The sequence below is a fragment of the Watersipora subatra genome, chromosome 7 (genome assembly GCF_963576615.1).
Source record: "Watersipora subatra chromosome 7, tzWatSuba1.1, whole genome shotgun sequence".
Classification (NCBI taxonomy): Eukaryota; Metazoa; Bryozoa; class Gymnolaemata; order Cheilostomatida; family Watersiporidae; genus Watersipora; species Watersipora subatra.
Window position 1 is genome coordinate 33381446 of NC_088714.1, and position 144179 is coordinate 33525624.

The 144179-nt window shown below is 35.8% G+C and overlaps 1 protein-coding gene across 1 annotated transcript; it reads right to left on the minus strand.

Annotated features, from left to right (window-relative positions):
• Positions 1–32115: 32115 nt before the first annotated feature.
• On the minus strand, positions 32116–116449 carry LOC137399202 (sodium channel protein para-like). The gene is given in 39 exon segments (XM_068085204.1): positions 32116–33167; positions 35139–35275; positions 36330–36347; positions 40502–40747; positions 42514–42672; positions 44166–44268; positions 45414–45673; positions 46652–46790; positions 47753–47884; positions 48434–48541; positions 53875–54066; positions 56205–56294; positions 57367–57555; positions 61573–61695; positions 63643–63816; positions 66245–66430; positions 68862–68888; positions 69869–70108; positions 70317–70414; positions 71468–71693; positions 73618–73818; positions 74763–74954; positions 75853–76044; positions 78088–78189; positions 78490–78677; positions 79339–79447; positions 81826–81988; positions 84595–84896; positions 86780–86974; positions 88300–88350; positions 90509–90673; positions 93052–93265; positions 96270–96471; positions 97877–97998; positions 100989–101117; positions 106626–106825; positions 112266–112593; positions 113411–113552; positions 116438–116449. Coding segments are annotated over 38 exon segments (6219 nt in total). The 5' UTR covers positions 113530–113552; positions 116438–116449; the 3' UTR covers positions 32116–32969.
• Between the last annotated feature and the right edge of the window lie 27730 nt (positions 116450–144179).

Consider the following 144179-nt stretch of genomic DNA (forward strand, 5'->3'; position numbering starts at 1 on the left):
GTAAAGTATCATAATGTATAGATAAAACTTCTAGAAAAAAACCAATAGTAAAACTATAAACCCGTATGTTTTAGCTAATATATACATCTATATTCAGTTCCGTATGAGCCAGCATAAATCTTTTGTTTTCCTTTGGATTTAGCTCACTAAAATCAGTGTAAACTCGAATCCTTCTTTGGTCTTTATTATGTAACCATTAAGCTTTAATATTATATAAGACATGAATTAAATATAATATATAATACACCGAAAATCTATTCAACCTTTGCATTTCATTTCACTTATCTACCACGCATGTAATTTTGAAACTACATGTAAAAGTTGCTTTAAAATAACACAAGAACGAAAGGTTACACTACAATGCAATGAGGTTACACTACACTACAATGAGGTTACACTACACTACAATGAGGTTACACTACACTACAATGAGGTTACACTACACTACAATGAGGTTACACTACACTTCAATGAGGTTGCACTACACTTCAATGAGGTTGCACTAAACTACAATGAAGTTACACTACACTACAATGAGGTTACACTACAATGAGGTTACACTACACTACAATGAGGTTACACTACACTACAATGATGTTACACTACACTACAATGAGATTACACTATACCACAGTGAGGTTACACTAGCTTTTAAAATTTGATATTCATTTTCAAGCACTTTTAATAGCACTTAAAAATCTTAGTAACAATTGCAGATGATAAAACACATACATAGTTTTAAAGTTTTTTTTAATTTCAAAACGATTTTTAGTTGAAAAAAATATATGAGAAACAAGAAAAAGCAATATTATTAATAATATGATGATAATGATTACAGGTTGGTTTAATTTAGTAAGTTGATGCAGTGAATCGCATTGTGAAGATACAAAGGTTTGTTTACAGTTTCTGGTTTTGAGCAAAAACAACCTGAATATATATTTTAGATAGTAGAATTGTTTCTAAGCATCTCTACTCACTTTGCTACTTGAGTTCTCCCTCTACATCCAAACAATTTAGTCCGTATATTACTGCACCAAGCTCCCCACTAAACCCAACTAGCACTAACCCCACTAAACACCCCACTTTTCAAAGTTTGCTAATCATTTAAATAAAGTTACAGATTATTGCCACCAACTTGGCAATAATCAACTCAAAGTGTAGAACTTCAAAATGCGAAACTTGAATAAGGTCGAAAGTGGCCCTGGAAATAGCCAAAAGCATCCCAAAAAATTCATTGCTGTTTACGGTGAGCTAATTTTCAGGGTATTCGCGTGTATAATTCAGCCATTGTCCACGCGCGGACGGCATCTGGGTTCACAACAACTTGTAGACAATTTAGTCTCTTTAGCCTCTATAGGGAGACATGGCGCCCCAACCTGCTTCAACTGAGGCACAAACAAATAAGACCTTTCTAGAGCTAGTAACTAGTTTATGATCTTATTAACTGCAAGGTAGTTATACCTTGCAGTTATCTTTTATTATAGAAAATGGGTTGTATGACTAAATATAAATGTTATAACTATAAATAAATGTTATATAAGATATTATATAAGATATTATATAGTTACCAGCTAATCTCTTTAAATTTAATTATTTTGTGTGATTCTAAGTTAATCAAACATTAAATTTAGACTGTGGTGAAAAACCAGCTGTAATAAGAAGTAATTTCAGAGGCGAGTTTACTTGTAGCGAAAAGTTAAAAGTTTGTAACAGTTAGTAAAAGGCTATTTTTTATTGGTTGATTTTTTTACTTTTCAAACCGATCTTCCTAGTTCTCTCCGATTATGGACTACGAGTGACAGACAATTCTTTTTATTTTTAGTTTTGTGATTTTCCTTTGGTTGTTAAAAAGCAACCCTATTTTATAACTCAATAATAAGGGTTTACAAAACACTACAAACTAAACTAAGCATTTGCAAATTTTGCTTACCCATTTAATTGATATATTCTCTACTGTATGTTCAGCATATTTGTTACCAGTTATACCTCTCCATGCATCTACTAGCTCTTCTAGATTTGGAATAAATAATAGCTTAGAATGAAAAACTCTTTCTTTGATATTACATCTCTATTCATAGTAGAACTTCAAATAGTTTTTCTTTTGCATTTTATAATGCAGATTTATGACGATGGCCTCATAGCTACTGCTCAACAAATGGATAAATAGCTGCAAAACAAAGTCTCACTAAAAGGCTTTTAAAAATAAGCTCGATTCAAATGTGTAAACTACAATCTTACTGTGGCCTGTTGTGAAACATGTTGCAGTGATTCCATCTCATCCACTCTTTTTGGAACTCGGCCTCATTTTCAAAAGTTGGTTCTGGACATTTTCCTTCAGTAGGAAATACTTGGGTACCGAATATGACCACACTGACTGCTATGGTTATATCTTGTAATCGCATTTTTATAGCTGCAAAAAAGTTAAAAAGTTAAAAAAGAGAATGAGAAAACATTTTATTTTAATATGAACACATTTCTTTTTACGCAGCAAAATGAAGATTTACATATCACCTCAAGTGAAATGAAGGACACTGCCTCTAACATGTCATAGTTAGTCTAACAACTTACCTTTGGTAGGTAACTCGCTCTAAAAATCCTTCTTGCTATCAAGATGATTGAAGAGAAACTGAGCCTTTAGTGAGTAATGAGTAAGATATAGCCCGCACTATGTCTCTTAATCAATAATGTTCCAAGGATTCATAATTTTTATGCGTGGTTTCATAACATATTCCGTGTCCTCATAGTAGTTGATGCTGAATCGTGTTCCCATAGTTGGTTGCGCTAGTCTTTCCTCATCTCAGCACTGTTTTCTGATTGGCTACGTTTTTGCTGGATTCAGCTTGATTGTATTTAGTCTTATTGGAAGGTAAGTATGAATATTTTTCTCTAGTCCTGTAAGAAAGAATTCTGAGCTGAGGGGGACTTACATTATAATGTTCTGATATATACATGTATAGTATCTCAGTTGTTACAAGTTACAAAGTCGTTACCATGCATTGTAGGTTCCTTGTCAGCCCATATAGCATTGTAGGTTCCTTGTGAGCCCACATAGCATTGTAGGTTCCTTGTCAGCCCACATAGAATTGTAGGTTCTTTGTCAGCCCACATAGCATTGTACATGCTACAATGTTTATTAAAATATGAAACATGTTTGCAATGGCAGTTCAAATAAACTTTTGGTAATTATTGAGAAAGCTTCGGATATTCAAAAATATATTTTGATGCAGATGTTAAAAACAGACCTAGTGTCATCTTTTACTTCAAAAGTTTTGCTGTAGGTTCCTTGTCAGGCCATATAGCATTGTAGGTTCCTTGTCAGGCCACATAGCATTGTAGGTTCCTTGTCAGCCCACATAGCATTGTAGGTTCCTTGTCAGCCCACATAGCATTGTAGGTTCCTTGTCAGGCCACATAGCATTGTAGGTTCCTTGTCAGCCCACATAGCATTGTAGGTTCCTTGTCAGCCCACATAGCATTGTAGGTTCCTTGTCAGCCCACATAGCATTGTAGGTTCCTTGTCAGCCCACATAGCATTGTAGGTTCCTTGTCAGCCCACATAGCATTGTAGGTTCCTTGTCAGCCCACATAGCATTGTAGGTTCCTTGTCAGCTCACATAGCATTGTAGGTTCCTTGTCAGCCCACATAGCATTGTAGGTTCCTTGTCAGCCCACATAGCATTGTAGGTTCCTTGTCAGCCCACATAGCATTGTAGGTTCCTTGTCAGCCCACATAGCATTGTAGGTTCCTTGTCAGCCCACATAGCATTGTAGGTTCCTTGTCAGCTCACATAGCATTGTAGGTTCCTTGTCAGCCCACATAGCATTGTAGGTTCCTTGTCAGCCCACATAGCATTGTAGGTTCCTTGTCAGCCCACATAGCATTGTAGGTTCCTTGTCAGCCCACATAGCATTGTAGGTTCCTTGTCAGCCCACATAGCATTGTAGGTTTCTTGTCAGCCCATATAGCATTGTAGGCTCCTTGTCAGCCCACATAGCATTGTAGGTTCCTTGTCAGCCCACATAGCATTGTAGGTTCCTTGTCAGCCCACATAGCATTGTAGGTTTCTTGTCAGCCCACATAGCATTGTAGGTTCCTTGTCAGCCCACATAGCATTGTAGGTTCCTTGTCAGCCCACATAGCATTGTAGGTTCCTTGTCAGCCCACATAGCATTGTAGGTTCCTTGTCAGCCCACATAGCGATTGCATGTTTCATCATTCTTGACTTACCGGTATTAGTTTCAGTCAGTTATATTTAAGCAATGTACATACAAATCTATAAGTATTATCCTTTCTACAACTGTGTTACGGTAAACTAGTATCAAATAATAAAAGTAGAATTTCTATTCCGACTTTTGACCTGAATTTTAACATAAAAACTTGTAGATTCCCACTGATTATGCTCTATTGATAAAATCATTTGCGTAATTTTCATGTCTCTATTCTTTTCTTTTTTTATCTATCTTTTCCTCTGTTTGTCGTTTTATTTGTTTCTCTATTTATCTTCATCTTCTTTTATTCTCTTATATTAATATATTTTTCTCTATATTTTTATCCCTTCATCCTGAACTATTTCTATACATTTTTGGTACACTTGATTTCAGTCTATTTCTAGCCATCTTTTTTATCTTTTTACCCTAAGGTACTTCTCTATATATTTTTTTATCCCTCCAGCTTACTCTAAGACTTGTACCCTTTATCTCCACTCATCACCATCTCTTTTGATCTACTACATACCAAACCGGAGAGTGGATAAAATTCAAGGTTTTGTTTACACAAGGTGCCATTCTTTGCTACCTATTTAGTCACTGTGAGTGACAAATCACTGCGCTGCCTTATTGAATCAGCTACATACATTATAGAAAGGTTTAATTTGAGTCAGTAAATTTCCTTGACCTATTGACCTACGTCCTACAAGCATATTCAAGAATTTGATGAAAAATCTCAAAATGTTTTGCAATTATTCATGAGAGTTATAACGAAAGATATTTAATTAAACCGATAAGATCTATATTAAAGGTTGACTTGCAACAAAATTCACATTACAGTTATATGATATGAAAAGATTCACTATGTCTTACTCTGTTGTAGGTGCAAAATATGTAGAAATGCGGTTACAAGCTCTTAAAAGCTCAAAAACGAACAGTTAATCGCCGCCATTTTGAGGCTGCCATAGATTAGAATCTCTTTCCAAAGCGGCTCAAATAGGATGTAGTTGTACAAGATGGTTTCTGTTTACACTTTCACGCAACCTCATTTGTCAAATAATTTCACAAATATATTTCACGCATTCAATAAAACCATAGCTATTGTTCTTACGCGTCTATTTCATCGTCATTGTAATGCTGTCACTGTCAGCGCTGATATCTTATAACCTACCGTAAAAATTTGTTTAATTTTTTAACCTTAGCTCGAAGGAGTACATATCATTGTCGGATGAACATGACGAGCCTGTTGGTCACCTGTGATAGTCGAAAAATGCTGCAAAAATTATTCGCAAAGCATGGGAAGAAGTATGGGTCACATGATCAGATTACGACTAGAAGATTAGACCAAGCCGAAACAAAACTGTAAAGTAGCGAGCATCTATATTTAATACGGGCTTTTTGGCAAAACCCGAAGTGTTTGTTATAAACTAGTGCTACGAGAAGTTTTATATTAAGCCTATTATTGTCTTTTAAATTTACGTGAGAACATCACGGGACAAAACAATAATCAAATGTAATGATAACGCCAAAAAAATAAAACTAATTTCAATCTACGATATACCGTGATTATCTGTTCATTTTTGAGCTTTTAAGGGCTTGTAATCACGTTTCCACATATTTTGCATCTACAACACAGCAAAGTAAGACATGGTGAATCTTTTGATACCAAATAACTGTAGTGTGAATTTTGCTGCAAGTCAACCTTTAAGCTTGAACTCCCTTGAAACTCAGTCCAAGTTGACCTGGGTACTCAACTAACTAACTGCAGGCTCAACTAACTGACTACAGGCTCAGCTAACTGAGCACAGGCTCAACTGACTGACTACAGATTCAACTGACTGATTACAGGCTCAACTAAGTGATTACAGGCTCAACTAAGTGACTACAGGCTCAACTGACTGACTACAGGCTCAACTAACTGAGCACAGGCTCAACTGACTGACTACAGATTCAACTGACTGATTACAGGCTCAACTAAGTGATTACAGGTTCAACTAAGTGACTACAGGCTCAACTAACTGACTACAGGCTCAACTAACTGACTACAGGCTCAACTAACTGACTACAGGCTCAACTAACTGACTACAGGCTCAACTAACTGGTAATGTTCTCCACTTGTCATATACGTAGTTATAAAAGCTTTTATCCATTCAAGAAACGATGTTTAAATGCTTTTACCATTAACCAGTTTATTGTTTAGGAAAGATAAATGTTCTAGTAGCAAGTCTTTTCAACTACCAAAACAATGAGTACAAGAATGGAATGGCAAGGCAGAGTATTGTTGGTACATAACTGAGCGTGTAGCATGTGCCTAATATGACTCTCAGCTGTCATCTCACTCATTTATATATATTAGGCCTTTTACATATACAGTATTCGCTGTCCGCAAACTATACGACGGAAGGAGAGATAACGGAGACGGGACTTATCTGCTCAACCAAATGCTCTGAAAGTCAAGTTAATGTTTTGAGTTGTTCTTGCCACAGAAAAGGTTCGCCTAGCCGAGAATGCAAACGGGCCACGTTGAACAGCGCCCATTGCAGGTGTCGAACAGGTTATCGTTTTGATACTGATAGCTTTACAGCCTGCATAGGTGAGGTTTACACACTTTATTAATGTAAATGTGTAGTATGATGTTATGATGTCATTACACTTGGTTCAAAGAGAATTATCTGTGTCAGAGTTAATATTCAGAACCTTCACCTTGACAACAGAAGACAAATATAGTTATTGTATCAAGCTTATAAAATGCAGATTTATATTGTTAGCTATTCGTTCGAGTTTTCATGTAGTATGGTGTTCAGAGCTGTTTTCTCAAACTTTCTCAAAATATTTTTTGAGACATTCTAAACCAAATGGGAATTACACTTTAAGTAAATATTTTGATAAATCTAGCAAATGATGCGAATTAATTATTTTGTGGGTAAATTTTTGGTTAGCTAAGTTAGCGAAAATTGTTATTCATAACATTAAAGCAGCGTTTTCTACAAATCAATGATACCAAACTTCTCTGAGTGGAAAAATGTTTTATTATCTAACTTAAGAATTCTGATTTTTACGAGATTGACGCGTTCTTTACTCTATGAGATAACAAATGATTCCAAATATGTCTCATTCAAAACAAAACCTTTGTGCCTATTTAAGATTCTGGTCGATACTATTAAAAAATTAATCGTAGAATTTTTAGAACGCCTATAATTTGAAGACTGTAATAGTACCCTTTACAATGTCTTTATGGACACATGAATAGCATACCTTTGGAAAGCACACGGAAACATCTAACTCAAGCTACTTATGATCACCTTCATTGATTTAAACTATATCTAGTGTAAGTAAGCGTAAACAACCATAAAAAACTTTTCTATTGTTTACTATTCTAATAATTTAGTATTTTTATATATGCTAGTATATAGGAAGTCAGGAGTATTAATAGGAGTGATAAGTATATGCATAATTAATTCGTGAGTTGACAAGGCAGCTGAGCGATGTGGCAGTGATGCGCCGGTTTTTAAACTGATGAGAATGAGTTCAATTTCAGTGTTAGGCAATCTTTATTCCTAGCGTTCTTAGGGTGGCTTAAAACAAATGAACAGACAAACAGACAAACAGACAAACAGACAAACAGACAAACAGACAAACCGACAAACCGACAAACCGACAAACAGACAAACACTGCTCTTATTATAGTAACGATTTTATGTTTATACATTTAGTTTGTTGCATCATTTTAGGTAATATATTTTATAATCATAGTATACGTAATGTTGGTTCTAAAATGAGCTTTATAGAATAAAAGTTTTGTTAAAATATAATTATGTTATCTTATCTCATTAAATGGTAAAGTTTTAACTTTTTTTTTCTTCAAAATTTGACTCTAACAATCATCGTTATTGTCATTTTATATACTGTATAGTGCCTGTATAGTGTATTTTATATACTGTATAGTGCCTGTAGAGTGTATTTTATATACTGCATAATACCTGTAGAGTGTATTTTATGACAATACAATGATATAGAAATAGAAATATTAATAACAGGTCTCTTGCAATCCCTCAGCAAACTTTAACAGCCAGGTAGGTTCCTTTTGAACAAAAATTATTAAAAATGAAACAGTAACTTAAAAGCAAATAGCTTCTTAATTAAACAGAGTTTGATCTTGTTGATAATGTTTCTGCTCAGTTTCATTGAGTTTCAGTAGGTATAACTATCTGGTGAGTTTTTAGTAATTACTTTGTTCGTGCAGATGCGAATCAACTAGCTACAAACCCCTGTAAATCCTATGCGGAGGTTTTTGTCAAATACGTATCCGTAACAAGTTAAAAATATATACAACATCCTGTCTACAAAAACAAACTAGCCTTTGCATTTGGCAAAATAGTTTTACAAATGGGCAGTCGTGGTCTAGAGCGCATGACCTGTGACCAACAGGTTGGGGCTCTATTCTTAGCAAAGGCCACTAATGGCAACCGGAAGGGAATTTGAACTGAAGTTTTTCTTACTGCCAAATCAACTCATGCAGGATTATTTTGACAGCCAATCCGCTAACTGGAGCTCAGTAAAAAAAGGTCTCACAATGGTAATAGTAATAAGCTTGTTATGTAGCAACAATAAGCTATGTAGCAACATGATTTTTCAGAGTACCCAACAATTGAAATACGGTAAGAAGATCAATGTGTTTGCACAGAACAACATTTGTTATCCTTGTATATGATTTGTATGAGTTTTGAAAAATGAAATGTCACGTTTTGTATGCATGAAAAATCCACTATAACTACTCATCTTTCGATAAAGAAACTTTTCAACATTTTTAAGCATTCGTTAAAATTTTTTAGTGTTGTAGTAAAAGAAAAACATGTTTATACATTTTAATAGAATTGAAGTCGATTGTGGGTGTCCCAAAGATTAAATGCTGTTTTCTACGTGTATTCTTTGATTGTTGTTCATTCCCTTTGGTTCTACCAGACAAAGCACCTCGCTCAGTCTTGAAGCGAGTCACTTTGCTGGGTGGGCAAACATAAATCTGCTGAGGGCAGTACCAGCAGTGTGAGTTGGCTAACTGTATAGAACTTGACAGCCATTTTCGATCTCTTTTTAATTTACATGTACATAATTCTGTTTGGCTAAATTCTATCAGGAAAGTGTGCCTAATCTCATTGGCCGCCCGCCCTTCAGTTCGCTCCTTCTCTCACCCGTCTGACTGTCACCCATTTCCGATATGGTCGGACTAATCTACTTTTTTATACCTGACTTACAGTTATCTGGATTTCAAAATAATAAACCATTTGTACATAAGTTGAATATTTTAATAGTTTTATCTAAATAGTTTGATACAAAAAGATAAATCCCAAAGACTTACGCTGAATATCTAAAATGCATAGACATTGAGAAGTTAACATTCTTTCGGGGAATAAACGAGTTCTAGTTTAAAAATACTAAAATTAGATAATCACCCAGTAATGCATCTAAAGAGCTAGTTTTTGAAACCCGTGCACTGTTTGAATAATGTTATCTGAATAAAGTTGATTTAAATAAATGACTGCTAGTGTAGTGTGCACTTGCTACAGAGCTGAACTATCGGCAGCATGACTTTGACATATATGGCTCAGTTCAGTAAAGGCAAGCAAGTCATACCATTTGGCCAAATGTGCAAAACAATTTGCTGCTAGAAAAAGAAGTCGAAGAAAACCTTTGAGTCTGCAGTTTACAATCAGATTTTGGTTGCTGAGCCACTAGAGTTGTTTTTTGTTTTATCAGAGCAGCAGGAAACATCACATAACTTCCAACAGCAGTACAGCCATTCAAGGCCTTGCTGCTGCATTCTGAAAGATGCTCTTGCAATAAAGCACTTGACCACTAGTAAATAATCTAGGTCGCTGACATTTAACATAGAATTATGACGATGATGCTTTAGGGGCTGCCACAGGATGAATGTTAAAAGCATTTTTTTATCTGGCTTTTTGTTTTTACATAGAAAAAAAACTCAAACTTTCGAATTCTCAGAAAAAAATAAATTGCGCTCAACAATAGCAAATTAGCCCATGAGATGCAAGCATTTTAAACTCACTCCAGACAAATACAAAAGCGCTGGTCTTCGTGCTGGAGATATTAGAAGCTTGTACTAGACACATCAATGTGCATACCGACCGGTGATCAACATTCACCTGTGTCGACAAAATATGTCTACTGCAGTCTTTGTACTAACAGCCATATGGTTATCACCAAATGATGCGAATTTGGCATGAAACTTTAAGCTTTTATGAAGTAGAGATGAAAGTATCCAACAGAATAATCGATAATAGTTCAATTATAACCAGCTGCCGTTTTGATAGATTTAGTTGGTATTACACGAGTTTGTTACGTTAACCGTTGTTATTTTAGATTTGGATGAATGTAAAGAAACAAAAAATGCTTGTGGTGATATTTGTACGAACACAGTTGGGGGTTTCACTTGTTCGTGTAAAGAAAATAGAGTCCCTATTGATGGCAAAGAATGTAAAGGTAAAATACTATTGGTTGATTGCATCAGTGCTTACAGCGAGGGCATACAATTTGTTTCTCCCTGTTTCAGATAAATTCTTGTTTTGTTCACACTGAATGCATTGAAATACTTGGAGTTGTTTTCTTTCTAATTAATGCAACTTTTATATATAAAACTCATTTATAAAAACAATTTTAGCCCACCCACTGCCCACTGTTCAACAAATGCAAATGTTGCCCAATTAACAATTGTTCATTGTTAATTGTATCTATTAAGAGTAGTCTCCCCTTCACTTTATGGTTTGAAAGAGCAAACAACTCCTTACCATATAGGTGCTTCCTGTATACAGCGTTCGTCTAAAAACTTGATGGTAAAACTTTACCAAAAGAATAAAAGAAACTTGTTAAGATAGCATGAGCTCCAAACAAAATGTTTGTTTAAGCTGGCATGAGTTTAATGTGGTTTTTCAATACAACTTGTCATTCAAAATAACCTGCGCTTTAAAACTGTGTCCTCCAAGATAGAGTATGTTTAATAATAGTATTTACTACAAGGTGGCCTGTGTTTCAATACACTCTGTACTTTTAGCTAATCGCTGCAGCTGCAGCAGTATATAAGCTGAAGGATTTATCACTCACAATCACCAATATTCATAAAATCTTAATTTTTGTAGCTTCCTCAGCTCTTGAGGAATAAGAGATAAAATTATTTATTTTTGTTATTTTTGTCATTTTTATTTTGTCAACAGACTTTTTTGCAAAAATCTGTTAATAAAAATTAATATACAACAGTATTGTTAGATAAAAGGTGCTACGAAAAAGTTGTGAATACACTCAAAAGAAGAATTCGTACATAAAAGTTTTATAACAGTTTATATACAGATATTTATTCTTAAACATGAAAAAGAGCAAACTTTCTGAGATCAAAATAATTTTTATATATGAAAAATTTTTCAGTAGCACTTGGAAACTAACTTTGGCAAATAAAAACGGCTCACAATCATTTACCAAACCTCCATCATCTGATTTGCTTAAAGTGGGTGAGCCATCTTCAAAAAAGTGAACAAGGTTTGACGACATTCAGTTTTACATGAGTTGCGTTGTGATCGTAACTCACATTACAAACGCTTTATAGTAAACAGACTGACACTGCAATGAGCTCTAATCGAGTGGTCACATGACAACAAAAGAAATTTGTAATTTTGAAAGTTTCTGGTTACATAAACAACAGATGTAACCAAGACATATTTCCACTCAAATACTTCGGTTATGCTCTTTTTGCTTCAATCAATCAGAATTTGGTCCAATTAAAACTCTCGTATGGTTGGACAATATATTATTAGCGGATGCACTATTCAACTTATCCTTTTTATAAGCAGTTGATTTATTAGTTGCTAAAAATGCAACAAATGGTTCTGTTAAATTTTGAGTTTGCAAACTGTTGTATTTTCAATTGAGATATGCTAGCTTTAAAAGTTCAACTTTGACTTTTTTGCGTGACTCATTATCATAAATAAGGAATAAACATTGTAAAAACAGCTAAGTTAAATTGTTATTTTCTCATTTAAATAAAATTTGTAAACCATTTCGTCGAATAGATTTGAGTCAGTTAAAAAGCCGACTCTTCTTGTTTGAGGTTGCAACATTATATGCTCCTTTTATTGCAAAAAGCCAGTAAGGGGTCTGCCAAAACTGTGTGTTCAAATGAAATTATTTAAAACACACCATTAATCAGTAGTATCTTGTGTTTCAGATGCCACCTTTTTTGAGAAAAATTTCGTCTACATAGTTGGAGGAGGTAAGTCCAAACCCACAACTGTTGCAGGTAACAGATATCAATTTGCAGAGATATATTTTTATCAAGAAGTTAGGTACTACGTAATATGACCGGTTTAGAGTTTTGTGTAGCTGGTTTATATTTTAATTTATGCTTCCTGTTATAATATCAATTTTGCTTAAAATATCATTCTAACCAACATATTCTGTTTTCAATTTTAGTTTTAAAGTGAATTCTGTTTAAACCTTGGCATATCAAGTAGCAATATCCTTTAAACTTAATTTTCTAGTTTCTTTTATAATCTCATGGTAATCTTTACTAACCATTTGATTTTTTTTCAATTTTAGCTGCCCTTTGAATTAAAAAGTCTCTTTTTCTTAATTAACATTAATTTAATTTCACTTTAAAACATTTTTTCAATCTACTTGATAATGCTCTTTTATTTTAAATTTGTTCTGTGTATCCCATTTTTCTCATATTTTCTAATTCCATTTTATAATTAAAATTGTTCTTATTATAATTTTTATTTTGCAGCTACATGTATAATTAAATTCTTTTTCAGTTTAATTTTCAATTTCAGCTCTTCTCAATATGGCAGCTCTTGTTATTAATGCATATTTTGTCTTTCATTCATTTTTTGCTTTTCAATCTTTTGCCTTCTGGTTATATTTTCCTTTGCACTGTATTACCTGCTATAAAGTTTTTTCAATTGTTGGTTCAATACGACTAAATGCAAAATATGATACAGTCTATCTAGTTGACTATCTTACCGGAATTTCTTAGCCAATTAGAAAAAACAACTTGTATTAGCAGTTTTGCGTTGATATTGAATGGTAACTCAATAAAACTGTAATAATATTCAACTCAAGATATTTAATGGCTTTCTGTTAACATTTCACAATGTGTTTCCATAATTTTCAACTATATTCATATATTTATTGGATCTCAACTATTTCAATTTCACTATTTTTTACCAACATTGAAAAAAATCCTTCTTGTCCACACCGTTAAAGGACAAATAGGCTCTTCCGCATTCACACTCAGACTTATGACTACCGAATATAAAATCAGGTAAATATGCTGGTAATTACTTGGCAAACATATGATATACTGTACAGCAGCATTTACTGTAAAACAGCAAAATTATTATCACCCTTGAACTCAATAATTACTGTAAAGTCATTCAGAAAAAGCATTATTTTGTATCACAACTACGACTATAGCTACTAACATATACCAACTAACAAGATTTTGGGCTGACGCTGCCATTCAATAAATATTTCAACGCGCTACAGAGGAGTATGAGAAATAGATGAACACTGATTTACACCTATCAGCTGCTCAACCTGAGAATAAGTTCATAGGAACCAGGATGTAGGTCATTCTGAGGTGCCTGCTGTGGAGACATACACTGCATTATGATTCGCAGGGTAACTTTTCTAGGTCTCGGTGGAACAGTGTTGATACTTCTTATTGGTGGCTGCTGTTGTCTTCTTTGGAATAAAAAACAACCAACTATGGTAGAAAGTATTCACACACTCGACATTGATGAACTTATGAAGTAAGTTTATTTTACTTTAAAGGAAAATTTCATGCTTATAAAGCCTTAGCTTTGCTAGATGGTAATGAAAATGTATTTTCTATTCTTGGTTTAGCTTATGGTTGCTATCAGATTTCATTACATAACACTGAAATCTAGCGACATAATGTGTGAATTTAATTTTTTTAAACAAATAGTGGATACATTGTAAAGTGATTTTAGTTTTTTAACGGTAGGTCTGTAGGCTTTGCATGTGGGAATTATATTTAAAACAATTACCGTATTTGGTACAATGATTAAATCTTTCACTACTGAAAGCTGTTCAAATGGTTTGCCTATAATGTATATTTTGATGGTAAGGATTTTGATGGATTTATAACTTTGCCCCAATAAATTTAAGATATCGCGTTATCTTTTCACCTTTTTATTTTTTCTTTTCACTCAAAGTTTAAAGCATAAAGTTGTGATCTCCAATTTTTTTAATTTGGGGTTTAGTTAAGAGGAAAAGAAAAATTGTAACTAATGACCTGAAGTAGTTCTGCAAGTAAAATTCTTCAACATTCAGCCTCCTATATTTTTGATTACTATGTTTTTATACTAGAAAACGTTTTCTGCATTTTTGTCAAACTTGGTGTATGATAACATTCTTCTTTTGCAACCAATTTCATTAAACTATAAAAAATATTAAATATAGTTTTTGTACTTCAAAATGAATTGATTCTAACGCAGACATTTTTGCTAGTTTCGGAGAGTTTTAGCTGGAAGCGCTAGGAAAAAATGTTTCTAGCGTTTACAGCAAAAATGCTAAGTGTACTTCGAGCGAAAACCTTTTGACAAAAGTTGATTCCGCCAGATAAAGCTTCACACCTCATCTAGCACGCCAGAAAATAACGATAGCGTGAAATATCATGGTGCAATCGTTTTCATAACGTTGGCTGAAGTTATAATAACGTCTCTTATTGTAGTAAAGTTACTAGCTTAAGTTACTCAACTTTATTGAGTAAAGAGACTTAGCCAATCAAAAATAAATTTCCAATGTGGTAAATGTAATGAATGAGTGAGGATACATGATTGGTATGCTTGACTCTAGTGGGAGGTCTCATAGAAAGCAGGCCTTTGGCTGCACCAAAAATACTTATATCTGACATTTGTGTGAATATTTTGTGTATCAAAATATTCACATCAATGTTCATATATATAATATATCATAATATATATGATATATCATGATTATAATAGATATATTTTAAAATACACCTATATGTTTCAGATATGCTTAGAGAATACTAAAACTGTATTGTTAGAATTGTCTGTAAACAATTTCTGAATCAATTATTAATGTTTTATCACTTTCATTTGTTGCATCATGGAAATGATGATTGAAAATTTATGGGTCAGCATGAGCCTCAGTGTTTGCTGATCCTGTGCTCCTTGTCAATGATATACATATATGTTGCTTCAAAAGGGTATGCATAGGAATTTTAAAAGCACAATGTGTTTAGAGGCTTTTTTGTCAGTTGGACGGGTATAAAAATATATTTTGTAAAAGTTTTCCTTACCCTTTTAGATGTATTGAAACTAAATATTTAATAACTTGATATTACTCTGGATTATTTTGCTTTTTACGCCAATATTTGCTATCTTTAGATTAACTAAAACCACCGACTAGAGACAGCAAATAATACAAAGAAATAAACTTTGAACAGTTTTTACATAAATAACTTATACAATTTTTATTGTTAACAACCACAACCTCATGCAGTTTCATAATATGAACAATCTATATATCTCAGTGTTTGTCTTTCGTTAGCGTCTCCAGTCATAGTAATAAAGTTTTAGGAAAAAATTTGTGTTGCACTGGAATTGAACTGACAAGCTCCGGGTCAGCAGGCAGACATTCTATCCACTACACCATAAAAGTTTCCTGTAATACATTGAATTAATTGTGCACATATTAACTACATTGGTTAAAATACGCATAATGACATGGGGTGATGCATAATGTCAAGCGAGCTGGCTTCACAGCTCATGGCTCAGGAAGTCACGGCTTTGAGAACAGGCTCCTAGCTTAAGTTACTCAAATAGCTAATTTATCATTGGCTAATTGGACAACTTAGCCGATGGCAACTACATTACCTGCCACTGTTTACAAGCTGTTTTTATTACCCGTGCAACACTGGGCATTCGTCTAGTTCAATGTAATCTAACAACCAAAGCAAGCTTTTGAAGTGACATTTGACGTAACAGGAATAATAAAAAACCTGTGCATATTGAGATGGAAAGAATTGAGTTGATATCAATACCATATAGAATATTAAGTACAAAATATAATATCTATACTTAATCTTATCTATTTAACTTTATGTGTATGGCTAGGACTGTTCCGACCTTACAAATATAGTAATTATCAGCGTTGATCAAATACTACCAACCTTTTTTCACTGAAATATCTGCAGTAAATTAAACATCTTATCATGTACAATACAAGCATCCAACATTTTGTCTACATAGTTGAAAGTAGTCCACTAGCAGCAAACAATAAAAAACTACTGTATTTTCCCGCAATAAAAACTTGAAGTGTCAGCTTTTATTTAGCTCTAATCCTTGAGGAATTGATGGTCATTATTATAAGAAGATGGTCAAGCATTATAAAGAATACATCAGATAAAACTGCTGAATTGTAATAAAGTTTTCATCATCATCTGACATGCGTAAATGAACAAATGCAGAAAACTTGTCTTTTGACCTAAAATTTATTCAACATTTTTAGACATGCATTTACAAAATAATAGTTGTTTCATCTATTTGCATCTCAGTGTAAACTTGCTAAAGTATTTGCTTATCTACGTCTGTCTACATATATACACACCTATCTACATACCTTTGCATCCATTCACATCCATCCATGTTCATCCGTGTTTATCCACGTCCAACCGCGTCCATTCATTTTCATCAAAGTTCATCTTTGTCCATCTACATTTATCCACATCCATCACGTCTATCAACGTCCATTCACGTTCATTTACATCCACCCACATCTATCTATGTCTATCCATGCCCATATCCACATTCATATTCATATCGATAGCCCCATCCATATCTACGTTCACATCTACATCTACGTCATACCTTTGAATTTATCTATACCTACATCTGGTACTACATCTACGGTATTTGTACATCTATATATACACATTCTGTATTGACATCTATCTACATGAATGTACTAGTAAGAAACTTGAGTTAAATAAAAAGATGGCAACAAAGTATGTACTTACAGAAAGGGCTTGGCTTGTACATTCACTACGAGTGATGAACAACTGGCAATTTTTGCTCTCAGATATAAATCATTGCATGCTACAATTGATCATCTAGTGCAACTAGGCTGCGCTATACATATCTTTTTCCTGTGCTTGCAGACAAGAGCAGTTCGACCCAAATGGGCCACCAATTCCTCAGTCAGTTCCAAATCTTGGTATGCCACAAGGTGAGTACATAGGGTATTGTCTGATATGCCACAAGGTGTGTACATAGGGTATTGTCTGATATGCCACAAGGTAAGTACGTAGTGTATTGTCAGGTATGCCACAAGGTAAGTATATAGCATATTGTCAGGTATGCCACAAGGTAAGTACATAGTGTATTGCCAGGTATGCCACAAGGTAAGTACATAGTGTATTACCAGGTATGCCACAAGGTAAGTACATAGTGTATTTTCTACGCAGTCTGAAAACTCTATAAAACGAACTTTTGGAAAAATAGACCTATAATTTGCAGCTGTAAATGCTGGGTATTATGGTCTAATATGCTTTAGAGTGTTTTAATCAATTGCAAAGTATCATCTCAAATTTTACTATGTGTTTCATCAACTATGAACTTACGAGCTCAATCACAGTTTGGAATGAAAAATGTCATGCCGAAGTCAATAAACTGTTTTTAACCTTAAACAAGTATGAGTAAAATTTCCTCGGTTTAACAATCTTTAGTGCAAACTAACAGCATACAAAAGGTTACCCAAGAATACCCAAGAAGACTCTGAGCTGGCATGACTTTAAATGTTTCATATAACGACGGTATGCACAAATATCGAAATCAAATGAGGAATTCGGAGCAGTATTTGGATTTTTGTGGCCTTTCAACACATCAGCCTAAAAATGCTATAAGAACAAAAATATTCAAATAAAAACAAACCTTTGATTTTGTAGCTCCGTATGGTTTCAACCCGCTGCAGCAGCAACAAATTATGATGATGCAACAACCAATGATAGCCCAGTCTCCCATTCCTATGCAGCCTAATGTACCTATGGGCCTCCTGGCAAGCATGAGCATGCAAGCAATGCCTGCTAGTGGCATGCAAGCTATGCCCGCTAGTGGCATGCCTCCTCTAGGCCGTGGTTACGGGAGTATAGCAAATGTAGCTAACGTAGCTGCCAGACAAAGCATGATGGGGGCGGTAGGCACACCCGTTGTTGGAGCTAGCCCGAGTTTGTTAGGAGGAAAAGCTAGCGTGATAAACAGACCGCCTTTACCACTAACTCCAAGGTTTTGAAATGCTTTAATAGGACCAAGTTTAATTTTGACCTTTGTTTATAATAAAACAAGAAAAGACAACCCAATTAGTAGTTTTGGCAAGCACATTTTGAATTGGATTTGTATGAATAGCTGAGAATTGAAATATATTTGTACTAAAGGAATGTCCGGAGTTGCATAGGTAATAAAATGCAACTTATAAACAGTAGTAGGTAATGTAGTTGCCATCAACTAAGTTGACTAAGTAGCCAATGGCAAAATTAGCAAATTGGCTAGTTTTAGTAACTTAAGCTAGTAACTTGGGCTAGTATATTGCTAAACTTACTATAATAGAAGCAGTGAGCCATGAAGGTCATGAAGCTGCGAGCTGTGAAGCCAGCTCGTGACGTTATGCGTCCACAATGTTGCTATGCATATTTTAACCGATGTAATGACTATGTGCGTAATTAATCCATTGTACCACGAGTACCACAAGTGGCTCACGTGGCCTAGTGGGTCAAATGCCTGACTGTAGACCCCGAGGCTCCGAGTTGGAATCCAGTAGAAGCGGGTTCTTAAAACGTTACGCTATGACTAGATACACAAAAACAGACCATCAAATGACTAACACTAGAATTTATACATATAAGTTCGCCTCATTGAGTTTTATCTATATATAGATAAAACTCAATGAGGCCAACTGGCTGTTAAAATAGAATTTTTGAAAATATAAATTAAATTTTTTCAAAGCAAACTCATGCTTTTTTAAGTCATGTCTCCATAGCTATGCCAATTAAGCTCAAGAAAATACAGCCAAACGATTTCTTGTCTATATAAGCTATATTACACTTTTGCTGAAACAAAATATTGGTGTGCCTTCATCCATACCACACGCTCATACCTCATACACATAACTCGTACACACACCTCATACACATAACTCGTACACATAACTCGTACACACAACTCGTACACATAACTCATACACATACCTCATTCACCAATGTCCATGTCCAGCAACATAAAAACCTTCAATTCTTCACAGCACTGCATCAAATAGATGCCATTTAAATCCATGTACCCATAAACCAGCTACATGTACAGGGAGGGTGGAGTGGTCTAAATATCTTTCATTCAGACTTCACTCATATTTCTTCTGTCAAAATTGTCTCAATCAGATATTCCAGTTTCTAATAAAAGCTAGTTCATATAAACACGGGCTTACAAACTGCTGTTATGACATAGCACCATGACCAGGGCTAGCACATCTGAGACGCGTTCTCCCCATTACGTCAGGAGACTCCGTCGTCAGAAAGCCAACTCGGTAGGCCAAGGAGAACAAAGAACAGATCGTTGGAGATGATTAAAAAAATGGGCGGGGCCTATCGCAATAAAATCGATAGACAACGAGCCTGTCAAGACCGCTGAATTAGGTACTAGTTTACTACCTCGAGAATTGCATTAGCCTATCTAAACCAATCATAGATATATAAACCTAGATTGGCCAATAATAGCTATTCCCATCGGTTGCCTTGTCAGACTTACATAGCACGACGTACCGTCATTGTATTGTACCTCATGCTTGACTGCACCGTTATTAACAATGGAGCTCATCAGGAGAAGGTGATAAAATCACATTTATTTTCGCATAAAAACCTTCTCAGATACATAATCCAGTAAAGTAAAGCAATTATGTGATAATATCTGATAACCATCATAGATTAAAAGTATAAAAGCTATGAATTGTTGCACACAAATCATGAGCCATCAGGGCTTTATTTGCCACCCTCTCCTATCCCCATTCTCTCTTTTCCCCTTCTCCAAAGAAGAAGTGAGAAGGGGAAAAGAGAGAAGGGGGAAAGGAGAGGGGGGGGGGGCAAATAGCCCACCTACTCAAAGAGCCAGACCCTGGCTAGGTAAGCAGACTAATATCTTGCTGAACTAAACATGACTAAATATGATGCGTATGCAAGTATGTCTTACGTCAAAAATGAGACAGAATGATTATTTTACAGCTGGCTATGTAGCTGGCTAGGTCACCAAAGCTGAAGTGTAATGATTGTTTCACTCGCATCGTGGATGTTACTAACTATGATGTAAACCAAGCAACGAATTCCCTAATCACAGTTAAGAATCGTGGTGGCTTGACTTTGTCTTCGCCTGTGGTGATTGAGGTTTGCAACCAGTAAGAAAGCGATGAGAGTGTTGCTTAGTAGTGCTGGATTGGTGAAAAACTTTCCCAGGCTAGCACTAATTGCCACCATGGAGAAGTTGCTGAGATTCAACATCATGCTATTGTTTAAGTGTAATCATCAAGCTAGTAGCCTAGCTCAAGAGCTAGCAAAGAGATATATTTTGATTAGGGCGCATTATGAAGCTAAGAATAGAGCTGGCACGGGTAGCTCGTCTGGTCTTGACCCACCAGGTCAGAGGTGCCGGGTCGGGCCACCCGACCCTCGGGTTTTCCTATACAAAGACACGGGTAGGTTTATGGCTAAACAACATCGGTTGTATTTCGCTTTTTAAGTGCGATTGAAATAGAGTCGCGTATAGTCCTAGAGCGGAAGGACCAGGCGAAATAAAACAAGGTGAGTCAAGACTATATTTTTACGTCTGCGACAATAGTCTTTGGACTATAGGTTTCACGACATTTTTCGGCAAGAAATAATCAACATGTCGGTAGTCTGGGAGTTCTTGAAGAAGCCAGTCACGAAAGGAAAATACCAAGTTATTTGTACAATATGCAAAAGCAAGTTAAAGGTTGACTTGCAACAAAATTCACATTACAGTTATTTGGTATCATGAGATTCACCATGTCTTACTCTGTTGTGTTGTAGGTGTGAAATATATGGGAATGTGATTACAAGCTATTAAAAGCTAAAAAACGAACAGTTAATCGCAGCCACACGAGACCGCCGTAGTTTGGATTCGCTTTCCAAAATGGCTCAAATGTGACGTAGTTGTTACAGGATGGTTTCTGTTTACCCTTTCATGCAACCTCATTCGTCGAAATCTTTTCACAAATATACTTCACAAATTCAATGAAACCATGTCTATTGTTCTTACGCGTCTGTTTTATCGTCATTGTAATGCTGTCACTTTTAGCACTGATATCTTATAACTTACCGTAAAAAATCGTTAAACTTTTTAACCTTGGCTCGAAGGAGTACATATCATTGTCTAATAATTATGACGAGTCTGTTGGTCACTGGTGATAATCGAAAAGTGCTGCAAAAATTATTTTCGAAGTATTGGGTCACGTGATCAGATTACGACTTCACGATTGAATAATGCCAAAACAAAACTGTAAAGTAGCGAGTATCTATATTTGATACGGGGTATTCGGTAAAACCCGAAGCGTTTGTCATAAACTAGTGCTACGATAAGTTTTATATTGAGCTTTTTATTGGCTTTTCAATTTACGTGAGAACATCACGTGACAAGACGATAACCAAATTGTAATGACTACGTCAGATAAATAAACAGATTCCAATCTACGGTGGCTTTTCGTTTTTGAGCTTTTAAGAGCTTGTAATCACATTTCCACATATTTGGCACCTACAACACAACAAAGTAAGACGTGGTGAATCTTTTGATACCAAATAACTGTAATGTGAATTTTGTTGCAAGTCAACCTTTAAGCTACAAAGAAAGGTCCCCCTCAATACTATTGAGGCATTTACAACGAGGGCATCTTGAGGAACTTAAAAGCGCGTCTAAGAACCTTCAATTCAGCAAATTTATTTTATTTTCAGTTTCTTTCACTAATACCAGAAGTTTTAGGGAAGTGATGGATTTTTGCTTTCCACTATGCTGGATTATCTATTTCTATATTTGTAAAGTATTTCTTAACTAATCTCTTGTTGATTATAATAGCAGTTGAAAATAAAATCTGTAATAAAAACACTAGCCAAATCATGCCATTAATCTATCACCTACTGAATAGCATTGATCCACCAATGTCTAGCCGTAAATTGTAGATTGCATCTATAAACCAAGCCACAAAATATAATGATTGGTGTGATAATGGCTTCTTTTATCTTAGTTTATTGATGTAACAACATTAGGCTGTAATAGAACTATCTTTTAATCTTAAATGAATAAAAAATCCGACCCTGGTCCGACCCTGCATTCCTTGATCTCATTCCAGCTCTAGCTAAGAAAGCCATTGATTCCATTTCCCTGATCAGATCAAAACTTCACAGACTCATCATATTTAGTCATGTTTAGTTCAGCATGATATTAGTCTATTCACCTATCCAGGGTCTGGCGCTTTGGGTGGGTGGGCTATTTGCCCCCCTCTCCTTTCCCCCCTTCTCTCTTTTCCCCTTCTCACTTCTTCTTTGGGAAGGGGAAAAGAGAGAATGGGGATAGGAGAGGGTGGCAAATAAAGCCCTGATGGCTCATGATTTGTGTGCAACAATTCATAGCTTTTATACTTTTAATCTATGGTGGTCATCAGATATTATCACAGAATCGCTTTGGGTTACTGGATTATGTATCTGAGAAGGTTTTAATGTGATTTTGTCATCTTCTCCTGATGAGCTCCATTGTTAAAAACAGTGCAGTCAAGCATGAGGTACAATACAATGACGTTACGTCGTGCTATTTAAGTCTGACAGGCTTTTTCCCTATTGGCCAATCTAGGTCTATATATCTATGAAACCAATGAACTTCCGTGCGACAGTTTGAGCGCCCATCTTGAACATTGCTACATGGGCTTCCGGCTGTAATTAGTGAAATGGCGGATCATAGTTATACCCGGGAGTTATACCAAGAAAAAAGCTCATTTATCTGTTGGAAATCAGTGTTTTGTCATTAATTGCTACTATTACGACAACCCTGAAATACGGAGGGTTAATGATATATCATTTCACATGTGAGTTTAGCGTTTTATCACTGCATTAGTAGCACTAGTACAGCAGTAGCTGTTTATAAGAAGCTTGCTAGTAGCTGGTTAGAAGCTTGCTAGTAGCTGGTTAGAAGCTTGCTAGTAGTTGGTTAGAAGCTTGCTAGTAGTTGGTTAGAAGCTTGCTAGTAGCTAGTTAGAAGCTTGCTAGCAGCTGATTAGAAGCTTGCTAGTAGCTGGTTAAAAGCTTGCTAGTAGCTGGTTAGAAGCTTGCTAGCAGTTGGTTAGTAGTAGCTTGCTAGTAGTAGCTGGTTAGTATCTTGCTACAAGCCGGTTAGTAGCTTGCTAGCAGCTGGATAGCCCATTTAGCTTAGCTAGTTTGCTTATCTGTAGGCTTATAACTTTTATAGGTTGCTCTTGCTACCCAGGTGTTATCTGCATCAGTGGCTAATTCTCTAATTACCCTGAAAGAGTTGAATTTACCACAGTTTCAAGACTGTGATGCCACAGTTGAGTTCATTCAGGTTACTGCGTGTGAGTCTATTTTCCAATGTGTAACTGAAATTTGATACTGCCTAAAAACCTAAATATAATCAATTCATATATTGCTGGACACCATGATATTGCTCGACTATGAATCTATTTTCTTGGTATGTTTGATTGTAATGGGGAAATTTTGGCTGATACCTAAACTGCCTAACAATTTGCTTTTAGCAATCATTATTATCCAGTCCATATTTTAGCACCATTTTTATTTTATTTCCAATTGCAACAAAGGATGACTGTTATTATTTCACTAGGCTGGAACAACCCATCAGTAGAAAAGTTCCAGCATATCTTTAGGCTCTTGGTTACGAGATGTGGTGTTACACCAGGATCTACTGGTAATGTCAGATCTATGGATGACACTGCATCGTTACAAGCTTCTACTACCTATGTGCCACCAACTGTTGGTAGTGAAGATTATGTTGAAGATGTTATTGACAGACAAACTATGCTTCCCGAAGGAGTTCTAAACATTACAACACGTCGTGTTCTTGGTAACATTGCTGTATATTTATTTGGTTGGCTTGTCCGAAAACTGCTTAAAAAGTTGCGTCGAGAGCCATGTAGAATCTCTCTAATTCAGTCTAAGGAAGTTAGCAAATATGATGATAATCATGTTCTGTTAAGAGTTAAGAACAACGGTGGCTTGATTTCTTCTTCTGATGGTGTTGTAACAACTGTTTTTTGCACCGAAAAGTATCTGAAGGCGGCTACATCAGCAAATCAATGTTTGAAATATCCCAAGATTTTGAAGTGTGTAAAAGAAGAGATTGCACGCTATGATATATTTGAATTACATCAAAATTTTACTGACACTTCTGTAGGAATTGATAATCATCACTTCTCACTACTAACTTTAGTGGTTGAAACATACTTTGATTTAAGACAGCACCACTTTGCCAACTTAAGAAACCTATATTTACATAAAGTGAACATCAGACATAATGCTACAAAATCATATTATTTAGAGGACAGTGAACTGTTATGTCGCTGTGACATAAATTGTCTATAGCCGGTTTAAGTTAGTATTTATTTGTAAGACTTCTTTTTATATATGCATACAAATTGTACAGTTTGCAGGCATGTAGTAGTTCAATTTATTATATAATTTATATATACTATAATGCTACTAGACGTTATATTAGGATCATCAGAGCATCTAGCTCATTAATTTTTTATGCATAGATCATTTATTTTCTGAATCACAAACAAATTTGATGGTCAAGTATAATGTAATTAAGATTTATAGTTTGCTTTATATATGCATACAACTTGTACAGTTCGAAAGCATTTAGTTGTTTAATTTGTTATATACTTTTTTATAAATAATGCTATTAGACATTGTATTAGCATCCGAGCATCTGGCTCATTTTCTATGCATAGGTCATTAATTTTCTAAATCACAAATAAATTCTGTGGTCAAGCATGCTGTAGTTAAGATTAATAGTTTGCTTTTGGTTTATTTCAACGAATAACACATATAAATAAAACACAAATCAAGATATATTGAGTGTTGGGACCTACTGGCGCAATAGCTAAGACTAATCTAGGTTGGAGGCCACTCCAACCACTTGTCGAACAAAGCAATGTAGGTTGCACGATTTTAGTCAAATGTATACAACAGTTTTGGCCAGTTTTCTGCTCTTGGTGATGTAAACAACTATTGTGATCTCTTATTAGATAGTGAATAAGTTTCAAAGCTAAAGTTCGCTGGGCTGGTAAGGCGAGCAATGCCAATGATGCCCTTAAATCCAGTGGAAACATCTGTTGATAAGAAATGTAAATTATATAGAGCCCATATAGAGTTGTCTGCATATTGTTGAAACCATGCAAATAGCCATCTACAACAAAAACTTATAGCCTTTGAATCTGTAGACCTTTAGCTAGCTCGACTTCAATATATAAGTTGATTGAGATTGGGAATGGATAAAAGCACCCACAAACTCATTAAGATTAAACGTTGTACAATGTTGCTAGATTACTATAAAGGGGGCGTAACCATGTAGCATGGTTCAAGGCGGCGCTCAAATTATTGCGCTAATAAATGACCTTGGCCATTCGAGGTGTAGTATAATTCAGGGGTCAAGACCGTTACGGTAGAGTGTTGCGCGCTCTGCATGTTTGATCGGTTTGTGAAATCGAACCCTTGATTTTAAGAATGTTTTATATGATTAGTAATACATGATAATACGTTAATTGAACAAAAACAAAATTTTAGCCGATATTTTTTACTAGTTTGGCAAGTTAAAATTTGAAAAAATATTTTGGTGCATTTACCTTGAAGCATCACTGATTCTCAATGCAGCCGTTTCCACTTTCCGGTAACAGTTTCTTTACCTACATTGGAGCCGTATACAGTTTGTGAAGCTACATGTATTCTTTAGTAAAATAACGTCCAACGCATTCGATATATTTTTTTAGCCACAATCAGTTAATTACAATGGGTAGATGCATCTTTGCTAGTTGCGAATCTGACACTAGAAGTCGTGGCACAAGCTTTTTTATAGTTCCTGTGTCTCAGTTGCCAAATTTAGCAAAATTATGGCTGTCTAAGGCAAAGTGTGCCGGTTTAACTTTTCGTAGACAATCTGCGCTGTCGTGCGTAGCGCGGTCGTGTGCATTAGGCACTTCCATGAGAGCCAGCTTTATTTGGAGCAATTTGGGACAGCTACAAGATTAAGGGCAAAAGAGGGAGAAGTTCCATTTTCTAATGGTGTTGTACAATTCAGCAAGAGGGCATCATCAAACAGGAAAACCTCAACTGTAAGTAATTTATATATAATTTTAAATAGATATTAATAACAAATATAGTGATTTTATAATATAAATTAATAAATATAATAATTAGAAATATGTAGTACTGTACATGAGTACAAAGCAACGGTTTAATATGACTGGGTGACAATGAGACTCAGGCTAAGTTGCATACGTTTGATTTTTACCTGATTCACTTGAATTAACTTGGCTAACTGAGTAAAAGTTAATCAGGGAATTTAAATTTTTGTTCGGTCTGAATTGTCAGAAATGCTCTAATTATCCATAAAATATAGGCTTATATAGGCTAAATATAGGCTAACATATGCTTTACAGATCACTTGAAGTGATTAGCCTACATGATTATATTTTTAGTATTTGCGTTGTTTTGTAATGTTGTTTCATCAAAAGGAAATCTAATCTTTACAATCTAAGTGTATAATAATAAATTGGAGATTTAAATTAGGCCTCAGTTTATTTTTGATTGTGTTGGCATTTATTTTTTTCTCTATAATTTTAGCAATCATCCCATGCAAGTACAAGTCATGTTGAGGTCAAGCCATTACTCGATCTTAAGCTACCCATCTATTGTACAACGTGTAGAGATTGTAAAAACTACTGATACTGAGGTGAGATTGTATTATTTTATTGATTAATGACAGTATCAGCGCAGCATTGCTATTTCAGAAATAGTTATTATCAAACATCATTGATTTTATGAATTTTATTTTATGAAATTAGATTTGAATGCCTAGAATATTCAAATAAATAAAACTATTTTCTAATTTTTTACTTTAATATTGCATTGAAATACATTTTACAGTTACCGATTGAGTCAGTATGTGAAAACTGCAAGGTTACCGACTGAGCCAGTATGTAATAACTGCAAGTTACTGACTGAGTCAGTATGTGAAAACTGCAAGGTTACCGACTGAGCCAGTATGTAATAACTGAAAGTTACCGACTGAGCCAGTATGTAATAACTGCAGCATGCATATCATCAAACCTGTTATGAAAGATTTTGTAAGTATTTTAATTAAAACGTTTTTTCCATGCATGAATCGATATCATTCTTGCCTGATATATTTTCATGAAAGCATGCTATATTTATAATATAGTTCCATTTTTTGCTATTATGAATTGTCTTTAAAAACAAGGAAGTATGTTAATTTTGTGATTATTTTAGAGCTGTCAAACTCCAGATTTTGATGCTTTTTGTCAACCCCAAGTATATTATGGTGATCATAATTATTCACATGATAACTCAAGTTGCTATGATGGTGTTATACCTGATTTCGGTAGTTTTCGATTAGCACTTGGAACTTGGAGTTGTCTCTTGCTTTAGATAGTGCAGTCACCGATACCTATTTACTGGTACCTTTCTGTCTCACATCGCGGTTGACGTTTGAATTAGCCCAAGGGTGGCGCGATTTTTCCTTAGCCAATAGATTCGTGCCAGTAGGTCTGCGTCATGAACTATAGCCCAAGCTCTGTTTTAGTGGGATAATTTCCTGATAACCGTCCCTCCCTTGACTGTAAGCAGCAAGTGATCCTGTTTACACTTCCCGGAGTTTAGAGAGATCAGATTTTGGTATTCTACGTAGCGGGGCTTCTCTCTCTTGGATCCCTGGTGAAAAGACGTGAGATCCTGCTGCTGACTGAATCAGCAACCAAAAATCCACGCTTGTTGTAGCGGGTTGCATACAGCCCAGAAGGAGTGACCAACTCGCCGTGCTTGCTCACTACAAAACAGGTATGCTGAATCCCTGTATACTTTCGTTGTGCTAAGCTATTAATAATAAATGTAATCATGTAATAATCATCCCTCTGAATAATAATCCTTAATTAAAAGCAATAATACTTTGCCTTTGAGTTAAGAATAAGATAATAAACAATTAAAACTCTTGCTCCAAGCGAGCGCAATTATTAATAATCCTTGTTATACCTGCTTGTTCGCTCGTGTTACTAATCCCCTCACTCCCTCTTATTAATTCGAGTAACTGAAAACGCCCAAATCCCGTCATAACATTTGGTGGAGGTGCCGGGTACTGAAAACTCCCACATCCCGTCATAACAATGCATCACCATCTCCTGACCCGAGTTGGTCACCTATCAAGTACTGTAAGCCATCTTCAGAGCTTAGCTATTCTGAGGCAAGAACTGAAGAATATGCTTCTCTCAGCAGATGATGATGACAATGTAGAAGATGATTACGCTGATGCGAGTGAGTAGTAACTGAATACATATTACGATGTATTACTAGTTGAAGTATTTAAACTGTTTCTGAAGAATACGTCGTCATTTTTTCTCATTGTATTAAATCTGTCAGGGATGTTAAATATTATCATGTTGCTATTGTATCAAGGTCGCCTGGATGAAGAGTATCTGTATGTATCTCAGAATTTATTAGTATTAATATCTTAATGCTTGTTTTGTTTCTGTAAGATCAAAGTGTGCCACATTTAGAAACTGATGATCCAGTCACACGTACAAAATAGATTGTTTTTAGCTCACAATTGGAAACCCTGTTTGTCAATCGGGTATGTCTCAGATATGCATGTTTGAATTGAATGAAATATTAGGCTTAGCTTAACGTAGCTCTGCATTTTAACTGCTATCTAAGGGTTTCTGTTGAAATACTCAAAATATGGCTAATGTAAGAAACACGAGTAGTCATGAAATGTAATGGCTTTTTGACACTCCGCCGTGATATTTATCTTGAATAATTTTTCGTCTAAATTATTAATTACTGCTTCAAAACTAAATATAATCTCTGTGTACTTTGCAGGAAAATTGTGTATAATATATATTATAGCATTGGACTACATGTATACATATATATTTACTGTGAAATCTATATCTACTATATATTTTTCAAAGTATGTGTGTATGAGTGTCCCTCCAGCTATAGATCTTAAAATCTTGATATTACAATTCTGCTCATTACCAATGCATCAACAAGGTTCTTATGCTGACGGACGCTCTACCACTGATCCAGAATGACATAGTAATCAGTTTCGTTATCATATACTGCATACCTCATGCGCGTGCTAATTATTTTAGCCTTGCGTCCACGAGTTACGATGCTTCTGTTTAAAAATATTTTGGGACCTAAGTATATGCAACGCTATGCTTATTCGTATTTTTCCATTAGGGCTAATTTATTTGGCACCACGATATCGATGATAATTTATCTCAAACTTAGAATATGTCGCTCGGTGTACTGATTATAAGCGTTGTTAAAAGATATACGTCGCTAAACTTGCCATGGCGAGTTATCCGTATCCGTTACATGGTATATCCGGTATTTGTTAAAATAAAAACGTTTCACAATAATAAAACTAATTTTAAAAGTTCAAGGTTTACTAAAATACATACTAAAACTTCTTTCAAGTATGTGTTTAGTAAACTAAATTCATATAAGTTAGATTCAGTGTTTATTTCACACGTCTGTCATGAAGGTACGGTAACAACTTTCTACGTAGTATATTGTTATGTTATATTATCTTGGGCACGCAGATCACTAAAGTCATTGAAGGTACCTATAGTTACCAAGGTTAACATAGTATTTTGGCACTATTTTTAATGATGATGATTAGTACCTATAGCCTACGATATTAGCCTATATGCCAATTCTTGCATACCAACACTGAAACGAACTGAAAACATATAATTGCATACCAAATAACTTTGGATTGTGTTCATAGCAAAGTAGACTATATTTAGCCATTACTCTCTAATGATTTCACATTTACATTTAAACGCCTTCACATTTATATTTTTCCTGCTAATTAATTTCAACAAAACACTTTTTTCAAGTTATGAAATTATAAGTTTTCAGTTGTTTGAAAACCTTTACAGTTGTATTTATTTTCTTTCTTAATTTATTTCAACTGCACAAAATACTTCTCTCATGATATGTAATTTGAAAGTTAGAATGGCAAATGTTGGTATATGTTAAATACTGACGGATTATACTGTTAAATAATGACAGAAACCGTTTTTTTGTAATTTAGTGAATATTACCTTGATAATCCTAGTAGATAGAAAGGAAAAGTTGGAATACCATTTGGATTGTACTCATAAATGTTGTTCAAACATTCCAATATCAGCTATTTTCTACAATCTGGATGAATTGAAACGTCATATGACTTTTCTAGATCATAAAACAGTTCTTTTTGATCAATTATGTCGCACCCTTAATATTTTATATTTTTCATTATAAAATGTTGTGTTTTCATGAGTTGGCTCAAGCATTTCAATTTAAAATCATCCTGTTTGGGATGCAGGAAAGTTGGTAATGAAATTGATCGATCACTTGATGTACCCTTGAAATGGCACCTAATTTCATTCTTGTTTCTATTCTAGAACCAATGTTTTTATGTTCAGTGAGTGAAAATTATAGCTTTATAAATCATGACACATGTGCTCATTTCTCCATATAAACATACATGGGACACATGAGTACATGTCAAAACATGAACACATATGGAAACATGAGCACACATGGGAGCATGAGCACATGTGGAATGACTAGCATTTATTTGTATTTTCCTGCAATTTCACACCACTCATGTTGACCTTGTGAGGAATAAGTATAAATTTGGGCTGGTAGCCTTTGAGTACACATTTTTCACCTTGTTTTAATATGTCTGTTTCAAATTTAACTTCAGTAAATAACAGTTTTCTTAATTGTATGGTCGTCAGCTGCTACATAAAAACTGTCTGCTACTTCGATATACTCTCCAAAATTTAAACGATATTGGCCTTTTCGATAGCGTTCTCCATGTAGGCCTATATATGGAAAACATTTCAGGATTGCTCAATACCAATGTGAACTGCTTCCATTCAAAACACTCCAAAGCAAATTCATATCTTCACCTTTATCTAGCGCAAACTGCTAAGTTGTTCGAGTTTTAAGATATTCAGCTCAAATGTTATTCATCACGTCATGTTAATATTCATCTCCTAAACCTATTACTTCTATAGATTTTTGGCAAGATTTTCACTCCAATGTCAGCTTTTGCAGATTCAATTTCAGATTATTTCCAAATAGTTGATTCCTGATTATCATCTTTTTTGTACACGTGAAGTTCTTTCCAGCTCATACTTTATCAAAGTAGGATAAACTTTTCACACTGATCAATTTGGTGTTCCTGATGGTGATGCTGCAATAATTGGAATACTTCCATTCTTGCTATCTACAAACTGCAACTTATACTCACCCTAATTCTCTATGTAAAACTTATTCACAATTTAATGTCCCGCAAGTTGATACGCATACAGCAGATGATTACGGTGAGAAGAGGCTGCCAGTTGGGTGAAAAGTGAAAAGGAATTAATATATTGCGTGCATTGATATAAAACTACACCAAAGCTATGACACACAGCATCTGATGGGTCTGCTCTAATATCAACAAAGGATGTTTTTATTTCAATAATTTTATATTTTGGTTATTAGCCATAGACATGGAACACTTATACACAGGCAGATATAAATTAACATTCCAGTGATACATTTTCAAAGAAGACTACAAATGAATAAACACCCTATATCAACAAAGCGAATTGCATAAATGAAAGAATATTGTATCTTTGATTTGTCGCTCGAAGTACTTCGGTAGACCTACGATGGCACTAATGCTGTTAAATATGTCTCCAGCGAGTCCAAAAGACAAGATACAGATTAATAATGTGTGATGAAGAACTGCAACTGTAAGCGTAATATATACTCTATATATAATATAAAAGGTATGTCAAGCGAGTAGGCTATAGTTCTAGAAGATATTTGAAGATGAGGCATGAATCTGCATTCTTTTTTAATAAGCAACTGAAGATAAAAACGTTGGAAGACTTTTTTGTGCCTTTAAAACAACATGAAGCCAACAATTGTAGTGTAAACGCAAATGAATCTACATTTAGTAGGAGAAAATTATGCAAAGCATGGGTAAGAAGCATTTATCCTCTAAGAGTGTTGACTCTGAGGCTATGAAGAGCAGCTAGTTTGAGCAAAATAATCATAGCAAACAAGAGGTACATTAATTACATTAAAAGTCTATTGATAATGTAAAACCAATCACTTGTTGATCTCCGTTGATGATCATCTAGCTTGTAGTAGAATGAAACCTACTCCTATTGGTCGATCGGCTGAAAGATGAAAATTGCTCAAACCATCACAGATGAGCCCATAGATGGCAAAAGCATCAAAACAAAGCATACCCTGATAGTAAGTACATATCTGTTACTAGCTCAGTCATTTCTTGAAAGCCCTTTTGATCGCTGAACAAGTCATACGGAAACGAGCTCAAATGTCATTTAGGGGCAGAAGACATGTCAACACCGAGGGTTGACATTTCGCTTTTACTGTTTGACCGTTTTGCTTTTTTATCTTTTTTACTTGATTTGTCAGATGAGAAACTGCTAGAGGCATGAAGTTCAGTAGTGACACTGAGTTGAGCTGGCAGAGCGGCGCTCGTACCAGCGGCTGGTAGACCTTTGGCAACTCGGTACTAAAAATATAAGAAACAGTCTTGAAAGCTTTTTAAGATTATGCTACATATGAGAAAGGAGCCATCAATAAAAACATTGAAAATCTATCGAACAAACTTAAATTCTTAGAACTTTGAAAAAAGTTACTTCTCTGAGTGCATAAAACATGCAAGAAAATAAGGGCAATTCTACTAGACCCTCCAAAAAAGAAGTTAAAGTAAATTTTACTATGCTCTACCTCCAGAAAAGACAGCTAAATAAAAGATAGTTGTGTCGGTCCACCCATGAAGACAGGTAATTACTATATAAGTGCAATATTATTGCTATACTAATGAAAAGGATAGGTGAAAGCTAGCTGTACCAGACCATCAACAAACAGTTAAGTAAAAGATTATTGTTTTAAGGCTTGGCTCCACACCAGCAAAATACGCCAACCCATCAACCCAACGCATTGATGACATGTTGGCAGCGCATTGTCGTGGTTTCGACAACCAACATGTTAGTCTGTGTCGAAACCGACCTAATTGTGATTGGGTGAAATAGTTAATTCTATTTTATGCATTTCCAAGGTGACAAAGCTGTGTGCAAGGTTGGATTTTGAATGATGACAACAGTGCTTCACACAAACAACTATTTGGGTAAAGATATTCCTTTTCTAACAACTACTGTATATGACAGTTACTATAAAAATTAGATCGTTTTATAAACATTTCAGATAATTCTTTTTGTAAGTAATTACGTTAAAAACCTTTTTGTAGTTTAATGTATGTCATGAACTTGGAGTATTTTTGTAATTAGCTGTTTCCCCGTCATTAACGTACAGTGCTTCCTTTTCTTAGAGCAAGATGCAGCAATGAAAATTGCTACACAACTGTTATTGCTATCCCAAACCTTTGATGATCCATATCAGGTTATAGATCAATCAGTGTACTGGAAAAAGACATCATGAATGAGGCCAACTCTCATTGGTCAATCTATTTTTCAACACGAGATGCATCGGTAGCTTCGGTGTGTGAGTGAGAGTGTGAGTGTGAGCGTGTGCGTGTGCGTGTGCGTGTGTAGCCACACCAAATATCTACACTTCTGTTATGCATTTCATTGGTGTGCACCCTGGCCTTTAGAAAACCCAAGTTCATCGCTATGGCTACCCAAGCTCATTGATAAGCAATCTCAACTGTCCGAAGCCATGATTGCAGATCGCGTGAAAAGCTGCATCATAAAGGATTCGAACTCAGGAAATTCGGCTTGGCAGCCTTGCAAGCCAACCTGCGCTAATTGTTTACATTCCAATATTTTATAATAACTGTGCCAAACTTATTCTCTGTGCTTTATCGACCCACCTGACGATCTCTCACAGCACACCAGACTGCTAGAATACCCTAGGACACATGTATTCGCCTCATCTAACTTTCGCGTTTTCACGGATTCATCCTCTCACGAAAATTTCATGAGTGAAACTAAACTATCATAACAAACGAGTGAAAACGCGAAATTAAATATCTTTGTTTATTGATAGTCCAAGAAACAAATGGCAGCAAGCGATCAAATTGCATCATCGATATCGCCCACACAATTCTACCTGCAGTTTACAATTACAAACTAGTCCCAAATTGAAAATTTTTTTCTTACCAGTGAACTAGACCTGAGGAATCTAATTATGTTTGTTTTTTACATCACTATATTTTCGCACTCATCAGAGTTGCGAAATTAAGTTGCAGCGAAATTTTACTCTGTATGCTACTCACGAAACTAAATACTAGCGAAATATAAGTGTCCTAGGGGAGTTATTTTTATAAAATGCCTATTCAAATATTGATCTAAATGTTAGTCTTAAAACATCTAGCAAAGTTTTCTACATTTGGCATTCCGTCAATTAAAAATTAACGTTCAGAATTTAGAGTTAATTACAGTTATACAATATGTTGTTACTTTATTCAAAACATCTTTTATAATATTTTAAGTGTAAATCTTTACAGATGATATGTACTTACGGCTAGATATCGACGCCAGATGAACCGTGCTGCCCACTTGTGGCGCTGCCTTTCGAGTAAACCATATATCGGTTTGTAATCTTCACCGTATTTCTCCTTAGTATCTGCTTGGGGCAAGTTGTTTTCAGCATTAGGATCTGAAATAGCACAGTGCACTTTAAAGGTGTAAGAAAAAACTTCAAACATTGACAATAAGAATGACTTTTTAAAACAACATTTTATATTTACAGAAATTTAGGGAAGCAATTTCTGTAGAGCATGGCCACACCAAAACTGGTTGCTAACACTCTTATAACCACACCATAAATTGTTGATCTGACTACCATATATACCAAACTAATGTCTTGTTTATGTGTATACCTTATAATCTAGAACTGTACAAAAGATTAATTTAAAAGTTTTTGTGCAACCAAAAATTACAAGTTTAATACCATTTTGCGTAATATAAGCACGAAACACTGGCAAATTTCACTGCTTGATCTTTAAAACACTCCTTTATTATATGTACAGTTTATAATGCTGTCATGCTGTTTTTGGTGACCGACAATGAGTACATGAGTTCTTTAAAAGATTCACAGACGGCTCATCTTTGCTATGTTCACATGTGATACCGCCGTAACAATATTATCAGGTTTGTAGTGACTGAACTGACCTAGTCTTTTATTAAATCACTTGGCTCCTAGACTAATGAATTTTAGCATACTCAAGAGTAGTCTAGAATATTTTCTAGAATGTTCTAGAACACTCAAGAATATTCTAAAATACTCTAGAATGCCACAAAGTATTCTAGAATATTCTAGCACTTTCATATTTTCTGAGTTCAAAGTAAAAATTGAAGGTTTTAAAAACAATCTTGATATTACTGATGGTTATATGGAAGGCATGCAAAAGCTGGCAAAACACTCGAGAAGAGACTAACATCCAAACTACAAAATATCCAAACATTTCCATCTATAGTAAACAGTCACCACAGTCACTTTATACTCCGCAACAGAGAGTCATTAGCTATTCTCGAATCAAGCTAACAGTTATAATTTCAACATCATAGCTCAAGTGTATTGGATTTTAACAGAGTTGTGTATACCAAATGATAATATGCATTGGTGCGGGCTAGAGAGCTAGAGTGATCATAATTGCGTCATTCAGCCAGTAGCACAATATGATATTAGTTAGAACACCAGCAACTTTTACCTTCTCCTTGTGAAGTATCTAAAAGATGGTGATGGAATACAACATGGCGCTAGACCAAAAGTATGTAACACATACATATCTAGTTCTGATGCTTGAAAAGGTTACCAGATTATAATAGTCGATCTATATATATAGTCGATCTATATATAAGTCTAGTGAATGTCTAATAATAATATCTAATTAATTTCTCACCTAATGTAGCAGCTATATGTAGTTTTTCTAAAACTGTCCAATAATTGACTTGACATATGGTTATAATATAATGTTGAAAAAAGCTCTGAGTATATTTTGTGTGAATTTAAATGAAACTTAAAACAAACACTAATAAGTATAAGGCTGGCGTACTAAGCCTTGAGCGTTATTATGAGACTCAATGAGAATACAATTACAGTGGATCCCCGCCATATGACAGTAATTTGTTACGGAGTTGTCATTGTAAAGCGTAGATGTAGTATAGAGAGGTATAGAAACCTATAATAATTATGTAATGCGAACACCCGCTTGTAAAAATCATCTAAATTTGATATATGTACTGTACATATTAGAAATTAGTAATAAAATATGTTAACCTTAGTAACTATGCAGTAACATACAGTAACTTTAGTGTATTTAGTGGTTATGATGTGCAATAAAATGTAACATTACAACATACTGTGTACAGTACGTACCGCAGGGAGCAAGTTCTTACCTTTGAGATGAATGTATAACATAAACATTGAATTTAGCTTACTAAACGCTAGGTTTTAGTCTGTATTTTACTAAACTTTAATTTTGTCATCGTCTAAAATTTTATCACCTATCTGTTTCCGGCTTCGTTTTCATTATAACTCTTCGCCGACCTCACTTAAACTTTTTCAATTAAATTCAACAAGAAAGCCCGCATGATGCTGTTCTCCGAAGCGACCTCTTGCATACTTGGCCATTTGATGGCCATCGAAAGAAAAAATTAAATTTTATTTACTTTTGGAGTGATGCAACTTGTGCTGGTACATGTATTCACTTTGGCTTACTTTTCACTAATTTATGCACGAAGAATGCTAAACTGAGAGAGAGAGAGAGGGGGAGAGGGGGAGAGGAGGAGAGAGGGAGAGAGAGGGGGAGAGAGGGGGGGAGAGAGGGGGGGAGAGAGGGGGGAGAGAGGGGGGAGAGAGGGGGGAGAGGGGGGGAGAGGGGGAGAGAGGGGGAGAGAGGGGGAGAGAGGGGGGAGAGAGGGGGAGAGAGGGGGGAGAGAGAGGGGGAGAGAGGGGGAGAGAGGGGGGGAGAGAAGGGGGGAGAGAGGGGGGAGAGAGGGAGGGGGGGGAGAGAGGGGGGTAGAGAGAGGGGGAGAGAGGGGGGAGAGAGGGGGGAGAGAGGGGGGAGAGAGGGGGGGAGAGAGGGGGGAGAGAGGGGAGAGAGGGGAGAGAGAGGGGGGAGAGAGGGGAGAGAGAGGGGGGGAGAGAGGGGGGGAGAGAGGGGGGAGAGGGGGGAGAGGGGGAGAGAGGGGGAGAGGGGGAGAGAGGGGGGAGAGAGGGGGGAGAGAGGGGGAGAGAGGGGGGAGAGAGGGGGGGAGAGAGGAGGGAGAGAGGGGGGGGGGAGAGAGGGGGGGAGAGAGGGGGGGGAGAGAGGGGGGTAGAGAGAGGGGGAGAGAGGGGGAGAGAGGGGGAGAGAGGGGGAGAGAGGGGGGAGAGAGGGGGGGAGAGAGGGGGGGAGAGAGGGGGGGGGAGAGAGGGGGGGGGAGAGAGGGGGGGGGGAGAGAGGGGAGGGGGGAGAGAGGGGGGGGGGGAGAGAGGGAGAGAGGGAGCATCATATCTCTTTTATGCGTTGTGGAAGAGCGTTTGGCAAATAGCATATCAACATCTTCGTTATTCCGACGTTTTCAGCACATCGACTGCCAAATTTGCATTTCAAAAAAATTTTGGTTGATATCGGTATCGAAAAAAATTGTCATATGACAGGGACGGAAAAACATTGTGTTCCAAATTGTAAGGCTAAAAAACCATACAACAGGAACATCATTATCCAGGGGTTCACTGCACAAAAACAGTTTAAACTCAGCTTGAATAACATGACATGCAATATAATTTAAGCATTTTATTCTTATGAAATCTTTAAACGGCTTAGGATATCACTGGGCTGTTTCTGTGAGAGGCATGTCTAGATATTCACTGCTTGCTTATGTATACTGACCCCAGCAGTTTGCTGCCAGGAAAAATCTCCTTCAATTTCAATATCTAAGCATAACATGTATCTATGTAGCCTAGATGGATACTAGGGAAAAGAACAGATTGTTTGCATTGAAAATATTTGAATGCTGACCGGATCAAAGACAGTTCAAAACTAAACAAAAGCCTCAACAATACATAATTATATTTTGATCAGAACATAAATTTAAATGTTTTTAATTTTTAACCAACAAGAATGCTGTAAATTTTCCCTTTTTTACCGATAATTACCAACTGATACTAGCAACAACGCAAATGTCTCATCACTGTGTTTACTATTAATTCTGGTTAGCAGCTAGATATATACAATGACACACTCATGTTTACCGCAAGGCTCCCTGTATGATGATTATAATGATACGCAACATGATACTATCAGCACATGTGTACTTTTAACAGCGGACTCAAGCACCGATTGACTATAGCTGGCTTTTCATGAGGCAATCTAACATTAAGTTGTATTGAAGATGTGGCAATAAGATCGTGTGACAAGCAATAGAATCATTTTTCATACTTACATGTAAATATCAGTTGACATACAATTGGAGGTAGAGTAACTATTAGTTTTAGCGTCGCAGATATGTTATAATACTCGCCATATTCTGTGATAGGAAGTCGTTGCCTTAGATCAATTTTTATTTTTGGTAAGATGTAATGGTTGTCCCTCCAAGCAGTAAAAGTTTGTTAACAATTTAGGTAATTGCGATACCCTACAGAGTGTAACAACAACCCCTAGTGGCAGCTGCTCTTCGACACATTCAGTCAGAGAAATAAATTACTCTTCAACATGAATGACTGAATCTCTGACAAAAATGCAGCATCCTGGAAACTGAGCGATTTTATTTACTCTTGTATGGTACAGAAAATCTGAAGGGAAGTGTCATACTCAGGTTTAATGATGAAGAAACAAGCGCATCCTTGAGGCGTTTTCTCTAGTACTAAGCAATACAATTAAAATCGCCACTGAAAGCTAATTCCTACTATATTGCCGGATGTTGGAGTTGTCCTCTCAGCGATTATTCATCGACTATTTGCACTGTAAACCGATAGCATCGCTGAGGTAACGCGGATGTGTCAAGAAACATCGCAGCTGTCAAACTTTCTTGATATTTTGCCGTGTACCCACGACAGCCTGTTCACTACTTGGGGGATGATGATTAGCTGTTGCTGATTGATAGTGAAAATTGCTGCTGGACTAGTATTTCGTCATTCTATAGGCTGCATTGTATAATAAGAACGCTATGCCATGGACTATTCGCTGATATAAACGCAGATGTGTTTGTGATAGTGTGAACATTATTATTACAGACGATCACCGAAGTATTGTGTGATTAACATCGACATGCCGCGATATAGTGTGAACCAGTTTTAGAGCGTGGTTCCCATATTAACTGCAAGACCCCGGCAGTAATCTTATGCAGCGAAGCACTTGCAGCGCTAGGTCCGGTGGCTCGTGTTCACATAAAGCTGCGTCGCTAATGATCGCATAAAAATGGCAGCTCACCATGCAGTTTCGAAAGTGCTGACCTTAATCTGTACAGTGCATTTTGGGAAGGTTTTGCCTGCAGTTCCTAACGAAAGTTGAATAATGCTGAACTGATGCAAACGCAGATGGATTTGTGATAGTGTGAACATGGTGATCACCGAAGTATTATGTGATTAACATCGACATGCCGCGATATGGTGTGAACCAGCATGCGCACAAGTAGCTCTGCAAGTATTGCTTGTATGAACCACAAAACCGTTTTGAAACCATCACCAAAAGCTTTAATGTTGCATTCGGTTAAACAACAAACACTATTAGATGTTGTTTATAGAAACAGCACTTGTCCTCGCATTTAAATTTAGGTTTTTATACCAATTCTAAAGAGATTGTGTTAGGACCTTACATCATCCTATTCTTTTAACTACAGCAAACAACCCCATTATGGTAGATTAATCCAAGCAGAACACGACCCTCAAGATACTCACCTATATCCTGCTTGAGAAAGAGCTTTGTTAGCATATCGAGTATATCGCTGCAATGAATCTTGTCTCCCTCGCACACGGGAATGTCTGTCATGACCAGCCTGAAGTAGTTTGGTTTAGCAACACGAAGAGGCTCCTCCAGTTCATCCACAAGGTCAAAGAGTTTGTCTACTGGTATATACTTGGTTGCCTTTGGGTCATAGGTGCTCCAAAGTTCATAGTACATCTCTATGTCATCCTGCGTGATTCCTACAAGTAACTTTGCAACTTAAACTCTTTTTAGAAAATCTGTTTTTAATTAAGTTGACAGTATGGTTATTCAACGCCTTGTATGAACCGTGAAAATCTTCAGAATTCAGAGGAGTTTTATGCATGGAGATTGTTTGGTGCAGTTGTTAGTGTCGGTCTACCAAGCTGATGGTCACGAGTTCAAATCTTATATGATTTAATATTTTTTGACAATTTCTGCTTAGGGTTTGATCACTTATGCTCGGTGCATGTCAGTATGGCCACAATGAAATGTCTCCACTTTTGGGTTTTTATCTTCTTCCGATTAATTTCACCAGCTTGTTCTATGTTAAATATTTAGTTTTCATCTGTTCTACTTCAATATTTCTTACTACTAGTTTTAATTAACAATCCTGTGGCTCCCAAAACAAAGTGAAGAGAGTGATTAGGGCTCGACTCCCTTACTTTGAGGGTGTAATGGTAACATCATCTCGCATTTGGTGTTTTTGGCAAAGCGCGCTTGAATAGCGCTGTGGTAGAGCATTGGTCAACAAACTGAATGTCGTGAGATCAAATCCTGCTTATAACCATACTTTTTATATTCCCATCTCTATGACGCAAAGAGGAGTTGAGGCACACCCAGACTGGGATAGAAAAATGTAGCTGAGTGCAACATGAAGTTGAGGGAACTAAACATAAACAGATGACAAGAGAAGGCAGAAAACAGAGCTGCATGCAAGTCAGTTATAAAACCTAAACCATTAGATAGTCATTGTCGAAATGACGGCGGCAAGTTAAAGAGGGAGAGATAGATCCTGTATTAATTTTATTTAATGTGAAGGCTTGAACTGTAACACACACACCGTTTTCTGTTGTGCTTTTGAAGAAAGCAATAATTCCAGTTAGACTAGCTATCATGTTTGTTATTATGAAAATATGATAATCATTTTAACCCTTTGGCTGGGGAAACGACAAAAATGTCGTTTATCGGTTGCTTGGGAAATGACATTTATGTCGCTTTCGGTAAACGCTTATAAAGCTAGTAACGTTAAACAAAGGATATGAACGCTAGTAAGTTTTAAATATCATCAACAAGATATTAGTCGATGAATTACCATATGAAACGATTATCTGAGAGGCGTCGCTTTGTGCTAAAAGCTAAAGAAATCGGGCCTCCTTGAAAAAGAATAAAAGTTGGAAAACCAGTCAACATGGGCTCAACTTTCAAAACGGTAAAATAAAAATTCATTTGATCCTGCGATTGTTAGTGATCTTTTGCCTGATCAGAATAAAAGTAATTCAGATGATAGAAGTGATGTAAACTTTTTGGACTTTTAATATACTTTGAATATACAGAGAAAAACGATTGTTATGGTAGCTCGCACGGCTACGTTGTAGCGTTGGACTCTATCGAAAGGAATGCTTCCAAGCATTTCATACAGGGACAGTTGTACATTGTTTTAGTTTTTTATAGTAGTAGATATGTAAATGAATGTTTGTGTACAAAAGATTTTGTTCATAGAAATAAATCTCAGTTTGAGCTATGCATGTTCATAAAATACCGATTTTATTGATTTTTCAAAAATAAATTACACGGCTTGCGGGTGCTTTTGCGGGGCTTTAACCCAGCCAAAGGGTTAAGGAGTTATTGAACTACTAAATTATGCTCACTATAGTAAAACCTGGCTCTACTATTACCTTAAACATTGCTAACGAAAAACAAGAACTGCTCATCATGGTTTTTATTCTATTTATAGACATCAATGTCTGCCGCAGTCTTTACTTACCTTGTTGAACATCCTCTGTAGCTTGACTGAAGTTCTCAAGAATGACAGCAATGTACATGTTTATTATAACCAGAAAGGTAAGCAACAGGTAGGTGATCATATATATGCCTCCAATGGCAGGATTCGGGCATTGACCTGCGGCAGCCTCTTCAGCATTACCTGCAACAACTTATTTGGTAATCTCCCTGTTACCAGGCTAGGAACTATCTGTACAGTAACCTCTTTACAACCCCTCAGTTTATCTCCGACCTGCGCAGCCTCTCCCCTTTACAACCCCTCGGCTTATCTTGGACCTGCGCAGCCTCGCCCCTTTACAACCTCTCAGTTTATCTCGAACCTGCGCAGCCTCTCCCCTATACAACCTCTCGGTTTATCTCCGACCTGCACAGCCTCTCCCCTTTACAACCCCTCGGTTTATCTCCGACCTGCACAGCCTCTCCCCTTTACAACCCCTTGGTTTATCTCCGACCTGCGCAGCCACTAAAACTCAAAATCGGCCAGATAGAAACTAATAGACTCATATACATGTATAATAAAGACAGTTTTTCAGTAATTTTACGCAGTCTTTTGGGTTCATTAGATGATCTTGAAGTCAAATGGTATTAAATTGGCATATTTATGGGTGTCACTAGCATTTTACACTCTTAAATTCTACACAGCGTAACAAGAAAACAGCGAATCACAAAGACTCTTATCACTAAGATGCTAGTGGAGGGGCTTCACTAAGATGCTAGTGGAGGGGCTTCACCAAGGTGCTAGTGGAGGGGCTTCACTAAGATGCTAGTGGAGGGGCTTCACTAAGATGCTAGTGGAGGGGCTTCACCAAGGTGCTAGTGGAGGGGCTTCACTAAGGTGCTAGTGGAGGGGCTTCACTAAGATGCTAGTGGAGGGGCTTCACTAAGATGCTAGTGGAGGGGCTTCACTAAGCCAGAGTATTAGAGAGATTTATATATTTTATTCCTTATTTTTATTCATTTTTGCTAATTTCCAATTTTTTAACGAAAATTTTTTGTCTTCAAGAGAGCATTGAAGTCGCGAAAGCTGAACCAGGGAGTAGCAAAGGATTAGTATAGTGAATTTTCTTAATCCTTATTAATCCTTACTAATCCTTATTAATCTTTAGTAATCCATATTAATCCGTGTAAACCTCCTTATATCCAAATATTTTATAGCGCATATCCAAATAATTTGTACCGTATATCCAAATAGTTTGTACCGTATATTCAAACAATTTATACTGTACATCCAAACAATTTATATTGTCTATCCAAACAATTTGTACCGTATATCCAAACAATTTGTACCATGTATCCAAACAATTTATACCGTATATTCCAACAATTTATTTCGTATAGCAAACAATTTGTATCGTATATCTAAACGATTTGTATCGTGTATCCAAACAATTTATACTGTATATCCCAACAATTTGTACCGTATAGCAAATAATTTATACCGTATATCCAAACAATTTGTACCATGTATCCAAACAATTTATACCGTATATTCCAACAATTTATTTCGTATAGCAAACAATTTGTACCGTATATCTAAACAATTTGTATCGTGTATCCAAACAATTTGAACTGTATATCCCAACAATTTATACCGTATATTCAAACGATTTATACCGCATATCAAATAATACTTACAATCTGAATATGTGATGGCAGCAAAGACTCCACTCCAGCCAGCTGACGTTGTACATTGAAACAAGGTTATCAACGCTTGAAAAAATGTTTCAAAGTTAAATACCTAAAACATTAATGGTTAATTAGCATCTGTTAATGTCAAATGTTACTACATTAACAGCACATGTTATATGATATTAACAACCCATGCTAACAATATATGGCAACAGTATATGCTAGTAGTATTATATGCTAGTGGCTCGTTTCAACAATTTATGGTAATATAGTATGCTAGCATCATATATTAATAGCACAAACTGACATTATACAAGTATATTCTCAGCATGCATTAACAGCGCATGTTATCCAAGAATGTAGCATATGTTAACATCAACTACATTACAATTATTGTTTTATTTTCATCTTTTTGTAATTAACTAGTCATATGCATAATTCCATTATGAACTTCCACTCACCCGGTTCCTGGAAAATCATCTAATAGTAAGTTTGTCTAAGCATCTACATGTAAGTGTAATCATGTTTCATCAGCACAGTTGAGTTTAAATAGTAAAATAATTTTACATGATTAAAGATAAACTTACACTAAACTTTAGTAAATTTTATCAGAAAGTCTCCGTATTTTTCTATCATTTGTGACCGTTTTTGATGTTAGAAGTTATCTGACTGCCAGAATGCTTCAAGATTAAAATTTACAAAGCTTGATTTTGGTTAAAGCGCTCAGAAGAAAAATACAAGTTGAAATGACATGACTAGTAGCAATAGTTGATATCGGCTATTGTGTTCAAGTTGTAGTGTTACGCGTCTCAATTCTGTCAGTCTCTGTACAGCTATAGACGTGATCATTACCCTTTTGCTTGAGTTTCGGCGTTTTACCACGATCAAGTTTTGTCAATTTCAATCTTGAAAATCCTGGCAGTCAGATTACCTCAAACGTGAAAACAATTTTTAATAAAAGCTACTATAATTTTTTGTAAATTCATCTTTAACAGTGATTTAAAATGGTAGTTAATGCATATTTCTAGTATAGATTGAATCACAACTTATGAAAATCTTTGCAAGCTAATGCAAGGAAAAGTGCCAAAACATTGCTTCAGTCTCTCTGTTCCTTTTTTAAACAATTTAAGAAACTTGCATAAGGTATATATGCGCTGCCATTGTATCACATGTCCGTGAATAACAGTTGGTGACTCTTAACTGTATTGATTAAATTATATTGTGAAAACAACCACCAAAATATAGCTCTCTCACCTCATCCACTCCTGCAGTTTTCTTTATCGTACCAAAGAAGGCCATTCCAAAGGTTGCATAGATGAATATTACCAAGAAGAGCAATAGTCCGATATTGAAGAGCGCGGGTAATGAAACAAGCAATGAAAACAACAAAGTTCTAATGCCTTTTGCAGATTTTACGAGACGTAATACCCGGCCGACACGGAAGACTCGTACAACCCTCAGGACTGTCGGTGACAAGTTAAGATACTGCTCTATAGAATCTCGGAAGGCCAGACCTGTGAATACAAGAAGTAACACAATTTTTAGTTGTCAGTGAAGCGCAATAAGATAGAATGCATCTGTGACCAGTTTCACAAAGACACAAAACTCATCTATGTAACGATAGGAGTTTATGGTGTTTGAAAATATGATATCTGCTCCCAAAACAACCAAACAAGTGTTTTGTTGAACTCTGCTAAACGGTAGGGTTTTGCTCTATTGCGTTGAGCTAATGCTAATTAGAAGGTTTTCCAAAAATCTAGGATTGAAACTTTTAAAAATTGGTTAAAGTTTGCCTCCTCTTTTATGAAATAAACGGAGAGAAGCTCTTTACTCGCCTGATGAGACCTCTTGTATCTAGAATTGACAGATAATTAATGGGGTTTTAAGGCTTGTTTGGTCCAATGCCAAAAACATCATAACTGAAAGTTGCAACCATAGATATAATAAACCCTATATCTATGGTTGCAACTGCAGTCCTCCAATAAACAGTGATACAATATCTCGACACCTCACATGCCCATAATGGCTAGTCTGTTAAGCTCACAGTTTGGGCCAGTGTTCCTATCAATTTCTTTTGACAAATACCATTGTTTTCACTTTAATATTTGGGATTATTTGGTCTTCTTATTGCGGGGACCAAATTATCCCCAATATTCCCCAAATAATCATTTTTTGCAAATACTCCTCAGAATGTTAAAATATCTAATTTCAGGTAAGATAAATTCTGTTAATTTTTCATGTTTTTTACTTTATAATATAAAATGGTGTATTATATTGACCATAACAAAATATGCATAATACCAAGCTGACATGTGCGGCTGTATCAACTTTCCATTTTTAGTGTTTGTCAGCAATGCAACAACTTTTGCAGGGTGCCTCTCGTTAAATGCAAAACGTGCCTCTCGTTAAATGCAAAACTAAAGTTTTCAATCTCAAGTTTTTGCATTGACTTACTCAAGCTTTTTGAGTGGATAGAAATAAAATATACCTACCAAGAATTGAAAACAGAACTACAACAAAGTCGAAAACATTCCATGGAAATGTGAAGTAGTGGTGTCGTAATGCGATCAACTTGAGAACAGCTTCCAGCGTGAAAACGACGATGAAGACAATATTTATATATCCAAGAATCTGTAACATAACCATATAAACTTAACTAAACATAACAAATTATCATGATTACTGCAGGTTGAAAAACCTGTAGATTGCGAATAAAACCTTACCTGAGGTACCTGAAATGTGTTGGCAGAAGAAGCTGGGGCTTGTCAACCGGAAACCATCAAAGCAGTTACCAGTACATTGTGTTAGATGAAAATCGGGTTATTATAATTATTAATCTAACATGATTATAATATATCAAGTTCTTTTTGATATAATCCTGGACAAATACTTCAATACAATAGCTATGTTGTTAAAACTGTTATAATAACATAATTATAATTTATAACGTAACTGTAAAATGGTTAGATAATGATTTTTTTTAATTATTAAACAGATTTAATTATAATTTATAATATATCATGTTCTCTTTGCGCAAACTAATTGTTGATGTCAACAGAAAGCAGAAAGAGCTTTTAATTGCTACTGAATCAGTCAAAAGGAAAAATGTGTGCAAGTTAATTACACTTGGGGCAGTTTAATTGAGTTTTTAAATCTTGCAAGCTTTACGCATAATATTATGCATAGAAATGTTACATTTACATGCAGGTGTTTTCAGCTCTAACAGATTAGCTATACTCTGAAGCTGTTACCATTGATCAGAATTTTTATTGCTGATGCGCATGTATATTATTGTTGTATGACAGCAATAAAAGTTGTTTTTTTTCATCTTCAAATACATTATTTTATTAAAATGTTTTCATCAGCCAGTTGAGGTGAGAAATCTTTAACAAACCGAGGAAAAAAGCCTCAATTTTATTAATAGAGAGTTGTCCACCTTTTTATTAATAGAGAGTTGTCCACCTTTTTATTAATAAAGAGTTGTCCACCTTTTTATTAATAAAGAGTTGTCTACCTTTTTATTAATAAAGAGTTGTCCACCTTTTTATTAATAGAGAGTTGTACAAAGAGTTATGAAGTTTCTGCCCACTTACCTCCGTATAATTCTCCGGTTGGCCATAAAACTCGGCACACATTGTGATCATGTTTAACATAATGAATATCATAATGGCGACATCAAACTTCTGGTTCATGGTAAAGTCAAAGAACGCGGCTTGAGGTCCCCACTACAAGCAGTTTCTTAATGAGTTACAAGAGAGAAACATTGGCTGAGATATTGGCTTCAATTCTGACATAGGGTGAATTATATACCATCCTGTTTTGCATCATCTACATTTCTGTTTACAACAGTGGACATTCTCCCACTGCCAGATATGTTGACTTAGTTTACTAACATTGTTGTATTCAGAATACTGAATGTTTTAGCTCCTTCACACATCACTGGAATGTTTCATTTCTCAAGTACCAGATATCAACGCTGTGATGATTTTAATTTGTACTTACCAAAAGATACACTCAACAATTATATTGCTAATTCTTTAAATCCTTAGTCTAAAGAGACAAGATGTATACATCAACTTAGTAGTTTCAAGTCTTGTATCAATTTTTGATTTTGCATTTATGACACCACATGGCAATATCTTCTTTTTATTTATTGATTTTTTATTCTATTTATTTTTTGGTGGTGCAAGGTAGCACATTTTTTCTATATAAATGATAATGGATTGCCTAATAGAAGAATATATATTCGTAAGGGTTTAGAGCAATTGCCATACCTTGGGCCTTGGTGTAGCCTTAGCAGGACCGGAAGAGGAAAGTTTCTTCATGGCATTATAGTACTTTTTCTGGTCATCCGTCATAAACATTTCTAGCGATCCTCCAGCCTATAAGATGTAACTTACTAATTTAAGGAAACGCTGAGCTTCCTAGTGGCTCTTATTCTTTGAGACAGCCCTACCTTTTCTCACCTCGTAGATGTTCAAGCTGCCACGGAGTGCAGCACTACCTAGGTGTACAACACGGGTTACAGACCAACGAGCATGCATTCTAATGCCAAACTAGATTTCTCCAATCTTAAAACATGTGTCAAGTGTAAAACACGGGTTGGCTAGGTGGTAACCAGTCAATAAGAAAACAAATTGATGGTGTTCACAATAATGCTGCCCCAAAAGTTACCTGATTGATAAAATGTAAACATCATTTTTTAGGCAAACACTTCATTGGCAGATTACATTAAAATTTGAAAAAATTAGTGCCAAAGCTACTGGTCCAAAGATTGTCTTTCCATCAAAATTATGCTCAAAGGATGGCTAAAATCTTTTTTATGCGTGTGAATATTCAAGGTTGACTATTCTCTTGGGGTAGCAGCATCATGTGAAGCCTACAATGTGCTATTTACTATGCTAAAACAAGTAAATAAAAGGGTAATACGAACGTACACTTGAGTCCTGCAGAAAATAGTCAAATGAGTATACGTATTAGAGATTCGTAGAACAGACAGGAGACAGAAGCGGGTCACAGGTTAGTAAATACAAGTGTTCAAATGTTATAGGTTAATGAAACGGTGCAATATCTCCTTCCCCTTCTCTCACACACACTCAGTCTCTCACTCTTCAACACTTTATCGTGTCTTTTTACCGACTACCACTGGTCATTTCATATGCTTGTACATAAACCTGGCAAGAGTTTGCCCCAAAATTCCTTTCAAAACAAAATTTAGTTACCCTGCTCGGTTGAACGTGACTAATCCTGCAAAGCTAAAGATTACAAATGTCAAAGTAGTTAAAAATATAATATTAGTAAAAGTCAAATAAAATATAAACATCACATACACATCATATGTATGACAAGTATGTGATAAGATACACGCGTCATATAAGATACACACGTCATAAATGTGCATGTCATATGCATGACAGGTATGTGATGAAATACACATGCCATAGATGTACATGCCATATATATGACATGCATGTGATGAGATACACATGTCATGGATGTACATGCCATATGTATGACATGTATGTGATGAGATACATATGTCATAGATGTACATGCCATATGTATGACATGTATGTGATGAGATACACATGTTATAGATGTACATGCCATATGTATGACATGTATGTGATGAGACATTCATTGATTGCTGTCAGTTATGCGCTGCCGGTCAATAATTCTCATTTATGGCTCGTGATGCTCAATTGCAGCCAATCACTCAATTTCACTTTGTTTACGCTCACCTCTGTATAACTTTTTACGCCGAAATAGAAAGTAAATGGAAACAAATTTTTATACTCTAACGATTTGTAGTAGGTTTTTTAAAAGCAAAGCAAATCTTCGCCTATTTAAAAACATTGTGCTCTGATTAAGTCTTGTGACAAACCGATATTAGGTAGCCATCTTTAGAATTTAACAATAAAGATTACTCGAGCTGATGACATCATTATAGCGCAGCCAGAGTCAAGTGATTGAAAATACTGCCATGTAGAAGCAATTTGATAAACTAGCGATATGCACCAAATATATATTACTAGCAGAAATAGTAAAAATGATGCTATTTTATTGTATATTAATCTTTTAAAACTCTGGTAAATACTAAATGTTCATAGATATATTATAACCATTGCACGCTAAAACAGCTGCAACAAAAATTTATTTCCTCTAGGCTCAGCATATTCTGTTGTGAACATCTATTAACAGAATGTGTTTGTAGTACTGCAAAAACACATCGCTGTTCATAGGTAAGAAGCACTGAAACATCGCAGCACTTTGGCTCCCGTTTTCAGCACATATTTTAGGGATTTTATGGTAAACAAATTTACTTCATAAAGACAACCACTGCTTTACATGTCTAGTTTATAACTCTGTTACGCTGTTGTTCTGGGACAAGCCATGAGCATACTCTTCAGCAAGCTATTTGGAGGATTCAAAGAAGGCTCAGATCGGCTATATTCACTTGGGGTAACAACCTAATTACTGTTCAATAATCTTATTTTTCAAGTCATCAAAATGTACTGAAAGCAGCTTTAACCGCATCCTTTATTTTTGCAGATATTATGCTTACAGACATTTTTCCATTATGGTTTGCTATTTTTCTGCAACTCGGTGTTATGTATTTTTTCCAATTTAAAAAAATTAAATTTTTTCTACTTCAAACAATTATTTGTTTGACACCTTCAGCAATAAGTTCTTAAAACTGATGAACTATCAACGCACTTCAAAACATGTCTGGTAATATTCAACATATCTCTAACATATTTGTAGAAAGTTCTGGTCAGCCAATGGGCAACAGTCTTACAATTGGTCAGCCAATGGGCAACAGTCTTACAATTGGTTCAATAAGAGAACCCGTATAACACAAAGCGCTTGAACCAGGAGAAAGCAACTAAAACTGATGTTGATGAATAAACCATCATCTCTTTTTGCAAGATTGCAAAACCATAGGGAATTTTATTTGGTAAATGGCCATTTACTAATATTACTACCAAATATTATTATTTACTTAGGTCAACCAACCACTGCAATACAATATAAAAGAATGCCATTTAGGATTTGCATTATTAAAATAAAGGTTAGTATAAAGAAAAAGAGTTTGCACCGATGTAAAGAAAGCTTTGGCAATATCCATTCCTCAGTTTCAAATAACCCCCTACTCATTTTACTAAAACTACAAATTACTATTTCCTACTTCTCATGCCCAGCATAAAGATTCTTTTTTAAAGAGTTTTCTAAATACAAATTTATCAGAATGAGGGATGTGGTACAAGGCACATGGCGACAATGCCTTTCTTCTGCTCATATTAAAATCACTTACTATTCCTACACTCAGCATAATTCTATACGAGATATAAAAACCATTATCTTTGGTCAGAGTGCAATTTGATCAAAAAACGTCACATATTGCTCGTTTCATAAAGAAATAGGAGGATGGTAAACACCAATGAGTACTAACCAAGTATAAACAGTGTGGGCTATTGAATATTCATTCAACCATGTTTAAATAAAAATGTTGTGGTAGAAAATCTAACAATTTTTGAAGATACAAACCATATGGTGTAAAAGTGCTGATGTCCAATGTACATGGATAACTCATGACTAAATTATACGACTAAGAACCAGTACGATGTACATATGTAAGGCTTGGTTATGTTTATATTCTGTGTTTACATAAACCTTGAACACATATTCACAGCTACACCGACTACGCATGCAATACTTAGCCTATACCTACTATAAATACACATGCATTTTAAGAAAACTATATTTTTGTGCTGATGATCTTGACTACCTCGACAGCTATAGTTACAAGTATTCATGTCGCGTGCTTGCAATATATAATAGTGCATCTACGCTGAAACATACCACATTCTGGCGCAACAGAAACAGCTTGCAAACAAACCAGCTATCGGTGACGCTACACACAGATATACATGTACGCCTGCCATGACACAGGTATTGCGTAAGCACACATAGATGTGGACACGAGCGTACGAGACAAACATAGAAGAACAAACTCGCAATTACTGTAACGTGTCAGAGAGCAAGCTAGTCTAAAGCACTCAGCGAGTCTACACCTCGAGCATATACTAACCGCCGACTGTGAAAAAGCAAGAAAGAAAACTTTAGCGTTACAAGGAAAGATTTCCCAGTAAAAACATTGATTACATGTAGATAGAAGTTGAATAGTCATAGAATACAGCGGGAGGTTATCGCAGTGATCCCGAACTTATCACGGTTAGCAGCGACCCGCAGTGAACTCAAAAATGGGGATATAGTGTCACCCTCCCTCTTTTTGGCATAAGTTGAATAAACCTTGGCTATATGTTTTGAGCAAATTATTGAAAAGAAAAATATAGCCAATAGTCACAGCATTACATCCATCACGTTGTTCTACCGGAAAGCAAACTGAGTTGTCTAAACTGAGTTGCTTATTATTTTTCGTGGTGAAAAATGCTTGAATGAGATCATTTGGTGGTAACCATTCTTGTTAATAACCTTGCCCTTGAAATCGCACACAAAATTTTGTAGATTTCATCCGAAAGTATCGGTATTTTTCTATTAGCGATTATTTTAAATGTTTGAGTTATCTGATTGCTAGGATGTTTCAAGATTAAAATCAAACTTAATTGCAATTAAAATGCTAGAAGAAAATACGTGCAAAATAACGTTATTAGCTGTTATCGTTTCAGCGTTACGCATCACTATTCTTTGCAATTATAGACATCATAATCACACTTTTGATAGATCTGAGTGTTTTAATTGTGACAAAATTTTATTAATTTTGATCTTGAAACATCCTAGCAATCAGATCACCTCAAAACATCAAAAACAGTAACAAATGATAGAGAAATACCGAGACTTTCTGACGATATTTATTAAAAATGTTGCGCAAGCTCATCTTTAGAAGACAGCAAGCTGCCCCAGCTTTAATCTAGGAGCTTTAGAAGACAGCAAGCTGCCCCAGCTTTAATCTAGGAGCTTTAGAAGACAGCAAGCTGCCCCAGCTTTAATCTAGGAGCTTTAGAAGACAGCAAGCTGCCCCAGCTTTAATCTAGGAGCTTTTAAGCTGATAACCACCTTTTTTCTAGCCAATCAAAAAAGTCGATGTCCGACGCATGTTAAACCTTCTTTTTCATCACAAATGATTTACGTGTGGCTGTCAAAACATCTGCAATGCATCCTGGTGAAAAGCGAGGCGCGTAAACATGAGGGATCACTGCGCAGGGAGTACTTTGAAGAAACTGTTACTAGAAAAGCAATAGGAAAACTTATGTAACTAGAAGAGGAAAACAATGAAGTCACAAGAAAGGGAGAGACAAGTACGTGGAAATTATAAATAAAGACAAATACAAGTATAACTATGCTATTAACACAGCGATTTTGACTCAAAATATGTTTGAAAAATAAGCAAAGGTGTCTTTGGAAAAAATCTTGTGCAATGATTTATTTCTATGAAGTTTCGTCTTATAAACTAGTATTTCTGCACAAAACTCGAGAGGAATAATTTATAATTGTTGGTTTACAAGTATTTCTAAATAGTTAAAATCCTGCTGCATTCTTAGCATTATATGTATATATATATATATATATATATTATATAATATATATAGTACAGTACAACAAGCTCTCAATTTTCTTTCACCTAGCATATACCAACTGTACAGTACTTCAAGTTATGTAGATGTAATAATAATTTTGATATATATTGTCTTACCTTTTTCTTTTGGGCATTGAAATTTTCAATGATGACACCAATGAACAGGTTGAGAGTAAAGAATCCACCAAATATGATGAACAATACAAAGTAGAGATAGAAGTTAACACTATTCTCAAAGATGGGATTCTTTCCGACTTTAGTGATATCAGTTGCATCCGCCATAATCTCAATCCATCCTTTGTAAGTTGCCTGCAGATGATAGCGGATAGACGTTGATCTTCATTAATGTTTGACCTCTGCATCGATACTGCATTAGTAGTGTATAACTTTTGCATCACTGCTGCATTCCTATTGCATCATTGCCGTATCACTAATGCATTACTACTGTAATGCAATCATACTATCGTTACTGTTAACTACTGTATTACTGCACAAGCCCTGCCCAACTACTATGTCATGAATGCATCATTACTGTACCATCACTACACCACTATAATTATTACGTAACTGTATCTCTCTTTATATTATCATTACTTCTGCCATTATTAATATTAACTTTTTTACATTATTATTTTGTACATACTGTAAATTATTTGTATTTAAACTATACAGATTATCCATCTTATTTATGAACATCAAGTTGTTATTAGTCAGTGTTATTGATCAGACCAAATTGTACATTTTGAATATATTTCAAATGAAGATCTCCGCTTGATTAGGTTAATTTACTGTGTTTAACTTTTGCTAATTTTTACAATTTTGCATTCCTTCAAAAATTAAAGGCAGCTTTCCTTAAATTCTTTAAACAAACAATAATCTGGTGAGACCCTATTTAATAATTGCTAACTGTATTCCCTTCTGCAATTAGAAAACTACTGTATAAACAGGCAAACTTTACATTCCATTCGGAAAATTGCATTTTATGTTAAAATAGTTGTATATTGAAGCTAATATTATTGTAATTGCATATTGTATTCAGATTAATTTATTCTCGAAATAAAAAACAATGGTAAATACCCAAATTAATTCTATTTACCATTAAAATAAATGTAAACTATGCCAAAACCTATTGTACAAGTCTAAATTACATGGAAAAGCTAAAGTGATAAAATACAGTTGGTAAAAAGAGGTATTGACAGTAAAGCTTCACGATTCCCACAAATCATCAGACGATTCGATTTGTGATATATTATATATATATATATTATATATATATATATTGCTATTTTATTATTATGTGAAAAACTTGTAAATTTTTGTCAATAACTCTTGTAGATTTTAATTTAAAGAAAAACTGTTTTGTGTTCACCGACACAGGTGATAATTAGAAACACAGGTGATAATTAGAAAGGTGATAATTAGAAACGTTATTTCATGAATGCCCATGGAAGGCCATCAAATGAGCTTGTTGTAAGAATAAAAGGCCCCTGTGTTTTAGTTCCAGTATCGATCACTCTGAAAATCGTCAGGTGTGAGATATTTTGTCATTTTCGGCAATATAATCGTCATTACATGATTATATCGTTTATACGATTGGCTCTTTAAATTTTGGCAATTTAAGGATCGTTAAATCGGCATTTCATGAAGCTCTAACTGACAGGTACTTCACCTTAGAATAACGTGAAGCAAAGGGAGAGGTCGGCTATATGCAGGTCTGGTAGCGGAGTGAGTGCAAAGGGAGAGGTCGGCTATATGCATGTCTGGTAGCGGAGTGAGTGCAAAGAGAGAGGTCGGCTATGTGCAGGTCTGGTAGCGGAGTGAGTGCAAAGGGAGAGGTCGGCTATATGCATGTCTGGTAGCGGAGTGAGTGCAAAGAGAGAGTTCGGCTATATGCAGGTCTGGTAGCAGAGTGAGTGATAGAAATACGACGTGGAACAGTAATGCAGACTATGCTTACTTTAGACTAACGTATTTTTTTTTTTTAAACTTTTTAATGTCTGTCAAGTTTTTATTTTCACCTATAAGAACAGTGTTTAAATAAATTCTGAACATTGGGTGCTGGAAATCATTTAGTATGTTGCGACAAATACTTAGATCGCTTGTAAAATAAATTCATGTGTAGGTACGCTAATCTATTTAGAATGATCTTGAAACAGCACCTGCTGTCGAGAGTGGAGTAGTCTGTATGTCATTGAGCTGTCTTTTGTTCTTTTAAATTGCAGTGATTTTTCATTTATGTAAGCCACATTCTGCCCACTTCTTGCCAACTAGGCTCTGCACCTCGATTAGCCAAGTTATGGTGCACATAGAACCTTCATCGATAATTTCTCTAGTGTATTTTTTAGCAATCGTCTTACTTGATGAGACTATAAAATTCAGTCTGTCTGTCTGTCTGTCTGGCTGTATTGATAGAGCATCTATACACAGCCTCTAATATGCTGACTTACCACTTGAAGCAAAGCTAGGTAGGCTGCTGGCACGCTGTCAAAGTTGATAGGAGAGTTTTTCCAAGAGTAGTTGTTGGTTGTACATGTCTCCTCGTCCCATATTCCTAAATCGTGATAAGTGTAGTCGTATTTTTCATCTTCTAGGATTGGGTACTTTGTGGTGCCATTTGATTCTAATCCCCTGAAAGAAATAGTCTTGCATGTTATTATTGTTAATATTGTTAATACTGTTGTTATTGTTAATATTGTTAATATTGTTGTTATTGTTAATATAGGAAAAGGAGATGTAGTACTAGCTGTCTCATAGGGATTGTCATACTCTGCCTAGTTCACTAAGCTATCATCTTCTTGAAACCAAATGCTGATACACTCTTATCAAGCTAATTATGTACTTAGATCTTGCTCTTGTTGTCTTAGTCTCTGACAAACACTTCAATATACAAATTATTTTATTAAAATTATCATAATAACACAATAACAATGCATTAAATATTGTAGGAATGTAAGATAATAATTATGTTATTATAATATATTATAATTATTAAAATAACATAATTATAATACATTATATCTTTTTGTCGTAATCTCTGATAAATACTTCAATCTAACTATTACGTTATTAAAACAATTAAAAGAACATAATTATAATTTATAACACATTGTTTTATTATGGTGTTAATCGCTGACAAACACTTTGATGTAGCAGTTATATAAGTATATAAACTGTATATCATATTTCTGCAGTCTTAATCAATGGAACAATTATATCAATATATTAAAGTTCAGTGGTTTTAGTTGACCAGTGCTCAGAAAGATTATACCTTCATATACTTATCCTCCGTGTTATGATATGCTGCTCAGGTGTTTAGTAAGAATATTACCTTCCATCTCACCTTGTCAATGAAGTAAACTTACCTGCTATGAACAGATTGCATGCAACTAGTAACAATTATTTGAAAATATCATAGCTAGCTTTTTTAACAGTCCACCTAATATCTGTCCTCTTAGCAGAGGAAGATATTTTAACCTGTAAGTTAAACTACTTTTTTATTGACTAATAATTTAAAAATCATTTCTGTATAAAATGAAATTATAGCCAATAAAGCATAAGAAAATAGAGTTTTTTTAAAAATCAAGTGAGAAAGATAGACATGCCTTTTACTTGGTGCTACCTTACAGTGGCTTACCGATAGAGAACATGCAGAGCGACTCCTTCATCGTTTACGCATTTGTAGAAGCGACCTGAGAAGAAATTGACTCCCATAATAGCGAATATCAGCCAGAATATAAGAATAACAAGGAGCACGTTGCTGATGGAAGGCACAGCCTGTATGAGGGCATTCACCACAACCTACAAGCATTCATACATCAAATCTATAAAATCAGAAATTTCACAATTCTACTATTTAATCACTGTTTTAATTCAATCACTAATTCAATTTACCATTTTACTACTGCCAAACCGATCAAAACTGCCTACGAGTGTTGTTGATACGCCAGCCACTCAGCATTTCTTCAACAAATATGATTGTTCTTACATCATTTAAGGTTTTTGAAAATTGCCATCGCTAAAGCGATTGGCTCTATTTTACACAAACTCGTGTCACTGATTGAAATGGGTGGCATTGGAGAACATACGTAAGAGACCCTTTTACGTTCTTTTTTATTTATGCCCTTGTACATGTATTAACGTGCACAAGAGTACAGACATTGGCTCACTCCTCTTCGTTCATTTTGAGATTAAGATTTATCAATTTATAAGCTGCAACGTAATGGAGAGTAGAGAGGAATGCTTTAAATCATTTGACAATTGATTTACAAGCAGCAATTTTTTCTTTATAACACCCAGAAAAACCTTAAAAATGTTTACTTTTAAATCTAACATCCAATCTATCATTTGTAGACATGAGATAAAATTAATAGGGTTTCGTTTGACAGATCGACTTTCTTGGAGTAATGTTGACACTGTTTCTAATAAGGTCATTAAGTCATTGACTCTGCTCCAGTTTTGCAGGCCAAACATTAACCCAAAATCTGCCAGGGCTTTCTATTATCAATTCATCTTTTGTCATGTTATTTATGGTATACACATTTATTATAATATAGCTTCAAGATATGTCAGTAATGATCTATTTTTGTTGTAAAAGGTACACTCTAACTAGTTGCAAATCTACATCATATTTCAGAATATCTCATTTCAATGAACGATCTTTCCAGATCTTTGCATCTTCTGACTCTGCCTATGCTATATGTTTATTTTACATCAATTATAGATTGGAAAATTTTTTCTGGTTTGTGGGAGTTTTACATGAAAAATACAGGTTATTAACTTATTTCAGCTAACATGATATGAACAAACTGCATACAGGCTCTAACAACTATGCTGAAAATACAGTAGACACTTCTATAATACAGTAGACACTCCTATAATACAGTAGACACTCCTATAATACAGTAGACACTCCTATAATACAGTAGACACTCCTATAATACAGTAGACACTCCTATAATACAGTAGACACTCCTATAATACAGTAGACACTCTTATAATACAGTAGACATTCCTATAATACAGTAGACACTCCTAAAATACAGTAGACACTCCATTTAATGTAAAGAATTTATGTGAAGTTTTTGCTTCGTATGATGTAAAAAATTTCATATAATGTAAAATGTCGAGGCAAATTCACAAATTTGATTTAAATGGTAACCCATCTCGCTGCACTCGCGAGAGAAAAAACGGTGTGCGTATAGCGTTCCATCTATTATATACAATGCATACACTATTTTGAGACATTCCAGTTCATCGTGATCGTCAGATGTGTTGATAAAACAGAGAATAGGTAACTGCGCAATTGTTTTTAAATGTTTGAAGGCGATCGACTGGTGCAGGTGTTACGGTGTCAGTTTACCAATTTGAATGTCACAAGTTGGAGTATCGTCGAAAGTTATCTTTTATCCTAACCTTAACCTTTGGATACAGATAGAGGACGAACAGGTAGACACCACTCTTTTTATAGTAAAATTTTTTTGTTTTGGTTCATTGTAGATGTATAAAATATTTGTTATTAGTTTTACTTAGCTGAATAGATTTTGTTGTCTTGAAAAAATAAAAAAATCATTGTAAATGAACATTGATTGGTTTGATAAACTATGGATGAGCGTTCCCCATCAACTTATTAGAAAATTAACGCAATCACGGTCTATGAAACCACTGAAACTGATTAGAACAAGGAGAAAAGTTGTTGATGCAAACCAATAATGCTGCAGTTACAGTACAGGCAATTTACATGTATTTTAGTGTTTGTTTTACGGAAAATCATAAAACGTAAACAATCCTGGAATGGATTTTGCACATCGTAGGAGCTCCTATTGTATTATCTCTAGTTCCTTTAACAACGGCGCCACTTGTTCTCTTAAGGCAGACAGGTATTTCAAACACTATATGTCAAACCATTCATTTGATTTTATTGGCTCGTTGCTGCCCCTTTTCATGATTCTTGTATGACATAATTTAGAAAACATTTCTGCCTGAAATGAAATTATACCCAATGAAGTATTAAATGATTGTGTTATTTTTGGGCCTCCTATTGTAGTACATAGTATAATACTATACTCTAGCCTGGGCCTCCTATTGTGGTACATAGTATAATACTATACTCTAGCCTATACTCCTATTGTGGTACATAGTATAATACTATACTCTAGCCTATACTCCTATTGTGGTACATAGTATAATACTATACTCTAGCCTGTACTCCTATTGTGGTACATAGTATAATACTATACTCTAGCCTATACTCCTATTGTGGTACATAGTATAATACTATACTCTAGCCTGGGCCTCCTATTGTGATACATAGTATAATACTATACTCTAGCCTGGGCCTCCTATTGTGATACATAGTATAATACTATACTCTAGCCTATACTCCTATTGTGATACATAGTATAATACTATACTCTAGCCTGGGCCTCCTATTGTGGTACATAGTATAATACTATACTCTAGCCTGGGCCTCCTATTGTGATACATAGTATAATACTATACTCTAGCCTATACTCCTATTGTGATACATAGTATAATACTATACTCTAGCCTGGGCCTCCTATTGTGGTACATAGTATAATACTATACTCTAGCCTGGGCCTCCTATTGTGATACATAGTATAATACTATACTCTAGCCTATACTCCTATTGTGATACATAGTATAATACTATACTCTAGCCTGGGCCTCCTATTGTGGTACATAGTATAATACTATACTCTAGCCTATACTCCTATTGTGATACATAGTATAATACTATACTCTAGCCTATACTCCTATTGTGATACATAGTATAATACTATACTCTAGCCTATACTCCTATTGTGATACATAGTATAATACTATACTCTAGCCTATACTCCTATTGTGATACATAGTATAATACTATACTCTAGCCTATACTCCTATTGTGATACATAGTATAATACTATACTCTAGCCTATACTCCTATTGTGATACATAGTATAACACTATACTCTAGCCTATACTCCTATTGTGATACATAGTATAATACTATACTCTAGCCTATACTCCTATTGTGATACATAGTATAATACTATACTCTAGCCTATACTCCTATTGTGATCCATTGTATAATGCCCTGCTGATGAGATAGTCAGCAAAACAGATAAAACCATCACTCACATTACAGTCGTTCATTCTAAGAGATATATACGTGCAATTTTATCTTGCGCTCTAGCAACAGCTTTGAGTTTATTGACCCTGTCACTATTCTGTCACTATTCTGTCACTATTCTGTCACTATTCACTATTATCACCTTATCACTATTCACTATTATCAACCTGTCACTATTCTGTCACTACTCACTATTATCACCTTGTCACTATTCTGTCAATATTCACTATTATCAACCTGTCACTATTCTGTCACTATTCACTATTATCACCTTGTCCCTATTCTGTCACTATTCACTATTATCACCCTGTCACTATTCTGTCACTATTCACTATTATCACCTTGTCACTATTCTGTCACTATTCACTATTATCACCCTGTCACTATTCTGTCACTATTCACTATTATCACCTTGTCACTATTCTGTCACTATTCACTATTATCACCTTGTCACTATTCTGTCACTACTCCCTATTATCACCTTGTCACTATTCTGTCACTATCCACTATTATCACCCTGTCACTATTCTGTCACTATTCACTATTATCACCTTGCCACTATTCTGTCACTACTCACTATTATCAACCTGTCACTATTCTGACGGTTATCTGAGATGAAGTCAAACAAGACAGTGCTGGTGTTTTAATAGCTTGTATATGAGATCACCAGATATACTTACCCTCATACCTTCCCAGCGAGAGACTGCCCTCAGAGGACGCAGGGCCCTCAAGGTCCTCATCGCTTTGAATGCACTCATATTCACGTTTTCACTAGACTCCATTATTAGACCAGAGATTGATATCTGTAATTTTGAAAGTATTAAAATTTTGATTGAAGTTGGAACGGTAGGCCAGGTCTTTTAATCCATAAAGAATGTGCTATTAAGACTTTCTGCACACAAACTTTCATGATTGAGTTGGAAAGCTGCCAAGCACTGAGTTATAGTTAATCCTTTAGCTTTTTCAATGATTCTCTCAGAAAAAAGTTTTTTATTGTCACAATGCATACCATTAGCTACCAATGTTAAAGCTCTCAATAATTGCATTCAAGTTGACAACAGACGATAAAGGTGTGTGAAATATCCAAAACATTAGGTTGATAAGCTTGCCAACAACTTAGAATTTCAAAACTAATTTTAATCTATCTTCTATCTATATAGATAAATCTCAAAGTTTGAGTGTCGACTGTGATTCTATGAATCGGCCTGTCTAGTTATAGCTATTCAAATATTGGAATAAAAAGCTCAACTCGTGCTGGATTTGCACTCACATAGATTGCAACCACAAGTTTCTAACCACGCATCTAACTACTAAGCTACACAGTCCTTAGAGATCTAACACTCTTATCATGTACCCTATACCCATTTCTCGATTGCACGAGCTAATAGCGTATTAATTGATACATTGCGCCCACGCGTTACGATGCACCTGCTATAAAATATTTTTTCGCCTATCTCTATGAAATATGATGCTTTTTCGTCTTTGCCATACTAAGGCAAATTTTTTTCTGCCATACGATATCAACAACAACTTTTCTCGAAATTAAAATTTGGCAATTGTATCTCAGGTCAGCGTCATCCATTATGATAGAAACGGGTTCGCAAACAGATAAGTGATAAAATTTTTACTTAAAGGTTAGAAGTTTACTAAAATACATACTAAAATTTCCTTCAAGTGTGTGTTTAGTAAGCTAAATTCATATGATTTTAGATTCAGCATTGATGTTACACACCTGTCTTGAAAGTGCGAACTCTGTACGCAGTATATTGTAATGTTACATTTTCTTAAAGATCATAACCATTAAATACGATAAAGTTGTTGTAGGTTACTATAGTCACTAAGGTTGGCATAATGTTTTGTTACTATTTTTTTATGATGATGATTTTGATGATTTTCACCAGGAGGTGAATGGATTAGACAATTACTATCGGTTTCTATACCACTCTACATGTCTATACGATAATTTCACCTTATGATGCCATCATTGAAACAAACTAAAATCGTATAACTGTATACCAACTAATTTTTTGTTGTAATCGTAGCAAAACAGACAATATTTAGCCATTACTTGCTAATGATTTCACATTTACATTTAAACACCTTTTACAGTTGTATTTTTCCTCCTAATTTATTTCAACAAAACACTTCTTTCATGATTTGAAGTTTAAAAGTTAGAATGATAAATGTTGTATATGTTAAATAAAAATAAATGTTCTGTTCATAGACTGTTCTATTACCCTGGCAAGGCCGGACATTCAGCTAGTCTTTACAATAAACATGGCTTCTGTCCGAAGACAATCATAGTGCAATAAGAAAAAATGCATCGCACGATTATCGAACCCGCATATTCGATTTTCCAGCAAAGCGTGCTACCAACTGCACCCCTCAACTACCTGTCCACATCATGGAATAATTGTGTACATAGCTATTACACATGATACTCTCACACAGTGAATGGAGCTGCCAGCATATTAATCTCTACTATGATAAAAGCCGTATCCGCCTCGCTTGGAGGTTGGGTAAAGGATTGCACCATACAGGGTTTGAACTCTAAACATCCAGATTAGCAGACCAGCATGCTAACAGGTGCCTCACTCGACCACCTTTCAATATGTGGGAATAGTTGTATGGATATTTATTACACCAAAGAATCTCTCACGGTACACTATACTACCTAGGCTACCAGCCTATGTTGAATAGGAATACATGCTATAAATAGAAATCGATCAATAGTTGACACTTGTACTCACAGCCACAATAACGAAGTCAAGCCAACACCACGCATCAGTGAAGTACTTGTAGTAGCCAAAAGCAAGCCACTTGATGAGCATCTCACAGATGAAGATCCCGCTGAATATCTTGTCAATATAGTAAAGCAACAGCTTTAAGGTTTTCCTCTCTTCCAAATATATGTCTTCCAGTGCCTATGATAGCAAGATGTTAGTCTCAATAGACAAACGGTGACAGGAATTATAGCACAGCAGCGACAACAAATTACAGTGACGTCTCAACACATGATCACCTCTAACTACAGTTCTTTCTCTATTTATTATAACCTTGTAAGTAAAAATTATGGTGAAAATTATTTAATTATGGTAAAAATTATGTAAAGTGAAATATAAAAAAAAACATAAAGTACATTAGCTATATTTAGTGCACATTAAAGTACGGTGTGTCATTCACAGTTTATGACTTACTCTAGTACTTACATGCACAGTTTATGACTTACTCTAGTACTTACATTCACAGTTTATGACTTACTCTAGTACTTACATTCACAGTTTATGACTTACTCTAGTACTTACATGCACAGTTTATGACTTACTCTAGCACTTAACAAATCTGTTGAGACATCTTACAGGTGAATAAACACTTCTTCTACAGAACTTCACTTCATTAGTTTAGTTTTTACTTCTAATTCTGGGTTTTTATGTTTAGCTTTTGAATCATATTATATAATGCACTTGTTTTAATGTCCTCCATAGTGATTCGAAGTATTCATCAGTATTCTTTCAACTTTGGAACCAAATAAAAAAAAAACACGATGCATTCTTATGAAAACATTTACTTTAACATACGATGGTTTCAACATACGATGGTTTCAACATACAATACAAATATTAGAAGGGATTAAGTTTTTATGTCGAGGTTTGACAATTGCAAACTAACAGTGATACACGAGTTAGCTAAAACCATTTATGTACTGTTTAGTTTGCCACTGAACCCGAGAAAAAAATTTGTTTAATGCCAAATACAAGGGATCAGAGAAGAAATGTATTTATTATCAGGTGCAACCATGGATATCCATGAAAAAAATAGCAAACAAATGTGAAAGTAGCCATGAAATAGCAGTAACTAAAAAATCTGTTGAAAAGATAAAGCGTTTCTTTGTAAAAATGGTAGTCCTACAAACAACCTGAATGAAAATTGGATCAACAAAATTTGAATTTTTTTACCACCACAAGTCTTATTATTACTTTTATTATTACTCTTATTATTACTCTTATTATTACTCTTATTATTACTCATCAAATAAAAACATTTGCTTAGCAGCAATAAATCTAACTTATTTATTAATGCCTAAACTGGTTATGACTTGATACTGTGAGATTGTTATTTTAATCTGATAAAACATTAAATTATAGAACTGCCAGATGAATAAAGTATTAAAGCTTTGAATACACAGGCTGATGCTTTATGACATCATCGTGTGGTAAGATGCTATCAACCTCTAATAATTATTTTGAAAATACAGTAGACGTTCCTGTAACCTACACCTTCCATAACGTAAATTCTAAATAACATAAAAAATTTGTGTGAAGTTGTTGCTTCGTACCACGTAAGAAATTCCATACAACGTAAAGTGTCAAGTCAGGGCGAGTTCTTCAATTCGATTTAAATGGTAACATATTTTGGAGAGTGGAAGTCGTGTCTGTACGTATGTAGCCACTATTGGAAGGTGGGAGTCATGTCTGTACGTATGTAGCCACTATTGGAAGGTGGGAGTCATGTCTGTACATATGTAGCCACTATTGGAAGGTGGGAGTCGTGTCTGTATGTATGTAGCCACTATTGGAGGGTGGGAGTCATGTCTGTACGTATGTAGCCACTATTGGAAGGTGGGAGTCGTGTCTGTACGTATGTAGCCACTATTGGAGGGTGGGAGTCGTGTCTGTACGTATGTAGCCACTATTGGAGGGTGGAAGTCATGTCTGTACGTATGTAGCCACTATTGGAAGGTGGGAGTCGTGTCTGTACGTATGTAGCCACTATTGGAGGGTGGGAGTTGTGTCTGTACGTATGTAGCCACTATTGGAGGGTGGGAGTCATGTCTGTACGTATGTAGCCACTATTGGAAGGTGGGAGTCGTGTCTGTACGTATGTAGCCACTATTGGAGGGTGGGAGTCATGTCTGTACGTATGTAGCCACTATTGGAGAGTGGGAGAAAAGATTGCGATGTATAGGATTCAAACTCCAAATGTTCAGCTTTGCAAATCAACACTCTAACACATGTGCAAATCAACTGCCTATTTGCATTCCTGAATAATTGTACACATACTTATTCTCTGTGCTTTATTGACACACATGATGATCACTCACAACACACTAAACTGCCAGTGTACCAGTACAGATAAAAAGTTCAATAAAAATAGTTTTTAAAAACCAAATGAAGTGGGCTTCGTAATAATTGAATTAGCCAGTGAGTGCAAATACTCCGAACAAAAATTACCATGCTAGTCTTAGTATGCATGCTATCAGAAGCTTAAGCGCATAATAACTGTGCATACATCAGTGATAAACATTAGCTTGTGTAGAATGCTAACATCTAAAAATGAAGACTTGGTTCTTACCAATGACATACTGCTCAGAAGAATGCAGACTATGATGAACCCTTCAAAGTACTTGTGCTCTACCAGTCTGTAGGCAAAACACCGCAAGGACCAGAATTTTCGACTGAAGGCTGTATCCGGGGTTTCCACACACCTCCGGCTTATAAAGGGGAAACAGCAAGCGCTAGGTAATGTCTCATACTCTACCTAAAGTAAAAATAACATGTTTCAGGTTACGCAGCTCGTTCTACACCAATTACATCGTTCTATGTAATTAACTGATCCAACTTTTTATCATTATTTCCATTTCAAAACAAGAGTCAAGCTTGGATTAGTAAAAAATCAAAAATTATGGTGTGATTTGCTGTATAGTACAACAGTATACAGTAACCTAAAAATATAGTTAACATGGTATAATACAAGTACAATCATAATATAAGGGTGTACAGTCAACTAGCTGTACCATTAACTTCTTAGCAGACCTTATAGAAAGTGTATATAGATGTAAATACTGTAAAAGGTTGATACTGTTTAGTAACTTTAGTGAGAGCAGTAATAACAGCTCAGCAATAAACACAGAGAACTCTTCAACAACTCTGTTTCCTTGTTTTGTGTCTGCTATGTACGGACTACTCTATGTACTGACTGCACTACTATATGAATTGACTGCACTACTTTATGTACTGACTGCATTACTCTATGTACCGACTGCACTACTCTATGTACTGACTGCACTATTTTATCTACTGACTGCACCACTCTATGAATTGACTGCAATACTCTATGTACTGAATGCACTACTTTATGTACTGACTGCACTACTCTATGTACTGACTGCACTACTCTATGTACTGACTGTACTACTTTATCTACTGACTGCACCACTTTATGAATTTCCTGCAATACTCCATGTACTGAATGCACTACTTTATGTACAGATTGCTACTCCATAGACTGACTGCACTACTCTATGTACTGGCTGCACTACTCTATGTACTGACTGCTCTACTCTATGTACTGACTGCTCTACTCCATCTACTGACTGCACCACTTTATGACTTGACTGCAATACTCCATGTATTGAATTCACTACTCTATGTACTGATTGCACTACTCTATGTAACGACTGCACTACTCTATGTACTGACTGCACTACTTTATCTACTGACTGCACCACTATGAATTGACTGCAATACTTCATGTACTGAATGCACTACTCTATGTACTGGCTGCACTACTCTATGAACTGGCTGCACTACTCTATAAACATCGGAAGTTTTTATTACCAGCTGCAACTGGTTATAGCCGACTAACCAAAATATAATTTATCTCTACAAATATGTTTCCTTATATTTTTTTTAAATAAATGAATTTTAAAAACCCAAAGGCCACACCATAGGTAACAATTCTCAGAAAAGCTGTGTAGTAATCATAGGGAGAAGCCTGTCTTAAGGGAGAAAATGATACCTTATTAATATCTTCATGAACACACTCTATTCCAAATCTGCAACTGCATTACTCTTGCCCATCTTGTGTTAGAATTGAATACTATTGCTCAAGATTGAATTTCTTTCTATAGTAATGGAGCAGAAAATATGTAATTAGCCCTTAGCTTCAAATTATAGCCGGCTATCCCCTGAGACAAGGTATTTCTGAAGGCTGAAAGGGCAAACATATAACATATAACATATTCACTCTTCAGCAGGAGCCTAGTCTACTCATGCCAAAACGGAGGTTGTTAGTTGGCTATGTTATACACTGCACTCATACACCTGTCACACTTGTGGCCGAGTTGCAAAGCATTTACCAAAACCATGCAGTTCATTCTGAGCCAAGATTATATGTTAGACAGGTGAGCCAGTTATATCAAGTTATCAAGGATTCTACCGTTATATAAATAAAAAGAGCTGCGACTCGTAGTGAACATTGTGATTAACAGAGAGTCTGAATAGGGAATGGTATGAGTAGTAGTGAATAATATGAAGTATTGTGAGGGATGCTTGCCGACCAACATCTCGGCCAGAGACTCGCCAGCCTGGCCAGCCTCAGCCCCACTCGGCTGGCAAGAAGACAGCCTACAGAGCCGAGAGAAGAGATGATCGACCCAGCCGGAAAAGCGGCTGGCATCGGAGAGACCGATCGGTTCCGGAAAGAAGAGAGCGGAGCTACCACTATAAAAGACAGCAGCCAGGACCAGAGAGGGTAGAACACAACAAAGTCTCAAGGACAGTTGTGTATATTTGTTACATGCTGTATACTGTAACTATAACAATAGGCTAACGAGTGGCTGATTCCAAAAGGAGAAGTAGGGCTCTCTGAAGATTCTTTACAGCATTGCAGATAGAGGGTGAGTCTAGCATACAGTGTGAGTGGTGAAAGGTACGAGTCGAAGAGGAAGCAAGAACTCAAGGGGTGAGTAGTTGAGAGAGTAAGAGACAAGAAAGGGCTCATAGAGGGTGAGAGTAGTAGTGGCTGCGCGTATCAGAGGGTGCGAGTGAAAAATATGTAAGATGTTAGTGGAAGAGAGACCAGCAGCCATTTTAGTAGAATTGGTTTGAAGCACGGCGGGTAGCCATGGCAAGGTACTAGCAGTAACTTGCAGTATTAAAAGCCAAGAGCATTAGGATAGTCTAATTACCACAGCTGGTTTGTATCCCTCTGGTACCTCTTCCTTCAAGGGATCAAAGGACAGCGTCACATAGCGATAAGGCAATAACAAAGTCGGATATATTTAAATATCTGTAACATTTTTGCGATATCCATTTGATATAAGAAGTTGACCCTGAGAGATGTATCCCTAAAGTGATAGGGGCGCTTGGATATAGAAGAAATTTGTGATATGAAGAAAGTTCTGAGCAAATTGTTGCTTTGAGATACAACACAAATTTGATATATCACACAAATTTGAAATACGAGCATTGGAGACAGTTTCCGATTCGGTTGCTAGATGGCTGAGTGTGCGAGAGTTCACCTACGAGAACAACATCACTCGGTTATTTTCGTAAGATCATAAAAGATTTTTAAAGAAAGGCTGAAAGTGAATCTCAAAGCGAGGCAAAGTGAGCTGTGCAAAAAAAAAAAACCGAAAACAAAATTAGAATTAAGTTTAGTGTAAAATTGAAACTCATTTTCAAGTGTGTGTTTAATAAGCTAAATTCATTTTAAGTTAAACTTGAAGTTTATGTTATGTAGTGTAATAAAAGTGTTGTGTACCGAAAGTGTTGTCGTCAAGTCTTTCACATCGCTGTTAGGTGGCACTGCCATCTGTTTCGAAGGTAGGAACTTTATGCAGTACTGTACATAGTAATGTTACATGTTATGTATTACAGATCATAACCTTTAGATGAATATTTGTTACTTTGTGAGTGTAGGTGGTGAATTAGAACAAGTAAAACATGATTTTCCACTGTAATATCTTCTTTTGTGTTTTTGTCACAGTGAGAATGGATTAGAAAGGATTTAGTTATTTTATATATGAAAAAGTGATTTGAAATACGAGTGAATTGACATACGAGCTCGGTCTAAGTATCCATTAAACGCATATTTCAAGATATTACTGTAATTAATTTATTTACTCAAAATTCTAAGCCAAACGATAAGCTGTTAACTCTGTGACGGCATTTCTCTGTTTTTCACTAGTCCTACCTCTACTTCTGAGAACTCTGGGTTCAGATTCCCGCTGTCAAGTTTGGGCACTAAAGCTTCGGCATCATCCAGCGATTCACAGCTGCTTGCACTGAACTCACAGATCTTCTCTACACTGTTTTCTCTTTCAAACATGATTTCCTTTGTCGTGACATTATCCTTCTTTGCAGCATTGTCCTTTTCCTGATCGCTGTCTTTTTCAGTTGGAGCTTGATCGTAGTCATCAAGCAGTGGAATTAACTAAAACCATAGATCAACTATTCATAAATTATAAAATGAAGTTAGTCTGTAAAATTCACCATACACTAAGTTTGTGGTAAAATGTCATGCCTGCATGTATTCTCAAACAAAACTTAGAGCTTTCCCATTCAAGACACTAGTCATAGAATTTGCTGCCGAAAACATCATTCACAGAATTTGCTGCCGAGGCTCACAGTACATTACTCACAGTGACAGTCTTGGAATTAGAAAGACCATCCGTATCATCTAATAGAGAGTCCTTGTACGTTTCCTTGCCCAGCGTTCCATTAGTACTGTTATAGGCCGCTGAGAAAACAGAGTACTTAGTACTGACACTGAACATAGTCAATATATGAATCTAAGTTTTTTTCGTCTGTATGTCCAGTTATAGCGATAAAGCTGCAGGAATGACAAACCCACTTCACAATAGATTTGAGCTCGGAAACTCTGGTTTTGTAGACATGTGTGCTAACTGCTGTACCAAGCGGCCATCTTACCATAATAAGAAATAATTGTGTACATACTTATTACACCTGCCAATCTTTAATGGCGATACGCATGCTTCAAGCTTCATCTAACACGATTGAACTACTAAAGGAAAAGTACATGCCCAGATTTTCACAAAATGCTATAAATATATGTTTATTTATATATATATATTTCTCGAAGTTTGTGTGTATGTGTATATGCCTTTCCAGCTATAGTTATTAAAATCGTGGGATAAAGACTTCGTAAAGCAGAAGATTTGATCTCGATACCTTCCGTTCACCAGTTGATTGCCTTACTAACTGAGCCACACAGCTTGATCGCGTCGCTCGGCAATATATGTCACTATATGGAAGCATATAGGCTAGTGCTTTAGATCATGACGTAAAGTCATAGCGTAGCTCCGTAAAAGTCGTAGATCTTATTAGTAAGCTTACACAAATTTTCCATTGGCATTGTGCCAGGCTGAAAGCGAGTGGCAGGCACCTCTCAATACCTCTCAATGTTTATGAGCTCATTTTTAATACCCTGGTAACGCCGGGTAGCACAGCTACCAGTGCTGTCAGGGCTGGAGTAGTCAGTGCATCCTTGAGCCGTTTTTTATTTTTTGTTTTAAATCGCTGTGACTTTTCATCCATGTGAGCCACACTCTGCTCCCCGCCTGCCAACTGGGCTTTGCACCTTGATTCACGAAGCTATTGCTCACATCGAGCCTTCATCAATGATTTTGATGAAGCAGATTACGATGCAAAAATGAATTGAATTAAAAAAATGAACTATTTTGTTATGTCTACTTAATTATGTTATGCATGCTATTAGTTTTAAAAGACCACACATGCCTTCCTCCAGCCTCAACTTTAAAATCAAACTAACCTTTTAAGTTTTCGAAGTTGTCCATCGGTACATGATTTGGTTTAAAGCCCGAACGCTGCCGCCAGGCAAGAAGAGTATTGCGTACATTTTTTTTGACATATTTGAAGAATCTGACAATGCGACCTTTTGCTTCGGTGATCTTGTCTACCTCGTCATCCGCTCCTTTCTTGTCAAGAGCATCGGAGCTGAATGAGCTGAGGAGTAGTACCAGGAACAAATTTAGTACCTACAAAATATTAGAGGTGATTGATTACAGACTGTCTCCATGGCGATAGTTCATGTAAACTCATGCTTGTGTTGTGATACAAACGTTCACCTCAAAATGAATGTGCTTGACATCAGCTACTTGCAATTTCAATGGAAACAACCTGACTTGTCATTACTTATAATATCAGTCTGTGACAAAACCTATCACAAGCTGGATATTACATGTCAGACCTGATGCAAACACGACTTCTGCTATGTTGTAAAACACATGAGAAGTTTATACCACATACCATGCCTAATATGAACATGACTTGTATAAATTGACTAGTTGAATGCTAGGTGTTGCACGAGTAATACAAATGTTTCTGGACAGAAAATTTATTTTTAATCAACATATATACAACATTTTCCATTCTAACTTCTAAATGAAAGTGTTTTGCTTATTTCGTTGTACTGTGTGTAATTCTGCGTAATTCGTACTGTACCGGCTGCAGTGCCATGTGAGTTTAAGCATTTTTTCACAAAATGAGCACACATCTTTCTTTTAGTATGGCTTTACGCGTAACGCTAGCTGCAGTGTTGAGCATGACGCCATAAAATATTGGCATATGTAATAAGTATGTGTCCAATTTCTCCATATTATAGCCAGTTGGACAGAGTAGTGTATTGGATATGGCTTCACATAGTGTATTAAATAAAAAACTCACAACCTCTAGGTCTGCCTGTCTGCAGAACTGAAGGTTGTGAGTTCAAATCCAGTGTGCAACAGTTTTCATTCTTAAAACTATACCTCTATTATAACTAGACACGCGAACAAACATTGATATATATATATATATATATATATATATATATATATATATACATGTATATATATGTATATATATAAATAAGACGAACTGATGCTGATGTGAGCATGATTTGTGTTAAGTTGCAAAACAAAAACAAACTAATGCTTGTCTTATGCAAGCATGACCTGCTTTAAATGAGGAAACACATTCCAAGTTATTGTGTTACCTAAAGCAAGATGTTTTAGCAAATTCTTTTTTTAATCATTTATAAGTTATGATTATTTTTCCAAAAATGAAATTTAGTTGAAGATACATGTTACGGATCTTCAAGTTTTGGAAATAAATGAGTCTGTTACAATGAGAAGTTGTTTTTATTGACGATTAGGAATATTGAGTGAATTTAGAGTGCCACCACTCAGTGTTTAGTAGATACATTAATACCTCACTTTTTCCTGTTAATCAAGACTGGTGCTTCCTGCGAAAAGTGAAAATCCTCCAAGTAGAAACTAGTCAACTCATAAAGCCATTTTTTTATTAATCGTAAGAATTTTTTTCTTTTTCCTATGTTCATTAGACAATTTTGAGAGTCGAGTGCATTGAACGGGCACGATGAAAGAGATTACAGGCACTTTACACTTTTACACCTAACAAAAACTTAACAAAAAAGCAGTGAGCCGTGATGACTACTATTACAGATATGCATGAAGAGGGTTCTCACTGGACCAGAGTATTAGAGATATTTATTTTTTAGTTTTTTATAATTATTTTTTCAATTATTAGGTTTTAATGAATATTTTTACTCAGCAAAGTATCGAAGCTGTGAAAGCTGGCAAAGTAGCGAGGAATTACTGTAGTTGAAGAATAGGCTACTACAGAGCAGATATGATGTTAAATTGCTTTTGATCTAAAGTCCCATACTGAGAATAAAGCCTATTATTTTATATTAGCATCACTAATCAATAATAAATAGTCAATAAAACTGCTAAAATTGAATCAAAATATTCAATTCATCCTCAACACAAAAGTCTAAAGACAAGTTGCAATGCATAAAGAAGTTATCTTTATACTATAAACTAAATCAGGAATAATAATATAATTATAATATATAAGACAATATATAAAATACTATATAATTCTGTGAATAAAACTTACTATAAGGTTTCCAATGAGCATGGTTAGCAAGAAGAATGGAACACATATATATTCCTGCCCAGTTCTCATACAGTTCCACATGGACTCTATCCACTCCCCACACAACACCCTGAATACTATCATGAGGGCATGCAAGAAGTCTTTAAAATTCCATCTGGGTATCCGTGTAACTGAAGGATAAACAAGTTATCATTGGTTAATCTAAGAAATAGATAATTATGGTTGGGTGGTTACTTTGAATCAGTCAAATTTAAATATAAAACCAATAAAATTAAGCTTGCTGTTGTTTAAATATGGATATTAACCATCTTGTTACCATAAAGTTACAGGTGTCTCTTGTTTCACTACGGCCCAAATTTGGTGCCTACTGCATAGCTACATGTATATTTCATAGCTATAGATAAACTATTGCTGCTAAATGTTAAAAATTCTTTCAGTTTATTAATATAAAAACTAACAGCAAACATACCCAACTCAGAAGACAGAATGTTTACTAACAACTTATTCTTGAACTGCGAGAAACCTTTCAAAATGGCTCTAACAGAAAAGTAGCTCTTACCTGTCATAACTACCGTAAAAACCTTCCAGAGTTGACCATAAACTGTTTGGAAATACTTTGCTCTCAATTCTATGGCCTTTGTGGATGTTTGCACAAAATAGTAGATCAAGAAAAGCAAGCCCGTATGAACTTTAATGGCAACAACAGAACAAGAATCGCTTGTAATGACAGTAGCTGTTAAATAACCTAGTAAACAGACGAAACAGCCTAACACACATTCTATTTAGTCAACTCTTTCTTAACTCTGTAATTTTGGCCAAGATGTGCCAGTACAATGATTGACAGTAGTAAGGTTTACCAAGCTAGAATTTTTCAAAGCTTCGTTCATATAGGTTACAGTTGACACATAAAACTGTATGATACTGACAGAAATGTTTGATAAAGCCAGAGAGTTTAATTACAAACAGGCTGATACCTTGGAGTACAACATTAGATCATCCATTTGCATGTAGAAGGTAGTCAATCAGAAGGTAGTACACTAGTAATGCACAATACTAAAGGAGCTACATCTACTGGCCTCCTGACCTCGTGGTTACATGGTCGTCCGCATAACCTTACCTGTTTGGTTTGTGACTGGGTGTATTACCATCTCTTCAAAAAATGTCTCGTTCTTGGCATTATATTTTTCAGCAAAGAGTTGTGTGCCCATGACAGCAAATATGAAGATGATTATGCCGAGAACAACCGTTAGGTTGCCAAGAGCTCCAAGTGATTTGGCAACAATCATCATAAGAGAATTGAGAGTCTTCCACGACTTGGCCAGCTTGAGTACTCGCAACTGTAACAAAGAGAGACAAGCGCATAACGGCAGATGAATACGCAAGTCTCATTGTGTTACACATTGTATATATAATCAAACGCTACCATACATTTTCATAGTATTAGGAGTTATGGGCACATGGCAATTAGAAATACGCATAAATGTGTACTTTCAAATCACCAAGATTTTCATGTGCAGATACGAATATGAATTCATATTTCTCAAAATCTATTATTATAAATTATCCTGATTGATTCCGCTTTCAAATACAGGCTTCTTAAGATAGTTTAAATAATCTTACTATAGCTAGTGTTAATATAGCTAGTGTTACTGCAGCTAGCGTTAAAGTAGCTAGTGTTACTATAGCTAGTGTTACTATAGCTAGTGTTACTATAGCTAGTGTTACTATAGCTAGTGTTACTATAGCTAGTGTTACTATAGCTAGTGTTACTATAGCTAGTGTTACTGCAGCTAGCGTTAAAGTAGCTAGCGTTACTATAGCTAGTGTTACTATAGCTAGTGTTACCATAGCTAGTGTTACTATAGCTAATGTTACTGCAGCTAGTGTTACAGTAGCTAATTTTACTATAGCTAGTGCTATATAGTTAGTGTTACAGCAGCTAGTGTTACTGCAGTTGGTGTTACATTAGCTAGCGTTACTATAGCTAGTGTTACTATCGCTAGTGTTACTATAGCTAGTGTTACTATAGCTAGTGCTACTAAAGTTAGTGTTACTGCAGCTAGTGTTACAGTAGCTAGTTTTACTATAGCTAGTGTTGCTATAGCTAATGTTACTAAAGTTAATGTTACAACAGCTATTGTTACAAACAATAATTTTAGGAGATATCTACTGGCAAGACATTAATATTGGTCAGACGGTACCGGAGAAAACAGTGTATACAAGCTAGAAACTTACGAGCCTAAAGGAACGAAGAACACTGAGTCCACCGCCACCACCGCCATCTTCTCCACTTGCCTGTCCTAGCTCGAGTAAACTGAAGAAAACAACCAAGAAGTCAAAAGAATTCCATGCCTCTCGGAAGTATTTGACTGGTCCCATTGCCGTCAGCTTACAGAGGCACTCCAAAGTGAATACCGCTGTAAAAATCTACAAAAAATAGACATCAGATAAATTAGACAAACTAGGTTAGGTCTATCAGTTGTAAATACATTATTATGCATAGTTTAAGAGAAGATTGTAACTCTTTTGGCTATACAGTACGCCTTCGGGTTACAATGTCCCTGTTATACGATTTTGTCGCCTTACGAAGTGGAACACAATTAGTTTTCATCCATGTCACATGAATCTAATTTCACCATCGGAATTCAACAAAAAAATTTGCTTGAAATTCAAATTTGGCAGTCGATGTGCTTATTACATCGAAATGACAAAAATGCTGATACGCTATTTGCCGGAACCCTTCTCACATTGCCTGAAAGAGGTATGATGTCCGGTTTCTTTCAGTTCAAAATTCCTTGAAAAGTGGTAATATTTTTCTTTTAAAACGGGTAACACTTTTGGAGTTACAAATCCTCAGATCAAAGGGTCAGAGATCAGACAACTTCTTTCAACCTGCTAACAAAAATCTACTTCATTAAGTATTACACTTATTTTTCAAGTGTACAGTAGCATAATTAGCATTGATATGTCTTTTGTCTTTCTTCTGCTTTACCCGCTTCATGTACCAGCTCAAGTCATGTCACTCCAAAAGTACAGTAATAAAATTTCATTTTCCTTCTGGTGGCCATTAAATGGTCAAGTAAGCGAAAGGTCATTTTCGAGAACAGCATCGCTCGGGCTTTCTAGTAAAATTCGATTGAAAAAAGTTTTTAATTAGGTTGGCTAAAAGTTATAATGAAAATGAAGCCGTACACTAATAGGCGATAAAATTTAAGCGATGAAAAAGTTGCAGTTCAGTAAAATAGTTAAAATACAGTAAAACTTAGCTTTAAGTGTGTGTGTTTAGTAAGCTAAATTCATTTAAGTTAAATTCAATGTTTATGCTGTACGTCTGTTTTAAAGGTAAGAACTCCCTACAGTATGTACTGCACATGGTATATTGTAATGTTACATTTTATTGCAGATCATAACCACTAAATACACTAAAGTTGGTGTAGGTAGTTACAAAAGTTAACATACTATTTTGTTACAAATTTTTAATATGTGCAGCAATTATATAAAATTTTGATTATTTTCACCAGGGGATGTTTGCATTATATAATTAATATGGGTTTCTATATCACTCTATATGACATTTTCGCTATACAAGGCCAACCCTGGAACGGAGTAAAATTGAATGACGCGGGTGCACTATACGTTGTTGCATCGCTGTTTTGACATGCCCAAATGTCCTTATTCTATTAACACACTGGCATATCAGTCGTTGCTAACATGTATAAGTGAACATATCAGTAAGTGACTTCTATCGATGGCTGGATACACCTCGATATAAGTTTGATTGCCTTAAAATACAAAAATGGCCATACATTATTATCCTATAAAGATTTTGAAAAGCTCAGTGATTTAAGGTAACATAACTATAGAGTGTTTCATAAATGGATATGGTCCAATTGCACAATAGCTGGATTCCTCAAGTCAACTCGGGTAAACTAGTAAAACAACTCTATTACACAATCTGCTCTCAACTACATTTTAACCATGTTTTGCAATTAATGTAAAAATGTGTGCTTAATAACACAAGTTAAATTATTTTATACTTAGAGAAATATACGATTGTAATATAACCACTTCTACGTGACAGCAACATACTATATCCACCATCGTATGTTTCAGTTTATGAACTCTGTGTTACTACAGCCTTCAATTCACTATCTCGTCTCCTCTGCAATACTCTTAGATTATTGACTTTTACAACACTTTTGTTCAACTCACTCAATAATTCCTGATCTCTTTATTCTTAGTTTCCTTTTGGCATGTAATGAAAATATCATCCTTCTGATCATTACTAATACCCATAAAATTTATACACACTAAATATTGACTTAATCAAATGATAGATAAACAAACGAATAATACAAAATATTTGGTGAAAGCCATAAACAATGCGCTTTAAGTTTATAAATCCAGTTAATTTCATTACCCTAATATCTGCAAGCGGCTCACCGGAAGAGAAACAACAGTTAAACTCACATAGTTTCCATATTTAAGGACGAGATCGAGGGTAGGTGACTGTCCATGATGCTCCATCGCCATGAATGACGTATTGCAAAGAATGCATATCATGATGAAAACCTGCAACAAGTTCGCATAATGCTTCTAGATGATAGGTTAAAGACAGATAGTCATATTTAGACACTATTAGATAACTTGCAAGGTAAATTGTTACCTATGCGCTCACATAGCAAATAATGTGTAAATTTAAGAGCGACTTATTCTGTTAACAGAGGTATTGCAAAATCTAGTACAGAACACTTGTGTTCTGAAGGGAGTAGCGGAGGCCTAATAGTCTGACATGCGAGTAACAGGTTGAGTTCAATTCCCTGATAAAGGTAACAAACAAGGAAAAGAGAGATTGAAAGGTGATTCACGCACCTCCATGAATGCGTCATTGATGATGAGGTCAAGGTACTTCTGCATGACAAGAAAGCATGGGCAGCATGACCATGAGCAGAATATCCGTCTGAAATTAGCTTTAAACAGCTCAGCTTTTGAGATATTTTGTTCATCTATTGTGCGGGCTCGTGATGTGATGTCCATCATCTCTCGAATGTCATTTACACCTGCCAGTTACAAACAATGTTTACAATACTTCAATATAATTTGGGATAATTAATAAATAGAGACAAAAATAAAATGATTAACAGAGGAGAGAAGTTAAATTTCGACATATAGTATCGAATCTCCTCAAACTAGATGTTTAATTTCGTCTTTACCAGCACATATTAGTCAGCCATCAACTGAACTTTCCTCATACCTCTTACGTATCTATAAAATGCTGGTTAGCTAAACTACCCGCTTGGTTTCCAGCAATTTTTTGGATGTGCGAAACCCTGCTACTTTTTAATCATTTTTGCTAGCATTAAAAAGGGTTTCAAATGAAGTTTAATGTTGTTAACCTTTACATAAGACAAAAAAATATCACATTTCGTTATGCATCATCAGCTTACAAATATTTTTCTAAAAATGTGAAACTTGGCAATATGTTAAGAAAAACAAATGCCCCATCAACTTCTATTGAAAATCATTTGAAAACCCGTAAAACTATGGTTGGAGCAATAGATTACCACAAAACAACACCGTTGCTCTGTATAAATTAGATTACCTTAGAGATTTGTCGAGGAACAACTGTGAAATACAAAGCGCGCAGTGACATAAATTGTTGCAATACACTTCTAAACGATGTTTGGTTTACAAATATATATGTATATGCACATTACTAACCTTTTATGTTGACGTTATTTCTCACAATTGCATTGTCATCGAGAGTGTAGAGACTGCTGTACTGGTCAGGCATGTCATTTACTGGTAACATCTCTTGTTCCAGACCCTGCTTCTAAAATACGCTTCAAAGTTCCAATCCCAAGTGTCAATCAACCATTTATTGCCAACTATTTTTGCATTTACACTCTTGAACTCTCAACGTTTTTTCCCTCCTTTTTTGTTTCCCTTGTCTTTTTCAGTTTATTTTTTAATCTCTCTCAAGTTGTAAGTGTTTCAAAAAATAGAAAATGAAATTTTTAGACTCAAACTATCATCAAAGCTGTTATCCATAAGTCTAGACTGCTTCATTGAATTGACATGAGATGATGGTTATGAGATGATGGTTTAAAAAGCACGAAAAACTGATTTGGTTGCTCTGTCACTACAGAAATTAAACTGCTACACTCAATGTACATCAATTTCAGCTACTTTTATCTGCCTAATAGACAAAACTAATTTTGTTCAGTATTTTATCATCGATCCAATTTCATGGTGCCACAATCAATCGTACCCTGATGACATTTACTCTTTAACTCCTAACAAAGTGTATTCTGATACTCTAGATAGACAGTGCATGTCAAAAAAAACTATCAGAAAAAAGGATAAAACTTATATTTTTATCAACTATACTCTAGCTGATCAAAAAATATTCATTTTATTTTGTCCCTGACCATATGGCCAAGCTTGAAAATTCGACTTTTAGTTTTTCTATCAATAATACACCAAGCTGTAAGGAAGTTTGACAGCATTAGAAAAATTATTTTCTATTTCTGTTTGTTATTATAGATAGTAGTAGGATACATTGTATACAAGTGGGTTTTAAAATTACCAAATGATAAATAAATGGGAAAATTGGCACAGAAAGAGAAGATAAATCTAAATGGTGTATGAGTTGCATATTAGGAGATGACTCTATGCATATTTATCAGTTCATCTGAAGTAATGAGGATTAATGAAAGGCTTTTACTATGACAGCCATGACACTGGTCAACACAGGCATAAGCACTGCTGACGCTATTGTCAGCATAAACCAAAATGAGAAGTCCAGAACTTATAGCTCCTGAAATAAGAACAAGTGTGATGTTTTATATTTCACAGCACATTTCTAGCAAAACCAGGAGGTTTACAGGCACTATAACAAGCAGCACTCCAGCCATTGCAAACATGCAACAATTGGTAAACGTGATAAACGTGGTTAACAAACAGGGTGAACACGATACACCGAACACAAGCAGTAAACAAACGGAGTTGTCATCCCATCATGCATGTTAATTAAAACTGTTGATTATGTTATATCTAGACTGGTTATAGCAGCCCGTGTATCAGATCCTATGTTGTTCTATAGCCTTGGTATTTACAACCACAGACTTTTCATCTCACATACTTTCAACTAATTTTAGGACATATTTCAGGCTTGATCTGTTTTTTAAATTTTTTTTTTACAAAGCTTGCTTTTATTTTTAGGAGTTTTGTACTCTTTCTACCAACATCATTGAAACATGAAAAATTATTGTCAAAATAACAGTGTTGATGGTAGAGGACAAAAGCAATTTTATTCATATAGAATGTTTGCCAGCTACTGCTGTTCGTACAGTTTGTAAAAATATCTCTCTTTTTCAACACTCTCTGTCATCTCTTTTATGAGTAATATGCGTATTTGTGAAAAGATTGAAAACACAATTATATATTTTATTAGCAAGGCTGATGTCGATGCAACACATTACAATCATTAAAAGTAACTGTTTTGTGTTAATAAGGGGGAGCATATTGAAATGACCAATTAGTTTTCAGAATGACGCAACCCGCCTTAGTTCGTACATCACTTCAGATTTTTTGTCGTTTGCGGATGTAGAATTGATTGACTGAGAAAATGAATAAACTGATCACTGTTAGACAAATTTACTTTTTAGTTGCTGCCAAAGGTCGCATCTTTAAAGAGTTTAGCCTGAAGAATGCAAAGATCATAAAAACCTGTTGCATCCTCTATCCACACCACAGCATTCATACGGAGATCAGTCTAATTTTAAAAACATCTGTTCAACTTTCAGCTTAAGTTCATCTTGTGCGTCAAAAAACCATTTCAAGTAACTCTGGCTTAATTTGCCATAACTCAAATATGGCCTTAAATACCTAGTCTCAATGATTTGCCATAACTCAAATATGGCCTTAAATACCTAGTCTCAATGATTTGCCATAACTCAAATATGGCCTTAAATACCTAGTCTCAATGATTTGCCATAACTCAAATATGGCCTTAAATACCTAGTCTCAATGATTTGCCATAACTCAAATATGGCCTTAAATACCTAGTCTCAATGATTTTTTTTAAATCTGAGAGATAACATGGTGTTAATTTGTAGTGAGTGTGGTACAATTTATAGTTCTTCACTTGAAGTCAAAGTTGTGAGCTTTTCCTTTATGAACGTGGAAGCTGAAGATAGGTAATACCTTTCTTGGAGGACATATATATAATGAAGGTATGTTTTGCTGATTGTCTCCCGCATTATTATTCAAAGCTCGATTGGGAATTCCATTTCCAGTTGCTCTAAGTGAGCTCCGAGACCGGATGCTAGCCCGACTGGCACGAGAGTTTACACTGGCTCGTAGTGCTCTGTAATGACAGCGAAGATGACTCATAAACTAAAAAATGAAGCAGTGAGTCATACGATTCAAAAACTGCTCGGTGGCAGTTCACAGACAATGACCTAATACTTTACGAAACTTTCTATGAATCACAATTATTATACAATGCAAGTTTATCTAATAGCTGATGACATGTTTTTCTAGGGGGTTTACTCTACGGAAATTATTGACATTTTTTAAAAGATAACTGAATTTTCCAAAAGCCCCGAAATCATTTAGTGTAAATAGTAAAACATTAAAACTACCAGCATGGCTGAGAAGAGCACTGTGATCATTCGTGACAACCTTACCACGCCTGACTATGTCACAGGAACTCAAGCTAAAGAAACCAGATCGGCTTTAGGAGGCAAAGCCTCTTACACAGGTTTGTAGGATTATGTAGCTTTCTCATCTTATTGAGGTTCCTAAGTATATATATGCAAGGGTGTTTTGGAGAGCATTTTTCTTTCTGCTTCTAGCTAGTGAAGATGTGGTAAGTGATTATAAAACACTAACCACTAGCAACTAGTTAGTGGCTAGTATCTATTGGCAACTAACTACTAGTACCTTGCAACTAGTTACTAGCCACTTGCTACTAGCCAGTGGGAGTTGTCAAATGTCAATTTTCAAACGCTAGTCGCCAGTTGCTCATTGCCAGTTGCCGACTGTTAGTTGTCAATTACCAATTGTCCGCTGCCAATTGCCAGTTGCCCGCTGCCAATTGCCAGATGCCAATGACCAGGAGCCACCGCAAGATATCGGCAATTCGGGCAATGCACTGGTTAAACCACCAGGCAACACTTCTGTGCATTGTTGACACCATCATACACAAGTGATCAGATCATCTAGCTATACCCACCAAGTTTAGGCGAGTATGGGTGGTAGCAGCTATACCCACCAAGTTTAGGCGAGTATGGGTGGTAGCTAAGAATGATAAAAAGATTTAGTTCAGAGCTCTGTTAGTTGTTGATTGTTAGAGTTTTGCACCCTTAGTTCAAAGCTCTGTGATGACACAAAAGCATGTTTCAATAGCCTTTTTTACAAGAAGCTTTTCATTTTTCAAAGAAACGACTCATATATGTAAGTAAGAGCACCAGTGACTTCACAAAAGGTGTTAACGTAATTTCTGAAACCTTACAAAACACATTATCTTGCTATTTCGGTCTATATCACCAACTGTCACTTATGTTGACACCTACCTATGTCACCTACCTACATATGTCACCTACCTACATGTATGTCACCTACCTATGACACTGTCATCAACCAATATGATACAACGAATATACTGACATCCTTCGTGATGTCACTAGTGCACTTTCTCTGGTGGTAATTGATGGCAGTTGGTGATGTAAGCCGAAATAGCGAGACAATCTGTTTTTAAGGCTTCAGACATTGTTGATCACATCAGACAATAGCAATGCAATTTACCACTACTAAGAAACAGTTGTTGGTGAAATCTTGAGAAGGAAGTGAAATAGTCAAATATGGTGAGCTTAATCGATTTGAGGATTTTGGAGCCATATTTGACTGTAATTTTAACAATATAATGTGAAGTTAGATTAAAAGTAGAAAAATTTATTGCGTAATCTGACTTTAAATACACACAAAAATGGAAGAGCTATATTATGCATGCAACTAATGCTGTATGTAGTTAGGAGTTGTTTGCACATAACTTTAGAAGTACACAAATCCAATTTACGTATAAATGCAGTTTTACAATAATAACTGCTTGTACGCTGATGACTATTAAGTAAATAACTGTTTTACCAGTTGTAAAATTAAAACCACCTAAAATGGTGAGAGACATGAATTTTACAAACTCCAAATATAAACAGCTTTCATAATTTGCTTTAAATCAAAACCAGAAAATATAGATGTGCCTATATAAATATATAGGTCTGCCATTATTCCTACGGTATTCGCAAATGCTGCCTATCCTATAGTTAATGTAAATCTACCTGTATGTAGCAATGCTTAAAAACTTCAAATTTTGCAAGTGACATCTTCATGTTTGAAAAATTTCGATAAAAACAAAACCAATAGTGATCAACTTCGCTGCCTTTCAAAATATTTTTGTAGCAGTAATGTATGACTCAATGATAGACAGCGGAACGTGATAAACGTACATTTCTTGACAAAACTTAATTATGAAAATCTGAAACCACATTTATATCAACAGTAGCATTTGTTGTCATGACTAATATTGGTTTTTAACAAAGTTATCAAAAATCCTTGAATATAAAAACTTTTCAGTAAAAGGCCTAAGATTTTTTTCACTTAGCTGAAAGGATTTTCCTGATGAATTCTTAATAATTCTTGTTTGTCAATGCTCGTAAACAAGCACGCAAAGGATTGAAAGTGATACAATGGGAAAATTACTTTGCGTTAGAATAGAGTTGAATGTTTTGTAATCTCCCTTTGAAATATTTGATAGTACTCAAAGACACCTTTAAACTATTAAGCCATGCCGTAGCATACAGTCGTTTTTGGTATGTGACACCTGTTTCCTCCTTGCATAAAAAGTCATTCCAGAAGTCAATATTTAGTCATTGCGCCATTTGCAATTGTGTGCCAACATCCTGTCGAACTGACCTGGAAAAGTGATGTGGTTTGCCATTGCTCTCTAACGTGCTGTAGTCAAAAGCCATGTTGTGACTATCAACTGACGATGGGGTTACCGCTTGACTGTCGTCAGCATATGGCAGAGGATTATCAATACCAACGCCGAGACTATTATTGCCTAAGCTCGGGCGTGGTTTGACCTTCTTTTTCTTTTCTACTATTGGACCATCGAGCTGTCCGGTGACCGCTTGTTGGTGAATGGAGAGCATAACATCATGCATGCTGTTTGCTCGTCTACGATGCGACGGGGAACCTGGTAAACTCAAACTAAGCTGCAAAACCAAAATGCAGAACACATAGTAGCGAGTTCGAAACAAAAGGGTCAGTTTGAGCAGAGAAAATGCGGGGAAAACACAAATGCTTAGCTCCGATGTCAGCCATAATCAAAGTAAAAGCCTTTCTCATGCCAGCTAGTAAACGGGTATATTAAACATACCTTTTTACGTTGTAACTACGAAAGAGTCACACATTTTAGAGAAAGTCATTAAATAATGAAACAATATAAATGGAAGTATCTACTAATTATAGCTATTATGATACAGTAAGGTTCAGTCACTAAAATTTCATGAGCAGGTTAATCCTCAAGTTTGCGGCATCCACAGGATGGAAGCAGCAAGAATCCACGAGTCAAGTGAACTTTGTTACTCGCGAGTTTTTACCCAATGTTTCAAACTTGTGACAGATAAAAACGGGACTTGTGAATGATCTATCAAAGACCAGGGAACAAGTCCAATAAAACAGTTTAGGCATTTACCGAACATGTTTGCTACAAGGTAATCATTTGGTAATCTTGGACCAAAAGCATTAAAATGTTTACAAAGTTGTTTATGGTTTTTAATGATGCCACAACCGCACTTATCTGCTGTCAACGGAGTCCGTACTCAACTCGGTTATTGTGGATTGTGTACTCAAATTAAGGTCAAAACCACCATATTTTTTAAACCGTGAGAATCATGCGATAGAAATCTGCTCATCCCACATGTATCTTAATCGTTTTCTCTATGCGACAGCAATCTGAACGGCCCACATGCACACCAATCGTCTACTCTTTAAGCGTGGGGAATCGTCTACTCTCGTGTAGAGAATCCAAAAGCACCCTAATTGATTGTCAAGCAGACAAGAAAGTTGGTTAATCAACTAAAGAGCTGCCGAGCGCATTCTACATGTCTGTTAACCTACATACTCTGATTGTTCATCTTTATTGATATTCAGCGTCTGTAACTCCTTTTAAAGGTTGTCTTCATCTAAGAGTTTAGTAATGCTTATATTTTATGTCGCTGGTTTCAAGTCAAAATCATTATACTGTAAGGTATAACTGCCTATACTGGCAGTTAGCTTACGCAGTCTTGAATATACCAAATGTCGCTCTTTCAAAATAAACATCTGAATTAGTCGCAAACTCTGTCATGGAATAATTCGAAAACAAAACGGAGTGAAACGAAAACGTTTTTCAACAGGGTCATAACTCCATATTTTTACTCATCTCTATGAATGGAAAAATACCGCTAAGGTACCAGCCTTCAAACCATGGAAACATGATGAACGCTTAGTACGCAGCAAATAAAACAAGGAATTTACACGAAACCCTACAAAACCAGTGGAAATGGCATTCAACAGGTTTGACAGAGACATGGTGGGATTGATATGAAGACAGTAGTACGGTATGAGTAATGCACAGACATAGAGATGCAGCAAATTATTATGTCATGGCATATATATATTGTCTATATATGTCATGGTATATATATATGGTCTATATATGACATATACAATCTAAATGACATACAGAAATACACACAACAATACAATATTATTAATGTCATGTATAATGCAGATAGCATCAATACAAGATGTAATATATTGTAATAATGCATGTATGTAGGTACTGCCTTTCATATGGCACCTCAAATGTTTGTTGCATATAAATGACATACATGGACATATATGACACATTATTTATATGACATCGATATATGTTACGTGATCTATCAGTGATAAATTTAACACATTCAAATGTAGTATTATATATTTTGTATAAGTTTTACATATTAAATGTTGTGATAATATGAAGCATAACATACAAACGAGTAGGGAATTGCGTAGAAGGTATTAGTACACGAACTATCGAGAAAAATTACATGTAGAAGCTAACTACCTTGTTATTAGCTACAGTGGGGTAAGACAGCTCAGGGTTATCCATGTCAAAGTCAGTCTTTAGACTGACTCGGTCAACAGCTATGCTGGGTTTGGGAGCAAGCAACCTTTCCATGCTCGGTACTCGGCTCGCAGCCCAACCACCCGTCATTCGCACCTGCGCACACGCCTCTCTCATATGTCGGTTTTGCTCCTCCTGGAGATGAGAGATGCAGAGCATGCAGTGTGCGTGGGAAGGACTAAGCTAGCATGCAAAGAAGAGCGACATGTTTTTTCAAGATGAACCCTTTGGATAAAATGCTCAGTTTTATTGAGTTGTTTAGTACAATGGCTTCATCAGTGATTTGCATTTTTTGTTATTTCTTAAAAGATGGTTCACACTATACCGCTGTATATCGGAGTTGTGCTCTCAGCGATTATTCATTGACCGTGTGCACAGTAAATCAATGGCATCGTCGAGTTAACTTGGAAAGTGGGAAAGATTGCAGATGTCAAATTTTCACAAAGTTTGCCAAGCCCCCACGATGCAGATTGTATTCATCATGGATTGTTTGATCATATTTTCCTTCATGACAGTTGCTGCAGGACTAGTATTTATTTGTTTCCGCGACAGCATTGTATAATAAGAACGATCTGTTGTAGACTATTCGCTGAATGGAACGCAGATGGGTTTGTGATAGTGTGAACATCGTTAGCACTAAGATCTTCAAAGTATTGTTGGATTAACACCGATATACGGTGATATAGTGTGAACCAGCCTTAAAATCAATTAAGTGTAAAGCCTCAGCGAATGATATCACTGCCATGAAGTGAGACACATAGACAAGTGTAACCATAGACCATAGACAACCTACACTAGAGGCCATCTGTCTAGGGTTTACAAGACAAAATACAATTCGTGAACTGGCCCTTGGAAAGCGGTTCAAAATCGCATGAATTAGCGCCTAAACTTTTTAAAATCTCAAAGACAATCCTTAAAAATGAACTTACACAAGACTTTTTGTAATTTTTATCAAAAAGTATGGGAATTTTTTTATCATTTGCGATTGTTTTTGATGTTTGATGTGACCTGATTGCCAGGATGTCTAAAGATTAAAATCAATAAAACTTGATAGCGATTAGAACGCTCAAATCACAAGTACAAATATGGTGTCTATAGTTGCAAAGAGACCGACAGAATAGAGACGCATAACGCATAAACTTGAATCCAATAGCCAATAGCAACTACCGCAACGACAACAACTAGTCATGTTAATTCGCGCGTTATTTTCTTCTGAGCATTTTAATCAATATCAAGTTTTGTCGATCTCAATCTTAAAACATCCTGGCAAGCAGATTACCTCAAACATCAATAACAATCGCAAATGATAAAAAAATGTCGATATTTTTTGATGAAAATTACAAAAAACTTGGCGCAAGTTCTTGTTTAAAAGAAGGTTAAAGGGTAAGCAGGATAGATAAGCAGTAAGCCGTTAGTATAGCCAAGAAAATAGGTCAATAAAGTACATGCTGTTGCCTTACCTTGTCTTCGGCAGCATCGGCAGCTTTTTGTGCCTCCGCTTCATCGCTCTCCTAGTGTGATAAGCAACAACATCCAAAAGAAATCAGCACATGTAAGTTTAGCTGTGACAGAAAGTTATGGAAATTAGAAATGTACAGAGCAGAAAGTTGAAAGGATAAAAGGAAACAGCAATGGAAATAATAAACCTCAAATAGATAAGGTACCGAATCCTCAGTAAGAGCTGACAAAAATGGATAAATTGGATACCCTGTATTTCATAATAGCTCCTTTAAATACACCTCAGAATTTTACAGAAATTTTTTTGCCGATTATGGATTGGAAATTGCATGTGATGGAACATATGACAAACATCGTTTCCTATACTGTGACACCGACATACTACATCCGCCATCGTATGTTTCAGTTTATGAACTTTCTGTTACTACAACCTTCAATTTACTACCCAGACTCCTCCACAATACTCTTAGATTATCAACTTTTAAAACACTTGCTCAACTCACTCAATAATTCCTGATTTCTTTCTCTCCATTTTTTTCGGTTGGCATGTAAACGAAAAACACCATTTTGCTGATGATTAATGCCAAATGTTTTAAAAATGCCTGAGAAATAAAAAGGAAAGATTGAGTTACTTTTTGATATATGTAACCGTAACTACATGTATCCTATGTATTTTTACGATACCTGTTAAACTTGCATAACCATTTTATATATTTAATCATTTCTAAAATCGTGATATTACAATGAATCATAATTCAATCATACTGTTGTGACAAAGAGAATTGAAAATAATTTTTTGTTGGGAGCAGAAATATGCTCGTGTTACGGTTTAGCAAAGAGAGCTTACATTACTTGCTTAAATATGGCACTAATCATTAAAATATGTACTGATTATAATTAGCTGATGTCCTTGACCTTGCAACAACTGTCCTACATGATGACATTAGGTTCGACTAAATTCATGTGCTATGGTTCTATAACTACTTTCCATATTGCCATCATGCCCTACTTTCAGTTTTGTTATATTGCCTTGCTAGACTTACTGAACTGCTCAACACTTTTATAACAACTAAATACTAAAGTCCAACACTAATGTATGTGCAACTATGCATAAGGATAAACCAAAAAGGGAAATACTCTGACATATTTTTTTAATTCTCACAATAAATTCCATATTCCACAACCAAGTTTTTTTGGAAAAATGTCATGGTGAGCATATTTTTCAATAGCTAATAGGATTTGAAAGGAACTTTTTAAAACCCAAAAACTTTTAGTAATTAGTTATTTTTAAACATGGTTTATTCACTCAAATCAGTTATTCTATGAGCCTTAGTTCTTGGAATAAGTAAGGTTGTCAAATGAACGGTTAGATGGATGCTTCATTTTTGTAATGTTGCCCCTTCAACTGTACATAATTCTGATTTGAACCAGTTAACTTGAAGGAATATGTTGTTAGATTGCAAACTTGGGCAGAAATAGCGTCATGTGAAAGTTTCATTAAAACAAAAAGTTGAACCCACGCAACTATCACAAATATTTATGGCCCACAGGCTACAGGCTTTGGATAACATTTGGAGTAACATTGATTAGAGCCAAGTGACACTTGCCATACTTGGAAACAGCACTAGTATAAATGCTATAATCTTTCCTGCAGCCGTAGTCATATTTTCAAAGTTTAAAAAAAGAGCTAGTGTTAAATTATGAGAACCAAGTAACAATATCCAAAACAAACCAACTTTTGGCAACCTTGTAATTCACAGCTCTGCTGATTTTAGTAACATCAGTCGTATTCTCGGCAACTAGTGAGAGCGGTCACAGCAAAAGATCATTTGCTTTACAGCCAAACATAATTTTGATCGTGAACTTTCAATGAGGAGTCATTTTAGTCTTTGGCCACTGATAATTAGATAAAAAACATGGCAAAACTGCCAATGTTATACTCATTTGAATGTATGTACAGCCATTGAACTAATATCTAATGATCACATGAAAGCCATAACAGAAAAGCAAAGCAGAGAAGGACAATTCAACATATATTGTATATTATTTTCGTATTAATGCGTAGTTTTACTATTATTGTTTTCTATTTAATAATCCAAAACTCTGTCAAATTGTGTTCTTAATTTAAATAACTCAAATTGTATTCATACGCAGGCGCTTGATGTGATGATAAGGTATTTAAACAAACATCTGAAAGCAAGGATTTATTACCTGTTTTTCATCTAACTCCGCCTGCTGTTCGCTGCGATCCCGCTCTTGCTGGTCATTGTAGGCCATAGCGACGATGGCCAGTATTAAGTTGATGAGGTAAAACGAGCAGAGGAGAATGAAAAGCACAAAAAAGAAGAAATGCAGTGTACCAGCAGCACGAATTGTCTACAAAAGACAACAAGTTCTACAATATTAGAATATGGAATAAAGGAATGAGACATACTGACTATTAAATATCACATGTACCAATCACTGAGGCTACATCTTTATACCATTTCATCGGTGTGTGTACATAGCACACAAGTGTACATAGTGCGTGCACATAGGAAGGTATACAAGTACATATGAGAGTTACACATAGCCTACATACTAGCTGTATGAATAGATCATAAATGTTACGCGTAAAGATTGTAGGAGCTACATACAAAGATATTAGGACTTGTATGTGTTAGTCAAAATATTAGCGTTCTGAAAACAGCAAGAGTTGAATGCGTATGCAAAGCTGGAGTCCATTGCCTAAAAACACATACATTTAGGTCTTCTCGAGATGGATGTAAAAAAATGGTAAAGAAAATTAGTGATGTATATACTTGGCATGTAGGGTTAGGTTTCTGAGCAACTGAACAAAAGTTCAGTTGAAACAAGAAATTTGAGTTACAACTACAGTTCAAAGATAGCAACTCCAATAGCGATTCTACTGCTGCTAGTTTTACAGATTTGCTATTTCCAAGAACATTCTCTTCAACTAGTTTATTAGCTAGTAAAAACATGAGTTGTATTAGAGTTATTAGATACCAGTGCTATAGCAATAAGGAAAGTAGAGGAGTTGTATTAGAGTTATTAGATACCAGTGCTATAGCAATAAGGAAAGTAGAGGAGTTGTATTAGAGTTATTAGATACCAGTGCTATAGCAATAAGGAAAGTAGAGACTTTTTCAGGGAGCGACAGACACTATTATCGAGTAGCAACAGAAAATAACTCAAACTGTCTGGCAAAAAAACAACACATCTCAAAGCATTTACAGTTTCAAACAGTGAAACTGTTTGAAAGCAGCGTTGTCACGTAGCAAGGATGTATTTAGTAAGGTAGCTGCATTATTAACGGGTAACGACAATGTGGAAAGGTAACTGTAATATTTCTCTTGGCGCAGACTTAGGAAGATCGTAAACTCGCTAGTGATTCACATAACTGGTGACAATGCTCCTCTACCAGCCAACCTAAATATATTTCACATATAATGACAGAAATTATATCCTAATCATAAAAAACTCTCATGCTAGATGGTTGATTGGTTTTTTATTCCAAGTGACAAAATGGCGTAACCATCAGCCATTTCTTATATATAATGAAATACACTGGTCATAGTTATGTAACTTCTTGCTTACAGAGCAACAGCAATACCAAAATCACATGAGAGAAAATTTTAATTGGATAGTGATAGAGATGACTGACACAGAAAAGAACTAAAGTTTTTAATAGACTATAGAGATGACTGACACAGAAAAGAACTAAAGTTTTTAATAGACTATAGATATGACTGAGACAGAAAAGAACTAAAGTTTATAGTAGACTATAGAGATGAGTGAGACAGAAAGGAACTAAAGTTTATAGTAGACTATAGAGATGAGTGAGACAGAAAGGAACTAAAGTTTATAGTAGACTATAGAGATGACTGAGACAAAAAGGAACTAAAGTTTATAATAGACTATAGATATGACTGAGACAGAAAGAAACTAAAGTTTTTAATAGACTATAGATATGACTGAGACAGAAAGGAACTAAAGTTTATAGTAGACTATAGAGATGACTGAGACAGAAAGGAACTAAAGTTTATAATAGACTATAGATATGACTGAGACAGAAAGGAACTAAAGTTTATAGTAGACTATAGAGATGACTGAGACAGAAAGGAACTAAAGTTTATAATAGACTATAGAGATGGAAGGTGAAGAGTAAGGAATGAGATTTCATAGCGGTAGACTGACACAGATGACTGAGACAATAAAGAGCTAGATAGGAGAGCTAATCAGATTAGTGTGATCACTAATGTGATATGCATCGAATGCTGCTCCAACTCATGCTTCATATTCTCAGTAGTCTTGCGCAAACACTGCAGAAATTATAATGTTCGCCTCCGGTGTTAAATCACTACAATGCATACGCAATTTGTCATCTTGATAACACCAACTTATGCACGCTTCCTGCACTACTAACAACACTTCCAACTTGGAAGACAGCCAGGATTAGTCCAGTCTTAGCCTATGTTCTGAATTCTTCGTCAGGTTTTACCATTGAAAAGTGGATATTATATTTACGCTAGCGTTTCTTGCAGTTCAAATTATAGGTTGACAAAGTGTTTTCTATAACTAGAGTACTTTCTATAAATTTGCGTGGGGAATTATGCAGTTGTGTATCATACAGTGGATGCTATAGCCCTGTAGAACAGACAACTAACAGCATACAATAGATGCTATGGTTACAAACAGTAGAAAGACTAAATCGATAAGCTTCACCGGAAAGAGTAAGTGTATGTTAAACTTACAATAAAATAGAGGTTCTCCCAATAATCTTGAGTCATGATACGGAAAGAGTTGAGCATGCAGGACCCGAAGTTGTCCCAACTAGTGTAGTTAAAATTGGGGTTATTTCCAACATTCTCCATACACTCGTATTCAGGTTTTGGACAATGACTACAAACAGACACAAGTTACATAGATACACGGACTGAATTGCTTTGCATGTTTTTGTACCAAGAACTTGAACATAACTTGACAATGTCTCCCTGTCTATTTCATAAACAGAAAGGTTCTGTTTATTTCATAAACAAAAATATATAGCTGTTATTTTAGTTTCAATTTATGAACTGTCATCTGATCAAAAGCGATGATATATATTTCCCCATTTCAGCATACCGACAGCAGAAAAGGATATTCCTCTTACAGGCTTCTAAACTAAGACTTACATTCTACTGATCACGTATTCCAGCTTACCACACTTCCACCAATCATATTCCAGCTTACCACAATTCCACCAATCATATTCCAGCTTACCACACTTCCACCAATCACATCACAATATCTTTAATCATATTGCCTTATCCCAAGCTTACTTATTTCTGCATTTGTGTTACAGATTTCAAAATCCTGCGCAAACTATGTCCAGAATATTTGCATTTATCTTTCCACGCACATGACAAGCATCATCTTCTATTCCGTAAAAACAATGTACTACCTCCAGCATTGCATGTTTCAGTTTAGGAATTGTCTGCTACTACAACCTACAATTCATTATCCCGACTCCTCCACAATACCATCAGATCACCAACTTTTAACACACTTTTTTTGACTCATTCAATAATTCCTGATGTTTTCCTTCTCATTTTCATTTCGTCACGTAAAAAAATGTTGTAGATGATTACTTTTACCAATAAAAGGTGTCATATACATAAAATGTGTCACAGATTAGATAGAGTCAATGAAATGTATTGATGAGTAATGACATACAACCGGGTAACAAATAAGAGTTACTTTTGGTATTGCCTTTGGTCATCTTTGCTATTTCTTAACGCTTTCATTCTGTGACGAATCTTTCCAATGAGGTTTACTTTAAAATTGTGTTAAATAATTCCATTTAGATAAGATTGATATTTAGAGGAATAACTTACTAGGCACCATAGCTGTCCCCGCATATTTTATGATCATCAGGTCTACTGCTGTCATTGGCAAACAGCCAGTTATCTGTGAAAAATAATGAACAAAGGGTAGTTGTTTTCACCAGTGGGGGTCCTACCACACGAAGTTGTCGTCAGAATAGTCACTTTTAAAATCACTGTCGTCACTTTTAAAATCACTTTCGTCACTTTTAAAACCACTGTCACCTTTTCAAGTTGGTAACCAAATCAACCTTTTTCTTCACATTCGTTATTTTAATACAGATATCTATTCTGGTGGCACCGGGTTGCGTTAAAAATCTGAAACTCGCTCAGTTTGAACTTCTGCTAACCAAAAGCATGGCTCAACCAGCGACCTTCACAAACATATTAGTGATGTTTGGGAGCGTTGCTGATTACTCCGCGAAGAGTAACAGCAGTCTTAGGTTTTTAGGGCTATATTTCTTGTACTGAAAATAGACCGAGGTTGTCTTTAATAATCACTGTCAGTCACAGACTTGGAAACGGATTTGCTGTCAATGTCGTGGCATTTCATTGCTTTAATTATTTGGCAGTCTATAAATGCTGAGCCAGATGCTTCAAACCAAAACTAGTGAAGTTTCCGTTGACCGTGGTGATTTATGAACAAATAATAAGTTAGTAAAGGTACGGCTACATGTAACAAAATTTCCGTTGGTTCTAACCAAAATCACGAAATGATTGAAACACACAGAATTATTCCGCGCTGCTAGAATCGTGCTAGCGAGCACGATTCCAGCAGCTTTTGCAATTAGTATAGTCCAAGAGACGTATAATGACACACAATAAAAGTATAAGTGCAATTCAACATAGTACACACGATGCAACTGCTTATATTGAGTTATTGAATGTATTTATTGTTTGGACGCTGTAGCTACAAATTGTTTATTTTTTAATTATATTTCATTTTTAGCAGCAAAAGTTTTGTGGTAGAAAATGTTGACATCTCTAACGCAATCAAGTCGGTTGCATCGTATTTACTATCGTAACTTTCTGTGATATTTTTCTTGTGTGTCGCATTATGTTCTCGGACTACATATATCTTAAAATTTGCCAGAGTCGTGCTCGCTAACCAACAATAGCGCGACTTAAACAGTTACATCGTGTGTTCTATGTTGAAATGCTTTTGTATTTTTATTGTGTGTCGCGATACATGTCTTGGACTATACTAATTGCTAAAGCTGCTAGAATCGTGCTCGCTAATAATTTGTTTAATCTGATAAAAGCGTTTCGTCGACGAACTCGGTGGGCATGCACAGCTCAAATAATTCTGTGAATTTCGACCGATTAATTCTGCGTTTTTTTGTGATTTCGGCCAGAACTCAGAATCAATGAAAAATTTGTTGCGTGCAGCCATACCTTTAGTAATCCTACTTACACAATCATCGTCACCTCGTCACCTACATTGATAAATGGTCGTCTCGTCTGTCACTTTTTAAATATCCCTGTCGTCGGGTCATCAGAATCGTCGCAAAACATGGGAGGACCCCCACCAGTAGCTACTTTCATAAGATAGCATAAACTAGCATAGACATACTTTCATAAGATAGCATACTAAACACAAACAGATGGCAAAAGAAGGGAGAAAACAGCTCCATGGATATCAGTTTTAAAGCATAAACCATAGAAAGCTAATGTGGAGACAACCAACTGCAAGAGAAAGCATGGTAGGTCAGATGTAGTATGTGCAGTGATGACAGGGGAAATTGTGTCCAGCAACCGATGCCAATATGGGGTCTATCAAGAGAGGATCCCCAACTTAAAATTGACAAAGGGACAAGTACTCAAGTACTTAAGTACTTATAACGATCAAAACATAGTAGATACTCTAGATTGTTAAAGGGCAGATAATACCAGTTGCTCATCTAGCAGGACAGTTGCAAACAATAACTGAGAATTCATTCAAAGATTATGTGACATGGTACCCGCCATCGAAGGTTTTCCTGCCCTAAAAGTGTTTGTTCAGGTGACAGAAGCGTCGAAGCTGTTTAGCCCTAGCAGTCTACCAACCAATTGTAAACTAGGTTGCTGATAAGGAAGTAATACAACTGAGATTGGACTGGCATTTATACTCACTCTCATTATTTTTCCACACATCCTTCTCATAATCGGTCAAGTTTTCTGGGTAGGTACGAACACATTTATGATGAAGAGAACCCGTGTAGAGTTGAAGGCCGACCAGAGCAAATATGGACAACATAAAAACAGTAAGGATGCCAACATCTCTCATCTTTATCACGGCCTCCATAAGTGCACCAACGATTGTCTTTAGTCCTGACAAAAATCAGATATCAATTTACCCATTATATATATAATATACATGTATAGATATAATGGGTAATACAATATATATAATACAATATATATATATATTTACTCATAATTATATTTATCAATATATTCATAAGTATATAGGCTATATAAGATATAGATATATACATGTATATCAATATACTCATAATTATATATGCACGCATATATATAAATATATTATATTTGTGTATGTCTATATGTGATGCATGTATATATATATATATATATATATATATATATATATATATATATATATATAAATCAGTGTTTGTCTTGTTATCCATGTGTCCAGCTATCGTGAATTAAAATCTAGCAATGAAAAATCGAACATAGAGATCTAGAGGCAGCAAACTGAGCCACTAGACTACTGAACCACTAGACTACTGAACCACTAGACTACTGAACCACTAGACTACTGAACCACTAGACTACTGAGCCACTAGACTACTGAGCCACTAGACTACTGAACCACTAGACTACTGAACCACTAAACTACTGAACTACTAGACTACTGAACCACTAGACCACTAGGCTACTGAACCACTAGACTACTGAACCACTAGACTACTGAACTACTAGACTACTGAACCGCTAGACCACTGAACCACTAGGCTACTGAACCACTAGACTACTGAACCACTACACTACTGAACCACTAGACTACTGAGCCACTAGACTACTGAGCCACTAGACTACTGAACCACTAGACTACTGAATCACTAGACTACTGAACAACTAGACTACTGAACAACTAGACTACTGAACCACTAGACTTCTGAACCACTAGATTACTGAACCACTAGATTACTGAACCACTAGACTACTGAACAACTAGACTACTGAACCACTAGACTACTGAACCACTAGACTACTGAACCACTAGACTACTGAACCACTAGACTACTGTACCACTAGGCTACGGTACCCAAGCAATAAATGATTGTTATGACAATCATGACATTAACTTGAAACATTAACTAGCACGGTTGAAACTTCAGCAGGATGGAACGTAACGGAATGAGCTGACTGCAAACACAGCAATTGCTTTAGTAAAAATAAACTTACCTCTACTAGCTTACCAGGCAAGTTACTCAAATTCATTAGGGAACTATTCTATTACATGCGCAACACCCCCGCATTTGGCTAATATACACATAAAGACATTATGTATATGCGTATATCTAAATACATACACATTATGTATGTCTGTATATCTACTACATACACATATAAACTTTTTGTATATTTGTATACATAAATATATAAACATTATGTATATGTATATGCATACTCAACTAAACATTACGTATATTGAATTTACAATGGATGAACATTGAACATTCAACAATATAGCATAAATGGTTACCTGGTACAACTGCAACTGTTTTCAAAGCTCTCAATACACGGAATGTTCGGAGTGCCGCCACATTACCTAACGCATCACTGCCCGAATTGTTTGGAAGCTTATCCACAAGCAGCATTATATACCTGTAAAAACAACATGATTTGTGTAATGTTTTCACCCAATAATAATGCTATGATATAATTCAATGAACTATATGCAAAGCAGATCTATTAAATCCGAATGAGTGAATTAACACTGCTATATATCCACTAATATTGTAATGCATTACACTATAACCCCTAATATGATAATGTATTGCAATATAACTACTAATATTGTAGTGCATTACAATATATCCACTAATATTGTAATGCTTTACAACATAACCACTATCGTTGATATGCATTACATAATAACCAATAATATTGTAATGTGTTACAAAATATTAGCATAAAATTTATTACAGTAGAATTATTTATTATTTAGATCAACAAAAAGTTTTAATGAAAGTTTGATGCATTTAAGAAATTATAAAATAGGTATTAAACCTTTTTAAAACGTCATAAAACTGATACTGTAATCACTCTTGATTTCAGCGTCATACAAGCATAATTTATCATAGCGAAGATGTTTTTAAAGTATTTCAAGGTTTTAACTGTTTTCAAATTAATTTGGCTATATTTTTTGAACCTAACTGCACTGACTTTACATGTATTCTATATTTACCAATTTCCTAAGATGTAGAAGTCAACAACAAGAACTAGTACTGTAATAAAAGTTATTTCATGTCGGAAAAAATACAAAAAACTGAATATGTACCCAAATAGCGTTAGAAATTCATTTATTTTTAGTCAGCTTGCATTTCATACAAATAATTAACATTGGTAAACATTAGCACAACGAAAGTTAAATAATAAACAATGATACTTTGTTTTAAATTTTCATACCAAATAAGTCAATCCATCTCGAGGTTGGAACTTCTAACGGTGATTTTTGCATGGAAAATAAGAGGCTCTGACAGGTTAAATCAATTGAAACAGTTTTGATTGAAATCAATCCGATTGAAGTAATTTGGCAATTAATAACCTGATTCTAGTTCAAAATTGCATTTATACACATATTTATAAACATATATATTATCACTTTTTACCTGTCGATTGTATTGGGTCTACTGCAGCTGTATTTTTCCACTCAAATTTTTTGCTCAATATATTTCACATTCTTTGCAAAATGCCTTAATATAGACAACTAAATTTTGCATTACTGAACTTACACTCTGAAAGGTAAATATGTATGAAAATAGTAAAATCAATTTTTGTGTAGTATCATTCCATGCAAATCAACACACTTCTCTCGGCATAGGAAACCCAAAAAGGAGACAGTCGTAATTAGGTAAGAAGCATCTAGCTCACGAGGTTGGGCCATTTTAACACTTGATAAACATCGGCTAACTTCATAATAATACATGTATGTTGTGTATTCGCGATGCAGATCTATCAGGATTTGCCTACTCTTTTGATATGTAATTTATTAATAGATATGGTCTGATACAAGAACTGATTTTGTGAGTACGAAATAAACACAGAGCATGTTTTATGGACATCTGAATGGAAATAAACACACAAAAAATCACACAAATCCTGTGAAGGAAACAATTTATTTGGAAAAAAATGGTTTCACCCGTAAGACGAAGAAGACGCTTGTAAGACCAATGTTTTAGGTATGTGACTAATTAATATGAGCCGAATAATGGCAGCTATTATTGACTCGTAATTCAATTACTACAGAGTCATGAGTTTTTAATGGCCACCGTCATTGACACAAATTTGATGGAGAAACAGCAGTTGCATTAGCAGACTTGTAAAAACTGGTCAAGAATCTGCTTTACAAAAATGAAATCGATAAAACTCGGGTCAATACAACTGCCACGGTACAGTTTTGAAGATCAATTCTGTCAAAGAAATTATGCTCAGAAAAAAAGGTGGTTTTGCAAAGTTAATCCAGAAGTTGACAAAAAAATTTGTTTAGCTCCACAAAGCAAGAAATGTGGCGATTATATGTTTTAGATGACAAAATGCTTCTAATAAATTGTAAAACTAAAAAAAATAATAAATTTTCAGAAAGTTTCAGTCAAGCTACCGACCTTGACATAACTCTGACTTGGTCACCATAGTTACTAATTCAGTGTTCATCAATAATTAGAATGAGTCATCAGTATATAGCTGATGAAAATGAGGCCGACCTCTGAAGTACCATGAAGCAGCTACCAAATACTCAATTGTAAATTTTTGTGGAATAGACCTTTCTGGAGTAAAGTTGATTATTAACAGGAGCTGAGTGATGGCCGAGTGATAGCTCTGCTAGTTCCTACCCAACCAAATCTTTGTTGTCAGTAGATTAGATAAGAACTATATTAGGCTGAATGCTTTTAGGGGTATTCATATAAATTCACTTTGCTGGTCAGCAATTTGTATCAAGTGATGAGACCCTTAACCAAAAACTTCGCACTGTCAATATTTTCCATTAGCTTTGTTATGTTTCTTTAATTGCTTTAGTTTTTACAGTTGTCATTAGAGCATTTGAACTACTCCAAGTTTTGGTCTCTTAGGCCAAAAAGCCCACTTTTCAAAATACTGGAAAGATGGTGCAGCGGAACTGATTACCAACAGGAACATAAAAGTGACCAATCACAGTGACAGATATTTTTTGGAGAGCCAATCACGCGCAGCCTAAATAGCGATGAATGCATTATCTTTCTACTGTTCAAAATTGTTTTTGTGTATTTGGGTGTCAAGTGTTAATTTACTAAAAGTTACAACAGTGCACTTAATAGTTGTTAGCTGAATTTATTGGATATGCTAATAGCAAATAGCCAATTGAATTTTTGAAATGTCAGTTCAGTATAAAAGGACTGTCACAAAAATGCTGACCTGATCCTTTGGTAGTTCGGTCAGTACATGGAAAAATTTTATCAACTTCTAGCAGTTAAAACCTGCTTTGACAGTTAGCTGATAAGTTTGAAGGACCTAGAAACGCACCTAGAGTCTCGTTTGAGCAGTTTTTTTGACAAGTTAACAAAATTAAGATTTGAAGTATGTGTGAGAATGAGCTTTAAAATCTTCATAAAACTTACGCCAAGCAGATTACAAGAAAGTCGAGCCAATTCCAAGCATCCCGTAGGTAGGTAAACGGTGAAAGAATCATACCTCTGGCTAGCATCTTGACAAGGAATTCAAAGGTATATATGGCTGTAAATATATACCTGCAAATAAAAAGAAAGTGCTCTTTGAAGTGTTCTTTCACTGATGCATTGCACCCCTAACTTTATGCTGAAAGATAAAATCTCTTTCCATATCTTTAATATCCTATCTTATAAATGTATTCTGTTAGTCATACAAGCCTTAGTACTATCACACCACACGTAATAATGTATTCTGTTAGTCATACAAGCATTAGTACTATCACACCACACCTAATAATGTATTCTGTTAGTCATACAAACCTTAGTACTATCACACCACGCCTAATAATGTATTCTGTTAGTCATACACGCCTTAGTACTATTAGACCACGCCTAATAATGTATTCTGTTAGTCATACAAGCATTTGTACTATCACACCACACCTAATAATGTTTTCTGTTAGTCATACAAGCCTTAGTACTATCACACCACCCTTAATAATGTATTATGTTAGTCCTACTAGCCTTAGTACTACCACACCAGGCCTAATACTGTATTCTGTTAGTCCTACTAGCCTTAGTACTATCACACCACATCTATTAAAATTATTTTGTTAGTCACATAATAGCATGCCTCAGTTGAGAAGTTAGGAGTAAGCTATGCATACTTATTCTGCACGATGATATATTTCAATATAACAGTTACATAATGCAATGTTGTATTTTCTACTAAAAAGTTGAAGTACACTCGACTGTACTGTCTTGGTAGTCAGATCTGATCAGTTTTTTACAGCCCGGCTTTAAAACATTTGCAGTGTACCAAAGCGCAGTTCCCTGGTGTAGAAATTCAGATGACGATGAGATAATTCCTCTTAGTCATAACAGAAGAGGCGCTACATGACATTAAACGATCGAAAATTTTTTTACTCCTATTGGCTAGATGAGTTTCATCACTCCAATTAATGCCGAGAGTACAGATATTTTACAGCCTAGTATGGAGTACACCACACCTCACAATTGTTTTCACAGAGGAAAGATTTAAAAGTGCTTGTTGTTGAAGATCAACCGGCAGTGGTGTGTGCAAACAAGGTCTTATTAAGAGGATGAATTTTAAAGAAACAGCTTTGCGAACTTTTCGTGCAAATCTTAAAGCATTTTTTTCACATGAACGTCGAGAGAACAAAAACTTTTGTGGCGAGCCTCACTTTCATGCTTTATTTTATGACACCAACATTTCTACGAATCAGCAATGATGTCTATGTATCTTGTCAAAATTTTTCTCACTTGACCAGCGCATACACGACATCTCGTAAATTCAAATACAATGCAATGAGTACATACAGTAAAACCTATGCTATAAGTACATACAGTCAAACCTATGCTATGTCGGCAAACCAAACACTGCTGTCAGCCTGAGAATTAGATAAACAAACCTCGTTTTTCAACCATCAGTTCAGCAAGAATGTTTGAAAAGCAATTGGTTCAAAATCAGAAACTGTTTTTTCATTATAATTAATGCAAACAATTTTAATCCATTCTGAGTCTGGAAAACAACTTCTTCAAATTTTTTTTACTATTTTACACCATAATCTGTAGACGCACGTAATCCATCATTTTTTTGACGTCATCATCCTGTTTGCACATGCGCTCGTCCACGAAAAAGCCGCCATTTTGTAGAAAACGATCGTCAGTCTATAGATTAATACTATTTTTCGGTGTTGCTTTGATACTAAAATAAACAATTTGCGAACAAAAGCATTGTTTGCAATAATTAATTGCAGGAGCTTTGTGTTTTTAACGATAAAAGGTGTCCATAAAGATGGCAGACAACGATAGAATGGCGTCACGAAAAAACGAAGGATTGAGAGCCGGTAATGTGTAAAACACAGTGACTGCCACACAAAAATCTATAAACAGACAAGGTTGGGGAATGTACAGTACTGCTGTATCAGTAGTAACTCGTACTCCAGCCTCGTCTACTCAATGTTTTGTGTATTGTGTGCCATGAATAAACATTTGTAGAAATAAATTGTGTTTTTAATTTCAATAAAATATATCATCTTTAAGGTCATAAGAAGCAAACACTTTGTATGGTTTATCTTTACACACTTTAACCTAGATTTTAAAGGAAGCATCTATCATCGCCGGTCAAGATCCAAAAGACTTCAAATTCGTTCGCTCGGCTTTTCAAAAACCTCGAATGTTTTGGGCAAAATCCGTTTTGGTTGAGATCAGAAATGTTCGGAAGCCAAAGCATGACTGTACATGCAAATAGATGTAACGTATTTGACCAGGTCCTGAGGAGGATTTCCTACAACAGCTGTACGCTGACATAGTCTGGTGCGGTGGAGTACTACAAGGAGGTGAGCAAACAAACAGTAGGAATGGTTAGAGAGATAGAGCAGCGAAATTCAATTAGCGAAGGCAACACCGATGCTCAAGGGACTTTTACTTGCGACTAGCCTCCAAATTTACATGCACAAGCAAGAGGTCAATTACTAATCTATGTTGATTGGTTGAGCTATGCATTGCATCGTGTATCGCTGCTCCATATCACAAAACTACTTACTGTTGTTCATCTGACCACCCTACCAATTATTACATCTTTTGCCGGCAGCTTGTTGGGTTTTCAAAATAACGCGTTTGCTTTAAACACAAGTATTCTTTATTTCGTGAGATAATATAAGATAATATATAGGAATATATGGATAATATATAGGAATAAATGGATAATATATAGGAATAAATAGGAATAAAAGATTCTTTGGAATGAGAGTGGCTGTGGCCTAGTGGTCTAGGCCACAGTGGTCCTGACCTTGATTCAACAGGTCAAAGTTCAATTTCCAAAACAGGCCACTGGTGGTGACAAGAATGACATCCACATGACAGTACATGACTATGACATCCATGTGGTCTAAGAATGCCATTACTCACACAGTGCACTGGTGTTGATTTGAGATTTTACTATGTTTTGCTTTTCTAATGTTCAGAGCATACATTTAGCCACCTTTTATGACCAAAATGATTTGAAATTTTAGATATCAACCTTGGTAAAATAATGATATTTGTCTGTTGATTGATAAAGTTACCTATTTCTAATCAGCTCTCGACATGTCATTTGTATGCATTAATAAATAGGGGCATGTTAAGGTCTGGGCCCTGTTAAGGTCTGGGCCCTGTTAAGGTCTGGGCCCTGTTAAGGTCTGGGCCCTGTTAAAGTTTGCAGAATTCCAAAAAGGATGGTTTAGTTTCTGTTAGCAGATCGATTGGCGATACATAGAATTCCTTTCATTTTAAACCAGATAGGCCATGGGTGGGTGTTCGAGAGGCTGGTTAGATAGGCCATGGGCGGGTGTTCGAGAGGCTGGTTTACAGAAACCAGATAGGCCATGGGTGGGTGTTCGAGAGGCTGGTTAGATAGGCCATGGGCGGGTGTTCGAGAGGCTGGTTTACAGAAACCAGATAGGCCATGGGTGGGTGTTCAAGAGGCTGGTTTACAGAAACCAGACAGAGTTTTGATACCAAATATTTTTGGTAACCTAACGCATGAATGTGAAGGTTAGAGACGCACGCACAATGACAAAGTGGAATATGTTAATATAGGTTTTTATGGTTTACAAAAATATTTGTGATCATCATATTTCCTGCATTACAACGATTCGACTTCTTTTTGGCAGCATTTTAGACTGGCATTTTAAGGCTGCCTTTTTCCAGAAACAAAGTTTTCACGACATTATCGATCTTTCAAATTTTTGCTTTCACGATGTTCGTATTCATCTTTACACGTATCAATCCTTTGTCATCATGTCACATGTATATACATTGTCATGTGCTAAGTATATAGAGTATACATGTATATACATTGTCATGTGCTAAGTATATAGAGTATACGTGTATATACATTGTAATGTGCTAAGTATATAGAGTATACATGTATATACATTGTCATGTGCTAAGTATATAGAGTATACGTGTATATACATTGTCATGTGCTAAGTATATAGAGTATACATGTATATACATTGTCATGTGTTAAGTATATAGAGTATACATGTATATACATTGTCATGTGCTAAGTATATAGAGTATACATGTATATACATTGTAATGTGCTAAGTATATAGAGTATACATGTATATAATTGTCATGTGCTAAGTATATAGAGTATACATGTATATACATTGTCATGTGCTAAGTATATAGAGTATACATGTATATACATTGTAATGTGCTAAGTATATAGAGTATACATGTATATAATTGTCATGTGCTAAGTATATAGAGTATACATGTATATACATTGTCATGTGCTAAGTATATAGAGTATACATGTATATACATTGTAATGTGCTAAGTATATAGAGTATACATGTATATACTTTTGTACATGGAGCGTTCGGAAGTTAAAAATGTGCCAAGTCAAAGGGTTTTCAAATGGTCTTGCGCTATACCAGGGCTGGTGGGTTGCTGAACCAACAAATCAAATCAGCTGGCAGCGATACATGCAAAGTGTCAATGATCGCATACCTTGAAGGTCACATAAAGACAGTCTTTTTATACGCTATGTCATTGTTCTAATCCTTCTGCCAAATAGACAGCGAGGAATTACGCCGTTATCTACCTACCGACATCCAAAAATAACACCAGGCTTTCAAAAACAGCTGTGAACAGTTTAATCCATCTCATGTATGACCTGTGATCTTGCGTTTGAATACAGTTTGTGTGTAAGTTAAGGCAATGGAGATATGAGCAGCTATAGCTAGTGGCCCGATCAGCCGAGGGGTATAGCCAGGGGTTAAATTGTGGAATCCATGCATCAGACTATGCTGTTGAATGATTTTGGCAGTTGCAAGCTGCTGTCGGCAAATTCTCACCAGAAATCACCACTTCAACTGCAGGACATTGATTTGTCTCACTTAAATTGATTTAGTAATGAAAATATGAGAAATTGCTCATTTTTTTGAATAAAATTACTTGCGTTTTTCATTTGGCACAAAAAATATAATTTTAAACCAAGTTGATTTTTTACACAGATTTCAACAAAACTTTAACCAAAGGTAAACCATAGGTTGGACTTCACAGGTTATAATACCATAAAAGCCTTGCAAAAGTGTTACACTTTTAGAAAATCAACCACAAGCTTAAATTTTATTTTACTTTAAGAACATTTTTCACTACAAACCTACAGTTATTTGCATTAAATATTGAGATTACAAATGGCAAGTTATTTAATTACATGTTAAAGAGCCAAACATAAATATTTAACAATGTCAGCAATAATTTTAATAATAGTTAATATTACTAGTTACTTACTAAATATATATATAAAGTATATAATATACTATATATAATTTAGTATATTATAAATTATTAAATATCATTGATATATAGTATACATCAATGATATTTAATAATGGCATTCAATTAATATTACAATATTAATAATAGTTTTACCTACAACTTTAATTTTTTCATTATGAGATCCAAGTTGTAAAGCACCGCATACTCTTTGCTTGAAAAATCAGGGTTTTTTTTATCAAGAACTCGCTCTTCTTGTGCCATAACTCGAAAAAAAATAAAGGTACTCACTCTATCTTTTCATCATCATTGGCCATAGCCATGAAGACACAATTTGTTATTATCGTAAGCATGACGATAACGTTGAAGAAAGGGTGGACAAGGGTTAGGAGAGCCGCCCGCCTGAGTGGATGGAATGGACTAAGGCAAAATAGACCGTTGTGGGCTGAGAATCGATATATTGTATGATCTCTGCCTATCACCATGAATATCTGCAAAATAAGATATCAAATATTTTTCAAGTTCAACGACTTGTTGTTTTTCAGTTAGTTAGCTTCATGAATACCCTCTCACAAATAGTTAATAGAGGGTATTCACAGAGTCAACTATTTGTGAATATATATTCATAGAGCTAACTTTTTGCAAAAAGGTATTCATAGAGATAGCTATTTGTGAAAGGGCATCCATACAGCTATTTTTTAATGCTCTTTCACAAACAGTTAACTCTATGACTGCTATTTCACAAATAGTTGACTCTATGTATGCTCTTTCACAAATGGTTACCTCTATGAATAGCCTTTCACAAATAGTTGACTTATGAATGCTCTTTCACAAATGGTTAGCTCTACGAATAGCCTTTCACAAATAGTTAACTTTATGAATGGCATTTCACAAATAATCGGTAGTTAAATCTATGAATGCCATATTCACAAATAGTTAGCTCTATGAATACCAATGCACAAATAGGCAACTCTATGAATTCTATTTCACAAATGGTTAGCTCTATGAATAGCCTTTCACAAATGGTGAACTCTATGAATGCTTATTCACAAATAGTTAACTCTATGAATGCCTAGTTACAAAGCATAGCTAGATAACAACTCTGATATGACGGCTTTACTGCAGAGTATGCAAGGGGACTGCAATGGCATCAATTCTGGTGTTTAGGTTATCTAATACACTGGCTTCCATAGACATGCATCGATTGCACCAATAAATATTAGATGTTCTAATGTGTTAATCCATGTAGGCATCGAACGATAACAATAACGCACGCACGTTATGATGGCTGGATGTTCCAACGTGCTAGACCTACAGCATAGCAAAACTAGCACCAGTGGCCGGGTGGTCTCATTTATGTCACTGAAAACATATAGCGTGGTGATTAGGTAGTGAAAAGTGCTAGTCAGAAAACCCTTAAGACTGGACCAGATAGCCATATGAACTAGACCAGATAGCCATATGAACTAGACCAGATAGCCGTATGAACTAGACCAGATAGCCATATGAACTAGACCAGATAGCCATATGAACTAGATCAGATAACCATATGAACTAGACCAGATAACCGTATGAATTAGATCAGATAACCGTATGAACTAGACCAGATAGCCGTATGAACTAGATCAGATAACCGTATGAACTAGACCCGATAACCGTATGAACTAGACCAGATAGCCATATGAACTAGACCAGATAGCCATATGAACTAGACCAGATAGCCATATGAACTAGACCAGATAGCCATATGAACTAGATCAGATAACCGTATGAACTAGACCCGATAACCGTATGAATTAGATCAGATAACCGTATGAACTAGACCCGATAACCGTATGAACTAGACCAGATAGCCATATGAACTAGACCATGGGTGGGCAAACTTTTTGATTCGTGGGCCACAATGGGTTCTAAATTTTGACAGAAGGGCCGGACCAGGAGCAGATGGATGGAGTGTTTTGGTAACCCCACCTCACAGGAGAAAAAAATATATATCATGGAATATGGAGAAAACATGTGCTTTAATTTCAAATAAAAATGAACAAAAGCATTACAACAAAAGATCTGTCTTTAAAGTCCCACAGTATTTAGCTATTTATTGAAATGAGTCTTAAAACACTGAAAATTAAATGAATAAAAAATAATTGTTTGTTACTAACAATTTCTATTTTAAAGCACTGCAAGTTCTGTTACCTTCTGGATATCATCATCACTCTCCTCCTGACTGTATTTATTTCAAAAACAGTAAGAGATTCAGATGTACTTATTCTGCTCCTTCTATTCAGTTTGTGTCTCCAGTGCCAAAAGTCAACAACGATCAGCGCAAGGACGGAACATTGATAACGCGCCACTGCGGAGCGCGTTATATTTGATCTGGTGCACATTGTTTGTTTTGAGAATGTGCGTTCATTTGCGCACCACTTATGTGCGCTCCTTAACAGAAATGACGTGTAACATATAAGGCTTACTGAACTAATTATTTTCCAAAGCATTTTTTACATAATACAAAGGAGAAACTTTTACTTTCAGTGGGAACAGTGCTGTTGGTTCCTCTTTTTAGCCAGCGCATCAAAGTCTGGAGTGAGTTTAGTTGTAGCAATTCTCAGAATGGATCTGAAGTGTTGGTCTGTTAATTGGGATCTGTGGCTGGCCTTGTTGATGTTCATGATGCTGAACGTCTGTTCACACACGTAGGTCGAGCCAAACAACGCCAGCATCTTCTGCGCTGTCTTCCGGAGATTTGGAAATGCTGCTTCATTGAGTGAAGCATAAAAGTCATTCAGTTTCAGAGAGTTGAACTTCTCTTTTAAGACTGGGTCGGACTAAAGGTCGATCAGTTCGAGCTGCAGCTCTTCTGGAGCTGTTTTGGGGTCTTGTGACAGAGGACAGGCCACCAACTGAAGTGACTTGTCTATTTTTTCAAAATCAGAAAACCGACGGCAGATGTCTCCGTGCAGCGCATCTAGTGACTCACTGTATTTCTTCACTTTTGCACCGGCCTCTTTCAGCTTGGCTAGTGTGGGAAAATGTGTCAACGGCTTATTTAAAATTTTCCTGGAAAATAAAACCAGCTTGGATTTGAAGGCTTTCACGTTTGTGTACATGTCCTGCACAAACTGATCTTTCCCCTGTAGTTTCATGTTGAGCTCATTCATGTGCGAAAATACGTCCGCAGCAAACGCAAAGTCACACAGCCAGCTCTTGTTGCTCAGCTCAGGAAATTCGTCAGCCTTTCCCTGTAACTCTAAAAATGCACTAATCTTCTCTTTGAGCTCCCACACTCGTTGAAACACTTTGCCCAAACTTAACCAGCGGACTCGGGAGTGATAAAGCAGGTCCTGGTAATTCGCATCAGTTTCCTCCAGAAACGTAATGAACTGACGGTGCTGAAGTCCCCTTGCGCAAATAAAGTTGACAAGTTTCACGACAGGACTCACAACATGATTCAGCTGTAATACCGATTTACATAGAGATTCCTGCTGGATGATGCAGTGGAAAAAAATAACATCCTGGTCAGGATTTTCATCTTTGACTTTATTCTGGATTCTCCTCAGCAGGCCAACGTTTTTCCCCGTTAAATTCGGAGATCCATCTGTGGCGACGTTGATAAGTTGACTCCAAGAGAGCTTCATATTTTTGATGACAGCAGACACCCGGTCATACAAGTCTTCTCCCCGTGTTTGTCCTTTCAGAGACTCCATTGTCAAAAACTCCTCAGTTATTTCAAAAGTGCCATTAATCCCTCGGATAAAAATGAGGAGCTGAGCAGTGTCTTTGACATCGTTGCTTTCATCCAGTGCTAATGAATATAATGTGAATGACTCCGCCTATTTATTTAAGTTGCTGGTGGTATCTTCATCTATTAGTTCTACACGGCGAGTCACTGTCCTGCGCGATAAACTGATTTTTTAAAATTTGTCTTTGCTCTCTGGGCACAAGACACTTGCTGTCTCCACCATACATTCTTTTAAAAACTCGCCTTCAGACAGAGGCTTGCTGGCCTTTGCCAATTTGAATGAAAGCATAAAACTGGCCTTGGTACTTGACTCTTGAATGGCAGTTTGGCGGTGAAAAAAGTTTTGTTGAGCCTGTAAGTTAGCCGCCAACTTCTGAGCAGTAGCTTCCCGTTCTTTCGTTGATAGCTTGCTAGTATAGTTAGCATGCTTTGTAGTAAAGTGACGGCTAATATTATATTCTTTAAAAACCGCCACAGTTTCCTGACATATCAGGCATACAGCAGACGATCAGTGTTCAGTGAAAAAATATTTAGTTGTCCACTCCTTATTGAACACTCGACATTCTCTGTTCACTTTCCTTTTCTTAGGTCCGCTCATCTTTACAGAAGGACTGAGGGGTCAAAAAGCAAACGTGAAGTACCGTAATATGCAGAACCTCAACAAAGTCAATGTATCTAGAGTGCGCCATTTAGTGGGAACACATTAGAATTGCAGGGAAAATAAAACATTAAACCATAACTGTCACGAACAACTTTTATCGTATTTACTAAGTAAATCAGACACGCTGATTTCGATTTTGTACTCAAAATAAAGATTAGGCCACTAGCCTTCAAAGTCATTTAGGCTTTTTTAAAGCGTTTCAATATCCGTTTCGAAAACAACACAATCGGCATTACAAGCTCCGCCCATTAAGAATTACAAGTACGATTTAGAATAATAGAGATGGGTGCCTTAAAACCCATTATTATCTAAATCCAGCCTGTAAAATAATTTCTTTTTTTTATGAAAGGTGTACAAACTAATTAAAATTGCTTGTAGCTTGTTACATGACATTTAAATGGGCTGAACGTCGAGAAAAATGAGCTCAAAAAGCGCGGTTTTATCACAAGCTAGAGTTGATATCACGCTTTTTTAAATATGCAATGCTTAATAGCTTATCTACCTTTCAGAAAAGACTGATATTATTTTTAAGGCTGAATTTAGATATTAATGGATTTTAAAACACCCATCTCTATTATTCTAAGTCGGTCTAAACATCCCTACGTAACTTCTGTTCCTAAAAAGCTAGGTTACGTCACGTATTTATGGGCGAAGCTTGTTATGGCGATCGTGTTGTTTTCGAGACCGATATTAAAACACTGTAAAAATCCTTCATTACTCTAAAACTTACTGGACAAATCTTTATTTTGAGTACAAAATCGGAATCAGCGTGTCTGATTTACCTAGTAAATACAATAAAAGTTGTTTGTGACAGTTATGGCTTAACAAAGTTTATTTATTTAATTTCTTCAAGTTCGGTGGGCCGGATTGAAAGGTTTAACGGGCCGCATGTGGCCCCCGGGCCGTAGTTTGCCCATGCCTGAACTAGACCATATGAAGTAGCAGATAATCATATGAACCATATGAACTAGACCAGATAGCCATATGAACTAGACAAGATAGCCATATGAACTAGACCAGATAGCCATATGAACTAGACCAGATAGCCATATGAACTAGACCAGATAACCGTATGAACTAGACCAGATAACCGTATGAACTAGACCAGATAACCGTATGAACTAGAGCAGATAACCGTATGAACTAGAGCAGATAACCGTATGAACTAGACCAGATAACCGTATGAACTAGAGCAGATAACCGTATGAACTAGAGCAGATAACCGTATGAACTAGACCAGATAACCATATGAACTAGACTAAATAATCATTAGCTAACAAAGTTTTATCAACTGAATCATAACCTCACTGAGCAAACATTAGCTTGGACTAATGTTAACTTCAGATCACGCAATTAAATCAATTAAGCTTCTCCGCAAAACGTCCAATTCTATTGGTTCATTTTCCCAATTTGTTTCATTTTGTTTTACATTATTTAATTTGTATTGTAAACAATGATGTAAACAGCAATATAATAAAATGTTTTGTATAACAAATATATAAAGGACAGCTAACTGGAAGCGCTTCACCCTTACCTCTTTTTCCTTGTAGTACGGATCGATGTCGATCAAAGGTTGGCCGACGAGATGTTCCTGAAAATCGGCTTCATATTTTGGTGACAATTTCTTTCCTGCTTCCATGCGCTTGTTGACTCCTTTCTTTTCTAATCGCTTATTCTCTTTGTCTTTCTTTGCATCTTCTTCATTTTTGGCTGCCTCCTCAGCGTCGATGCTCTCTCGATCGCACGACACTCGCGAGAGTTTATCCGCATTTTCATGATCTTCTTCTGTCGCTTCTCCTGCCTCAAACCTCTTTCGCAATTCTCTTGCTAACTTTCTTTTCCGTTTGTTTTCTTTTTCTCTTCTACAAATTATAGCGAGTGTGTCATGTCAAGGATTGACACAAGCCAAAAGTTAAAGAGCCTGAAATATGGAAAGTAGTTGATTCAACTCTTCCACACATAATGAATTTGGTCAAATAATATGTGCATATTAAAGGTGTGACAGCGGTTGAATCCAAAGATTAATAAGAGCGACAGTAGGACAGGTAATTTTGTTTAATTTAGACAAATGTAATTTTTCGATAAACTTCCATCATACTAGCGCCTTTTTATTCAACCTTCTAATGATTGCCAATTGGTACAAACAGCTGGCACTCATCAATGTGTTGTATCTTCTTAAGGGGAGCTACATAGGTCTAGGTTGAGACACCCGAGAAGAAAGCCTGAGCAGCTAGCTAGACAGGCATAGTATTTTTTTATCAAATCACCAATTTTTAGTCAATTCTTTGCTGGTTGCGTAATGGCTGTTGAAGTTAGGCATTCAAGGTCGGTTTTAACAACTCCATTTTGTTTTTTGTGTAAAAATTATTATGACAACAAGAATGGCAAGTCTTTCTAGTAAGACTCTAAAATGGAAAAAGTGCGTCCATAGTAAACAGACTTGGCCATTAAACTTAACAAATACATCTTACTGGAAGTAAACACACACCTACATGTATGTACTTAACATCCGTTTAGTGTCTGTTCTGATGATGTTATTAAGGCAAACATAAAACAACAGCTTTATTATTTTCTGTTTCTTGCGCATTGATTAGCCACTGAGAGCTAATTCATGGTAGTATGCAGTTTCCTGCAGAGCTTGTATTGCGACAATCTTATTGAGCAGGCTAGTCAACTCACTGGGCTCTCTCCTTTATCAGTTCTCTAATGTCTGCCAGATGCTCAGGTGTGAGCACCTTGAATGACTGCGAGTCAGGTAAGGGATCAGTGCGCCTACGTCGCTGTCGACAGCAAGCCATCCCTTAGTTTACCATTCAAAGAACTACAATGAAAAGTAGAGCTGTTACACCTCTTGTACTCAACTCATCTTTTAACGCTGATAGGGAACAGAACATTCTTAGACTTTCCGGAATCTTCTACTTGCATGAATGCGCATATAGACCCATCAGTTACTTGATACCAAGTAAGCTCATGGACTATCGTTAATTGTTGCTATTAGTACAAGGCATACTCAAGTAAGTACATGGACTATCGTTAACTGTTGCTATTAGTACAAGGCATACTCAAGTAAGTACATGGACTATCGTTAACTGTTGCTATTAGTACAAGGCATACTCAAGTAAGTACATGGACTATGGTTAACTGTTGCTATTAGTACAAGGCATACTCAAGTAAGTACATGGACTATGGTTAACTGTTGCTATTAGTACAAGGCATACTCAAGTAAGTACATGGACTATCGTAAACTGTTGCTATTAGTACAAGGCATACTCAAGTAAGTACATGGACTATGGTTAACTGTTGCTATTAGTACAAGGCATACTCAAGTAAGTACATGGACTATGGTTAACTGTTGCTATTAGTACAAGGCATACTCAGGGCTAAAATAGACATCCCTCAGCGAGTCCATAATAAGGAAAATGTTACCATGACGCAATTCACAAATATAATTTCATGCAAGCTGTGTGAAGGACAGTTATTTATAGTGTAGACAAGGGTGGTTGCGACGTAACTGCTAATTTTTTGTTTTTTACTGTTTCTTGGCAACATAAAATGTAATGTTTTGATTTAAATCACCAATGGAAAGTGCATGCAGTAATTGAAAAACTGTATTATATTATTATATTATTGTATTATGAATTAAAAAACAGCTATCTAGATGTTGCAAAAAAGCGAGCTATCGGGTAATTGCTAAAGCATTGCACTTGTTTGTCCAATATGAATGACAGTACAATACGTTATTCTCTTGCTGCCATTATGCTAAAACAGTATGCCTGTTACCACTAAAGATTATCAATTGAGCATGGTCAGAGCAGATTGTACGACCAAATGTTTTAATGCATGAGTAGCAGACAGGAAGTAAATAGAAAGGAAGTCCAATGTCGGACTCAATTGAGTCTGAAGGAATTATTAGAATGGAAGTACTTAGTGTTTATGAGTAGCCTTGGGCCAGCTCAATTGACTAGTTGCAGTTGATGTCACTCGGTCTAGTGCCTCACAATGTAAATACATTACGTCAGGCCATGAAACCCATACTCACTGTTAATATGAGATGACATAAACACAAACTCAGTGGGAGTACATTGAATCAATCTAAAGGCTCACATTTTTGCTTTGCTTCCATCCGAATAAATAATTTTAAGTTTTCTAGCGCAAACCGACAGTGAACAGACAAAATATTGCCTTTATTTCAGCGAATTTATTTTAATAATTTAATACCTAAAGCAAATAACCCAATTCTTAAGCGGCCTTAAGAAATTTGTTTGTTTTGTCAAAAGCATTTTACCTAAATTTTACCTTTATCATTAGGGGCTAATCATTTATAACAAAGTTATATTTTTACTTCCTTTCACTAAGCTAGGTCAATAATAGCTCCCAGCTTTTTACCATGTGATTAAGTCTTTTGGCAGGCCGTACATTTGCTAGAGCCATGGCAGGCCGTACAGGTGCTAGAACCATGGCAGGCTGTACAGGTGCTAGAACCATGGCAGGCTGTACAGAAGGCTATACAGCTGCTAGAACTAAGGTACTCTAGTTATATTTTAAAACCATGCGATAACTCAAGATCGCCGAAAAAATGTTTCATAAAAAAGGTTTAAATGGAACAGATATGAAAGTACTAAAAACACTTTCTATACTTTAGCTAAAAATGTTTTCTATAATTCAAGTCTAATGGAAACTCCATCTCAGTGTAAAAAGAAAGTTTACTTTTGCTGTTGCCTTTCGTTTTTAAATGCACCCACAATCGTTGTTTCAAAATGAAAAAATATGCAGAAAATCCACCGACTAGACTAGAGTGACCATCAAGAGAGACTCAATGCAACTAGCATGAGTTTTACCTTGCATAGAATTCTCTGCAGTTTAGATACTGAAGACGAGCAATATTTAGGATATATAGTGACAAGTAAAAAAACTTACCTGCGGTGCTATGGTTGTGTTTATGCATACAGTATAAAGTATTAATGGAAAGAAACAATTTATTACATTAAATTGTTATCGCTAAAATGCAAAATCTCATGTTACGTCTGCTAAACTTACGAAGTTATAACAATAGCATAGCTTGCAGTAATGACACTAAAATTAAATCATAACTGTTCAATTATGTTTATGTTATTATGGTACCACTAGTCATAATGAGTATTAATCTATCCTAGAAAACTTGCAACTTAGGTTTGAAAAGGTTTTACATCAACTTTTATAATCATCACTATAGTTTTATAAAAAGCTCTCTCGTACCTACACATATAAACACTGCTGGTCAACATAATTGTGGACCCTTTTTGATGTTCAGTAAATAAACATTTTACTGTTCAGTAAATATGCATTTCCTAAATAAACAGACAAGCAAACAAAGTAGGCCTAGACACCGTATCTGTCTGTAAGTAAGAGTACTCTTTCATGTCCAACCAGACAGGTGTGTTTAGTGAGGCCTAGTGACCACTGGCAACATGTCTCCTTTTTCAAACTTGACTACAACTTCACATTTAAACAAGTGTGTGTGAAGCAAGTCATTGATCTAATTTTTCAGGCATGAAGCTCTCTTTGTTTTTTATATCCTCTGATGCTTGATACAAACAATCTGATGGCATCCAATCCAGGTTAAAATCAATAAAATATCCTAATGCCTTTAATTATAACCAAACTTACATATCTACGTACCTACGTATCTATAAGCGTAAGTTTTTCAAAAGCTGAAAACTGGAATACCTGGTAGAAGATGGTAGATGTATAAGGTGACAGACAGTCTGGTGAGTTACACAAACAATGCGAGGAAAAGAAAAGAATGGATAGTGGCTGATACAAGCTCAAGCGCAGGTTTATGCACGGAGTCCGATGAGAAGGATGACCACTCAAATTCGATGATCCACTCGATAAAAGAAGAGGTGTAAGGAAATGAAACGTAGACCATGCTAACTCTATGCGTGTCACAATTTCAGTCGCAGCTCTAATGAATCGTACGATACGAAATTCTATGAAGTGCCTAAAATGACTCAGAAAAAATCATTTACTATTTATTGAGACTTGAATCTATTAAACGGCAATTCACTGAGTCTGCCTAGATCCACGCCTGTTTGACATATTCCACTAAATAGAGTTTTACAGGGTTATTATTCTCGGCAAGCCATTCACCTGTCACCAGCTATTAGCGGGAGGGGAGGAAGAGGCCAACAGCTTCAAGAATGTTATGCCAAGAGCAGATGACTGATGATGTGATAATTGTCTGATAGGCTATTAAACACTCTTCCAATAATATTATGTTTACAGTCACTGCGAACAAGCCAGAGTTATGTAATAATCACAAAAATTGCTGGTGATTTCAAATGGCGATACTAATTAAATTTCTATTGGAGACTAGTTGAGCTTTGCTCTGCGTTATTCCAGAGTTTGTTGGGGTTTTTCTTCTTGTAATGACCCCGGTGTTACATTATCTGGCTAACGTGAAAGCTTGGGAGTGTTTAGCTACATCTTTTGAGAAATTGATAAAGCTTTTTATGAAAAAGATAAAACAGGTGCCACTTGTTAACGATCAACAAGCTGCCCGAGAAATATTAATGGATTACTAGTGCATAGTGTTACAAACTTCGGTTCGAATAATATTGTCATACAATTTCAGCGACATAGGTCTTCTTAATAACTTCAACTCACAAAAATGAACAAATATTTTATGATTTTCGTAAAATATCAACTGGAAACAGCTGTAACACCACATAATTACATCATTAATCCTTTGTTTCTTAGATGCTTGAGGTTTTTATGAGATGATTTTGGAGAACAGTTAATTTTTACAGACAATTTTAAAATTTTTTAGTTAGTGTAAGCGGGTAATTTAGTGCAAACACAGTCACAAGATGAGACACATCAAATGATTGGAGTAATTCTATTACTGTTTAAAGTGACAAGGAGTGACGGACAGAAGAATTTTTTTCAAAGATTGCCACAAACTAGCTGTCAGTTGGATCGGCCGCATGGGTGTGGAGGAAAAAAGTGTGAAACGCCCAACTGCTCTTTAGTTTATAAGGTAACATTTGCTATCAATACACCGCTGAGCATTTATTCTTTCTAATGGGTAATTTGTTCAGCTAGAAATATTAGTTATTGGCAATGCCACACACCGAACTTCCATAAAAACTTATTATCAACAGCTATTGCATTTACAATATTATACAAATATACTTTTGCAACAAAGATCATGTAACTCTACATAAGCCTACCCTTATGACTAAGAAAATTGTATTATTCTTTAGTATACTCCTGCAGCAGTCGATGTAAACTTTGTTGAAAGACTTGAATGAAAGACTAAACATTTTTATTGGTCAAAGGCTGAGTAAAGAGACTACCCTGAGAGTATCAATAGTTATTAGTTTAAGGCTGAGTAAAGAGACTACCCTGAGAGTACTAATAGTTATTAGTCTACGGTTGAGTAAAGAGACTACCCTGAGAGTACTAATAGTTATTGAAATGCATATTATAATTTTGTCACAGCTCTATTAGTTGAAATGAATGTGATACTACTAGTAGTTATACAAAAATGCGCAGGCCTAAGCTAATCTTTCAAGATTAAACCGTGATCAACATCTTGTAGATATAAAATGCTAATACATTAAAACCATAATAGTTAACTCGCATGTTTTCATTTATGATACAACAATAAACAATAAACAATTACAGCACTAAAACTTTAAGCTCATAATATCACGATATGCCAATCTTTACTATGATAAGGGCTGTTTCTGTCTGTTCATCTGAAGCCACGATTGGAGGTTGAGAAAAAAGATTGCACCACATGGGATTTGAACTCCCAGCTTTCAGCATGGTAGATGAACACGCGAGCAACTGTGCCAGCTAACCATCCACTAGCGTGCCAGAATAATTGCATGTATAATTATTACACCTGATGATCTTTCACAGCACACTAAACTGCCAGAGTACTAAGAAAGGCCGCAAATAAATTCAATGTTTCTAGAGAGTTTGTATTTTAATTGTTACAGAACTAGTTGGACAAGTTTTAACAAAAAAGTTGAATAGCTCATTAAAATTCTCTATCAATTTATCGCACATTTCTAATGTTGATATGTTTGGAGCCCCGTAGAATCGTTGTATTTGTTAAAGAAGAGAAGGTGATGATATATTGAATCTACACGCAATGCTTCATTGATGGCATAACTCTAACAGAGAATACAACTATTATAATAGGCATGTTTTATTATCAATGCTGGATCATTTACCAAAGCATGGTAACTTCGCAAGCCGTTGCTCACACAGATGAGGCAATATGTATCTCACTTCAGCTATGTGTTTACCTAAAATATTTTTGCGAAATTCTAAATTAACTCCAATACGAGGCATGCGCACTAATCGTGAGAGGTTCACTTGAATACTTGTACGAGATGATTGTCGATTTATCGAAACAAATGTTTTGCGCTCACTTTTTGTTTCTTGTCTCAAAACAATCTACATTTACTAGCATTTTCACATAAATAATTATTTGCTTGTAATATGATGGATACAAAACAAGGCCACAGAAATAATCTCCACTCTTAACTTACTGTGGGGCCCAACACCAATATGCCATTACATTTTGACCTTGACCTCAATCTAACAGCAAATACCGCTGCTATTTTATGCTGGTATTTTAATATCAGCAGCATTCAGCTTCGATTTGACGAAATGCATCAACTGGTACGTAGCAATGAGGTCGGATTATATAATCTTATTTCCTGCAATCGCTGCCTATGAATAGCCAAAGGCAGCATAGGATGAGAGTAGTAAAAAGAGAGGATGATGATGATGTAATTGTTATAGGCAGTAAAAATAGAACAACTTTCACACACGTATGTACAACATACCAGCCAACCTAACAACTCAACTATTTATTAAAGTCTGTACTACCATATCTAAGGCAATAGAAGTGATATGCATTAAGTTTTCATTATGCGGATGATGCAGATTAGGAGTTGTACACACGTTGAGTTACTGTACGGTAAGTGTTTCAATTGACATTCACATGTTGTGGATTAACGCTCTTTTGTTAAAAAAATAAGGAATTCTACGCCTTATTTCGATATGGGAAGATTGCGCACTCCAATCTTACTCATATCGAAATAAGAATGGCTGAAGTATGGTAAATGTTTAAAATGGAATAGTTGGCGAGCATTATTCCTAAAAGTCGTTTCCATCTTTCGCAAGCATTCCATAAAAATTCGTAAGTGAAAAATCTCGCTTGACTTGCGGTTATTGGAGTGTCCATCTTGCAGATGAGACAAACTTGCAGATTAATCGTGTGATAGAAACAGTGTGTAATATCTTGAGGTGTTTTTTTAAAAATCTAGATTTAACTTGTGCTTAAAAACCTAGAGAGTTTTATGTATTTAGCATAAGTTACTATTGGTTTCCTAGATCTCTGCATTTCCATGATTAGATATCGAGCCTTCATAGCACCTTTGGATGGAAGGTTTATTTCCATGATTAGATATCGAGCCTTCATAGCACCTTTGGATGGAAGGTTTAATTCCATGATTGGATATCGAACCTTCATAGCACCTTTGGATGGAAGGTTTAATAAAAACCAATGGAGATTTTAAGCTTCAAACAAAACAGTTCCTACATCTACACTATTTTCCGAAGAACAGTTCTTTAGGAATTTATTAATGTTAAAGACTTTTACTGTTACCAAAAAAGTATTTTTGTATTGAAGATGGTTGATATCAATGTTATTCATAATATAGATTTATAGAATAAAATTTCATTCATCTAAAACATCTGGTCGCAGCAAGACTGGGAGTAAATACTCAAAAGCAAACCTCTGCCTATGTGAATGATGTACCAGTAATAACATGATTGGGGAGCAATATAGTATATGGTTGTAATTACGTAGCCCGTGAGCCTGACATTTGGTATGCCAGCAATATCTACATGTGCATAGACGTCTGAATTCAGTTTACATATGATCTTCACTGACTCCTTGAGAATTTGCATGCGAGTGCTTCTTTGAATAGACAACAACTCTAGGGCGAAGCAGCAAAATTCACCCATTCCAAATATAATTTGTTAGCCTGACAAACTCCGTGTGAATTAATCCTTTGGCATGTCGATGATTTGCAATAGAAAAGAATAATAAACAATCGTTAGGTCATTACCTTTGGTCAACAGGAAAACGACAAAAACTCATACCTACACCCACGCATCCTTTGGTGGCAGGCAGCCAGAAGGGAACAGTCATCGGTGGGTTGATAGGTCAATAGGTAGTAATCTCACGAAAATGATCACAAAATTAGTCAACTCTCATAACTAGTGTATAACCAGATCGCTGCAGAAATCATCTTTTAAAAAAATATGTTCTTGAATTGCTATACTTTTTACTCTCACGTTCAGACGTGATGATATCCTGTGGTGTAGGGTTGTCACATGTCAGTGATAGCTGTCACATGCCAGCGAAAGCTGTCACATGCCAGTGAAAGCTGTCACACGCCCGTAAATGCTGCCACATGTCAGTGAAAGCTGGCACATGACATTTGAGGCTGTCAAATGTCATCTCAATCTGTCCCAGTCAATGAAAGCTGTCACATAATTTAAGGATCTCACCTGTCATATAAAACTTCCTCATATCATTGAAGAAAGTGACATGTAATTTAAACCATAACTGCCACCCTACAACTTTTATCGTAATTGCTAGGTAAATCAGACACGCTGATTCCGATTTTGTACTCAAAATAAAGATTGATCCACTAACTTTCAAAGTCATGAAGGCTTTTTAAAGTGTTTCAAAATCCGTATTGAACAAAACACAATCGGCACAACAAGCTCCGCCCAGCTAGCTTTTTAAGAACCGAAGTTAGGGATGTTTAGTCCAATTTAGAATGGTAGAGATGAGTGTCTTAAAACCCATTATTATCTAAATTCAGTCTTCAAAATACTATTAGTCTTTTCTGAAAAGTAGATAAGATATTTAACATTGCATATTTAAAAGTTAGCTCAAAAAGCGCGATAACAATGCTAGCTTGTGATAAAATCGCGCATTTTTGAGCTCATTTTTCTCGGCGTTCAGCCTATTAAACATCCTGTAACAAGCTATGAGCAATTTTAAATAGTTTATCTACTTTTCATAAAAGACGGAGAAAATTTTGAAGGCTGAATTGAGATAATAATCGGTTTTAAGAGACTCATCTCTATCATTGTAAATCGAACTGAACATCTCTAACTTCCATTCCTAAAAAGCTAGCGTACGTCACATATTAATGAGTGGAGCTTGTTGTGATGATTGTGTTGTTTTTGAGACCGATTTTAAAATGCTGTAAAAAAGCCTTCATGACTTTGAAAGTTAGTGGACCAATCTTTATTTTGAGTACAAAGCCGGAATCAGCGTGTCTGATTTACCTAGAAGAAACGATAAAAGTTGTACGTGGCAGTTATGGTTTAATACTGTCACACATCATGTAAAGCTGCCTCAAGGTATCGAATACTATTTGTCATATGTAATTTAAGACTGGTACATGTAACTCAAAGATGCCAGATGTAATGCAAGGCTTATTATTTGTTATGAGAAACTGACTCCAGTCAATAAAAGCAGACACACATGATTTAAAGGTGCCTGCAATGTGTCACATAGAACTTTCTCCTGTCATTGAGAACTGTCACACATCATTCAAAGCTGTCAAAATTTATTAAATATGTCAAATGCCATTAAAAGTTGTTATATATACCATTGGACACTAACATAAATGTTTGACAGTATTTAAAAGTATTTCCTGATAGCGAGCTAGAGCAATTATCCTGTTTCAGGCATGCCTCAGCTCTTTTATGAAATTTACTGTTTTGCCTGCTTGTCCTTTTTTCACTTACTATTACTGATGCGCGAGTGTGACAAAGTGCAGGTCCACGCATGATGACTATGGTGAGTGCAGTTTTTAGATCAAATGTCAGCAACAGCCGCAGCAGCGGCAGCAGCAGCGGGAGAGCGCAAATGCACGCTAGTAGCTAGAGAGTAAATATTTGGTGCAAGCAGTAAAACATTGCTTCCCTGTGGGATGTCAAGAAATATGGATTATTGTTTTTCACCAGCGAGATAAAATAACCATGCAGTGCATTCATACCAATGGTCAACGTCATGTGCGAATGAATCCTTAATATAGCTGTAGCTTTATACTTTTAATAAACTCAATGTCATATTTGTAAAAGCAAAGTGTGTGTGGAAGTTTGTTGCGGTATAATGAGATAATACATTAAAATACTAAAAAAATAAACATAATCGTAACAAAAGTAACTGACAGATAGTTTAAAATTAGAATCAAGGCAGCTCAGTAGCATTTACAAATATTAGAGAAAGACGACTCCCTCTCTCTAGTCACTCTGCGCAACCCCATCCAAGCTGTAACACTCCCACAGGCATTAAGGCAGTCTAATCTTCGAAGCTCCCGGAGCCAAATTCGTCAAATATTTAAAAGATTGATTATACAGTGGCCCCAGCTGAATACAACATTGATTTCTGTCCTTTGTATGTCTTAAATTTGTTTATACGTTAAGCAATGCTGTTCTTTAACCTAGTATTATGTTCATGGTAAATAACCATGTCGTCTCGCAATTTATACATTGCGTAAGTTTTTATAAGCCATCAGAAAACAATATTATCAATCGTGTATTTATTCTATTGGCTGTTACAAGTCCTGCTCTGCGTCCTCAGAAGCAGAAAAAACTCTAGTTTCTAGTAGAGCCATTATAGTATATCTGATAAGAAGGCTGCCGACATGCCAAAAATATTGAATGTTCCGGTCACTAGGTTTCCATGATGTAGTTAATCCGCACATATGAGATTTATGTTAATCTGCACATATGTGAGTTATGTTAATCAGCACATATGTGAGTTATGTTAATCCGCACATAAGTGAGTTATGTTAATCAGCACATATGAGAGTTATGTTAATCAGCACATATGTGAGTTATGTTAATCAGCACATAGGTGAGTTATGTTAATCAGCACATATGAGAGTTAAGTTAATCAGCACATATGCGAGTTATGTTATCAGCACATATGTGAGTTATGTTAATCAGCACATATGTGAGTTATGTTAACCAGCACATATGTGAGTTATGTTAATCAGCACATATGTGAGTTATGTTAATCAGCACATATGTGAGTTATGTTAATCAGCACATATGTGAGTTATGTTAATCAGCACATATGTGGGTTATGTTAATCAGCACATATGTGAGTTTTGTTAATCGCAAATTTTTGTCAAATGTTTCACGATTGTGAAAGGTGAAAACGCCACTGGCGAATGAAGCGCTAGAAAATGTCGGACAAGCTGTTCCATTTTAAACATTTCCACACTTCAGTCATTCTTATTTTGAAAGCATGCTGCTAAGGAGACAGGAGTGTGCGGCTATAACTTCAGGTACAGAATTCATCATTTTATTAACAAAGCACCCTCGTCTATCCACAACATGCGAACGTTCGTTGAAACACTTATTACAAAGTAACTCACCGTGTGCACAATTCGAAGACCAAATCCGCACGATGGGAACATAGTGAGCAAAGCATCGGAGTCCCAAACTGATATTTAAAAGATTTTTTGACAAAGACGTACGATCTTTTGTTCTTTTTAACATAACAATCGATGGAATAAATGAATGCAACACTAATAGTGATGTGTACCAATTTCGATAGACTCCAACCATTGCATATTTGTAACTATAGTCAGTATAGAAAACATTTTAAATCGAATAAAATGAAATATTACTCATAAATAAAGCATATTATATTCTTTAGCTTGTTAAACATTTCTGTCAACTTTTGCCAATTTTATTCAGGAAAAAATTAATAGTCCCAAACTTGTAGTCGATAAGGAACAGCTAAAATAATGACACGTCATTATTATGATAGGAAACAAGCTAAGACCCACAGACATGCAAAGCAGGATACTTACAATAAGAATAACTCTATGTCATTCATTCAGCTCGCTTAAACTTCTCAATGGCTCACAACTTGTAAGTTTGTCTTTTTCTAATCGGTGAAGCTACTAGAATCTTCTCGTATAAAGCATTTGATGTCAGTAATCTCCATGGTGATGTTTTAAACGAGAGTAGTTTAAAAATGACTATTCAAAAACTACTTAAAACTAAAATGACACAAATGTTGTAGGCCTAAGGGAAAATATTTGTGACAAGAACTGACAGGTGTGATCTTATTGCTCGACTGTTGCAGGCTTGACAATAAGAAATGAAGTTATATAGATCGATGATTTACACAGTTCGTTGATATGACTGTCTTTGAAAATGTCTGGTTAGCTGTGAGACTCTAAGTACAGGCATAAAGCATCGAGAGAAAGAGTGCAATGCACTCTGCTTTCTTTTCAAGTGTGGCCATTGACAGTATGGCCAAGTATAATAACAGCAATGAATAAAAAACTGGTAGACTTGCGCTAATATCAATATTCCTTTCAAGGTTAAAATATAAGTTTCAAAAAGCGATCATTTGAAGGCTTGGTTTGTTCAGCTTTAAAGATGAACTTTCACAAAACTTCAGTAAATTTGATCAAAAAGTATCGAAGTACGCTCAGAAAAAAATGTGTGTGCAATGACATCACTAAATGCTATTGTCGCTATAGTTGATATCGGCAATTGTGTTTAAGTTACAGCGTTACGTGTCTCTATTCTGTCTTGGTCTCTTTGCAACTATAGATGTCATAATCACACTTTCGCTTAATCTGGGCGTTTTAACCGCAATCGTCGTTTGTCGACTTTAATTTTGAAACACCCTGGCAGTCGGATCATCTCAAATATCAAAAACAACCGCAAATTATAGAAAAATGCCGATACTTTCCGATAAACTCTACTAAAATGTTGTGCAAACTCATCTTTAAATGTTGAAAATTCCTATAATATTTAACAGCATATGTGAAATATGTGAAATATGTGAAAGGTTTTATGAAATCTCAGAGCGGCTATGACCTGCTATCCATGAAGATAACTGACAATGGTCTTTCCGTAATTTGAAGATTGGCAAGGTAGTATTTAATTAATCAACGACATAGTTGAAAACAAGTTTCCAAGCAATTAGGGAAGACCATGTCCAAGTAGACATCCTAAATTTTAGTTGGTTGCCATAATAAAACAAAAACAGGCTCCCAGAATATACTTGCAAGTACATTTTACATCAACGTAGTTGTTAACATATTTCAATTTATAAATTTTAATTACTATATTTAGAAACTATTTATACTATCAGTTCAATATAATTATTCAGGTTCAGGTAGTAATTACTCGCTTTATTTATGTTACGTTAAATTTAAGTTTATTAGACGCCACTAATATAAAATCTCAACATATTCTCCTACATAAAAAGTAGATTTTTATTTATAGAGAATTATTTTTACGCAGAAGTGTGTGAAACCTAATTAGTCAGACTTCTATACATAGAAATACCCAATCAAGGACCAGTATTTAATTTTAATATCTACTATTGCAGTTTCATTAGTAAATGTGAAAAATCATAAGTAAATGCAACAAAGAAAAGATAATAAAAAGTCTATAGGGAATATAAACCATGTTAGTTTAACTACCTCGACATACAAACTTTTACTTACGCCTGACTACCTCAACATACAAACTTTGCCTTATGACCATCTTAACATACAAACTCCTGACAACCACCTCAACATAAAAACTTTCACTTATGACCCCCTCAACACGCAAACTTCTACTTATGACCACCTCAACATACAAACTTCTACTTATGATCACCTCAACATACAAACTTCTACTTACAACTACCTCAACATACAAACTTCTTCTCATAACCTCCTCAACATATAAACTTGAAACTTATATACAATGTATATAGTTTAACTGAGAGTCAATTGGGTGTTCAAAAAATTGAACACTGCGGGTTGACTTCTAACAGATGGCATCATTCAGCGAACAACCAAATTATGACTATTAAGAAGTAGCTGATGACAGTTGACTGAAAGTTAGTAACTTAGCTATTTTTCAAAGATACAAGCATTAAGCATTTGGTGAATGATCAAACGTAAATATGAAAGAGGATAACCTCTATGAGATCAGGTATCGAAATTTGTATTATTTTTTTTTAATTCTCAAACGGCAAACTAATGTGGGCTTCATTGTTGGAATCAAAAATGCAAGTTAAAAAGCATAGGTGCTCAGTCTATTGAAGGTTGTTTAGAGATGTAGACATCTGGCAATCTGTGCAGCACGTGAAACAAGCTGTGTGTAGGGCTTGAAGATGTGAAAGAGGGTAGGGGTGCTAAAAGACGGTGCATAGGGGTAATGTGGAAGGGTAGTGCGGAGTGGTTGGAGTGAAGAGGTGTGGAGTTGCTGAGGTGTAAAGAGAATGGAGTGAACTGATAAATCTTTTGTTGTACCCTTCATTAGGAAAATTACATGCATGAGCCACTATTAAATTTCAGTGAGCGATGTAGGAGCTATTCTTATCATAAAAATTGGCGCTCTGTGTGTCAGTATGATTGATCTCGTGTTCCATGACAACAATGTGACGTCGTTATTTTATTTTGTTTGTCAACCCAAAATGTAGTCGTTAAACTATAGCCATATAGCAGCCTCTTGAAAATGAGAATTTATGACAAAATACAGCCAAACTCGAACAACTCACCCTCGGATAGCTCGAACACATGGTTAACTCGAACGGATTTGTTTGGTCCGTTTCCACGCAATGATAAATTGCTTCAGATAACTCGATCTCAACTTGGTTAACTCGAACAGTTTTTTGCCCAACGGCTACTGCGATAGTTGTTATCGCTTTAGATTATCACTTTATTCTAAGCCATAGAGATAAACCTCAACTTTTAGTAGTTCTTAGACGTCTTTATTACCATTATCGGCAAAATATTTTTGTTAACAACTTTTCTAAAGGTTTGCGAAAAATCAAATTTTACCAAACATTCGCTTAGCGATAGTCCCCCGAAAGCAAGGAAAAGTGAGCTAACCTTCGAATAAACTTAAAGAAAAATCGGCAAACTTGATCTTGGTTAAAACGATCAAAAGAAAAAGATGTCTTTTTTTCTGAGAATTTGAACAGCGATCAAGTTTTGCCAATTTTAATCTGAAAATGTCCTGGCAATCACATCACCTAAAACGACAATCCAATCTCAAGTGGTAAAAAAGTCTACACTTTCTGATGGAATTTTTTTTAAACTTCACAGTAGAAGCCTTTTAATTTGCAACAAGCCATCTATGCATTTGATTTATATATAGTTTGTATATGTACATTTATCTACTAATAAATACATGAACTTGTGACAGTGCTCTGGTAACTTAAATGCTTTGATAACTCGAACACTTTCGTTCGGTCCCGTGTAGTTAGAGTTACCTCGGTTTGCCTGTATTTACTGGGTCTGTCTGTCTGTCTGTCTCACGGTTGAAGGATGGAAAAAGATTGCATCACAAGGGATCTGAACTTGTGACATTAGGCTTCGAAGCTTTACATTGGCTAATTGTTTGTCTTCAAGAAAATGACAATAGCTGTGCATATAGTTATTCTTTGTCCTTATCGGCGCACCTGACGATCTCTCACAGCACAGTAGACCACCAGGTTAACAGCTTGTATGAAAGAGATGCAACCAACTACTAGCCACATGGTTAAAAATGTGACATTTCCAATGTATGAATTGATGAGGTAAACACGGCAGATGTGGTGCGAAGGTGAGGGGCAGCATTTATTTCTAATCTCCCTGGTCATCACTGTATGCATTTGAAATGGCAGTAACCTTATTGAATATTCATTAAGTCATGTTTGAAATATGGTGAGCTGAATAGAATTTAATAAACCATTACTCTAGGCCAAAATGATTTTGTTGCAAGCAAAGAGCATACCTTGGATAATGTTATGAGAATGAGTAGAGAAAAGACACCTATACTCAAAATCTGTCAAAAATATGTCTCAATCTTTTCTCCATTGCTTGCTAAATAAATACCTCTGGAATGCATGAAGCCTCATTAAATCCTTCAAGGTCAGTAGCTGACCTTAGGTCAACCATGATATCGACCACTAGAAATATCACCGTTGTTACGCAGAAAACTGTGGGTGCCAAAAAGGCTGAACCTCCCGCTGCGCATGTAATGTGAAAAAAACACAGCACACTCTTGATCCTTGTATTATAAGGCAGTTTTTTGTGTATCATTCACTCACAATGATAACTGACATGGCTGAATTTTTAAAACTTTTCTGATGACCATCAAAAAAGTTCTAAAAATGCAAAACTGGAAGACAAGTAAAAGCGGTCCAACACACAATCACTATGTTTCTATGAGTCAGTTAGTCTGAAAGTTTATACCCTCTGCAAGATAGAAATGGCATGAATCCGCGTGTCAAGATGGAAACGGCACGAACCCGCGTGTCCAGATGGAAACGGCACGAACCCGCGTGTCAAGATGGAAACGGTGTGAACCCTCGTGTCAAGATGGAAACGGCACGAACCCGCGTGTCAAAATGGAAACGGCACGAACCCGCGTGTCAAGATGGAAACGGCACGAACCCTCGTGTCAAGATGGAAACGGCACGAACCCCCGTGTCAAGTTGGAAACGGCACGAACCCGCGTGTCAAGATAGAAACGGCACGAACCCGCATGTCAAAATGGAAAAGGCATGAACCTGGGTGTCAAGATAGAAACGGCACGAGCCCGCGTGTCAAGATGGAAACGGCACGAACCCGCGTGTCAGGCGAGTCTTGTCACTCGCAAACTTTTACCGAATGTTTCATGATTGTGAAAGGTAAAAAAGGCAATTGTGAACAATACAAGAAAATGCAGTGTAGGCCTAAGCTATTCCATTTTAAACATTTTTCACACTTCATTTGGGTCTATTTCGAAGCGCGCTGCTAAACGAGGCAGAAGTGCACCACTATGACATCCAATCTAAAATTGCTTATTTTTGGTATTTTTCTTATGAATATCCATTGAAACCCTTACTGCCCAATAACTCGATGTGCACACAATTCCAAATCCACATCGTACGTACAATGGAGACATAATGAATGCCTATTTACCATTGTTTAATCCACAAGCTAGATTAGTACGAGTTCTGAACTTGTCAAATGGGAATAAAATTTTTTTAGACCACTCTTGGAGCAAGCTGCCATCTTGCCCACGCTCAATAAAACAATCACAGGCAGGCTGCTTCACGTGAGGGAAAATGGCGGAGTTACCGCTCTTTGATTTGTAAGACTATTTCATGATGACAGCAGCCAGATTTTTGTTCATAATCACAATGAAAAGGAGCAGAAAAACCAAATGCCGTATGGTGTTGCGATAGATAATGAGTAGGTCTATATAGTGTCCTGTATCATCTGACCTTTATGATAGGAATAGCAAGTTCAAGTATGATTCTTTCATAGTGCCACAGCTAGAGACCTAGCTAGCACAGCTCCCAAGCGTTTCTTGTGGGAATTCATTACCCTAGTTAATATTTTTGGAAAATATTAATGTAAATGGAAAACAACGTATTTATATGTATATTTACATAGTTTTTTAATTACCATATAGGCTATAGACTTACTAGCCGACTATCCGGCGTTGCATGGGTATTAAAAACAGCTTATAAACAGTCGCAGGTAATGTAGTTGCTGGCCACTTGCCATGAGCCTGGCACATTGCCAAATACTAATTCGAGTACCCTATTATTCGTATTGATAAACTTACTATTATGAGCCAAGAGAGCAAGCTTTAGTCACGTTGCGTTGCAAAAAGGTGACGAGTAACAGCTCATATTGCCTCAGAATTCAATGCATCTCGCGTAGCCTAATTGGTAAGCTATTTGACTGACGAATGGGAGGTTCCGAGATACTATCTTCTGCAATTCGGATATTTCATTCTGATATTTTAATAGCTATAATGAGCTTTAATAACTAGTTGCTAAAATGTTTTCTTCATAGTGTAAACACACATTGAACATGGCGCAGACAAGCTTTTTGCACTAATTTATTGCTCGCGATCTTAGAAGCCTGTAGGCTGTAATACTGTGCATGCACTCAGGAATTGATCTCCTGATAGCCAGACATATCCTTGCATGCAAAGTTGAACATTAGCTACACCAGTCTGCATGTTATAGGAATATTTCTTTATAGTAACAAGACTTCAGCTACTGACAGTCGCTTGCAATTCAACCTTGACCTCAAACCACCTATATGATGGACTTCCGCTATGCCTGTTATTAAACTTATGAAAATGTAAAGGTATTTACAGTGTAAATCTACACAGGCTGTGCGCACTATAAAACACGATTAGTCCCAACAGGGTCAGCAAATAGAGAAGCTGATGCACTAGCCCCTAACCCCATCACATCACTGTATCTCTATATTGTCCAGCATTTGATCAACTTTCCTTTAATGTAAAGTTGCAATATTTGTCACTTGGTCCATGCCATTTCATCAGATCTACTTGCTACAGAACCCATAGCATCTCCATAGCATTAAAAAATTCAAAGTAATAACTGGAACAGTTATGCAAAGCATGTGTGACTTCTTTAGTGTAGCATGGATTGCAGACTTCAGAAACGATTTTTTTTCTTCATGTTTTTCATTTATCAAAACATTTTATGACTAGAAACTTTCTTTTCCTGTGTCCACGGTTCAACCGCCATGGTTATTGCTACTCTATGGCAACTTTTATTTAAGCATTAGGTCAATCTTTTAGACCACCCATGAGCAATATCTTCATGACAGAAATGACCTTTTAAATTGTATCAGAACAATAAGGTCAGCCCAATTTCTGTCATCTTTGTTGACATGTCGGTCCATGGGTATATTTTTACTGAACTTTTAATTTTAAAGCATGAACTTTTTGTAGATCAACTTTGTGTCAAGGCCAGCAGCTGAAGGATGGATTTATCACCAAGTTGCTATGAACCAGAATCTTTAGAACATTGTTAGTTAGGCAGTGAATGATTTGGGATGTGGGCATTGGCTTGCACCTAAATAAAAAAAATAATTCCTATGAGTGTTTCCAAAGATGGAGTTGTCTCCACTAACTAATAGTGTTAATTTACCGCAGCTACTCGCGTTGCCTTTGAAGTGTCACTCTGTCAGTTTATCAAGCAATAGCGCCAAGTATCAACTAAAGCTCACATTCCCCAAGTATAAGCATATGGTGAGGTCGGTGACAATCTAATCTTGTTAATATAGTGATTTACAAAATACGGTGTTCTCATACCAAAATTATATCTTTCAATAACCATACCCGCTCAGGCAAAATGTTACATTCAAATGATTTCTTTTTGAACACTTCAACGCTTATTTTATTCACTTGAGCAAGATCTTGAATTTTGAAAAAACTTCAGCTCTTGGAAACCTGGCTAGCACGCAGTAATCTGGCAGCAAACCTATAGTATTGTAGTCATGTGTTGGTAGGCAGCAGACAGCATACCGAAAATGATGTAACCGCATAGTTATGTCAAAAAGTAGGCATCATAAGGCAGAATACGAGTAGAAAACCAGCTTCAATGCTGTGTAATAAGCTAGCCAAAACAGTCCAATCAAACAGGCATCATTCTCTGACCTTTGGCCTTTGACAGTTCATAAGGAAACAACAGAGTGGCGGCTACAGCAGAGGCGCCTACACATTCATCTGCTTACATGATTTTACTTCTAATTTCTGCTAAATAAACTTTTTAGATTACCATTTCAATAAAGCACACATTTAGCACCTCAATGAATCCTAACAAACTTTTTGATAGTCAAAAGGAAGACTTTGTGTTGATCATATCACTTCTACTAATATCATTGACTACCAAGTTTTCAAGACGTGGTAGGTTGATCAGCAAGTTTGTTTCACTCGCAAGATGTAATCGGCCCAAAGCCTGCAAGTCAAGCGAGTTTTGACCCTCGCAAATTCTTACTGAATGTTTCATGCTTGTGAAAGATGAAAACTGCGCCAATGAATGATGCAGAAGGAGATGCCAAACAAGCTATTTCATTTTAACATTTTCTACACTTTAGCCAGTCCTATTTTGAAAGTGTACTATTAAGCAAGACAGGAGTGCCGCTATGACCTCTGGCATAAAATTTCTTACTTTTTTTAACAAAGTGACTGCGTTAATCCGTACCATGCGAATGGTCGCAAGAAAACCCTTGTCACACGGTAACTCAACGTGCACACAACTCCTAATCCACATGATGAAAACATAGCTAGCAAAGCATCGGAGTTTCAGACCGAGGGTAAAAATATTTGTTTGATAGGCCCATACGTTCTTTTGTTCCTTTTAACATAACAATAAATTGAATGAATACTAATTCTAATAACGATGTGCACTAAACTTCAACTGCTGACTAGCTAGGAATTCCAGATTGACAGCAGCGCAGTCATGTTGACGAAACAGACAGCAAGTTATACGGGTCAATAGCAAACAAACGTACTGACGGGTAATGATTGAGCTATCGATAACTTCCTAATTGCTATTATTCAATAAAACTTCCAGACTGAGCTAAAGAATATAAAGTACATACGGCGAGTTAACTAGGTGTAGAGGCAATGTCGGTGATACGGTGTTACTGATTTCTATTATTCTATCAAACTAGATTCAATTAAAAATTTAGGAAGATATCAAATTCTGACAATTCTTTATCAAATATTAATGAATGATGTTTTGTTAATATTCGTTGGCTAAAATATTTAATGTTGTATAGAAGAATACCAGAAAATAAATCTGGCGCCTAAAGAAATAACTTATATGCAAATTCATGTCTCTCGCGGCAATATGGGAGGTCAATTATCTTGAAATAGTTGTAGTGAGAGCTGGCAGTGATTCAACCAGTAGCAACTTTTGTTAATCTTTTACTCGCCAATAGGATTGGTGATTAGAACATTAATGCTACCGATGTAACGGATTCATTTTTAAATTTCACTATAAACAAGTCAAACAGTACTTGGAGGCACTGATCACATGTTAACACCAGATAATGTGCTAAACACAACCGCTAAACACAACATATTTAGCTGCTGACCAAATATTTTTATACATGTATATGGGATTCTTGAAGTCAGCGAATTGCGTCTGTACAATCGCTCGTGAAACCAGCCTACTGAGGTCAAATATTTGCACTGATCTGGGAACTTGACGCCTGACTTGAATCACATCAGATTCAAATGAACATAGCTTGCTTATATTTATGTCGATATATTCAATATTTTTTATATTTCATTTAAAGCTTAGCGGTAAGACTGACGATGCTTGAAATTTTTTTTATAAAATTTCGCTTCAATTCTAGGCGTTGTCTTCTCTCTTCACTCTGAAGTATTCAAATTTTACATCATATGTTGACAAAAATGGTAGGCCTATGTTGGTGATACCATCAGCTGAGGTTTAACTGTTCATGAGCACTATGAATAGCGAATGGGCAGTAATCGCGATAATGGGCCGATAGCAAAGTGTTAAAATTTTCTTAAAGGTTGACTTGCAACAAAATTCACATTACAGTTATTTAGTATCAAAAGATTCACCATGTCTTACTCTGCTGTGTTGTAAGTGCAAAATATGTGGAAATGTGATTACAAGCTCTTAAAAGCTCAAAAACGAACAGTTAATCGCCGCCATCACGAAACCGCCATAGATTAGAATCTCTTTCCAAAACGGCTCAAATGGGACGTACTTGTACAATATAGCTTCTGTTTACACTTTCATGCAACCTTATTCGTCAAAATATTTTCACAAATATACTTCACGCATTCAATAAAACCATGCCTATTGTTCTTACGCGTCTGTTTTATCGTCATTGTAATGCTGTCACTTTTAGCACTGATATCTTATAAATTACAGTAAAAATTCGTTTAATTTTTCAACCTTAGCTCGAAGGAGTACATATCATTGTCTGACAATCATGACGAACCTGCTGGTCACCTGTGATAATCGAAAATCGCTGCAGAAATTATTTGCGAAGTATACACATTGGGTCACATGATCAGATTACGACTAAACGATTAGATCAAGCCAAAACAAGACTGTAAAGTAGCGAGCATCTATATTTGATACGGGGTCTTTGGTAAAACCCGATATGTTTGTCATAAACCAGTGCTACGAGAAGTTTTATATTGAGCCTTTTATTGGCCTTTCAATATACGTGAGAACATCACGTGACAAAACAATAACCAAATGGAATGACAACGTCAGAGAAATAAACAGATTCCAATCTACGGTGGTTTTTCATTTTTGAGCTTATAATCGCATTTCCAAATATTTTGCACCTACAACACAACAGAGTAAGACATGGTGAATCTTTTGATACCAAATAACTGTAACGTGAATTTTTTTGCAAGTCAACCTTTAAGATTACAGGCTTTATTACGTTGAGTCAACAATTTGATGAAAATTTTTCTATTACTCAGCAACACAAACTCCAGTGAGCAACGGACTTTGCTAATTTTTCTAACAGGAAAAACAAAAAAATCACAAGTAGTAACAAAACTGGTTGCTGATTTAACTTTGCTTTACGAGTTAGACTGTTTATTTTAAACCAAAAAATATGTGACAGACTCATCTCTCCAACTTGTACATGTATATTAAAAATGGTAAAACTCATGTTATTGAGTTAGCAGTGTTCTCACCATTATTCAGAAAACAACGTTCAGCAATTGCGAAAGTTCAAGCCAGGTTAGAATGACAAAGACAAAAGCATGAAGGCGGCAACACTGTTCTTTCCTATCCACCTTATAAATAAAATAGAACTCTCTAAGTCCCCCTAGCCAAAGTGTCACAAATCACCTGATAGTCGGCCTATCAAACACCCAAACGTACGTATCCAATCAATATGCACAACAGACCTTAAGTTGTCGAGGTGTGAAAATGTGAGGCTAAGATTCACTAGTTGAGTGTCCCAGTGGAACCCGAGTTGAAATGGACTCAACAGACTGGAGAAGTTGATGGGCCATACGGATGACTACAACGTATGTTACCCGCACTCACCCTAGTCTATTATTCATGGCTCTCCTGCATCCTCTCGCTATATTAATAGTTCATAACCACTCGCCTGCAGTGGCTAATTAGGGCTGTAAAATATCTTGTCTCTCATCCCACGGCTTACAGCTCAGTGAGAGCAGTATACACACATGTAATGAAGTGCTCACCGATGGCACAAGCCCAACCAGAGCTAGCCAGCCATTATAGGAGTGTCGATTAAAATGTGACGCCTGACATTGTTTCCCGGTGTTTCATTTGTAAAAATACACACAAATTTAGCGATTCGTTCGCTGGTAAACATAAAAGCCTTTGGAAAACATCGATGGATAAGATCTTTTTGGCTTTTGTGAAATACTTTCTATACGAATATTTCATGATAACTCTATACTTGTTAGGTGCATATAGCATAAATGCTACACGTACCTGCCATGATAGCTAGAGATCAAAACATTCACAAAGTCGAAGCCAAATCTGAAAAGTAAAATCATAGAGAAAAAGGGCCATACGATCAGGTAATAAAACGCAAACCATAACAGAAATTTTATCAGCAAAGAAATGGACATCGTACAAGGATAAATCAACAGTCAGTGCAATTTAGTTTTGAAAGTTTGAGTTTAGAATACTGTCTATAAAAATTGGATTTGAAATATTGATCCAAAACACTGCAGACAGGTTTGCCCAAACAATTTAGATTACAAAATGTTTTGGTAAATGACAAAGCTCAAAAATAAAAGACCAAAATGAAAGAAAACATTTCAAAATCCTGTTCAGCATCAGCACAGATCTAAATTCAATAAGATCTAAGATTCATCAATATCTAAAAAAAGATATTGCGGTGGATTCACGGAAAATAGGTCAATTTTGCAGATAGCCAAGGTCAAATCGACAAATATCACTATATTACATGTTGGCCAAATTGATCCTTCAGCAAACCAACCCAATTTTTGGGATAAACAGTTAAATGGGTGGGAAATAGCTTCACGCAGAACTGTTGACTCACAAGTAAACTAGTGAAAGAAATTGAATGATGGTACATATGGAACCAAATTGCTATGATTTACTAGCTACAAAATGGCGTAGCGATAAAAAGAGATACAAATAGCGTAAATTAACACCCTTGACACTATTTCGCCACCAGCAACGGCGCAATAGTCATTCAGTATCTGCGCCAGCTGCTAGCAGGTACTTGAAGCGCTAATGTCATAATCAACGATATAGAGGAAGCTCAACATCTACAAGTTACCACTTTATCTCATTTGCATAATAACGGCCAATCAGAGAGCACTTGAATGGACACCGCAGATGAAGCTCTAGTTTCCAAATCTGGTGGTTGAAAGCTAGTTGCATAACAGTCCATATTTACTCACTGTTGTTAGTGATAATCACTGCTTGGTGTCACTCACTTTCTAAACTTATCAACTGTTATTTGAAGCTGACAATTACAATCTGGTAATTTCACCGACTCCTTGGCGTCACTTGATTTCTCAACTTGCCAAGTGTTGTCTGACAACGCTACTCACTTTCTTAGCTTGTCAACTGTTGCCTTGGGGGTGACACTTACCCTCTAACTTGACACATGTCTGATTAAGACACCACCTGTCAGTGTCACAGTTTATTTGAGAATGTCAATCGATGTATGACATCGTCACTAGCTATATAACAAGGCCTTACTTTATGAGAAAGACACTAGTTGACAGAGTATAGGTAAAGCCCTCGCTCTAGTAAAAAGTAATCTTATATACGATGTAAAGATTTTAGATGTGGCTTGGCAAGGAAATATCATAAAAGTTATGAAGAATCTTTCATTGCTGATATTGGTTTTATACTGACCGAAGGTAATAAAAACATAAACACGCAGTCAGAACAACAAGATAAACAAAAGAGAAGTAATAATTAGTTACCTGCGTGTAGTGGAGAGAACAAGAGAGCGATATATCCCTGGTTTCAAACTTCCCTGCAACAGACTAGGCAGAATGCTCTCAAATATCTCAGAGAGAGCAAGTATATGACATTTTTTCAAACTTGAGCGATGTGTCAAACGATAGCTAATAATACGACTGGGAACACATATGGATAGAAAGAAAAGTGACAGGCGAGTCGCTAATGCTGATCCAGCAGCTACCGCTGAACTGCGAGCGTGTCTATGCGTATGTTCGTCCAATTATTCCACAGCTTTCAATGATAATGAAGCTAAAAATTACTCTCGATCTCGTGCTCCCTCAGGATATCAAGTCAATGTGGCAGCAAAAGAATGACAGCGTGACTTGACAAGAACAAAGCGCTGGAGTTGATGAAGAAGTCTATGCAGCTAGACGCAACTGGTGTGTGAGACCAGAGTGATAGGCAAGCGTTTGAACACAGAGTAAGGAGTAGCAATGTCCTGTATTGATTTGTGTCAATGGTAAAGGCGGCTAAGCGGGCAAGCAACTGCCAGCGCACATGGCCTTAGATGCGCATAACTAAGTAAGATATACATTGATATGCCTAAAAAATGCTGCCTCAGTCTTTATGTAATGTATTTTGCCTAGAGCGTATAATAATTTGGGTTATTGCTATTCGATGGCCTACCAGCCTAGCACGAGATGGCGAAAGTGGCAGATGAAGCGATTATGTAGGGATTTAGGAAGAAAGCTGTGTGTATGCATGAGGATCAATAATACAGTCATACAGAAAACACTTCAAATGTGATAATTGCAGTGAAAAGCCAAGGGAAAAAGCCTCTTTAGAAACAGTTCGGTAGAGAAATTCAGAGAATAACTCATTGTTAGGAAAGCTGATCACTATGCTATGTATTAAAAGCCAGTCATTTTCCGATATGATCGCGTGATGACAAACAAGTGGCGGATACTTACGCCTGCCGGCTTACCAGGATCAAACATAACTTGATAATTAAAATTATAGGTAAACGAAGGGATGAACTCCCATTTCAGTGATTGTCTCATTGACTAGTACTCCGCCCAATACTAGTGTAGACAGTTAAATTTTTTCAGCAACAGAGTGAACTGTGATTAGCATTACCGTAGCTGATACACAAATCTCTCTTGCAGTCCGGCGTTTTGAGAATGACCGTCTTATGGTTTAGGCTTTACACAAGTACTTACGAATGATACAGCTATGATTTCACTGCAAGTGTCACCAAAGATTGCGATTGAGGTTATTTTTGGTCTGAAGCATACTTCAAAGATCACAAGCACTTGCGCTTGAGAGAAGACGACTCTAATGCCACATAACATTACAAATATAATAATTACAAATATATAATGCGATGTATATTAATAGTTAACTGACAGTAAAATTTGTATTGCATTAAAAATGAACTTATACAAAAATTTAGTAGATTTTACCAGAAAGTATTGGTATTTTTTTATTAGTTGCGATTGTTTTTGGTTTGCGATGATCTGACTGCCGCGATGTTTTAAGATTAAAATCGACAAAACTTGACAGCAGTGAAACTCTCAGGAAAAAAATATGCGTCGAAGTGATATCACTAGTTTCGCGACTGCCAGTGTCTCGTGTTATCGATATCGATTATTGCATTCAAGTTGCAGCGTTATACCTCTCTATTTTGTTAGTCTCTTTTACCAAAGTGCAACTATAGATGTCATAACGACACTTTCGCTTGAACTTGAGAGTTTTAACCACGATAGTTTTATTGATTTTAATCTTGAAACATCCTGTCAGTCAGAACACCTCAAACATCAAAAAACAATCACTAATGATAGAAAAATTTTGATACTTTCTAATAAAACCAACTAAAATTTTGTGCAAGTTGATCTTTAACAGTGGCAGATAACATTACGGATTGGGGTTTGAACATTTGGTGTAAGTTGATCTTTAACAGTGGCAGATAACATTACGGATTGGGGTTTGAACATTTGGTGTAAGTTGATCTTTAACAGTGGCAGATAACATTACGGATTGGGGTTTGAACATTTGGTGTAAGTTGATCTTTAACAGTGGCAGATAACATTACGGATTGGGGTTTGAACATTTGGTGTAAGTTGATCTTTAACAGTGGCAGATAACATTACGGATTGGGGTTTGAAAATTTGGTGTAAGTTGATCTTTAACAGTGGCAAATAACATTACGGATTGGGGTTTGAACATTTGGTGCAAGTTGATCTTTAACAGTGGCAGATAACATTACGGATTGGGGTTTGAACATTTGGTGTAAGTTGATCTTTAACAGTGGCAGATAACATTACGGATTGGGGTTTGAACATTTTGTGTAAGTTGATCTTTAACAGTGGCAAATAACATTACGGATTGGGGTTTGAACATTTGGTGTAAGTTGATCTTTAACAGTGGCAGATAACATTACGGATTGGGGTTTGAACATTTGGTGTAAGTTGATCTTTAACAGTGGCAGATAACATTACGGATTGGGGTTTGAACATTTGGTGTAAGTTGATCTTTAACAGTGGCAGATAACATTACGGATTGGGGTTTGAACATTTGGTGTAAGTTGATCTTTAACAGTGGCAGATAACATTACGGATTGGGGTTTGAAAATTTGGTGTAAGTTGATCTTTAACAGTGGCAAATAACATTACGGATTGGGGTTTGAACATTTGGTGCAAGTTGATCTTTAACAGTGGCAGATAACATTACGGATTGGGGTTTGAACATTTTGTGTAAGTTGATCTTTAACAGTGGCAAATAACATTACGGATTGGGGTTTGAACATTTGGTGTAAGTTCAACCAAATATAAAGTTTTATCAATATTTTCAAGTCATGAAAATGGATAGAAAGATTCGTGATCTTGGCATCGCTATATAATTGTACTAAAATCGCTCATTCTTTGAAGTAAGTGATCTATATCTTGTCTACTCAAAATCCATATTCATGAAAGTAGAGCAGGCGTTGATAGGTTTTCAACAGATAACCTCTGAGAACAGCTATTTTCTACAGATAATTTGAAAGTTTCCTATTGTATGAAATAAGTTTTTTGCTAGCGCACTCAACAAGGTATATGCACATGCTGATTGGTGCAAGCCTATAACCAACCCTGAATGTTAATGCGGCACATATAAATAGGGGGCATATTTTTTTGGTATTTGTTGAACCTGCTTTGACCTTGCGTTATAAGCATCCGCCATGTTGGGCAACCAAAAACATGTAGCGTGGAGACTAGATGGCAACCCATAGCAAGTGCACTATTAGAATGGTGACCAACAGATCTGCGTTTGTCTTGCATTCACACATTGGCTAATTGTTGGCATTGACATCATATATCTTCTTGTATGTCCAGGTTTGTCAAAAAATGACCTTATGTTAAAGCTTCGAGCTCGTATTGCAAGTTTTTCATCTACAAAACTGGTTTTTTGTTCTTCTAACATCAAGCTCATGGCTGAAAAAATGGAATATGATTATTATATTGGTAGAACTTGACGTAATTTTAAAATACTGTAAATTAAACATACTTTACTGTGAACTAGACGCGCATTACAAGTCTCTTCTATTATCTATCATGCACTGACTTTTCAGGTCATTTAGTTTCTCAACATATCAAGCATTGTCTGATGTCACCTACTGTATGGGAAGGTCACTTACCATCTTCCTCGCTGCTTCCACCTCTGAACCTTGCATCGCTAAGCCTACAATCTATGGTACAATTGCCAAGGTACAGCAACGACAAAAGCTCTCTTTTATTGACTACCATTATTTAATTAGGGTTGTATATAAAATATGGTTTGTCCCATAGTACTATGTAATGTAATTGTTTAATGCTTTGTGTAACTATAAATGTAGAAGAGATTAAATGAATCACGGTAAATTCTTAAAATAGTTTTGGCTTCAATGTACCTTAAAGGTTGACATGCAACAAAATTCACATTACAGTTATTTGGTATCAAATGATTCACCATGTCTTACTCTGTTGTGTTGTAAGTGCAAAATATGTGGAAATGTGATTACAAGCTCTTAGAAGCCCAAAAACGAAAAGCCACCATACATTGGAATCAGTTTCTTTTTCTGACGTTGTCATTACATTTGGTTATTGTTTTGTCACGTGATGTCCTCACGTAAATTGGAAGGCCAATAAAAGGCTCAATATAAAACTTCTTGTAGCACTAGTTTATGACAAACACTTCGGGTTTTACCGAAGACCCCGTATCAAATATAGATGCTTGCTACTTTACAGTTTTGTTTCGGCTTGATCTTATCGTCTAGTCGTAATCTGATCATGTGACCCAATACTTCGCAAATAATTTCTGCAGCACTTTTCGATTATCACAGGTGACCAACAGGCTCGTCATGATTATCAAACAATGAAATAAATGCACTCCTTCGAGCTAAGGTTAAAAAACTAAACAAATTTTTACAGTAAGTTATAAGATATCAGTGCTAAAAGTGACAGCATTACAATGACGATAGAATAGATGCGTAAGAACAATAGACATGGTTTTATTGAATGCGTTAAGTATATTTGTGAAAATATTTTGACGAATGAGGTTGCATGAAAATGTAAACAGAAACCATCTTGTACAACTACGTCCCATTTGAGCCATTTTGGAAAGAGAATTCAAACTCCGGCGGTCTCGTGTGGCTGCGATTAACTGTTCGTTTTTTAGCTTTTAAGAGCTTGTAATCACATTCCCACATATTTTGCACCTTCAACACAACAGAGTAAGACATGGTGAATACCTTGATACCAAATAACTGTCATGTGAATTTTGTTGCAAGTCAACCCTTTAACGTACAAACAGATCTCAGAACTAACTAACATTGTACGTGGAAGTTTGGTTGCACATTTTATTTTATTTAGCACACGAAATGAGACGGAATCCAAGTGCTTAATTTATTCACTTAATAAAAATAGCCATCATGTTTGTGTTTTACTATGCATGGTAGTCAAACAGGGGTTGTATGTTTTATTGTTTAGTATAAACAAGCATTATCTGTTTTGTTACTGTAAACGCATAATAGCTGTATGATATATAAAGTGGTCATTAAAGTTCACGATGCTTTTTCAGATTGCCTTTTCGCCTCAATTCTTTATTGAATTCAGGCGAAAAGGCCTGAGTAGTTACACAAAGTTCTAGTATATTTTATCCAAAAATATCGGTATTTTTTTATCTTTTACAATTGCTTTTGATGTTTGAAGTGATCTGACTGCCAGGATGTTTCAGGATTAAAATTGACAAAACTTGATCGCCGTTAAAACGATCAGAAGAAAAATACATGCCAAAATGATGTCACTAGAGGCACGCCGGCTTGTCTTTCCCATTATTGATATTGGCTATTATGTTAAAGTTGCAGCGTTACATGTCTTTATTCTGTTGGTCTCTTTGACGAAGTGCAACTATAGACGTCGTAATTGAACATTCGCTTGAATTTGAGCGTTTTAACGGCGATCAAGTTTTGTCAATTTTAATTTTGAAACGTCCTGGCAACCCGATCACCTCAAACATCCAAAACAGTCGCGAATGATTGAAAAATATCGATACTTTATGACAAGATCTACTAGAATTTTGTTTAAGTTCACCTTTAAAGATAAATGAACTATTTCCTGCCCTTCTAGATGACTAGATACTATAGAGACTGCCAGTTGAGGTTGTAAAAACGGATGATTCATCAAACATATTATGCACAGATTTCATCAATATATGGCAGCTTTCATACATTTAATATGTTAGCTCTTGTCTAGTAAAGCCTATCATAGTAAATGTCTTGTTAAGAATTTGTGTTACAAACTTAGCCTACAGATTGCCTCGCATTAATCAAAGCCGTTATCATCGCTGTTGCCTATTGGTTTTATTCTTGACCCATGAAAGAAAGGTCAATGCTAACAATGAAGACTTAACAAAACGAAAATAACAGGTTTTATTTTAAATAGCATAAGCTTGCATCTAAGGGATTATTGCAGCCTAGAACTAAAAAACACAAACTATACGCTACCAAATCTGTGAGAGTTGTGCTGGTTTATTAGCCAATTATGGATGCTTTTAAACTCTCTCCACGTAGGGGTAACGTACACGTACAGAGTACACGTGTGGTGCTCAGATCCCAATAGCATACCCCTTTCAGTTGTAGAAGATATACAGTAGTTTGTGCTTTAATTTGGTATTCAATGGTAGCGTACCAAGTCCTGTGAGCCCACTGCATTGACAAGGGATAAGTCCTTGAGTGTCAGAGTACCATTAAAAGTTGTGACCTGTTTTAATAGTTTAAAGTTGGTCTGCTACAATAACTAAATGATCGCAGCATAACAAATACGTCCTAATTAGATTAATTATTATTGGCACATAACTGAAAATGGTATGTAGAGGACAACTCCAAGTGTATGGCTATGGGAAGTACTAATGTAATGCTTATTGCTTACATCATCCAACAAGGTTACAGATGTTTTATGATATTTTATCATTGTTACTACTCGGGTAGGAATTTAAAAGCGCCCTATATTGAAATCAGTAGATGGGAAGGGGGTGAAAATCAACACGCTAGAAGTGGTACCGTACGATGGCCAAATGAGTATTGGAACAGCTCCAAGACAACTTTTTCTCATCAAAACACCTATGGCATAGACTTTA